The sequence below is a fragment of the Chrysemys picta genome, chromosome 1 (genome assembly GCF_011386835.1).
Source record: "Chrysemys picta bellii isolate R12L10 chromosome 1, ASM1138683v2, whole genome shotgun sequence".
Taxonomy (NCBI): domain Eukaryota; kingdom Metazoa; phylum Chordata; order Testudines; family Emydidae; genus Chrysemys; species Chrysemys picta.
In genome coordinates, this window is record NC_088791.1 from 309,740,108 (window position 1) to 309,884,286 (window position 144,179).

The 144,179-nt window shown below is 41.9% G+C and overlaps 2 protein-coding genes across 13 annotated transcripts; one reads left to right on the top strand and one right to left on the bottom strand.

Annotated features, from left to right (window-relative positions):
• Positions 1 to 2,549: 2,549 nt before the first annotated feature.
• Positions 2,550 to 26,784, bottom strand: LOC101946368 (uncharacterized). 5 transcript variants are annotated; one of them, XM_065581391.1, is made up of 6 exons: positions 26,645 to 26,750; positions 26,276 to 26,348; positions 25,403 to 25,602; positions 10,350 to 10,424; positions 3,525 to 3,812; positions 2,550 to 3,095 (listed from the first exon to the last, which is right to left on the bottom strand). In XM_065581391.1, the coding sequence occupies exons 3-5, from the start codon at positions 25,426 to 25,428 to the stop codon at positions 3,542 to 3,544; spliced, it is 372 nt and encodes a 123-aa protein (XP_065437463.1). In that variant the 5' UTR covers positions 25,429 to 25,602; positions 26,276 to 26,348; positions 26,645 to 26,750; the 3' UTR covers positions 2,550 to 3,095; positions 3,525 to 3,541. The 5 variants fall into 5 exon arrangements, with proteins under 5 accessions (XP_065437463.1, XP_023961102.1, XP_065437461.1 ...); XM_024105334.3 differs by lacking the exon at positions 26,276 to 26,348 and having other exon boundaries at positions 26,645 to 26,784; XM_065581389.1 differs by having other exon boundaries at positions 2,550 to 3,812; positions 26,645 to 26,747.
• Positions 26,785 to 26,905: 121 nt separating this feature from the next.
• LNX2 (ligand of numb-protein X 2) lies at positions 26,906 to 115,015 on the top strand. Of its 8 annotated transcripts, none has more exons than XR_010597826.1 (12): positions 26,949 to 27,090; positions 77,808 to 78,321; positions 83,912 to 84,159; positions 84,555 to 84,695; positions 85,195 to 85,394; positions 93,199 to 93,567; positions 98,132 to 98,272; positions 101,665 to 101,842; positions 103,767 to 103,998; positions 106,714 to 106,817; positions 109,766 to 109,924; positions 112,669 to 115,015. XR_010597826.1 is itself a non-coding variant. In XM_042842847.2 (12 exons), the coding sequence occupies exons 3-12, from the start codon at positions 77,921 to 77,923 to the stop codon at positions 112,802 to 112,804; spliced, it is 2,205 nt and encodes a 734-aa protein (XP_042698781.2). In that variant the 5' UTR covers positions 26,952 to 27,090; positions 60,477 to 60,568; positions 77,808 to 77,920; the 3' UTR covers positions 112,805 to 115,015. The 8 variants fall into 8 exon arrangements, 6 of the variants coding, with proteins under 6 accessions (XP_065437459.1, XP_023961086.2, XP_008165620.2 ...); XM_042842847.2 differs by lacking the exon at positions 106,714 to 106,817 and adding an exon at positions 60,477 to 60,568 and having other exon boundaries at positions 26,952 to 27,090; XR_010597827.1 differs by lacking the exon at positions 84,555 to 84,695 and having other exon boundaries at positions 26,922 to 27,090.
• The last annotated feature ends 29,164 nt before the right edge of the window (positions 115,016 to 144,179 follow it).

Here is a 144,179-nt window from a genome sequence, read left to right on the forward strand (position 1 = left end):
GTCCCCTAGAGCTAATCCAAGCCATGGAGCTTGGGGATCCCTTGCTTATACTTAGAAATATTGCCCTCTCCAAATTCCAAGCAGCATAGTGATACACTTCTTTCTGGTCGGGGATTTTTATTCCATTCCCCCAGAGTTCAAACTTATGGGACAAGTGTTTGGGCCTGTCTCCTCTTCATGGGTGTGGGGAGGCAATCAACAAAGTCTTTGTCCTTTGACGTTTCATAGTGCCTCATTTGGTTTCAATGGGCCTTCTTGTGTACAAGACCAGTACTTTACATTAATAAATGCTTCTTTCCTATTTGGGGAGTTACACAGTTACAGACGTTTACAATGCAAACACTCACCATAATTTTATACCATGGGATATAGATGTTATAAATGAGATCAATACATGGAGCATCCTACAAGTATTTCATCAAGTCTAAACACTAAATACATTCTTATAAATAGGGCCCCACCAAATTCACCATCCATTTTAGTAAATTTCACGATCAGAGGATTTTAAAAATCTTAAATTTCAGTTTCAGATATTTAAATCTAAAATTTCACAGTGTTGTAATCATGTGGGTCCCAACCCAAAAGGGAATCGGGTGTGGGGGGGGGGGCACAAGGCTATTGTAGGGGGATTGCAGTATTGCCACCCTTACTTCTGCTTTGCTGCCAATGGCACCACTGCCGTCAGAGCTGGGCTCCCAGCCAGCAGCCGTGGAGCTTCCTGCAGCCAGGGGAGGTTCCTGGAGGTGGGTCTGACCCAGTCCCGGGAGCAGCCTGTGCAGGGGAAGAGGAAGTCCCATCATTCCCCAGCCTGGCCGGGACTAGCAGCTGGAGCCTGGCACATGGTAGGAGCCCCCAGCCCTGCCCCTCCCCGGCTCCGGGCCCAGAGCTCAGGGGCTAAAGCGGCCTTGGGCTGTGTGCAAATGAGTGTGTGGGTGTGACCACGGTGCTTCCCTGACCATGGCGCCCTGGGCGGTCACCCACCCATAAGGCCAGCTCTGACCCCCCCCCCAAAGTCATGACCCCCCCATACCAGGCCAACTTCTCTTCTGCACTGCTGCTGCTGGTGGTGCTGTCTTCAGAGCTGGGCGCTCAACCAGCAGCCACCGCTCTCTGGCCACCCAGCTCTGAAGGTAGCACAGAAGTAAGGGTGAAAATACTGCGACCCGCCTCCACTAGCCTGGTCTTCCCCAGGAAATCTGATTTCACAGTCCATGATGCATTTTTCATGGTCATAAATTTTGTATGGCCCTACTTATAAACTTAAAATCTATTTTAACAATGCTAATACGGAGATGAGACAGACTGGTTTCCAGCTACGCATCTGGCAGTGTTCAGTGAGGCCTAGAGGCCTTGGCATGAGCTGGCACCTAGTCTGTCAGAGTCACAGCACACACACGCAAAAGGAATCCTATCTGGAAGAGTACCTCATCAGACCAGAAGCACTGCCTCCTAGGAAAGGGGGACATTTTGGTCAGATCTAGGAGGCGTGTCCAGGAGTGGGGCCCCACTGTTTTAGGCACCGTAAAAACAGTCTAGAGAACAGTTCTTTCCTTGCAGAGCTTACAATCTGAGCTTACAAAAAAGATAAAACACAAAACTGATAACCCATCGTCAGAAGCCCAGAACTACTAACTTACAATCCCTCCCAATTTCTCCCTCAAACAAACCACCCTTCTCACTCCCTTTCCCTGAGTTTAGCTACCAAAGCCAAGATCCTTTGCTACCATTGCTCAGAGTTCTCTTCCCATATTCCCTGCCCCCACAGCAGAACAGTGAGCCTCACTGTGGGAAGAAATAGGAAGGTTTTTTCTCCCCATTTTGTTTTTCAGAAACCTGTGAGGGGTGTGCTCAAGACCACTTCCCCTCCCAATGGAGGGGCCAGGGTCCATGCTCACCCCTAGGGGCAGGGGCCCACATGGCCTGGTCTCTGGCAGCAGCTCAGAGCCATTTCCCCTCTCCAGGGAGGGGAAACACTGAATTTCGCAATTCTGAAGTGGGGGAAAAAATGTGGGCATAACTCTTATTTTTTACCTCTATATTCCCTCTTTGGTATGACATAGTCCTAATTGAATACATTTTGAAATGAACCCTTATTTAAAGCACTGGCAGATATACTTAGTAGAATTCAAATGGTGGTAATATTCATGACTTGTATTTTCAGTATAATTTTTTTTGTTATTTTAAATTTAATGAAAAATGAATATTGTTTAAAGTTAATTATATATTGTGGCCCATGAAATCTGGCAATGTCCCTTTAAGGAAGCCTTTTAAAAAGACTGAGTCCTCTTATGCAAGAGTATTTTTAAGCTATCATGTTTAGGTTTATTCTAAAGTTAGAATCAAGCAATTTTAAATGTTCACTTTCCCCAAGTTTACAGATGATACATGATGCATCCTCAGTTAACAGGTTTCAGATTTATTCTCAACTCACTTGAAACAAAAACTAAGCCATATGCTCATTCAAACAGTTATGTCTGAGGATATTTAAATCCCAAATGCTTCACAAAACAAGTAACCAGAACACAGAGAATAAAGACATACAGAGTATATTGATGTGTAATTACATTTATGAATTTTAGAATTTTACCACTACAAAATTGTCATACAGGCATGGAAAGTTGTTACATCAGTGGTTAGAAAACATTTTTTTAATCCTTGGTCTGTGACTCTAGTATTATATCTAATTGTAAAATTCACAGGCCTGGATAGAGACATGGTAATGTTAGCTGCTGAGGTTGTTTTCAAAGCACTGTCTCTATGTTTTTCACACTACTTCCTCTGAAGAAGGAAGTCTAAATACAGACAGAAGTATTGCATCTAGAGTTTATTACTGCTAATGTTTGTCATCCCTTCTGATCAGTTTGTAGAACACATGCGAACAGGTGAACCATATTACATATTCCATATTACAGATAATTCCTCCTAGGTATTAAAGCTAACATTGCCCATTTTAAATTTGTTCTTAACACTAAAGAAAATATCTATAGAAGTCAGCAGTTCTCTCAGTAGATAGATATTGACCTCTTACAAGCTACAGAAAGTGTACATGTGGGCTAGGAGTGCTCAAGTCTTCCTTTCTTCAGATCTGATCTATCCTGAAAAATTAACATCAACACAAATGAAGTTTTTAAACTGAGTTTAGCATTAAAGTTACCATTAATTTTGCATGTAAATACACATTTGCTTACATTAAATTCCAAAAAAGTAAACTGACTAAAAGAGTCATACTGAACAATGAAATATATTAACTTGCAACACCCACTGAGAGCAAGTCCCTAAGTTTAATTAGGGATGGGGAGAAAAAGGGAGAAGTACGTAGTTCTAAACTAATCAACAAATTAATGTTGTACTTTATTTTCTCTTAAGGAGCCCCAAATAAAGTCCTATAAAACCACTCCAAGATTATTTCTCACAAAAGCTAAGAGATCTCTATTGAACAAGATCTTCTTTTTAAAGACTAACAAACATCCCCACAGTTCAAGGTTTAATTACATTCTTGGCTTATAACAGCACGTATTCATCACCTTCTCTGTTTGCTTGGTCACTTTTCGTACTTATCCTTTGTGTGCCGGCTCCTGTTCCGGTACCTAGGAGGAGAATAGCTGACTCTTCTTCTGGCCTGAAAGCTGGGAGTGTAAGGATAAGTTCTATGTTTCTTTGGTTTTTCTTCTTTCCTGCTCTCACTTGGCTCAGGCGGTTTACTGTCCTCCTCTTGTTCATGTTCTTGGTCTTGCTCCTTTTGGGAGGGTAATGTGTTCTTAATAGTATTAATAAGAAATCTTTTATTTGTACCTGCAAGAGGGCACTTCATCCTGTAAAGACATTTCAGAGTAATCATAAAACAACATCTTAACACAAATATAAAAGTTCCACATGAGAATTCCCCACAATGTTTAGAAAGATTCAAGTTTGTGGTTTTGGCTTTCCTTGCATGCCACCTAGTGTAAACTCTGAGTACAGGAAAAGCCATTCAGGATGTTCCCATTCCCCTTTTATCATAGCCTTAAGGCTGGAAGCAGAATGGTTGAGTTACTTTAATAAGGAGGAAATACAGATTAGAGAAAAAAGATGTGGCGACCGAAGCTTATGTTACATTCTATATATGTGGACTTGCATAGTTCATATTAGAAATTATTTGTCAATGCTTAAATTATCTGATTTTTTAATAATACTATATCCCAAGTCTGAGGGGAAAGGGCTGTAAGATCATGTTTTACACATTCAGTGTAGTTTATTTAATGAATTGAGAAATTTAGACAGTAAAAGGCATTTTTGCATTTGGAACATCAAGCAGTTATAGCAATAAAATAGATAGGCTCTTGAAGTGTTTAACTTAGATTTGGGAAATGTCTTTCAAAATAAATGTTTATTTTTCAAAAAACCCAAGATATCAATCCCCTTTTTTCCCTTTTATGTTTATAATCTTACCAATTTTTCTTTTTATCAGCTAGCTTTATTAACTAAATATTTTGCACTTATTTCATTCCTCTCGCTAGGATTAACTCTTTACAATCTTTTATTCCCTACATTTGTCATCTACTAACACATGCATTGAATAAAACAGATTGTTCAGTATCTGATTTAGATTTTTTTTTCTGCTGTAAAAGTTTCTGAGATTTGTTTTACCCTTATGAGTTGCACTGACATTTTTCTCTCTTTCTTTGTTTAGAGTTCATGTGCAGGTTGAAAACCTTCAAAACATTTCTCTACAAGTTGATTCAGTAGATGGCACTCCGTCCTCTAATTGTCAATGAATGACCCAGAATCACGTTAGGGACCACAGTGCTGTTGGAGGCAGAATGTTTTGTATGAAATATAAGAAATACATCCTGATCATTTGCGGTCATTCAGAGCCTATGCCTATTTCTGGGAAATTAGGGCTATTAAACCCCACTGTACAGGGGAGATTATTACTGTGCAGCTCCAGTCTGTACATCTAGCATCCTCCCTTAATTTCAACTGGATACAGTATTCATTCTTGTCCCACAGGAATTTGCATAGCACTGCTAAACAGTTATCAAGCTTCACTCCAATGGTTGTTTCATTTCTGTATTTAAAGAAATGATTTATATAGAATACATGATGATATGTGGTGATATAAATGTTTGATTGGCAAGAGTTATGGATAATTACTCTTGAAGTAAAGCCTCAAGGGAATTATGCAGGTCATTCTAGAAGAGTTCCAATGAAAGAGTTATGCCACAACATCTATTTTCTGTGATTTACAGAATAGATCATTTTAGCTGCATGTAAATCTGGGATCTTTCAGCCACACAAGTCCAGATGAATGAGAAAATGGAGTACAAATAACTTCTAAGAAGTTATTTAAAATAGCTGTTCTATAAATCAGGGTAGAAAGATTTAGACATTAAGGACTCGATTTTGAAAGGAATTTAGGAGTTGTGGTGCTTGATGTTGCAACGCCTAACTGATTTAGTAACCTGAATCTCATTTTTTAAAGGGATTTAGGCACCTAGGAACCTGAATTCCTATGGGATTTAGGTTCTTAAGTGCCTAAATCACTTTTGGAAATGAGATTTAGGCTCTTAAATCAGTTAGGCATTGCAAGGCAAGCACTGCAATGCCTAAATACCTTAAAAAAAACCTGGGATTCATTGTTTAAGTGACTGGAAAGGTAGGATTACTAGTTTTCCAATACGATAGGGCTTCCATTTCAAACTCCTAACACTCAGGGAATGTTTTGACAGATATGCTGAGACCCAAGATAAATTCAGAAGTAATGAATAACACAGAACAGTAAGCATTTGCTTTGTTGTGTGAACCATACTTCTGTCCTGACTGAATGGCTTCTCAATGCAGGTGGGAATGAGGACCAAGATCAGACATGTTCAAAGAGATTTGGATTGAGTTAACCAACCTTCCTGAGAGATGGGGAATAAGCCAACGGACAGAAAGAGAAGTAAATGAAGCACAAGTGTGGGCAGATAATGTAAGTTTTCAAGAGTGGGAGTGGGGTGGTTGTCTGTTTTCCTTTACAAAGAGCCTGTCTTTGGTATAAAACAGCCAGACAGCTTCTGGAAAGTGAAGACTTTATGGAAGCATTCGCACAGACTGGAAGGACAAGTTACGATAGCTGACAAGGCTAGGCCTGAATGATAAAGTTCAGAATTTTTTCCAACATGTCAGAAAACTTACCACCAGCTTTAAACCTTTGTACCTTACGCTTCTTAAACTATTAGGGCAGCTTTTTGCAGCCTGTGCCCAGATGAAAACTTTAAATGCTTTGCATTTGTCTGTTTGTGCTAGCTTTTTATTATTATTTTTAAGCAAATGTACTGTTTTAGCACTGATGTGCATGGCACAATACGAGGCAAGACAGTCCCTGCCTTTATAAAACAATCTCCTTAAATAAATAGCATCTTGTTTAACTGTTTGTTTTTGATGGTACAGTGGCTGCCTGCACAACATTGAGAATGAAGGGAACAGTCCTCTGTGGAGGAAAACTGATGGTGAAACAGGTGTCATGGACTGGGGTCTGTGCTGGCATGAAGTGAACCCTCAGAGCTTAGCAGCAGAGGGATAAAAATAACTCATTACAGTGAGATGTCAATCTTTAGGTTTTAGTGATCTAGGAGTAAATGGAGCAAATCATCATCTTCAAGACAGTATTCCCTGCTCTTTCTTAATACAGTCCAGACTCCTGCCATGCTAAGATACTGAAGAGAGGGAGAATAAAAGCATTTGATGTACATACTTTTTATTTTTTTAAATGGTGGTAGTTTGAATATGAACAGTTTGGACTGCTCAAGTAGGACACAAAAGATGGACTAATGGGCAGTAGGAACGGGAAATGGTCAGATATGCAAATTTAAGGTAGTTTATTCCCTAGTTACACAAATAAAGGGATTTTCTCCATTTCATCATCAGATGTTGATACATTTATTATACTCTCACGTGGTGGCGATATCCATATTACATTCTAACTTTGACCACATTACCTGCAATCTCCCTCATGTATTGCGATATTCTAAACCTCTGCTTCAAACAGTCTCAAATTTTTCATGTCTCCTTATCTCCCTTAAAAATGCAACTCTCCATCTCCCCAAAATTACATTGGAGGCTGACAGTAATATTCAGTCCTGGACCAGTATCTTTCCTGGTCTGGATACCTTATGACAATGCTGTAAAACTATAGATGGAAGTATTATTCCATCTCTAGAAAGGAAATGGAAAGAAATGATTCTTCTAGCACCAGAAAGTTTCAAGACCACTGGACACTAAAGTCAAGACATTTTTATGTCTACAAATAGCTATTTTAGCTTATTTTAAAAAGGCATTGTAAATGTCAGTGTTATTTTTCCTCCCCTTCTATACTGGGTGTGTAACTAAACTGGACTCCTAACTAAGGATTATGGCTTTCTGGATGAAAGGAAATAATAAATAATTCCAGGATCACTTCAAAAGTATTTTTATAAAGATGTGTAGCATGTACACAGTTGTATTGTGAAAAATAAAGTTTGGGAGTGACCTGTATTACTCACTGGTGGACTTCACCAAGTGTGAGCAATGGTGGGAAAATTTTAGAATGTTTCTTTAGGGTAGACAAGCCTCGTGAGGCAAGAGCCCTCGCCTCACTAAGGGCTAGTCTACGCTGGCAGCGCTAAAGCACTGCCGCGACAGTGCTTTAATGTGTCTTGTGTGGTTGCAGCACAGTGCTGGGAGAGCTCTGTAAAAAAAACCCACCTCAACAAGCACTGCAACTTGCTGTGCTATGGGGTGTTTTTTCACACACCTCAGCGAGAAAGTTGCAGCACTGTTAACTGCCAATGTAGACAAGCCCTTAGTAAAATGTACACTTTTAGCCCTTGCCTTATTGAAGGTCTGGTCCCCAGAAGTAGATGGAAATCGTGTCTTTGACTTCAAATGATGCAGGATGGCAAATATGCATTTTGTACAAGACAGAGCATTTTACTGCTGACTAGCAAATAGTTCCACAGAATGGAATTTGTGCTTATTGTTTTTCATTTAAAAAAACCGTAGGAGATTAAAAATATTAAAAAACTTTAAAGTTTCAAAGTGATGTATGCATAAAGCACGGGTTCTATGGTACGTGGGGGAATGTATGTGAACATATAATAAAGTGTGCCTGATTTACAGTCCATTACACCACTTTTACTCCACAATATCAATGTGATTGTATGTTTTTAAAAGTACTGTATTTTTAAAAACATATTGTGTATGTTCCCAGAGTCTAAAATGAATGCATATTTTATAAATCTAAAAATAAGTTACCTTAAACACAAGATGATAGCTTCATAATAGGAACAAAAATCATGCCTCTGGTCTTGTGGGTTTAAGTCAAAAGCTTAATGGCATTTTAATATTTGTAGTCCAACTGTTACACATCCTAATAAGCAATGAGCCATCTTCCTTTTCAAACTAATATCTGCCAAACAACTGCAGATGAATAGTAGCACTGCATTCCAGAGCATGGTGGTACTTCCTGTTTGTAAAACTGATTTAAGATACTGGGCCAGGACAGTCTAATCACTTTGACTTAGCAACAGGCACCCTGTGTATTGCATTTCTATGTGGAGCATAGGAACACTCATCCACTGCAACTGTAGGCTTGAACTTAGAGAGGAGAAATAGGATAGGGACAAGCAGCAATCAAAGAAACAACAACAACAGGGATGATCTCAAAGCATTCCTGTTTTAGCCCCAAGTTTGGTATCCTACAATGTTTCTGACTAAGGATTTCTATTTAGTATTGAATAGAAAATAGTGTATAGACACAGAACAGGAATTATTTAAGGTTGCACTAAGAGTACAGTTAGAAGTACAGACATGAAATGATCTTTTTATTCTTTCTGCCCCTTCCCCAACTGTTCTCTTGTAACACATCCAGCTGTACAGATTTGCTCAAAACTAAGGGTTTGTCTACACAGAGTTTTCATACCTCTTTGACTTTGATACATTTTAACATTTTTAGAAGGTCTCTTTCTAGAAGTCTAGAATATATAACTAAACTATTGTTGTATGTAAAGTAAACAAGGTTTTTAAAATGTTTAAGCAGCTTCATTTAAAATTAAATTAAAATGCAGAGTCCCCTGGACCAGTGGCCAGGACCCGGGCAGTGTGAGTGCCACTGAAAATCAGCTCACATGCCACCTTTGGCACGTGTGCCATAGGTTGCCTACCCCTGGTCTAGACAAACCTATGTGAAAAGACCGATCCTTTTAAGCAAGTTACCACTGTACTTTAACCCATTTGCAGCTACTTTAAAAACAAATCACATGAGAAGCCTGCTGGTGGTGTGGTCATACCATTACTCAAGGTGTATAGCTTCCATTTGCGAGAGTCAGGGCTGTCTTGTCTAAAAATGGATTTAAACTGGTTAGAAACTGGTCTCACTAAACTGGTGCAATCTGCATGTGTGAACAGTCTTAAATTTGTTTGAGAGTTCCTGATATCAAAGACATCAAAACCAATTTGAGACAGATGAACCATGCCTCTGATCAAATCACTGAATTTATTGTATTATAATACTATGTGCAGGTACACTTTGAAGGAATAACTATGAAAATTAAAATACTGCTTTTTATTCCAAAATAATGCTATTAATAGTTGCTATAATGCATACTAAAAGTATCAACAAATTTTAGCTTTCTTTCCATTAAAATTAATTGGAGGACAATTAAAATCCCCTGGATTTTATTTAAGATTACATTAAAAATCTTGAGCAAAAAAAAACCACCTTCCAAAAGTGTATTTTACTTTGAGTTTATAGACTGTTGTAGTTTAAACAGAAATTTATTGAAAAAGGACAATTTATATTAAAAATATTTGTCGTAAAGTTTGTTATGACATTAGTATTTCTAATCTTAAAAAAAAAAAAAAATCCAACCCAAATACAAATATGAACATTTACTGGCCAACATGCAACTACATCTATGTTGAAACTAACTATCAAATATGTCCCGGCTCATAAATATCTTGATTGAAATTTGATACGGTGACCATTGTGATAAGAACTTGCCACTACAAAAAGTGCCACTTATACTCCAACTGGTATATGCTGTAAATACTTGATACGGCACTCTTCACTCAGGCAGAAATTTCTTCAATTTCTACCCTAGTCAGCGGAGTTAAAGTTTTTGCATCTCCTGTTATCATGTTTGGAGAAATCTATTTGTAAAGTCAATAAAATAAATGTTTTAATGTTATGCTATTAAAAACTAAAAGTTGGAGATGAAAGCTCTGCCATATGTTAAGTGTAAAGTTTATATGGTTTAATTTGTTGATACTGCTTAGTGTCATTTATTTTTCATTCCGTCTATATTTAAAGGTACGGTAAATTTTTTTATTCAATTAGTATCGGAACTTACCAACCCATAGCTCCCATTGTTTCAGCTCTGGTTTTCCCACGCTTTGCCTCTTTAAGAAGCTCTTCTACTGCCTTTCTAGATATGAAAAGGGAAAAAAAAATATTAAAAACAGATTTATAGACCATTTAAGAAAAAAACTGAACTCTTGGAAGTACAGAAAAGTTGGCTCATATGTTGAAGTGACAAGGCCACCAATCTGTGTAAGCTAGCGATTCAAATGGAAGAGGTCGCAACTAGTCATCATTTTCCTTTCATTGTCACAGTCCAAATCTTTACCCAACAAGACAAAAAACAGAAAGGCAACAGTAGCAACAAAATGCATCACTTTACATCTACTCACATTAAAGAAACTGAAGACACATCACTTACATTATTTATTTCAAATTTTAGAGTAAACAACAAGTTTTACTACTCTACAAATACAGTCTGCTCTAGGACATAAAACTGGAAAACAATAGTGCTTATCACCAACTTATGAAGTACCCCATTTAGCGACTTCTCTCAGTGGTCTCATCTATTCTAAGGATTGGTCTGTATCTAAAACTTAGGTCAATCTTGCCACATCACCCAGGGCTGTGAAATTTGACAAACCCTATTGTAGGCACAGCTAGTCAATGGGAGAATTCTTCCTTCAACCTAGTTACCACCTTTCAAAAAGGTGGATTACCTACATCGATGAAAAAAACCCTTGGTTTGCTTTCCTGTCCTGCACATGAAGTGCATATTGTTGGCTGTGCTGGAGGAAACGATTCTTGGATTGGAGGTGCAAGTTGAGATGTTACTGAGAATCAGAGAAGCTGAGGAGATCATACACAGCAAGGGTTGGGAAACACCATTACCCCAGGTTCTGGGAAGAATAGAGCTGGCCACAAAGGAACTGAAGAGAGAGAGAGAGAGAGTCAGAATGAAGGCCTGGCAGTTCGTAACCACCACAGGCAAGAGGTCATGGTGGAATTCTACATGGCTGTAGACAGAGAAGAATAGGCAGGCTATGGCCACCAGAGAGAAGGAACCAGGAGGAATTCCACACAGCTAGAAGTTTCAAATCAATACCAGGTCCTCAACATGGAAACTATGCAAGATACTTCTCATGATCCAGCAGGCCCAATAGAACAGAGAGATGTACAGGGGAGACAAGTAGATGCCAGCTTGGCCCAACCTGTAAGAAAATCAAGCTTGCCCGCAAAGAGCTTTCTAACGATCCAAGGAAGACAAAATATCCTTAATGGAGAGTCAATACTCAGAAGACTCAAAAGAACATTCTGCAAGGGTCAGGAAGACAACAGGACAGTGTGCTGCCTTCCTGGAGCCAAGACACAAGATGTCAAGAATAATAGGTAGGCAAGGATCCATAAGTGATGATTCATATTGGCATTAATTAATCTCACTGGTAATAGAAGACTAGAGGGAATTCTGAAGTATGCTGAGGAGGAAGACTGTCCAAGAGATCTTCTCTGAGGATCCTTCCTCTCCCACGAAAAAAGGAAGACAGAAACGAACCACTAGTTACATGGTGTCTTTGGGTTTTGTGGAACATTGGTCCACCCTTTGTGAGGAGAAGGGACTGTATAGTTTGATGGCCTCAACGTCAGTAGAAGGGGAACCAATTTCTTCAGGGACAGGATGGGTAGAGTAGTCAGGAAGGTGTTAAACTAATATCAAAAGGGGAGAGTAAAAAGAGGGAAGATATGAGCAATCAGCACAAAATCGAGATATTCAGAACAAAATTAATCAAGGAACCAAAGAACGTAAAAAGAAGAAATTCTTTAATTGCCTGTACAACAATGTTAGGAGCCTGGATAACAAACAAGGAATTGGAATTGCTCAATTATAAGAATAAATTCAATCTAGGTGTCATTACTGAAATGTGGTGGGATGACTTACATTATTGGAATGTGAAAAAAAAATCAATGGTTATAACCTATTTAGGAAGGATCGAGTGGGCAAAAGATGAGGGGGAGCAGCACTCTATGTCAAATATGCATTACCTCTTTCTAAGTCACTAATAACTCGGAAAAAAATTATCTTGAATGATTATGGATCAGGGTCCTAACCAATAAAGCAAAAGATGGGGTGTTAGTGTCTGCTACAGACTACGAAATCACACTAGGGAACAGGCTGGCTGCCTCTTTATTCACCTATCTATAATGTGTAGGGAAAAAAACCTGTGAGATCATGAGGGACTTCAATTTGAATGACACGTGGCGATCTTATGCTGCTGGTACTAGAACATCCTGGGAATTTCTAAATACTACATATGATAATTTTCTAACTCGGATGTTGCATCCAACACAGGGGAATTCTATATTAAACCTCAACTTGACAGATAAAGAGGGACTGATCACTAAACTAAAAATTAATGGGAGCTTAGGTACAAGTGATCATGACTTGATCACATTTATAATGTGCAAATAAAATAAAGTCCAGAGCAGGAATACATATATTTGGTATTTGAATAGGGCTAGTTTCACAAAGCTGAAACAATTATAAATCAAATCATCTGGAAGGAAGACCATAATAAAAAATGTGACTGGTAATGGGGAATTGTTTAAGAACACCTTAGTAGATGCCCCAAAAGTCACAATGCCACAATCGAGAAAGAAGGCCGTACTGGTTAAAAAAACAACCTGGTTTAGAGGGGATGTGAAGGCAACTCTAAAAAATAAAATATATATAACAAATGGATGAAAGGGGAAGTTGATAGTAATGAATATACATCAGAAGTTAGGAACTGTAGAAAACAGATAAGAGAAGCAAATGGACACAAGGAGAAATCTATGGCCAGCAGTGCTAAGGACAGTAAGTTTTAAAAATATATTAGAAACAAAAAGAATCCTGAAAATGGTATTGGTCCAGTACTAGATGGAAATGATAGAATTATCAATAATAATGCAGAAAAGACAGAAGTGCATTCAATAAATATTTCTGTTCTGCATTTGGGGGAAAAGAACAGATGAAATAGTCTCATCATATGGTGCTAACACACTTCCAATTCCACTAGTCTCTCCAGATGATGTTAAATAGAAGCTTCTAAAGTTAGACATTTAAATTAGCAGATCCACATAATTTGCATCCAATAGTTTTACAAGAACTAGCAGAGGAGCTTGCTGGACCATTAATGCTGATTTTCATTAAGTCTTGGAGCACTGGGGAAGTTCCAGAAGACTGGAAGAAAACTAGTGTTGTGCCAATTTTTAAAAAGGGTAAGTGGGATGACTGGGGTAATTATAGGCATATCAGCCTGACATTGATTCTAGGCAAGATAATGGAGCGAGTGGTACAGGACTGAATTAATAAAGAATTAAAGGAGGGTGGGAAAGTGTCCAACTACAGAGAAAGAAAGGCAGGCCTCCCTAGAAATGTTCAGGAGAGGATAAAAAAAGCAGATACCAACTCTACCTCTCTTGGTTGTACTTCTACCTCTTCTAGTACAAGTAAAGTAATGACAAAAGTCAAAAGATGTGTTCTGCTACTTTGAGGGTGCCATCCCTGTTATTGAAAATTTATGTACACACTTACATGAGATAACTGATTGGTGCCCCAGAAGAGGGAGATTCTTGTGTCAGACCTCTCACCTGTTGACTTCATAAGTAGAGCACTGTTATAAAGTTCTATACAACACCCCAGCTTCCGGGGTACGATCATCAGTTAGACTTTACCAATACTTTGTTCCTCAATAGTTTGGGGCTAGTTTTTTAAGTAAGTGCACAATTGTGTGTCTAGTTTACACATGCAATTACCATGATTGTTCATGAAAATTGGGTATTTGTTTCTAATGCTCATATGCATAAGCAAATACTCAATTTGCAAACAGTTACAACAACTCTATGTGCAAGTCAAGACATGCAATTGTGCATGCACTTTTGGAAATCAATCCCACAGTGTTTCCCAATTATCTTTCGTGTTGTGCTAATGTCACCCTTTTCCATACTATTTCTGTAACATTAACAGAGGGCTATCTTGTGATCCATCTTGCTACTCTTGGCAATCTTACCAAGTCTCAATAACATTTATTTAAGTAAAATTCAGGTTTTACATACTGAATATTGAAACGAGTGGTGTGCCCACCCACCCACCCCCTTTTTTTTTTGCTTTTCAACTCCTAAAATCTAAATAGAAAACTAAATAGCCTTTTCAAATGCCTCAGAAGAGAACTTCCAAATCTGTATCTAGGTTGATAAACTATGTATCATGAGAGAACATAATGCATTTGGAGATATCTAGGATACCAAACCTTCAAAAGACAGGATAGTAATAGAAAAACAAAAAGTCTAAGTGTTGACTTTCATCACACCATTCCGCAAAAATTCTTTGTAATTCTGTTATTTGAAAGATCTGTGTCAAAGGTACATTAAAAGTCAGTGAACCTCATGTTATTTTATGATTTAATCATACTTGAAAGAATTAAGTGTGTCTGAAACAATATATTTTTACAATAATATAAACTAGTTACAATTTTCTTAGAAACACTACAAATCAATTAAGTGAAGCTAATAGAACTGGATTATATGAAAACTAACATACACAAAATACAGGCATTTTGATTTGTATGTATCTATAAATGATATTGCAACTCAGTCTGACTTGACACCCATCCCAGCAGTCTGTCATTGGTCTGTCTCTTCCTGGCGAATTAGAGTCTTTATATCCATAATAATCCTCTTTTAGTACGCTAATTTTTGTTGCTGTGCCTTCAGAAGGCCTTCCTGACTCACAAGGACTATGAAAAGTCAATTGAAGAGAGTGGTATAAAACACTTAAAGAGTATCTTCCATGTATTTCCATATGCTGAATTTATACATATCAGTAAATCAGCCAAAGGCTTCACAATTGTGCAAATAAGGTTCTATACTTGCTTTTAAAAGGACTCTCGGGACTCAGCACTCCTAGCTGTCTCCAGTTACAAAGCTTGGGTACAATATAAACATTCTTGCAACTGCAATACCAGATAAAGGAAGGGAATGACTAGCACACAACAGTCAAAACCTCCACACGAGGAGAAGAGCCCAAAGCACGTAGGGAGCTAGAATTAATAAAACTGATGCATGGTCTGATCCCAAAGGAATACCACACAGGAATGCCACAACTGGTAATACTGGCATCATTTATAACATGAGCAGCAAATGGCATCCAAAACCTGCATATTTTTGAATGACGGGAAGAAGACCAAAATAATTATAATAGATTGGTCTGTTAGTGAGATAAGTTTGGTGAGAACAAGGGGTTCTTTTCCTTGCAGGAAAGGATGGTCCCTAGGGGTCTGCTTATATTCCTGAATGATTATAATTTTGCTGCATATTTTGAGTGATGATCAAAGAATACATTGTGTAAAAATTCTCTAACCTAAATTTATATTGTATATGAAGATAAAAAGGAAGTTAAGTCTGTAAAGTCAAGCCAAACAACATACATTTCCCTAACCTCATTCTTGGAAAGGGATGGCTCAATTTTGCTGAAAATCATCTAATATGAAAAGTTTTAGACCGAATGGTTAAGTTCAACTAAGATATAAGCAACTGAAAACAGGTTCTTATGATAGAAAGCGTTAGGTAATTTTAATTCTAACCATCTCTGTTAGCTTCAAGTATAATAGCACCTTTCATCTGCCAGGATCCTAAAGTACATTATGAACTATACAGGCAATGGAGACATGGTGGGTGAGGTAATATCTTTTACTGGACCAACTTTGATTCGTAAGAACGACAAGCTTTCGAGCTACACAGAGCTCTTCTTCAGGTCTGGGAAATGGACTCACAGTGTCACAGCTAAACACAAGGTGGAACAGATTGCTTAGCATAAAGAGTTCACACATATTTCAAGGGACCATTCAATGTAAAGTCACTCACCTTGTCTCTCTAATATACTGTGACCAACCCAGCTATAACAACACTGCATATACAGGTAATACTCAAACAGGAATTGCTTCACAATTATAATGCAACCATTTACAGGGTGGGCACAATCAGGTACCAAAATCAGTACAGCATCTTGCAAAACTAGAGATGGCTCATTTTATCAAAGAACAGAGACTAACATCTCTTAAAAAAATTCCCTGGGAACAATGACTTGACCAGGATCATTAGCGACTCATCTGAAAGACTGTTATAGCGAATTAAGTTCATTTTATCATCCATTTATCATTTATGGATCGATTTCATATATAATCAATGTATGCTAAACAGATTTAAATTGTAGGATTATGGAAGTATAAGATTAAGTATTTAAGAGTGATGAGTGGGTATTAGTAAAGCATGGCTGAAACACAAGGCCAACAGGATGAGACCTGTAAGATTTTAGCATAGCCAGACTAGGCCATAGGTTCCCAAACTGGGGTTCAAGAACCCCTGGGGGTTCACAAAATGTTACAGGGGGTTCTCGGAAAAAAATTCCCTAATGGCGGACAGAGCTGTCCCTAGGGACCCCGGGCAGCATGGGGCCAGCAGCCCGGAGCCCCTGGACTTCCAAGAGTTAAGAGGATCAAAGCAAGCGTATCTATCACACTGAGGAGATTTAAACTTCAAGACTCCTTATAAGAAATGGAAAGAGAGGTGGATATTTTTTGCTGTTTTTAAAATTAAATAGGCATTGTTTTTAAAATTATTATGACGAACAAGTTTAAGCTTTGTTGTAACGTGTGTTGTTTGTCTGGACTGCTCAAGACCTGAATGCTTGTGTAGGGGGAACTCTGAGTTGGCTTCTTAAATACCTTCATGCTGTTTCACATCTGATACTCCTTGATCAAACATAGGAGCCTTGTCTTATAACCAGCTTATTCAAAGTGATACAAGCTACGAAAGTGATATCTTGGAAGAGTGTTGCCATTTTCATAATGTAATAAAAATACTGTAATGATAAATAAGAACATAAGAATGGCCCTACTGGGTCAGACCAAGGGTCCATCTAGCCCAGTATCCTGTCTTCTGACAGTGGCCAGTGCCAGGTGCCCAAGAGGGAATGAACAGAACAGGTAATCATCAAGTGATCCATCCCCTTTCGCTCATTCCCAGCTTCTGGCAAAAGAGGCCAGGGACACTTAATAATAATTAGTGTGTAATAAGCATGTCATAAAAACAAATTTTATATTTCCAAGATCACTGCTTTTATAATTTATACTCAGGTAAACGAGAAAATCACTGGAAATATTCATTTTTAGGAGGGGGTTCACAAGACTTAACATTTTAGTGAAAGGGGTTCACAGGTTGTTAAAGTTTGGGAACCACTGCCATAGGCTTAAGAAAGCTTGACATGAGTGGGTGACCTAGGAATAACCCTATGCCAGCAAGGTCACAAGGTTACTGCATAAGAAGTGCCAATAGGTGAGGTTATGGAAAAATGTATTGCAATAGGCAGCAATGTATTGTAAGACCTTTGAATGTCTATCTTGACCACAGGGTACATGTCATGCATAGATGCTAAGGAGAATAAGAGGAACTACAAACAACCTATGAAAAATGGGGCACCCCAATCAATATTCATGGGGTATGGAAGTTCAGATAACGGAAAGAAGATTGACACCTGCATGCGTGTGCATAAGGTGTTAGGTGTGGTCAGAACTACAATATAAAAGAGAGTACCCTGGTTGGGTAAGAGTGGGAAGACCCCAGCAGGAACTGTCCGTCTACTGATGATCATCTTTTAAGAGGTCCAGCAGACCCTAGAATAGCTTTCAGCATGTGAGTATGACTGTGACACTGCACCCCATATTCTTCAGTGATATTCTTATGATATGATTATGGCATAATTATGATGCATTTTATGCAAATATGTCATGAAAGATGTCAATTAAAAGGTTATGATTTGCTGAATCTGATTATCCTATTTGCATGCATGTATCATTTTTGTATCTGAAGTTATAAAGGTTGACTACATATCTGTATTTCAAATGTAGTTACACCTGGGTAACGCCCACTAGACTTTCAGTCTAGATAGTGGGTGGGGAAGGGTCTATTCAGGGCAATGGGCCATTAGAAAGAACAGTAGGCCTTAGGAGAAGCTTATCTCCCACCTGGGGAGCCTTCCTGAGAATGCTCCAAATAGCCTGTAAGTAATGGCTGCTATGACTCTACAAGAACATGGGACCAGGCCACAGGATGCTGGCCTCCATCTTGGGATGTCAGTATTTTTCCCACAGACTGGTCTGGAAACCAAGCTTTGGAACAAATGGTTCCCGCCATATGCAGAAGCTATAAGGCAGGGAGTGACATCATCTGTGGTTCTTCACTCCCCGCACAAGAAGACTCCTGGAAACACCTCAGGAACAAAGACTGAACTGGGGAAAGTGCTGGACCCAGGCTAAAGGGATGTCTAGCCTGTGAATGAAACTCCTGGGCATTCCAAGCTGTAAAGCAAGTGCAGCTTGCCCCTTAAGAATCTGAAGCCTGCTTGTATCATCTCTTAGAGTGGGAATCTGCTAATTCATATCCAATCTATTTAGTATATTAAGCTTAGTTTGCATTTTTGTTTATTTGCTAGGTAATCTGCTTTGATCTGTTTGCTATCACTTAAAATCTATCTTTTGTAGTTAGTAAACTTGTTTCTGCTTTATCTAAACCAGTGAGTTGGAGTGTAGTGTATGGGAATCATGGCTCTAGGGGCAAATGCTGTTGCATATTCCTCTCCACATTAAGGGAGGTGGTTAAGTTTATGAGCTTACGCGTGCAGTTCCCTGTCCAGCACAAGACAGTATAATTTTGGGTTTATACTCCAAAGGGTGTACATGCCTGGGGAGCTGGGAGTTACCTTGGCTGTAACCTTCTTATGCAGGGGCTGGTCAGATAGCCTGCATGTAACTGCAGCTGGGTGTGTCCCTACCTGTATGGGTGCTGGTGAAACTGCAGGCTGCAGGGCTTTGCAGCTTGTCGCAGCAGAACAGTGTGAGAAGGAGCCCCAGCTGGTCGGTCAGCGGGCTCAGTGGTACCTCAGTTCCAGGTGGCACCCCAGAGGGGAACCCGTCACAATGACTACAGTTATAATTATTGCGTAGGGTTTCATAGGATTTCTATATGCATAGTATAGTAGAAAGAGAGAGCCTGAGACATAAGGCCTGGTATAAGAAGCCTGAGGCCTGAACTAAAGTAGTGGGTCAAGTCCTGCTAATATAAAGCAAAGTTAGCAAAAGTCAGGCTGTGAGCAGACATCAGGCTCTGCCTGCGTGCAGGCTCACAGAACCTGGCAAGAACAGGGCTGGTATTGCGAACACACATACATTCCTAACAAGTACTAGGCACAGGACACCCATGCAAGCACATTCCAGAAGGGTGGTACCGGAACACCCCAATACAGAATTATGGTCTAAACACACTCCCCGAAGATGACACAAGGACATAATGACCCCCTCTTAAAGATAAGGTCATGATGACAGTGTGATGGATAGAGATGTTTTGACTGAACCAACATATACATGGTAAAGGGTGATAACTAGCCACGTCAGAGGGGCAGTAACTAGCCATGTCAGAGGGGCAATACGTAACTTATTATAAAAAGGAATTTCAGAGGGAGTGTCTTTGGCCAGTTTAGAGGGAAACAGAAAGTTCCGCCCTTCACTGAGCTGTGTCCATTGTCACAGGCATGAATATATTAAATGTACTTGTAGCACGTATAGGACATAATACCATGCCTTGTCGACAATAAATCTGGCCAAGTGCCTTCGCTACTGAAACGGGTCTGTGGTTTTATTGGGCAGTTCGATCGAGGTCTGCTGTGTCCGCTATCTGCGCAGAGCTGGGACAGCACACTGACAGAACACTCACATGCCGCCAGCATTTGACAACACACAAGTAATTGTAACTTTACTTATTGCTTTAATAAAACTTGTACAGATAAGACTTTGTACTTGTGATTGTGTTTATATGGTCATTATGCTTGGCTATTGCGTGTTCCTGGAGCCTCCAAATTTGAGAAACAATCCAGAAGCAATTTCACTATTTTGAGCTTGCAGCTGTAGCAATCAGAGCCCAACCCATGGCGGTGTAATGCAACATCACAAAATTCACTGTATATAAAATAAAAGGCTATGCTCTGGTGCTCAGATACTATGTCCCCTAGAACCAGATGGAGAATTGATTCAGTAATGACAGAGAGAATCATGTCACTGAATATTCAAGACCACTTCCTGCAGCATTAAATACATTCAAGAACTGACTAGACTCTACCCTGTTTTGCTCTGAAGAGTAGAGCTCAAGATGATAGTGCTACTGATACCATAAGTGCCATTCTATTATGCATGAATTTAATTAGAAATGAAGAAGCTAGTTGTTTTTTGAACACATCTGAGGTTCCTGACATCTATTTTTACAACTTGTCCAAGCTTTGGCTCAGGACAAAGATGCCAGTCCTAGAGTCAGCAAGAAGAGGTACATACATAAGGGACATTATTAACAATGGACACCCTGGATGTAACATGAAATAATTAAATGGATATATACAGAAACTGATGAAAAGGGATTTCAAAAAAACGGAGCCTGAGGAATGCCACACTGAACAGCAAAGAAACAGGATTAAAACAAACACCAAATATGCCACATAGGCATATAAGAATCAAATGGAAAGCATGCCTTAGGAGAGTTTGGAGTTAACTCACCTGATTTAGAATTCCACTGTCTTTAAACAGTTTAAGGCTGACAATAGATCACTTCTTTAAAAAAGCATTAGTTTAAGCTTTTTTCTGTGTGAATGACCCCCACAGCCTGATTAGTGAAGATTCCATAAAGAAATTCATCCTCAGTTTTTATTTGGCAGATCACCTTTACGTTACATAACCAATGTCAAGTTATGTCAACCAATCTCATGATTGCTAGATCTATAGTCTAACTATTACTTTTAGCTATTAAATTGTGCTTCCTTTCTAACGTGCAATTTTATATCTTAAGGATTTAGATTTTAAGTGCAACTTGTGCACTTCAAAAAGTAAGACTGTTCTTTGTGTTATATCCCATTGTTTTACAATAATATAAAGGAGTTTATTCCAGATGCTAAGGGCCTTATCCCTTAGGACAACAAACAATTTCAAATAGATGACACTGCAAACTAGGTTTGGAAGGCAGTTCTAGTAGGAGATGCTATTCAGGAGTTGTGAAATGTTTCTGGCAACTAGGAGGCAGCTTTAACTGTGGAAGAGATTATGAGTGAGGAAAAATATATCCAACGCTCTCTCTCCAACAACCTCTAATATATTCCCAGAAGACCACATATTTGCTGTGTTGTTCTAGGGTCAAAGGCAGGATATCTTAACTGTAGGATATTTTATTATTTAGAATGCAAAATCTTCAGGGCAGGGACATAAATGGTGCTGTGAATAACTAACATGCCAAAGGTGTAGAACAGGGAAGAAAGAGTAAGAACAGGGCAAGTGAAAAATAATCCAGCCCTGTCAGACACTTTGACACTCTTCTGTTAGTTGTTTTATAACCCTGTATACCTATCCCTTGGAGTGTAAGTTATACTCACAGCATCAATTACATTTCATTGGAATTTGGCCTAGTATTTTAAGGCTATGAAAAGTTTCAGATTTATAATCTGGATATTCTCCAATATAATTAATAGTAGGATGTTCAGGGGAAACTGCCAGCCTCTAATTTCCAGCAGAAAGGAGTTGAAATTATTTGGGGGAGGGGGGGTGCGCACGGCGGAAGGATGCATATCCGATACTTGCCATAGACAGTGGCAAAGGTGAATGGGAAACTGGGTTTATTTACAATCTGTGGGTATTTGTAGTCGCTGCTTTTTTATTGCTTTAAATCTCAGACTATGTAAAGGTCACATGACAAGAGGTAGCCAATTCAGCATCCATCATTCCTGGTGATGGTAACATTTTAAGCAAGAAAAATACAGAACATAAGACCAAGTGAGTTAGTGACAGTAAAAAAAGAGAATAAAAGTGAGAAAACCTGGCATAATAATCCAAAACAGAAAAAACAGAAATTAGAGAACTGTCTTTAGAAACAGTGATACTCAGAACTCAGTGGTTCAGGAGCCAAATTAGCAATCAACATTACCCAAAAGAGCCACAGTAGTGTGAATTCATTGTTTCATTTATTATAGTACTATGTATTCATATTAATAGTATGATGGAGGAATATATATATATATATACACACACACACACACAAAAATGATGGGGGAAGATAGATATAGTCACAGCAAAATGACTGACAAAGCAGTATTTTATCAACTACAATTGGTTAATAACATAAGTAAAAGCATCCTGATTGGTTAATAATTAAATCACACATTGTTTTAATATCGTGAGCTGCAAAGAGCCGCAGGAAACACACTAAATAGCCACTTGCAGCTCACAAGCCTCAGTCTGAGTATTACTGCTTTAGACCATCAAAGCAGAAACTATCTTTCAATTTAATTTGCCTGAGAGAATGCAGTCACTGCCAGAAATTTTGGACAACCAAGTTCTCTTGTCAGACCACCAGACTGTAGTCTTAGCTGCATGGGGACAAATAATTAATTTTTCCCCCTTTGTCTGGAAAACTTCTAGCTTCCCAGTGGGACTCAGCAGTTGCTCTAGACCTTGAAGGTGTCCATGTCCATAACAGAATTTAAAAGTATAATGTTTGTAGATACAGAAAACACTATTTTAAGTCATCATTATAAACCTGTATGTTTCCTTGAGCACTTGGACTCATGGTAGCTAAGGCACCTAAAAATAGCTCAAATAAATATTTTTAAAACTCTCTAAAAACATCCCTAAAATAGCTTTTCTGTAACATGTGTGGCATATGTAGAAGTCATGATGGTATAGTTTAGATTTGCTACAGCAAGTAATGTGGCCATCACAAACTTTTGCCGATAAAAACTTCATACCACCCCTCACCATGACATATTCTTAGTTAGTTTGATATTTCAGACCAGTGCAGATGTAGTTGTTTTTTAAGATCATAGGGGAGAGGTGTCTTATGGAAAAATTATAGGAGGTAAATGGATCATTAAATTCTCTTAGGCCCAATTATCCCCTCACTTCCACCAGCACAACTATTATCTTTGTCCCATCTACAATATCAGTTGGACGAGGACAGTGTGGGCAACAAGTTATTTTTTGTAAATGGAACCACAAAGTTAGTTCCTTATATTTGGGTGTGAGACATACTGGAAGAGCATGCTATCCATGCTATCATTGTTAGACATACTGCTAACAGGTAATCTCACATGAGATTCTGTTATACATGGTTTAGTTGTAGTGTTGACAAGTCATGCTGCAGAACTATTATTTCAGTCATTCCTCCCAGACAATTCTACAATAAATAGTATAACACCATCAAGATTTACCAATAATGTAAGTGCTTCTGGTCCATTTCCAAAGCAGAAAGTAAAAAAGAGGTCTGTTATGACTGAATAGTCAACTAAATGAACCTGCATTTAAACGGAATGTGTTCGTTTGGATATGACATGAGTCAATTTGTATAGTAGAATGAATGATCTCATCCCAACAGAATTCCAGTCAATGTAGTCACAATCTGACTCTAATAAATACAAAGTCAGAGATTAGGCTTTTCTCATTTCAATTAACAAAACAAGGCGTATTAATTTTCCAACTTGCACTGTGATCTAGTTGCAATCATAACTGGTACTGGCATGCAACACAAGTTTATTAAAGTGATCATGGAAAATCTCCCATCTTTCTTAATTTAATAGGGAGGTTTCATTTATTTATTACATACAAGTATGCCTTTCCTTAACAAAGTAAGGAGTTTGAAAAAGTTGAGTTTACATTTTATTATGAAGACACTGAGGCTCATAGTCTTCCTAGAAGCAAATTTCACAATTGTGGGCCAGGTACCCAAAAAGTCTTCTGAGCACACTACTCTCACTTCTCTCACTTTTAAGATTGGTAGTTATATTGTTCCAGTAGATCATAACCAGGCCATGGGATACAGAGTAAGACAATGAGACAACTTGAGCCAATCCAATAGAGGATTTCAGAATTCAACAGAAAGTCAGCAGTATCTTCAATGCCCCCATTTTTTCTCATGAATAACCTAAGTTCCCTCTGTGATAAACTACTCTCCTGAATACATCCACTTGGAATCAGATTACTCCCTCACAACAGGGACAGAGGAATGATATTGCAATAGGGGGATAAAGGGCTCCTATAGAGAACGGCAGCCTCAGAAATCCTGGAATACTATCGTACCTCATTCCATGTACTGCAAAGTACATCTTAACTGTTTTTCGGTAGTATACTGTATATGCTTCAACATCGATGTGGAAACCACTTATATAGTCTAAGACAGGTAAAAGTAAAATATATTTGATGCTGTAGGAACAGGAAAACAATTCTAATTCTCAAACTAAAGTCAAAGGTCTCCTGCATGTAAATTTGTATTCTGTAAACTGGGACTCCTGTCCTCCCAAATATTCCAAGCCATGTAGGCTTGATGTTTAGGTAAGTAAAACTGTAAGCATCCACATTAATGCAACCCCCTTAAAAAAAGAGATTAAACTTTTATTATATGGCATACAATAATTTAAATGTAAACACTGTAGTCAGCATCAATGAATAACAGACAGTAAACAAAAGTGCTCCAGCTTCTGTCTTAAAGGCTCTCTAATGGTCCCTCTGCACTACAAAAGTTACCTGTTGAGGCAGGTTATTTACATCATCAAGCCCCACACGAGAGCGAGTAGGTGGGCTCTAAATCAGCTCCTGTTACCTGACAGCAGAAGGATTAGCCAGGCACTTCCACACTGAGGAGGAAGGTGACATGACTAATGTGTATTTTACTAGGTCCAGCACCAGCCCTTCGTGTGGTTGCCTCCCCCAAAGGCCTGGCACAGGAGTGACCACGAGCCCCACACATGACCCCTTCCCACCAGGAGAATGTCAAGGGGCGGGTCTAGACGTGAACTTTCAAAACTCAAGAGGGAACTACCTAGGTAACCCCCCTCCCCCCAACTCTTCATCCCTGCAGTTCCCCCCGACTCCCCCACCCCATCCCCCAGTGCTGAAGGGACGGGAACAAGTGCGCCGGGCAGGCGCGGTAGATCACAGCGGGCCCACCCCGCCCCACTGCCCGGGAACACACACCCCGGAGGGCCCCTCTTACCTCTCCAGCTCCATGTCCTCTTCCATGGCGGCGGGGCGAAGGTAGATGCGGCGCGGCCCCCGCTAGGCCAGAAACACCGCAGCGGCGGTCAGGTACAGACGTAGGCCGGGCCCATCCACTGCTCGCGGCTGGGGACAGGGAGGAGCGAAGGGGCGGAGCAGCGGGTGCGAGGACCCCGTGAAGGGCGGGGCGAGCCGGAGCTGGGGAGGAAGTGAGCGCCGCGTACCCTGAGTGCCTGCTGCCACCCCTCGCTGTAGCGGGGCCCGGAGCGGGCAGAGCCCGGGCTGAACTCGGGTCCCGCCCACGCTCCACCGGGCCTGGCCCCTGCTGCTGCCCCATGTGCTGGAAGTGGCGGCTAGCCCCCCATGGCCTTACCGACCGCGATTCGCCTCGTTGGGGAGGAGCCCCCCCCCCAGCACCCGCTGCCCATAGGCTCTTCCCTCCCCCTCGGTGTGTTAGTTCCCCTCTGGAGATGGGCGGGTTTGCTGTGTGCTCAGGCTCTTCCTCTCTGAACACGGGCGCAGAGAGGTTTGCTGGGTACATGACGCCCCCTTTCCCCTGTTACAGAGAGAAACCCCAACAATTCACCCTAAACCTCCATCCCAAGGGCGTCTTTCCCTCGCCCCATCCCCGAGTCTTGGCATAATAGTGATGCTACAGAGGTTACCCACTGATCACCCTGGTGCCCAGCACAGTGTGGGCAGCGGCAGCAGGCTGGTGAGTGGGGTTGCAATGACTCAGGTGCCAGTGACTGGGGAAAGGAAGCTGGAGGCAAAGGGGGCCCAGCCGTGAAAATACACACGGTCTGAAACTGCATTGAGGGGGACATGAACATGACAGTAACCGGGGTGCAAAAGGGGAAGGGTTATTTACCCTCATCCCCCCTAGTGGTTGCAACTGTGGCTTCGCCTTGCATGGAACCCAGCACACGGGGGCGACCTGTGAACTGAAGAAAGCTAATTTTTGTTTCCAGTGCGGCCTCTAGCTAGTCACAATTTCCTGTTGGTAACGTAGGATGGGGCGCCTGCAAAGGGAAAAATCCCCTTTTTATGTATCCAGCGCTCATCCATCCTACTGCTTCGTCCTGGTCTCCTTCGGTCTCCTCCCTCGCTCATTTCATCTCATGCCTAATAACTCCCATTCCCTAAATCCAGTTACTGTTAGACCCGCCTCAAATCCCCTTCCCATCACTCCTCCCCTCGCTTCCCCCGCACCCCACCGCCTGCTCCCCTCCACACCCACCTGCCCTGCCGCCCCGTTAACCTCGCCTCGCTGCTGCCCCAGTCCGCCCCGCGGGGCGCGTGTGCTGCTGGAATCAGGCGACCGGCGGGGACACCCCAGCGCAGGGCCGCTGTCGCCTCCTCAGCCGGGTCCCGCCCCGGCCCCGCTCCCATAGGCTGCGGAGCTTCCTCCGGCCGCGGCCTGGCGGCTGAGTGGCTGAGCCGCGCTGTCACTCGGGTCGCGGCACCGCCCTGGGGAGGAGCCGGCCCGCCCAGGTGAGGCGCGCGGCGAAGTCCTTGCCCGGAGTTGGGCGCTTGTCTCTTGCCAGGAGCTCGCCCGTGACAGCGGGAGGCGGAGCCCCGCGGGCGGGGGCAGAGAGCCGGTCCCCGGCCGCGGGATGAGCAGGACCCGGGCGCCGTGCTGAGTCGGGGCCGGAGAGGAGGCGGCGGCGGCGCAAGCCGGTCGGGGTAAGTCAGTTGCTAGGCTGCGCGCTCCTAGTGCCTCGCCGCTAGGCTGCCAGTGGAGCGCTGGGCGCCCCGCTTCCCCAGTGTGGCTGCGGGCTGGCTGGTGCCTCCTGGGCTCTGTAGTGTATCAGAGCTGGTGGTGACATCTCCACCCCCCGTGGGCTTGTGTCAACTGGCTGCTGCTTTAGCCTAATATCAGACCAGGGTAGTAAAAACCTCAGCTCAGGACCACCGATAGTGATTGTGCTTGAAATCGGAAGGCATGGAAATAATCTCTCCCCTTTCCCCAGTTCTGTTTCTTGTGTTTGTGAGGGAGGATCCTCTCCTCTCTCACGGGGACAGGGTGTGTTTTGGGGGAGGATGTGTGGGAGGGTTGGTGATGATGATTACTCACTCCTCTTCCTGGGCACGATTTTCCCAGTCCCCACTCAGTGGTAGATGGGGGTAGGGAGAGTGTTGATAATGATATCTCCTCCTCCATCCCCCATTGTGCTGTCCCTCTCTCTGGAAGACCATTATTCTTTATGTATGTTGTTGCATTAGTGCCCTAAGGGTCTAGTCAGGTTTAGGGCCCCATTGTGCAGGGCACTGTGCAAACACATAAAATGACACAGTACCTGCCTCAAAGGAGCTTACTGCTTTTAGGTCCCAATCCTGAAAGTTGATCTGGTTGGGTGGACTCCTGCCCCCATATAGTGTCCCGTTGAGGTCACTGAGGCTTTGCTTGGGGTACAGGGGTCACCCTATGCAAACGAGGTTGGATCAGGGCCTAAAACACATGCAGTAAGTATGGCAAGCAATAAGAGCAAGAAGGGGGAGGGAAGACCAGGATAAAAGTAATGAGGACATGTATTTATATAGGCTAATAATATGCATACCTCAGAAGTTCTGGATTAGTTCAAAGTTTTGTTCTATATTTGTGTAAATAAAAGTATCAGCAATCTCCACTGGTTCTCAACCTGATCAAAGACTGGGTGGGGAGAGATACTGATTTTTCCTCCTTCTCCCCATAGTTCTCTCTCAGCCCCTTCTCCATGTTAGAGATTTGTGGGGTGGGTGAGTCTGTCTCTTACTGGGCGACAAGCAGGGTGAGAAAATATCGTTTATTGCACCAACTTATGTTGGTGAGAGAGACAAGCTTCAAGCTTACACAGAGCTCTTTGTGGGAAATGTACTCAGAGTGTCAAAGCTAAATACAAGATGGAACAGATTGTTTAGCATAAGTAGTTAACACATATTTTGAGGCAGATTTACTGTTTCTTGAGGATATGTTGGTGGTGATTTCTATCTATACTCCTTCAAATTCTGACACACTGCATTTCCCATCACTGTCACTGGGAGATTGTGAATCCCCCATACGTTTCATACCTTTCAGACAGAAGATTTGGATAAATCCTACATTGCAAGCAGAGGCTGCCTAAATATGTCTGTTGACCATCAGTTTGACTTTGTCAATATATATATTTATGTATATATTCACATTTTTATTTGAATATAAATAAGTTATTATTACTTTTGGGGAAAAAACAAAAACAACAAAACCCACACATTCTGAGGATAGAGAAAAGCAAAGGCAATGTCATCGTTGCAAAAATGTAATGAGAGACGAGGGGTTACTTTGCCCTCTGTCGCTGGCTGTGGCCATTTCTTCCTGGTGCTTGTGATACTAAACACGCTTACGGAGAAAAAATGGGTATTTTCTGGATGGAACTTCACACTAGGTGTCTTCCAAGAACTACAACAATTCTCTTCCCAAACCTGAACTGTCATTATGTTCTAAAGACTGTACTTAATCCTAAATTGCATATGCGCCAAAACTGATGTGTTTGTGCTTTAGCTTATGTACAGAGGATTGACTACAGATGCATTTATTCTGTGAGATATTGAAATACATCTATTTTACTCTGATATAATTTTATGAAAGAGCACTAAGGTCTGAAAAGGAGTTGAATTACTGAGTGTGTTGGAGGAAGAAAGAACAGCTGTAAACAAGCCTCTGTTACAGGAACTGGATTAAGGTGGTATGTTTTACAACCCTGCCAAAGAAAACCATAGGCATATATGTAAACTTTCCCTGAAGCATGTAGAACAGACAGCTATTTCAGAACTTAAATGTAAATGTCTACTTTTTAAATAACAAATGCTTTTTCCTTTTTTGAACTCTAGTTTTTTTCTATCAGAAAAATAATGTAAAAGATAGGGTGGTCTTCTGCTAAACAACTGAACTTTTCCCAGGAATACTTTAGAAATTATTCTTTATTTTGAGAAACAAAACAAAACTAGTATTCAGTCAGCTAAGTGAATAACCAATTATTTTAGATGTGGGGGCAGTGGCAAATATGACTGTCACTTACCATGTTGCTAATGCATACTAGTTGATTGTTTACATCTGTAAAAATCCACTATTAAGCACTTCTGAGCTTAATTTAATTCCTTTTTTAATTATATTATATTGTGGGTTTATTTTTGGTCTTCATACAAAATTAAAATATTTGTTACAGATTAGTTCTGGCGTATGTTTGATGATAGTCTCTGAAAATAAATTCTGAATCGTAAGTGCATTTGACCTTTTCTTAAAAAGAGAAGCTGTTCTGAGCTAGACTCTTCATTTCATTAAATAAACAATTTGAATGGCTGATATTTATTCCCCTTCCCAATTCTTTTGGTTTGCTGATTTTTATCCTAAGTATACAATCAGATAGCAGATCAAGGAGGCTTAGGAAGAAACATCAGATGGCTTGAAATAGTGTCCAACTCCATATCCACTTTGAAAATAAAGATGCTAGTGCCATATGCTGCTGTGACTTTATTAAAACAAATTTCCTCAAAATGGAAACAAGGTACATAAGCTAAATACGCATTTTAGAACGTTAGCATGATTTAATAGAGCACTGTTAGCGTTGCTTCTGTAATTAAGCTTCTTGGAGCAGGAATCTTATCTTCCTTTGTGCTTGGTGCTACATAAAATAATACAGTATTTTTTTTGGTGAAGGAAAGTTAGAACAGGCTGACAAGCAAATGTAAAAAGAACCACTTTGTTAGTCTAAAGTGAACTGAAATGATATATTTAAAAAAACAACTGTTTGCTTTACTAAATCACTAAAATACATGGATAAATGTAACAATTAAAGTTTATTTTAAACTAAAATATTCTGTACTGTTTTCCTAATCTAGCTGCATCTTCATCCTGTATTAGGATTTAGTGACATCATCAACTCAGGCAAGGTAGAGAACCCAGAACTCAGGGCAAGTAAGTAAAGGAAGAAACAATTTTCAAATACACCTCTACCTCAATATAATGCTGTCCTAGAGAGCCAAAAAATCTTACCGTGTTATAGGTGAAAACCACGTTATATCAAACTTGCTTTGATCCGCCGGAGTGCGCAGCTCCGCCCCCCCCCGGAGCACTGCTTTACCGCGTTATATCAGAATTCGTTTTATATCAGGTAGCGTTATATCGAGGTAGAGGTGTATTGGATTTTAAATATTTTTGCTTCTTGTGATGATATGAATTGATTCTATTCTAGCACCTCTTTAAAAAAAAATAGTTCACTTTAAACAAAGCTATATAAACCATGGATCCAGTTCTGCAAGAGAAGTAGGCACCATGTTTTTGTTGTTGTTGTTGATTACAAAAAATATAGGCCATGGTACTGCAAGCTGCACTGGTGCCAAGGGTCTGCTCTCCCAGGAGCCTTGTTAACTTCAAGGTATTGGCATAAGGGTCCACCTGCACAGAACAGTCTTAAGAATCAGGGCTATGGTGCATATAGTGTGTGTCAAACCACCACCACAACAAAATATATCTGTATATATACCTGTGTACTTATTTGCTGACAACAAGCAAGTTTGTTAGCTTCTGATGAAAAGGAGCATCACCATCCCATTGAAATTTAATCTACTTCAAAAGATAAGTTAAAGTAGTTTCAAGCCCCGAAGTCTCCCTGCTCACTTATATGTTTTATAATCTCATTTTTGTCCTTTTTAAATTAGATCTTCATGTCGTTGAAATCGACAGTACAGAGGAAAGAGTGAAATTGACAAAATTTTATGTATAATCAAATGCACATAGCAAGAAAATGGAACAAAATAGATTCTTATTTTAGTCTTGCACTTATAATAATAATAATAGGAGGTAAAACATTTTCAGACCAATGCGTTTTTTTCAATTGAGAGTATCACTTTAAAACTAAAAGTGAAACATATAAAGAGAGAGTGTTTATTAGTTATTGGATTATCTAAATTGATTTCAGGAATCGGTAAAATATAGTTTGTTTATTAAATACTAACAGTTGTAACTAAAAAGAAAACTGCAGTCATTTAAAAACAAAATGTTCTCTGTTGGAGCTGTAGAAGACAACAGAGGACATGAAATATCGGTCAGTGGTTGGTCTTCCATATTTGAAAACTGTATTGACTTTTATTTGGATTAACAATTGGTTAAAAAATAATATAATAAAAAGTATAATAAAAAGTAATATCACATTACTGACTTGCATGCTTCTTAATTGCCTTATAGTAGACCTATAGTTACTTGTTCAGAAAGTCTATTGCCTTTTAAAGATGAAAATTAAATCCTTTCAACTGTCATTATTTAATTATGTAACTGTTGGGTCATGGTGTCTATAGTGCAATAAAGAATAATGTTGTAATGCATGCTTTTTGTGGCCCCAATTCTGCAAACACTTATTCGTGGGCTTAATTTTAAACACGAGTATTTTCATAGGAGCCAATGCGCCTATTCTTGTGTTTGAAGTTAAACCTGTGCGTAAGTGTTTGCAGGATCCGAGCTTAACAGGAATAAATTTGGTGGAATAAACCTAACCATCCATGTTTAATACCAAAACACTTCATATTTTGCATGAAACCTGTTGTTCGTGTAGGTGTGTATTGAATCCAGTGGGCATGCCAGCTCCAATAGCTCTGTTAGCAGTACTGTTGTCTTATTGATGGCAGTATGATTGCATATGTCCTGACTTCATATTTGCAGCATATTTTGCAATAATATAAACATGTCATAGTTTTTTTATTTTAAAACAAGTTTTTTGATTGTATGATTATTTATGTTGTAAACCATTATATTGTTTTAGATTTACATTTGTGTCAATGGACATTAATTTCATAAATAACCCTGAAGATGTTTATTTCATGTGCCCTTTTTAGTATTTTGGATGGGGGAAAAAAAAGTGGAGATGAAGTCTTGAGCTTCAAGGAAGTACATATTGATCTAGTTAAGTTAATGTTTGTTCAGTACAACAAGAATGTAAGAAAGCATTTGTTTTGAAGATCTAAGCATTTTTCTTGTTTCTAAATGTCAACACACTCATAACCAAGTTCTAAATATATGTTTGTAGGATAGTTTATGGATTATACAATAAAAAGTTATGGATGTATGTGTCTAATTATGCAGCCTTTCAGAGGAATGGCATTTAGCTTGTGAGGTTTCAAAAATTAACATAATAGTTTGCATTTCTGCAACATCTTCCATCCAAAGAACTTAGCAAATTTTTGCACAATTTAATGAACGAAGCCTCGCAACACCCCTGTTAAATAGTTTCATTCTCACTTTTTATAAAAATGTAAATAAGTTGTGAAATTGGTCTGTATCTACTGTAGCCTCTTAAAAATTATCCGAATTTTGTTTGTACTACCATTTGGCATAGTGAAATAGGTCAAAGCAGATAATAAAATAAAAAAAAATAAATACAATGACGCTAGAAATGATACCGCTTTTCTTATATATCGTAATTTGGATCTCTGGAGGCCCTACTTTTTCGGAAAATTAAACTTCTTATTTCTTTCCATTACCCTAAATAACAAAAACAAATCAGATGTTTCACTCGAATGTCAGTTGAATCTGTCTATGTATGCATTTTATGGTCCCAATACTGTAAAATACTTATGATATTTTATTAGTATGTACAGTAGGGAACCCTTCAACCAGAGGTGACTCATAACTGTGGATAGTAGGAGGGCACAATTGAAAGGTTCTGTGGGGGCACGTGACCGCCCTGTACGTTGCCTCTGTGTCCATCCCCTGAAACTTAATATGTATGTACACAACATACAGTAGCAACCTCCTCCTCCTTCTCCTCTCTGTCCTGTGGCTGCCTAGCCCCTTACAGAGCTTGCAGGTATCCCCTCTCTGCCTGAACTATACTCAATCAATTTAGCAAATGTTCAAAATAAGACCAACAAAAGGGGCAACACGGTTGGGATGCACAGTCCCCCATGCATCATCGGGGTGGGTGACACCAAGGTGGGATGGTGCTTGGGGCTGGATCGTCTCAGTTAACAAGAAGTTGGAGAATTATCAGTCACTTTTTGTTGAAAGGGGGAATATGACACTCCCAAATCACCTTCTCCTTGATAGGCACGTTGGAGGCTGCTGGAGTTTCAATGCACCCCCCTGCTGCTGGGTTGCATTGAAGCAGCAGGGTACGCCCCCTTTTTCCCACTCTCCCCGCCCCCCAACCTGCTCCCTCGCTCACCCCTGAGGCTCTTGGACTGGATGGGGCTCCACCTGAGCTGCCTGGCACTGAGCACCACGTTACCTCTTCCCCTCCCAATCCCGAAGATGCCACTCTGACTCACCTCAGTGGGCAGTCTGCAAAGCAGGCAGCGAGAAGTGCTGGGACCTCAGCAGCAGGGAAGGAGAAGCAGTCCCAGGTTGCGGGGGTTGCTCAGCCTTCAGCCAACCGCCCTGCTGCTTTCTCCCTCCCCACGCTGCACGGACACATGGTAAGTGCCGCTGCCAGGGGGAGCCGCTGCCAGGGGGAGCTGCTGCCTCCTTGCTGCTGGGAATCCTGGCAAGAGGTGGCCTGAGAAATGGGGGGAAGCATGTGACCCGCCCCCACCATCCCATGTGCCATCTGCCTTCAACCATCTTTCCCCACTTCACTTAAAAAGAAGGGTGAAAGCCTATTAGTATTCCAGGTTTGAAATCACTCTGATAGATCTTTTATTTAAATGATATTCTTAATCCCTAGGTCAACATCCCAAATTTACATGGCAAATGTTTTCTTCAGGATGCAGTTTAAAAATAAAAGTGCCTAATTCACAGAACAGAAATTGTGACAATAGCTAAGTCACGGTATCCTGTTTAGACGGGAAGCTGTCTAGGATGGAAATGCTTTAGGAAACAGACTAACGTAAGTGAGAGGATATCCATCCTCCTATTTGCACATTTGATTTTTGTTGTCCAGTGGATGAAGATGGCTTAATTTGGGATGGAAAGATAGACAATTAACTGTTTCCCCCTGCACCCATTCCTTTAGAGAAGAAAAAAAAAAATTTAATTGCAGAGGTTTGGGAACACTTAACTAATGGTAGATAGAGTAGGCAAATATTTATGTAAGAACTATTGGTTGTGGTGCTGCAAAAATCATGGTGACTGGTGAGGCGCATATTAATTTCATAATTAGATACCATTTTTAAAAGGTCTTAAATCTTAGATACAAACAGTGGTAAATATCAGAAAATAAAAAGGACATTAAGGAAATGTGATGCTTATTGGTAGGTACAAGTACATTATATATGTATTGGATTAAAACACAACTGAAAAGAGGTGTGTGCAGGAAGCGAGAAGAAAAAAATAGTTGCAGAAAGGTAAGGGATAGCTTTCAATTTTTCCTGTCTGGAGTGGTGTAGTTCTGTCAAATATACTTCTTTGTGTAGCTGCTGGGAAAAATGATTGGGTTCCCCACAGTTGTGCATCAAAGCACAGAGAGAAATATTTCCTTGAGAGCATATAAATATTATTGAAATATCTTATAGTTTTGCTAACTCTTCTAGTGATAGCAGTGAGAATATGAAACTGTAGTGCATTATCTTCCAAGATCTTGCACAGGTTCAATGGAAATTATGTCAGGAAGTCTGTTATTCATCTCTTTTTACTACTTGATCAGAAGATGATGCTGGAATAAGAACAGTTGCTATCAGTAACTGCAATAAGGTTCAAGGTAGTATTCCTTCTCTTCCATTTTTGCAACCTCTTTTGGTATTGCTCTGGTTGCTTCTGTACTAACATATGTAGAACACGCTACTTCTGCTTGAATGCAGGATACACAACCCCAGAGTCCTTTGTTATGAACAATATCCCCTTTAAAATTTATGGCAGAAGATTACTGCAGTCAAAGGACTCCAAATTCTATCTTTTGTGGTTTTCTTTGCTATTTAAGAATGAGTGTGAACACTAAATTATCAGGTGGTATTGAGGTGCATATGTAGCCGCAGAGCTTTCCTAAGCAATAGAGGTAGATGTAAATAAAGGCAAAACTATAATTACTTTGAAAGGTGAAATGCATGGAGATTTTTTCTGATATGTAAGTGAAATATTGGTATCTAAATCTGTAGGTATATTTTGTTCTGGTCACGCTTTAGCTGCCAACCCAAAGTAATTGCCATTTCCTTGTCCCAAAGTAAGTTTTCACTGGTTATGTCTACACTGCAGTTAGATACCCATGGCTAGCCTATGCCAGGTGACATAGGCTAAGGGGCTGTTTGACTACAGTGTAGACATTTGGGCTTGGGCTGCAGCCTGAGCTCGGGACCCTCCCACTCTGCCGGGTTCCAGAGCTTGGGCTCTAGCCCAATCCCGAACGGCTATACTGCAGTTAAATAGCCCCTTAGCCCGAGTCCCTTAGCTGTAGTCAGCTGATATGGGACAGCTGTGGTTTTTTAATTGCAGTGTAGACATACCCACTGTTTCTCAGTCAAGCAGTTCAAGTATGTTTTGAATCCAGTGCAGGTGCGTCTTGCTGCTTGTTTCACTTGGTGTGCAGAACAACCCTTTTGTATTTTAAGAGCCCTTTTGTATTTTGATTTTTTTTTCTCCAAATAACATACTAGGTAGTGACTTTCGCAGCCAAGGAATAGATTCTTAAAGGTGACTGCTCTGTAGTGGTAGGTTATACAGTAAATCAAATTTCAAGGAGGACGTATGGGCTGTGGGTAATTGTACATTACTCATGGATAGTCAGGGTTGGCAAAACTAACTTTTTTAAAAACAATTTCAACAAATAATATCAATGTTTATTTTAAAGCATGTTCTTAATTTTTTATCAATTTAAATTTTCACAGTTGCTGGAAATTATGGGGCATCAGTCAATAACTAATCACAGTAGACATTGAGTTTCAAAAAGCTAAGGCTTTATAACTGTTAAAATATTATGTCAACATCACATGTCAAAATATATAAAGCAAATATCCTTAAATCAAACTAATAAGTTCTCAAGCAGCATTCTTCTTACTTTGCCTATCTGTAAATTTCAGTATTACTGATGGAAATATTTTTCTGTTGATATGTGTGTGGATGGCTAAATCAATGTTTACTGACATACACCAACAAAAAGAACTAATCCTTCCAAACCTATGGATAGTGCACTGAGAATCTACAGTATATCACTCACATAAGTAGGGACCATGTTAGGTTGTTCCTACTCAGTTGAAGAAAAATCAAAGTAACAGCTGTAGAAATATGAGAACTTGTGCGGCTGGTTCTTTATGTTCATTTTGAATTAATACATATTTATCTACTCCCCTCTCTTCCGTGTACTTTCTTGGTATGTCTCCACAGCAGAGAAAAGCCTATGTGTGGCCCATGCCAGCCGACTTGGGCTCACAGGGCTTGGGAAGTATGTCTTCTAAGTTATGTGAAAACTTATAATTTGCTGTTCAATAATACCATGGCAAAATGCACGTAGCACCATTATATGTGAAGCAAGAAAAAGATGAAGGAAAGTATAGGTCCTCTACTGAGGAGGGAAGGAGAGCTAATAATGGACAACATCAAGAAGGTTGAGGTGTTGCTTCAGTCTTCACAAAAAAGCTAATTGAGACCAGATACTTAACACAGCACAATATTAACAAGGGGGAAGGAATGGAAGGCAAAATAGGGAAAAATTAGGCTAAAGAATATTTAGATAAGTTAGATATATTCAAGTCAGCAGGGCCTGATGAAATTTGCCATAGTATACTTAAGGAACTAGTTGAAGCGATCTTGGAACTGTTAGCAGTTATCTCTGAGAACTCCATGGGTATGTCTACACTGCAGTTAAAAACACGTGGCTGTCCATGCTTGCTGACTCAGGCTCGTGGGGCTTGGGTTGCAGGACTGTTTAAATATGGTGTAAACATTCAGGCTTGAGCTCTGGGACCTTCCCACCTTGCAGCACTGGTCTTGGAATCTGGGGCAGCTGGACTGCTTGGTTCCACATCTCAAAAGGGGTACCAGCATTTGAGTCTGTACCCAGGAGTGTGCCTGAAAGGCCAAACTTAAAGATAAGTGAATCTGAACCATGCCGAGACAGTGGGCATAAAGGCACATGAGAGCTGTGGTTGTGGTCCAGTACATCAACCTGGTAACTATCCACAAGCTAAGCCAGGGTTGTAACAACCTCTCTGCTTTCAGCTGTGAATTACCCAGACTATGGGATTCTGATGTACTACCTAGTCTTCTGGACAGAAGCAGAGTCTGGTGTTATGCAAGGACTATACAATCAGCATGGTTTATAAACTTCAGACAAGGTGTAGAAAAAAATTAAACTGCAAAGTCTGTGGAGAAAGCTGAGGACACCATACAAGAGGAATCTGACTTCTGGCTCTTACAGATAAGCCAGACCAATCAAAATGTGCCAAAACATGTCCGATAGATGCCATGCTGATAGGAGTGCATGTCTTCTAAAAACAGATACAGTTCTGAATTCAATTGTCCTGTTTTTCTGTTGAATTGTTTTGTTTTTGTCATTTTGCTACAATGCTCTGTGACTCAACTTCCTTCACAGAGTTTGGGTAAACATTTGGATCATCACTTCTAATTGCCAAAGAGAAGGAAGGAAGGAACTCAGGATTGTTTTTTCAGCCAAGTTTCAATCTCTTTCCTGTTCTGGGCTCAATTTAGGACTTTTTTTATTTGGCATCAGTTATGGAAAGCTTCTCTGAATTATTTTTTAAGTTCATGTGTGGTTCTAGTTCATTTTTTTTATTAGATCAAGTCAAATTTCCACATTCTTTAATTCATGAAGAATTTGTCATTTCTAATTTTAAGATTTTTATGTGTAGTTAACTTTATTGTACATATTTTACAGAAAGTTGATATAAAATACTTTTGACAAACTCACTGCTCATTAACTTATTGCTTTTGCCTGTACTTATTTATCTTTGGGAATATCTTTAATCTTCTAGTGCTACCAGTAACTTTTCATAGTAATAAGAAGTTTGATGTATTGCCTAAAATATGAAAGCTGTGTGATCCATATCCCCGTCAAAGAGGTTGTTTGTACAAGATACTCAGTTACTGTGTTTATACTCCTCAGTTGCCATAGCATCTGTTACATAAAATGTAGTTGACTAGAATACTCCATATGGTTTCTGTGTATTTATTTACATCAGTCAAATGTAGAAAACACTAAATAGATTTGAAAATTAATTCAATTAATATGTCTATATTACCCTGACTGAGTCCATAATATTTTCATTGTATTCATCTTTTTCAGTTTTCAAATCTTCAGAAATACAGTATGACAGACTATAAAGTGCAATTATTCAAACACTCTGCAAACACTTATGTAGACTTCTCTTTTGTTAAAGGAGAGTTTAATATTTCAGTGTAACTTTTTGCTGAATTTTTCTAGAGTTCAGATGTTAAGCTGTAACCCTTTTAAGGAACAAACAGTAGTTTGTAGGGTTGAATTAATAGGGGATGAATGTTTGCCTTTCATGTTTTCTATTGGAAAGTTGACTAACTTTCTAATATTTGAAATAAAGCGGATGTAGCCCCTTTAAAGAAAAGGGCAACACCTTATTTCTGCAAATCTTAAAAACTCCAGAAGTTCCTGGTTTGTGTGTTTTTGAAATCTGAAATCGGGGAAAAAATGGCTCTGCTTTAACAAATGGATTGGAAGAGGATTAGTATCTAACATACATTAATTATGGTTTCTGTTAGAGAAAAATATTTTAAACCAAGCTTTTGACTTTAAATCTTCCTTCTTTTCCCCCCAAATGTTTTTTTCAGCATGAATGATGTATTGTGGAACAACTATAACTGTTGATACCATTACCATTGTTTACAGAGGGATTTAGTAGTTTATTAAATCTTTCATACATAAATCCTACTCTTCTGGGTGCACATTGTCAGCCTCTGTTGCATGCTATGGATAATGCCCCAACCTGACCAGAGTATCATGATACGAGCTGACATAAGTTGTCATAGTAAATGTCAACTTAACTATTGTCTTCACACCTGTGGAGTAACATTATGTTCCATGCAGTGGTGTTGTAGCTATGTTGATCCCAGGATATTAGAGAGCCAAGGTGAGTGAGGTAATATCTTTTATTGAACCATCTTTTGTTGGTGAAAGAGACAAGCTTTCGAGCTTACACAGAGCTCTTCTTCAGGTCTGGAAAAGGTACTCAGAGTGTCACAGCTAAAGACAAGGTAGAACAGATTGTTTAGCACAAGGAGTTAACACATTTTGTAAGAGACCATTCAAGGTGAAGTGGGCACTTAATACTTCTGTGGTCATAGGACAGGGAAGGGTTTGTGGGTTATAGATTGTTGTAGTGAACCATCAATCCAGTGCCTTTATTGAGTCCATGATTTTTAGTGTCTAACAAAGTTATGAGTTGAAGTTCCCAGGCTTGTCTTTTGAAGGCGTTGTACAGGTTTCCTTTGAAGATGAGGACTGCGAGTTTGGATGTGGAATGATCGTTTTGTGAAAAGTGTTCACCCACAGGTTTTTGTTTTGAATCATTTTTCTCTGTAAATTCATTCAAGAGCATAGTGATTGTCTAGTTTCATCCACATAGTTGTTGTTTGGGCAGTTAGTGCAGTGGATAAGGTACACGACATGTACCTTTTTTTTTTTTTGCTATGTTTGAGGTGGTTACTGGATCTGTGAAGGTAAGTGTGGTGATCTGGCAGTTTCTTGTATATAGTTGTCTGTAGGTTTCCATTATTGAAGCTGATCATGGTCCAGGAAGTTGATGCTGGTATGGGAGTGTTCCAGAGAGAGTTTGCTGGATGGGTGGTGGTTGTTGAAGTTGGAAATCTGAGGGAGTTTAGGTCATCTGTCCAGAGGATGAAAATATCCATGTAACTCAGATATATCATTGGTTCCGTGTTGCATTTGTCCAGAAATTCTTCCTTGAGGTGGCCCAAGAAGAGGCATTTTAGGGAGCCATCATAGTGCTCATCACTATTCCCATGGTTTGGACAAAGTGTGTGTTTGTTGAACGTAAAGTTGTTATGGGTGAGGATGAAATGGATGAATTTGGTGATGTGTTTGGGATGGATATCTGTGTGTTGTCTTTTGTCTTGTAGATCTCTGAGGCAGGCAGCGATGCCATCATTAGAAGGGATGTTGGTGTATGGGGAGATGACATCGAGGATGGCAAAGATGGTGCTCTGAGGGAGGTGGTTAATGTTGCAGAGTTTCTGGAGGAAGTCAGTTGTGTCCTGGAGGAAGCTGTGTGGTGTGGTGAGTGGTTTGGGGATGGTTGCTATGATTCCCAATATTCCTTCAATAAGAGTGCCATGGCCAGCTTTGATGAGTGTGCCTGGGCTTCCTTGTTTTGTATCTTGGGAAGCATGTAAAATGTCCCTGGGGCAGGTTGGTGGGGGATGAGGTTATAGAGTTTCTTTTGGAGTTGTCTGGGAAAGAATTTGATGATATCCTTAAATTCCTGGGTGAATTGTGTTGTGGGGTGGTATCTTCTTTGAATTCTTTATAGTATATGGTGTCGGAGAATTGTCAGTGGCCTTGATTGACGTAGGCATCATGGTTGAAGATCAAGATGGCATCCCTTTTGTCTGTTGGCTTGATTGCTATCTGGTGCTTGGATTTCAGGGACTGCATAGCTGTTTTCTTGGCAGTAGAGAAATTGTGGTGGATGTGATGTTTGCTAAGGATTTCACAGTCATTTTTTTTTCCTGAAGCAATCATTGTAATGATCAAGTGTGTGGTTTTGTCCACTGTGGGATGTCCAGTCAGATGATTCTTTTTTCTTATGACTGTTAGTGGGGACATGGTAGTTGTAGCTGTGTCATCTTTGTTGTGAAAGAATTCTTTGAGGAGTCTGCGAAATAATTCTTCTAGTTCTCCAAATGTTAATATGGGCCTGGTCCCCACTAAGTCCCCACTTCGGACTAAGGTACGCAAATTCAGCTACGTTAATATCGTAGCTGAATTCGAAGTACCTTAGTCCGAACTTACCGTGGGTCCAGACGCGGCACGGAGGCTCCCCCGTTGATGCCGCGTACTCCTCTCGCCGAGCTGGAGTACCGGCGTCGACGGCGAGCACTTCCGGGATCGATTTATCGCATCTTAACCAGACGCGATAAATCGATCCCAGAACATTGATTGCCTGCCGCCGGACCCTCCGGTAAGTGAAGACGTACCCATGGTGTCAGGTTCTGTGACAGGGCAGGAAGTTCAGTTCCTTGGAGAGTACAGATAATTCAGCTTCAGTTAGGGGTAGTCTTGATAAGTTGATGCTGTTGAGGTATCATGTAGTGTCCATGTAGTGGGCCTTGGTATCATGGTTTCTTTTGGAAGTGGTGTTCTGTGGGTTGTGGCGTTGTAGTTGGTTCCACTTTTTGTTTTTGTTGGATGGCTGTCAGGGTTTTTTTGATAGTTGTTTTGGGTTGCTTGCATGATTTCCAGGTAGGTTTCCGGATTTTATTTTCTTTCCAGTGTGTGGGAATATGTGATGATTTCTTGTTGAAGGTGGTTCCTTCTGGAATATGTGAGGTACAGGAAATGATTCCTCAGTTTTTCTGATGTCCTTCTGCAGAGCTGTTCAGCATAAATAAATTATGCATCTCTGACATACTGCGGTCACAAGGGCTAAGGTGCACCAAGACTATGGGCACTTCCACAACTGAAATGCAGACATGGCTGGGGAGGAATGCAGCAGCTCACAAAGTTCAGAATAGGAAATAGCAAAGAATACCGTAGCCTGTTGAAACTTTAGGGAAGAATTTAAGTTGGCAGAATGTAATCAACTTAATAAGAATTTAGTTAGTATACTGGGGTTGACATCTGGACTCCTGCAATAAGTACCAGGAGAATTAATGACTACGGATGATCAAAATTTTGCAGTTAACTGAATGTTTTTACCTTATGTCCAGCTATAACAACCCCCCTCCCATGAGGTACCTTCAGCAAGGTTTGAACTCTGAACTTTCAGTACTGCTTAAACTGTAGGATTAGATGGCAGCAGAAGGAAGCTGTTATCCCAAGGGGAGAAATGGGCTACTGGGCCTATGTGTTGGGACGAGGCGGGTAGGGGTAGTTGGGGAAAGTCAAGCCCAGCCTGACTTCTCCATTGCAGCTGCTCTGACAGGTCCCAGGTGTTCCCAGTAGGGTGTGGAGGGTGCTGTGCTGTGGCAGTTTTGTGTGGCTGACCTTAGAAGATTCATTCTCAGTTATTTTGGGACGGTGTCCAAATTTTCCTGAGCAACACAAATGGGAGAAGAGAAATAGTAGCTTTTAATATTTTGTTTCCACAATCATGAATGGAATTTCAGGGGACAGTGCAAACAATGGAAGGGTTTAGAACTTTACAGAAAACTGTTGCAAGGATCTTTTATAATGGGAAATGGCTGGCAAGCTAAATCGCAATCACTACAAGCTTTCGTAATGTTTTTATTAAAAAAAAAAAAAGTCCGTATCCCAGTGTTCTACAGCATACATATAAATTAAAAAAAAAAAATCCTAATACCGGGGCGGGGGGGGGGGGGGGGGGATAGATCAGTGGTTTGAGCATTGGCCTGCTAAATCCAGGGTTGTGAGTTCAATCCATGAGGGGGCCATTTAGGGATCTGGGGCAAAAATCTGTCAGGAACGGTACTTGGTCCTGCTGTGAAGGTAGGGGCCTGGACTCGATGACCTTTCAATGTCCCTTCCGGTTCTATGAGATAGGTATATCTACATATAAAAAAAATACAAAACGTAATATAACAAAGAAGCAAATTAGACGTCTCTTCTGATGACAAGTTGAAGTAACAATATCCTGCATTTCTGGCAAAAGCCAGAGTAAACAGATGGGTTTGGTGCTGTGCCTGAAGGTTAATGTACTTAATTTCCAAGCCAGTGGGGGAAGTGTAGTCCGGAGTTGAAGGCCGTCTGCCGAAAACACTGCCAATAGCAACAAAAAGCACAATGTTGGGATTTCCAGCTCAGGTGTTGCAGTGGTGCTGGAGAAGAGAGATTGTGTCAAGTAGCTAGGTCCTAAACCATGTAAGGCTTTAAAAGTCAATGTTAATACCTTGCTTTGGACCCAGAAGCATATAGGAAGCCAGTGCAGACTGTATGAGCCCTTATGATGGTGGTTTTATTTATTAATTGTATTACAGTAATGCTTAAAGGCCCTGGGATTGGGGTCCCATTCTGCTTTGCACTGCCTCAAAAAGCTTAGTCAAATGTGCTCCCTATTAAGTAGGGTTACCATATTTCAGCAAGCAAAAAAGAGGACGGGAGGAGCCCCGCCCTAGCCCCGCCCCTGCCCCTCCCACTTCCCGCCCCCCCAGAACCCCCAACCCTCCCCCCATTCCTTGTCCCCTGACTGCCCCCTCCTGGGACCCCTGCCCCTAACTGCCCCCCAGGACTCCACCCCCTATCTAAGCCTCCCTGCCTCTTGTCCCCTGACTGCCCCAACCCTTATCCACACCCCCACCCCCAGACAGACCCCTGGGACTCCCACGCCCCATCCAACCACTCCCCACCCCCTGACAGCCCCCCCCAGAACTCCCAACCCATCTAAACCCCTCTGCTCCCTGTCCCCTGACTGCTCTGATCCCTCTCCCCACTCCTGCCCCCTGACAGCTCCCCCCCAGAACTCCCAGCCCCCCACCTCCCCGCTCCTTGTCCCCTGACTGCCCCCCTCCTGGGACCCCTGCTCCTAACTGCCCTCCAGAACCCCACCCCCTACCTAAGCCTCCCTGTTCCTTGTCCCCTAACTGCCCCCTCCTAAGACCCCCCCCAACTGCCCCCCAGGACCCTACCCCCTACCTGTACCCTGACTGCCCAAAACTTTCTCCACTCCCCCCCAAAAAGCCCCCCCGAACTCCCGACCCCCCCCTGTTCTGAGCCCAACACCCTGTTCTGAGCAGCAGGGTAAGGGGACCAGGGGGCAGGAGGGGGCAGTTTCTTGACTGCCCCCTCCAGAACCTCCCTGCCCCTTCTCCTGCCCCCTGGTCCCCTTACCCTGCTGCTCAGAACAGGGTGTTGGGCTCTGTGCGAGCCGGACATGTGCCTGCGCTCCCCAGCACAACAAAACCCGGTCCCTGGCCCTGCACAGTGCTGCCGGAGCCGGGCTGCAGGGGAGAGCTGCCGGCTCAGAATGCAGGGCGGAGCCCTCTACAACTGCTCCGGAGTCCAGCCCGTGACTTTCCTGCAGCCCTCCCAGCCGCTCGCTCTGCTCTGCCGGGGAGGGGGGAAATCCCGGACATTTTGAGTTATTTACAAATTCCCCCCGGATGCTATTTTTAGCACAAAAAGGAGGACATGTCCGGGTAAATCCGGACGAATTGTAACCCTACTATTAAGTGGCTGAGCTAGCACATTCTGCACCAGATGCAGCTTCTTAATGGCCTTCAAGGGTATGGCTGTATGGTAATTTCTATAGTGAAGAAATGTTGATATTTTTAGCATTAACGCTGTAAAGACCTATATAGGAACAGGAACAGAGAGCAATATTCTTGATTTTCCAGGCTTTTGATATTTTACTCTCATCTGTCCTCAGGCATCCCGGCTATTTTGTTTCCTCGCTAGTGGCATGAACCAGGATGTCATAATATCCAAAATCAAACGTACTCGAAAATGTAATAAATTAGTCAATTTAGCAGAGGAATTGAAGAATAAACTGAATTTTAAACACTAGATTTTGTTATGAATTGATTTCTATGCACAAAACATGCCATAGGAATGCAGCTTCATGTGAATTTACTATTGATGGCAACATTTCTTAGGTTGCTTGTGATGATAATGAAAACAAAGTGATTTGAACTTTGAGTTCATGCCACTATATGATTTTTGTAACAGGGAGGAACAGCCAAACGAGTTAAACTGCAAATTAATTTTGAGAAGGAAAGATATCTTTTTGAATTGATTGTTTTTTAAAGAAATGTAGTCATGCAGAGTAGTAATACTAAACTTTAATAAAGCATAAACATGAATACAAGTGGGGGGGAAAGATTCCAAATATATAGGTTTTTTTCACTACTAAGCAGTTTTTTATATAATTAATTTTGAACGCACCGATGAAGTAGGCTGTAGCCCACGAAAGCTTATGCTCAAATAAATTCGTTAGTCTCTAAGGTGCCACAAATACTCCTGTTCTTTTTGCTGATACAGACTAACACAGCTGCTACTCTGAAACCTGGGATTCTTTGTAACTCTGAAAAATAAATTTAACTCAAGAAAATTTGGCACGCGTGAATGTTAAGATGTTGTAAAATGGATTTTTAACTGTACTTCCCTTTCAACAGCACAGTCAACATTTTGCTTACATCCATTCACCAACTTTTGTGTGAATAATTTATTCATGTGCCTATGGATTATTATATCTGGTGCATTTTACATTATTTAAAATATATAATATAGGGTTCCCTATATATAATATATAATATAGCCTAATATAATATAGCCTTCCCCAGTAAAGTGGCTAGTAAAGCTCCAACTGATTTCACTGACCGCACAGTTGGACCCATAGTGCCAGGAACCACCTGAGGAAAAATAGGTTGCTTCCTTATTTTGGCAAGAGACATTTTTGAATGGCCATTACCTGGTGGCCATGGGGTTCTCAATGTCTGTAATATGGACTACATCTTAATAGAAATGTTTTCTTGGACACCACCTTCTCTTTCACGATCACATAGCAGACCAATGGCAACTGTAGCAATTGTCCATATTAGTAAACTATCTATTTTTAGTTTATTTTAATACAGGCAAGCAACTAGATACAAGGAGAGTCACCACCAGTAATTTCACAATGTTGTAATTGTACAGGTCCTGACCCAAAAAGGAGGGTGGGGTGTGGGGTTGCAAGGTTATTGTACGGGGGTTGTGATACTGCTACCCTTACTTCTGTGTTGCTGCTGATGGCGGCGGTACCTGCAGAGCTGGGCAGCCAGACAGTAATGGTTGCTGGCCGGGAGCCCAGCTCTGAAGACAGAGCCACCACCAGCAGCAGCACAGAAGTAAGGATGGCATGGCATGGTATGGTATTGCCACCCTTCCTTCTGCGCTACTGCCTTCAGAGCTGGGCCTTAGGTCAGCAGCCGGATACACATAGGCATCAAATGCACACCACACAGATGTAAGAGGTCTGCCCTTCCAGATTCTTTTGCATGATCAGGATCTAAATTTCATAGCAAAATAGGCAGCGCGGGAATTAGCCTCCGTAAAACACATGGAAGGACTGCTCTTCCTGCACAGACTTCCATTGACTTTAACTTCACCAATTTTACTTCATTGAGGTTCTGTGCAGGCATAGCAGTCCATCCACATGGATCACAATGCAGGATCAGGGCCCTAGCTAGGGGGTGGTCTTTGTTTTGTTATGTTTTTTGCTCCTCCAGACCTCAATCCTGCAAACACTTAGGCACACACTTGACTTTACTACTCTGATTTTTAAAGTCCCATTGATTTTAAAGATGTAACATTAACTGATTTTAATGGGACTACTCTTTTTATAGTAAAATTAAGCACACTCCTAGGTGTTTGCAGGATTAAGGCCCAGGTTTTATAAGACTGGATGTCACAGGCAAAAGTACCATCCTGGACAAAAATAAGGTAAAGGAATATTTTAAATGAAGGGGTTTAAAATACTGTAATTCAGTATGGATACAAATTTATTTTAAAAAATCAGTTTTTAAAAGATTAAATCTTTTTTTTATTTATGTTTCTGGTTATTCTCATTTTGTAGTCATTTTTAAAGTAGATATTCTGGACTTTAATTTACTGATTTAGTAGAATTTCAGATTTCACATAGATTTTTTTTCAGCTAAGAAGCTGAATATTTAAAATGTTCATCTATGTAAAAAAATACAAGTCAGTCTTTTGTTAATGTCTTTATTAATTGTGGGAACAACAAAAGCTCAGATTCAAAATTAGTATGTAAATACCCCCTATTATACTAGCAATCCATATTGCTACAGAGGGTCCTTTAAGACTGTGGAGGGGGAGTCTACCATATTCCAGGGCAGGGAGAGGGTGGGAGGTTCTGCAAACACAGATTTAGGAAACAACAAAAGAGAGAGGAAGTGGGTGGTCCTGGAGTTGCATTTTACGATTTGAAGAGGACGTGGGCAGCTAATAACTCTGTGGAAGCGTCACATCTGGAACCTTGAAGTGTTGGCAGGACAATGCTCTTCTTTCCCTAGCCAGTGAGAGAGAATCCTAGGAAATGTAGCCCCAGAATTGCTGTGACTTTTTTTGGCCTTCCTATTAGGTAATGCTGGGGGAAGGATATAGGAGTTAAACCACCTCCTTCCCACAGAACTGTGACTGGAGCTGCTGATATTCTTTGTACCGGAGACAGTCAGAACTCTACTTGGTTAGAGTACCACACAAACTTCTGATCTCTAGAGAAAGTCTGAAAACTCAGCAGGAACCCTTGGGAGGAAGAAACCCTGGGGGCATTTTGTTTGTGTTTGGACTTTGATTACAAGACTGTTGTTTGTTTGGGACTTTGCAACGAGACCTCTGAGGAGAGTGTTAGTTCTCTAGAAAATGTCCATCCCTAAGAAGAGGTGTATTGGTTGTTTTTAAAATAGCTCGATGGACGTAGCCTCTGGTGGACATTCCCTTCCAGTCTATTTAACATCCATAGATAAAGAAAATGAAAATGTTTCAACCAAACTATACTCCCCCATCAGGGTTTGCAGTGGCTGGATGTATCCTGGACGATGAAGTTTTAAGGTCATTTTCAGAAACTATCCCATGAGTGCAGGTATATGAGTACGGATGGACAATGTGATGTTCACAGGGAATCTATTGTGTGTACTACAAGAAGTGCTGAGAGCGTTGTTAGGACAGCATGATATCTCTGGTCAACACTATTCATAGGTGTGGCAAATTCTATTTTTTTTTGGTAATTTTGGATAATATTGATTATTTTTAATCACATCTTCCTTATTTTTATCAATTTAAATTTTCACAACTGTGGGAAATTGAGGGGGCAGGAACAGGACCGGACAATAATTATTTAATGACATTAGAAACTGAGGTTCAAGAAGTTAAAGCTTCATAAGCATTAAAACACAAAATTGTCAACATTGCATCTCAAAACATACTAAGTAAATAAATATCCTTAAATCAAACTCTTAAGTTCTCAAGCAGCATTTTTTCTTACTTTGGCATTCTATAAATTTTGATTATTGATGGAAATATTTTTTTAATCAGTTTGTGTGGGTATGGTGAATGCAACATTTACGGACATACACCAATAAAAATGTAATCCTTCCAAGCAGGGTTGCCAACTTTCTAATGGCACAAAACCGAACACCCTAGCCCCGCCCCTTCCACGAGGCCCTGCCCCCCCACTCACTACATTCCCCTTCCCTCCCTCACTTTTACTGGTCTGGGGCAGGGGCTTGGGGTGCCAGAGGGGGTGAGGGTTCCGGCTGGGGATGTGAGCTCTGGGGTGGGGTCCGGGGATGAGGGGTTTGGGGTGCAGGAATTTGGAATGCGGGAGGGGTGCGGGTTGAGGCAGAGGGTTGGGGTGCAGGAGGGGGTGACGGCTCTGATGTGGGGCTGGGGATGAGGGGTTTAGGTTGTGGGAGGGGGCCTCTGGGTTGGGGCAAGGAGTTGGGGTGCAGGGGGGGGTGAGGGCTCTGGCCTGGGGGTGTGGGCTTTGGGGTGGGGCCAGGGATGAGGGGGTTGGGGTGCAGGAGGGGGCTCTGGGTTTGGGGTGGGGCTCAGGGCTGGGGCAGGGGGTTGGGGTGCAGGGGTGTGTGAGGGCTCTGGGCTTAGACCGGGGATGAGGGGTTTGGGGTGCAGGAGGGAGCTCCAGTTTTGGGGGGGGCTCAGGGCTGGGGCAGGAGCTTGGGGTACAGGAGGGGGTATGGGCTCTGGGCTTGGGGTGCAAGCTCTGGGATGGGGCTAGGGATGAGGGCTTTTGGGTGCAGGAGGGGGTTCTGGCTTGTGGGGGGTGTCTCGGGGCAGGGGGTTGGCGCTTACCTCGGGTGGCTCCCGGTCAGCAGTGCTGTGGGGCTAAGGCAGGCTGCCTGCCTGTCCTGACACCACCTTGTGCATGCCCCAGAAGCGGCCAGCAGGTCCGACACTAGTAGGCGGGGGGGGGGGGGGGGGAGGAGGCTTTGCGCCTGGGGCCCCCACGCCTCAGAGTGGGACCTGCTGGCCGCTTTCAGAGTGCAGTGCAGTGCCAGGACACGTAGGGACTAGCCTGCCTTAGCACTGCAGTACTGCCGACTGGACCTTTGATGGAGCCACCAGGGTCCCTTTTTGACCGGGTGTTCCTGTCGAAAACCGGACACCTGGTCATCCTACCTACCTACTGATCTGAATATTTTATTAGATTTGCTAATGATAGAATCAAAAGGTGCATGAGAGAGAGAGAATATAAGTGCCATGTGATTAGTTTTGTGACTGTGCAGCCAGTGTGGTTGAAAAATTTTATTTTATGTGGTAACAAATGGCTGTTTGGTACATGGTGCAGGCTTTCTGTCAATAGGCTCAGACAGAAGGTATGTCCAAGATTGCGTTGCCTGTATGATTTAAATTGTTTTGCAGCAACCATTTTCTGTTTGTATTTAGCAGCTATGAAGGTGGCTGTTGTTTTGTCATCCTCATAAAGTAAGGATGAATACCTTCAGAATTTGCCTAGAAGTTTGTTTGGGAGAAGCCCAAGTTCATGAAAATCTTTGAAGAGTATAGATAGGATATTGACTGTTGTTTGCCAGAAGGTAACAAATATTAATTTGAACTGGTGTGTAGAAGAATTACTTCACATATTTAAGCTACTAGCAATGATACTTGTTTCTGTACAGTGGAATTCACATTGAATTGCTGAAGCTGTTGAAGTGTGGAAGAAGCTTGAAAAACTTTTGTGATCAGTCTTTAATACAGTCTAATTTTCTATGCACAACAGAATTGCTTGTTTATAAACAAGCCTCAGAGTTTTACTGCTCTGGATCTTGAGATTTTTATTAGTAATAAATTTGTGGAGAATTATTTAAAATAGACAAACTATTGCCTAGTTTTTCTTTTGATAAGTGAAGTTATTTTCTTCTTTTTAAAAACAAAATTATAAGAAACTAATTGAGTTCATGTGCCACAAGGATAATTGATTTTCAAACAAAATTCACTTGTTCTACTGGAAAGATGAAGAATGTCATGTACATATGAAAGATAGCTGGCATTAACTGAATAGACAGAGTGATCACGTACCACACTATGTTCATTATTGCTATTTGGCAGGTTGCTTAAAGAGTAACAGAAGGTTACATAAAAGTAGAAGATGGAGGAAATGCAAGAGACAGGGAGAGACTAAGACTAAAAGAGCAAAGTGGGCAAGTGCTGGAGTGATGTAGTTTATATAGCCTTGGTAGATGATATTCATAGACTGAGATGTCTTGTAGAAACACCCAGCAGAAAAGGAATTAAGGTGACCAGATGAGATGAAGAAAATATTGGGACACTGGGGGGGCGGGGGGGACAAAAAACCCAAGTGCTGCTGGCGGAGCAAAATATCGGGACCGACCAGAGATCAGTCGAGGCGCAGGACAAACAGCTAAGAATCGTGACGGTCCCGATTTTATCGGGACGTCTGGTCACCCTAAAAGGAATTCACCCAGGCCATTTTTCTAGTGAGGCTAATCTCCATGATCAGTGATTGAGACCTCCTGTGTCCATTCGCTTAGGCAGAGTTTCTTGGTGTTCCCAATGGCATAAGAGAACACTCATTTCTAAAAGGGGTCCAAAAAAAAAAAAAAGACTTTCAATTGAAGTTAGGCACTGTCTTTTATATCTTTGAAAATCTTCCTTAATGGGATCTGGCTGGTGCAATTGTGAGACATATTCACCCAGAACCGTCCCCAGCTCATCAATGGCCTCTTTTAATAATGCTCATTGCAGAAATACCCAGTACAGTGAAATCTATATGCCATGTGTTTTGGCTTTTGCAACAGATGCCTGCTTAGTACTATGATGACAACTGTCATTCAGGTAACTCAAAATGTAATCGTTATTGGGGAATTGTCCACAAAACAGGCGGTGCTTTTAGGGGGTCATGCAAGGATAAGTTCTCAACATAACACATTTCAGTATTTATCAGTGCCGTGGAAGAAAATATAAAATCATTGCTGATAAAGTTTTTTGCAGAAGTCCACAAAGTTTGATGGGATGATAAATAATGGAGACAAGTCACTAACACAGAACAATCTGAATAATTTGGTAAGCTGCATGCAGTTAAACAGCATGTGTTTTAATATGGGCAAATGGAAGGGTGTACATTTAGGAGCAAAGAATGTAGGCCATAGTTACAGGATGTATCCTGGAAATCAGGGACTCTGTAAAGTACTTAGGGGTCATTATAAGTAATCAACTGAACATGAGCTTCCAGTGCAGTTCTGTGGCAAAAAGGCAGGGCCGGCTCCAGGTTTTTTGCCACCTCAAGCAAAAAAAAAAAAAAAAGCCGGAGTGCTGCCACCGAAGCAAAAACAAAACAAAAAAAAGTCGGAGTGCCACCCCAAGGAGCCGGAATGCCGCCCCTTGAAAAGTGCTGCCCCAAGCACGTGCTTGGAACGCTGGTGCCTAGAGCCGGCCCTACAAAAAGGTCTAACGCTCTCCTTGGATATAGAAGCAGGGGAATATTGAAGAAGAGTAGGGAGGTGGTATTACCTCTGTATATGACACTGGTGAGACAACTACTGGAATGCAGTGTCCAGTTCTGGTGTTAATGCTTTAAAAAGTTGTTGGGGAAAGCTAGAGGAGGTTCAGAAAAGAGCTACAAAAATAATTTGTGGTCTGGAAAACCTGCCTTACAATTACAGACTTAAAGAGCTCTATCTCTTCCTTTCCTTTTTCCAGAGAGACAGAGACTTGATCGGTCAGTAAGTACCTACACAGGGACAAGATATCTGATACCAAACTTACTTAAACAACCAGACATAGGCATAAGATCCAGTGGCTGGAAGTTTAAGATCAAATTGGAAACAAGATCCAACTTTTAACAGTCAGGGTAATTTTACCCTTGGAAGAGTTTACCAGAGCAAGTAGTACATTCAGCATCTCTTTATCTACATAGTCTTTAAATTTATATTCAGTGCCTTTCTGAAAGAGATTTAGCCAGAAATTATTGGGCTCAGTAGTATTCCCTTACATTCTTACAAGAATAATTTCCTCCACTTATAGGAATTACTTTGGTTTGTGTTATGTAGAAGTTCAGTTAGTGCTCATTTTGCCTTAAAATGCATGGATCTGTGCAATCCTCCATTAGGCATTCATAGCCAATGTACTTTAAATTCTTGTAAGTTTACCAAATAAACCATATTTACCAAATAAACCATAGCATTTCACAATGGAGGACGGGGGGAATTCACAATTTTTAAAAAATTATTACCTTTCTTGTTGTCTTAGTAGGTTTATTGCAATGCCGTTACTACAGCTGGGTAAGTGCAGGACTCTGGATAACTGCCCATAACACAGTGAGTTAATATGAAAGAAAATGACACAAGGACTGAGATTCTGTTAATTTTTGGTATCAGTAAACATGAATAGCCTGTAAGTGAAGATTTCACTATTAGATCAGGAATTGTTAAGTATAAAACACTACACACTAATTAATTATTTTAAGTAGAGACCTAGTTTACAGTGACACTGCTGGAAACAGTAGTTAATGTTACCATTTGTATTTGGAAATGGCTGATACACAGTGGATGGGCAGAGAGCTAATTATATGTAAAATCGTTTATATCATCCCAGGGCAGCTGATAGAAGAGGACAGGTGAGACCAGAGATCCCTAAGCATTGATTTAGAAAGTGGCAGCAGATGTCCTGGCATAGCAGTGTTACTACAGTGACAAGCCACAGAGGCTTATCTTGGTATCTGTGTGTCTGTAAGGAAATGCTTTTAGTCTAGTCAACAACTTTTCAGTGGAGACTGTTGTGCCTGAAGATCCCATTCAGTTTTAAATTATGCATGCCCCATAGCAGGTATAAATGAATGTTTTGTATTAGGCTGTTAGAGAGGGAGATGGATGGCTTATAAATTGAGATGTTATTCTGTTTCATGTTCAGCCAAATTGACTTTGATAGCTGAGAGTAGGAGCACAAAGTTATTTGAGTTTTGTGAATGCAAGAAGGAATATCGATGGAAGGTTCAGTTTTTATGTCAGAAAAATCCAAAGGTAGAAAAAGGAGGGAGAGCCTTGCATGTATTTTACTTTGTTTTCTTAACTTGTTAAAGGCTGATTCTTTTCAGTTTTCATAAAGATTGCAGAAGTTGAAAGGAAGCTTTTCCCATATAAAGAAAAAGGTTGAGGAATTGTAAAACGAGTTAAGTATTTCTATTTAAGATCCTACAAAGTAGCTTATATGGGATGCGTATGGTGTTCTGGAAAGGGGAAGTAGTAGAAATCAGTTACGTTCTTTTATACATTAGTGCTCCCTGTTCTGGGTCCATCTTTTTTTTCCCCTCTCCTTCCCTTTAAACCCTCCAGTGAGGCTGAGCAGACTACAGAAATTACTGCAGTGCTACGTCATGGAGTCACCTCTGTGTACACCCCTATCGAAGGGCAGAAAAGAGTAGAAGAAAGAAAGCCCTAGCTGTCTTCCTCCTCCCTTCATTTATAGCAGAGGGAGCTTTCCTGTTTCACCCTTGATACCTCAAGGGAGCTTCCACTCCCAGTTGCTTTGGAGAAGGTAAGCTCTTTGGGAAAGAGCCCATGTGTGTGGGTGATCTTATATATAAGATGCACCGTTGTATACAAGACCATCATCTCTAATTGAAGGACAAGGTCTCCTTAACACCTTCCATGTCCCTTCTATTATCTTGTGGGAGGGCAGGGATGACACTCTCAGCCCAACAAACCCTTTTATTTAACTTTGATGGCTCCAGAGCTATCAGCCAGGGAAATACTATATCTGGACCATGCAGTTCCTTTTTTCTAGCCAAGAAGGAACCAGCAACCTTGATTATGACACCTCTCCAATGTCATTCCTATGAGCCTATGTCAAGCTGCAAGGAAAAAGAGGAGCCACTTTTGTGTTGCTTTAATCATTACATGACAGGTGTTGAGAGGGAAGTACCCCCTCAGCATAGAGACCAGACTGTGCCACTGAGTGGTCCCAAAAGTCTGCAGAAGCAACCCCAAGAGGCTGAATTTGAGACCTTTAGAACCAGAGCATATTTTCTACTGTTTGGTATTTGTTAATAAAGTGAACTAAAAAATCAGAAATAAGCATGTATCTTTAAAGAAAATAGTAAATGTCATCTTTAGATGTCTATTGCATTTATTACACATAGTTTGTCTATGTACAGCACAGTATTTATTACAATAACTGTGACATATTAAACTGGAAAAGAGGGGACTGTTGAAATCCAAGAATAAAATATTCAGCGTTATAAAAATAGTGGCTGATGATGTAGGAGGTAATAGTTTGTAGTTAATAGCTGTGCTATTACGCAATATATCTCGTGTTAAAAATACAAAACAGACTTCTGTGAGAGAGACTGAGTCCCTTTTTAAGCAACAAAAGCAGAGTAATTTTCGAGTGAAAGGCTGACTTTCCATGCTGAATTCTTCCATTGTGACTAGATGTTGTAACACAAACGATACATAAGATCAAACTGCCCTGAGATATTTTCATCACCTACACACAGTTGTGGGAAAATTTTAATATCACCTTTGTGTTTAATCTCCTGTTTTAATAGTAGGGTTTTTTTAATAAAAAAGTGTGCAGGGAAGGGAAACAGACATTAAATGTTCTTAGACCATTATTTTGTCAGGCCAGGTATAATTGGGTCCTTGATGGGCTGGATGGCCTAGTGGTTAATGCACATTCAGCCTTCGGAGCTGATAGTGAGGGAGCCCAGGCCTGCCCCCTCCAATGGACTGTGGCCCAGTGCCATAAAAGGTTCAGCAGTGTTTGGCCTCCAAAGGGGCCCTCTGAGCTACCCTCCCTAGTCACTTCCTACTGCTGCTTTCCTTCTTCAGCTTCTGGTCTCAGATAAGGGAAAAAAAGAAAATGAAAAAGAAACCAAACCGTGAGCCCTAACTGGGCTCAGCATACAGTCCTGTCCCTTCAGGAAGGCTTCTCCAGCCCCTTTGTCAGGAGCCTTCACGCTAGGTCTGCACTCCTCAGACTCCCCTTTCTGTGCTGGGTTGCTCCATTTTCAACCCTGTCTCCAGTTGCAGCATGTTCAGGGGTGAAAGTAACTTACAGGACTTATCGGTACTGCCGGAGTCCTGAGGGGTGTGTGGCCTCATCCGGAAGAGGCGTGGCCTCAACCAGAAGAAGTGGGGCCTCTCAAGATTTAAAGGCCCCGGGGCACCGGCTGTGGCTGGGAGCCCAGGGCCTTTAAATCAACCCTGGGCTCCCAGCTGCAGAGGTGTCTGGGAGCCCCCGGGGCTCAGGGGCAAATTAAAGGGCCCGGGGCTCCAGCCGCCGTGGAGCTCCAGGCCCTTTAAATCCCCCCCGCAGCTCCAGCTGCTGGAGCTGCAGGGGGGATTTAAAGGGCTCGGGACTCCCCGCAGCCGCGGGAGCTCCAGGCCTTTTGAATCCCCGCCCGAGCCCTTTGAATCCCCGCCGCGGAAGCTGGTGCGGCCCGGCACGGTGTACTGGCTCTTGCTGGTACTCCGTACCAGACCATACCGGCTTACTTTCATCTCTGAGCATGTTCTGCAGGGGGGAGGGGCTACCTGGGCCCAGTAGTGTCCTTAAACTTTTCCGCCCAGTGTGGAGTTTGTACACTCCATCACACCAGGCTTTACATAATATTGTTAACACACTAGGACAGCATGTACTATAGTGGCTCAGAAATATGCTGTCAGTGATTTACAGCTAATATGCATGAAGTATTATGGTGCTGTTCTTGCTATCTGTGATACATACATGCTCTTGATGTGTCTTTAAAATGCTGCACATTACATATCATGATGCTATTTCATTACATGTTCATGAGAACTTATAGGCCAAGTTTCTGCTTGAAGCTAATTTTAGCATCTGATTTATTATTTTTTGAAAAAGACATTAAATACAGATCCTTTAACCATTGGCAGGTGCCACTCTAGTATTTATTTGAACTCTAGCTATTGAGGCTGAACTAGCATCATGCAGCGTTATGAGATCAGATGTGTTTACTCGCTTTAAATAAATCAAAGCCTATGTTATACTCCAGTAGTTACAGAGGGGTCTGGTCCTATTTTAATTACCCACTGGTGTATTCACTTATACCAGCATGCTGACAACCTTTTCCCTTGAAGTTCACTGTCATCATGTGATATCCTCTTTCTCCATTGGGAACAACAATGTATGTTCTTCTTTTCCTTCATATTGTGCAGGTATGTTTATACTTCTGTCAAAATTCTTAAATGAAAGGGTAAAAATATGTGACTAAAAAAGATTAAGGAAGGGTACTGGCATGCTTTATGTTTGCAGGTTTTGCAATACATCCTCTCTGCTATCTGCCTTTCTGTCTGCAGAGGATTTGTAAGAAATCCTACCTGGGTGTTTCCTATGGTCTGTTCTGCATTTTTGAAGAAATTGTGCTTCAGAGGTTGGACTTAGATTATCTAATTGTATGTTAGAACCAGTGATGTGCATGACAAACAAGAATTACAGGAAATATTTTCAAATGCTGCATGTTTCAAATGCACAAAATATTCAGACAAGATGTAAAATCTACACAAATCTACTCTGTCTCAAATTAGCTGTTTTATGCCCTTTAATTTCATTTTTTAAAAATCTGTATTTTTGAAGATGCCTTCCTAAATTATTAGGTTCTGCATGTTGTATTTTACAGGTTAATCTTGCTGGACAGTCTGGTCAGTACTCTGAATTTAGATTATAAGAACACGAGACCTTTTTGGTAATTTTCACAAGATATATTTTTAAGATCAGAGAATTCTAGCCACTCTGATTTGAAAAATCCAAGTTTCTTTAAAAAAAAATGTGCGTGTGTGTGTGTGTGTGTGTGTGTGTATATATACAAATATAAATATAAAAATATTTATATTTATAGCCAGGAAAAAGTGGGGGACATGGGAAGGGAAGGAAGGTAATATGCAATAGGAAACAATATGCTTATAATAAGCCATAAGTGGAGGTTAACACACATTCTGGACCAAAATAAAACATCAACTTTCTCCTTTGTCAAGGCTACTTGTTTTATTTATAGATCCATGTGATCTGTATTGGGAGTCGGGTAGGGAATTAAGTCTTTAAACATGAGATCGCTTTGGTCTCCTAGGTTACATACAGTAATAGTTGTACAGTTATCCATGAGGTTTCACAGTAGTCACCATAGAAATATTGTTAAACTTTAATTTAGTAATTTGAGCTACTTTATGAAGAAAGGTTTTGATTTCATTTGCTTTCTGTCCATTGCGAAATAAGTACAAAAATTTGATGTGAAGAATCTCCTCCTAAAAACTTCACTCAAAATACTGCACTACTAAATTAAAAAGAAAAGTAAATCAAGACATTTTGAAACAAAACTGCATTCCTCTATTATTTAGTTTTCTTTTTTTCTAATTCTGTTCATCTTACAGAACTTCCTGCTAGTAAAAATTACGAGCTAGGAGATAATGAATGGGTATTTTGAAGCAGTCATATTTGATATTTTCAAATGGAGGTCCTTGTAGAAGATAATACTGTTACTCGTTTTGATGCAAACAGCCAAAATTTGGAGTTTTGTGACAAAATTTTTGTGGGTTGTTTCTGTTAAATGGAGAAACTGATGATGGAGTCAGATATTTCTTTGATGCAATCCTGTTTTATTTACAATTAAAATAAAGTACTGTTTTCCTGGACAAAATATAGATCTAGGGTTACCATACATCCTCTTTTTCCCGGACATGTCTGGCTTTTCGGCAGTCAAACCCCCGTCCGGGGGGAATTGCCAAAAAGCCGAACATGTCTGGGAAAATGGCGGCTCTGCTCCTCCCCGACTCTTCGGCTCTGTTTAAGAGCCAGGCTGCCCGAGCGCTACCGGCTTCGGGCAGCCCCCGTGCCTCCGGATCCTGCGCCCCCAGTCGGGCACTTCCCCTCCCGGGCTCCGGTGGCGCAGGATCCGGAGGCATGGGGGCTGCCCGAAGCCGGTAGCGCTCGGGCAGCCTGGCTCTTAAACAGAGCCGAAGAGTCGGGGAGGAGCAGAGCCGCCGCGGCTGGAGGCTCTGCTCCTCTTCGGCTCTGTTTAAGAGCCGGGCTGCCTGAGCGCTACCGGCTTCGGGCAGCCCCCGTGCCTCCGGACCCTGCGCCGCTGGAGCCCGGGAGGGGAAGTGCCCGGCTGGGGGCACAGGGTCCGGAGGCATAGGGGTTGCCCGAATCCCAAGCGCTACCGGCTTCACGGTTTGCCGGGCAGCCTCCAGACCCTGCGCCCCCGGCTGGGCGCTTCCCCTCCCGGGCTCCAGCTGCGCTGGGGAAGCGCCGGCTGGGGGCGCAGGGTCTGGGGGCTGCCCGGCAAACCCTGAAGCCGGTAACACTGGGGCAGCCCTTTCCCCCTGGCTGGGAGTGGGAGGGAGGAGGGGGCAGAGTTAGGGTGGGGAAGGGGCGGAGTTGGGGCAGGGCTAGGGGTGGGGAAATGGGCGGGGCCCGGGCCCGTGGAGGGTCCTCTTTTTTTATTTATGAGATATGGTAACCCTAAGAAATCAAACAGGATACAGTTTCTTTGCTCCCAGTTCCAAGCTTTTGTCCAGATCGCACTCTTCTCCAAAGCTCTCTTAGCTTTTTCTCAGGGACGTGCTGCAAGTGCTCCTCTGGGGCTTCCTTACTGCCTTCTCTGTCTCATTCTGAGGTGCTTCCAGTGCTTCTGTCTCGCACACACAGACACACACCTGTGATCCAATCAATCCCTTGCCCCTGCGTTTATCAGACCAGTGGGAAACCCCTTTGCCCACATGTTCCTGCAACTGCCCAGGCTTGCATGCAGTCTAGTCCTTGTTCGGTGGTTTTCCATTGTTTTAACTATCACTAAATTAAGGAGCATTTTGACATGGAAGAAACTGTAGAAAAATAAAATGGCAAAGAGTGTGTCTGGGAGTTTTAAAATTAGCATTATTTGTTTATTAAACTTAATGTGATGCAACAATAATCAGATTAATAATTAATGTGGGACAATACTTTATAGTGAAATCATCACATTTATTGTCTCCAAAAGATAGCCCAAGTGAAATGTATTTGAGCCATCATGTTAGTTCTCTATCCTGTTTCCTTTTCCATACAAAACTCCCATTTGAAGTCCAGGAGCCTCAACACAGAATAATTATGAGATCAAGCCTTGAACTGTAACAATCTCACAGATCATGTCATACTCAAATTAAAAATGAAAAAATACTGATTCTATTAATTGGTCTACATGAGAAAGTTGCACTTGTTTAACTGAAATCATTTAAAAAAAAAGCTTTAGTGAAACTAATGCAAAATCGTGTATAGACAATTATATTTTAATAATGCTTTATTTCCTTTTATCTTAAGTCAGAAAGGAATTAACTTAAGCTAAACTGAGATGAAATTCTTCAAAACAAGTATCTACACAGGATTTTGCAATGGTTTAAAATCACGCCCTTTACTTAAACTGGTCTGTGTAGACAGCCCACAAGTCTGTGTATTTCCGATGTTTTCAGTTTTGAAGCTCGGAAATGGAAGTGGCTTGGCTAGAAGTGGCTTTTTAGTACAGTACACTATTCTTCTGTTGTAGAGTATTTCTAGTCTGTAGACAAGACCCAAGATCATTCAACTAAAGTACTTTTCAGGATCCCTGGATTTTTTTCCTAACCACAGGTGGAATAAGTTCTCTTCATGGCTGCCTTAGTTGAGTAGTCACTAGAGAGATGGCTGGTTCTCGCACCTTTTTTTTTTTTTTACTGAGAGTAAGGTATTCTAGCACAAAGTGTGCTTAGTTATGTTACTGATTAAATGAAATTGTGTATTCTTGATGGACAATGATGGATTTTACATCTCTAGTTCTTAGATTGTTAATTTTAAAGTGCAATGTTAATTTTTGGTTTCCAGAGCTACTAAAATTCAGGGTTTTTTGTTTTTTACTTTTAAAAGAGTGAAAATCTTTTAAGAACATTTTCAAAAAGGTTAGTGTTGTTTCTGCTGAACCTTAACTCTGGGTTAACAAAGTTCTGTCTGCAAATTAATTATTGTAAAGCTGATGACTGACAGTCTATGAGACTGAAGTTCTCTGTCTCTCCACAGAACAGAAACAGTTTGGGCAGCAGCAGTGCAGATTTCCTCATACTGCCTGCCAACATGCCTCAAATCTGACCAGGAAGGGGCCACTTAGAAGGGTGAGAATTAAAAATAGTTAATTTTCCATAATCAGTTACTATGTGGCTTTTCTGATGAGACTGCCAGCAAGGCTGTTATTTGTGGGTGAATTGTGAGGAAAGGCTCCCCTTGTCCTTTGGGAACTGGAGTGAGACTCATATCACACAAGGTACTGAGTTTCTGTGAGATGGTGGTAACCCTGACTCACTACCAGATCTGGATTTTTGAATAAGTAATATACTGGTGAAAAGCTCTATTCCCATTTCTGCACAGCATTCACACTGAGATCTTGATAGATATGCAAAATATTACTTTATGTAGGTATCTTATTTGTTACAAAAAGCTTTTGGAGGGGAGAAAGTTCTATAGACTTTAGAAAGAGAGATGAGTTAGAATTTTATCTTTATGCCAACCTGCCCTGTCAAGAAAAGTTTAAATTTCCAACCCTGTGTATCTTGCGTGCACATAGGCAGGTTATTTCCAATGCTAGTGTCATTTCTTAAAGAACTGCTTTCAGAAGTGTAGCATCCTATAGTACCATGCTTCAAGACCATAACCACGAGTACCCAAAGTAGGTCTGGAAGTTGTGACATAGCCCTTAGGAGCAGGGCAAATAACATAGGGGGAGTATAGTCCAAAGCATCCTTGTTAAAATCTGCAGTGCCAAATTTAAGCATGCCTAGAGGACCATAGGAGGAAAGGACTGACTGCTTCACCATGTTGTTGACTGTTTTCATCCATTCTCCCTCTGTCATTGGAAAATTGACCAAGAATTTCAAATATGCATGCATGAAGTTACGCTTTTTAAATAAGTGGTCTGATTTTTCAAGTTCTGAGGAGCCAGCAGTTCCCAGTGAAGTAAACGGGAGCTGCAGGGTCCTCAGCACTTTTGAAAATCAAGCCATTTATTTAGGAGCTTAAACATGGTTTCAGGCTCCTAACCTTAGGCATCCATTTTTTAACATCTTGGCTTCTGTCTATTTTGGCTGACATTCAATGTAAATGTTATCATAGCATGATACATCCCTCGTTTGCTAACTCTGCAGCTGTAATCCAAATGAGAGCCCCTTGATTTTTCCCAGTTTGATTTTTTTCCATATTTAGTAGTGGGATGAAGTATTTGTCCATATCTGTTGCGTGCATGAACCAGGGTGGGTGAGGTAATATTTTTTTATTGGACCAACTTCTGTTGGTGGCTTTTGAGCTACACAGAGCCCTTCTTCAAGTTTGGAGAAGAACTCTATGTAGCTCAAAAGCTTGTCTCTCTCACCAACCGAAGTTGGTCCAATAAAAAATATTACCTCACCCACCTGAACTCTCTAATATCCCAAGACCAACATGGCTACAACAACACCACTTTTCTGAACCAGTAATTAGTTGAAATTATTTTAGTGTTCTGCATTACTACCTGTTACTCATTTTTGTAATTCTACTTTTCACTTTTTTCTTTGGTTTTCCTAAAACTTGTTACGGCTTCTGTACATCTGTATCTCCCAGATGCTTTGCATTTTTGTAAGTATGAAATGAAGTCTGACTACTATTTAATTACAAAGTAGCAATTTTCACTTTCATGCTCATGTTCTATTGTTTCTTTAAGTTTAAAAAAAGAAAGCTAGACTTCCAAGAAAAGTGAGCAGAGATGTTGCTGGCATGTAGGACTGATTAGTCTTTCCTTCTGTGTCCAGTGTTTTGAAAATTGGGCTTTTATTCCATGTGATCTAGTGGAAACAAGTTGCTTAACATCTGGCCCCAAACTGCCATGCAAGTTTAAGAGTAAACCTAGAATGTGTAACAGAATCTGTTCTGTTAAGTTGCTGTGTTATGGTAACACTGTACATCTTTGCTCACAGTTACACTTGAACCCTCTACTTCAGTGGTTTTCAAACTGTAGGTCACAACCCAGTACTGGGTCACAGAATGAAAGGCACTGGGTCACAGTGGCTTTGGTCCGCACTGCCGACCGGGCTATTAAAAATCCAGTCGGCGGTGCTGCCCAGCTAAGGCAGGCTAGTTTCCTACCTGTTTTGACACTGTGCTGTGCCCCGGAAGTGACCAGCAGCAGATCCGGCAACTAGGCGGGGGGTCACGGGGCTCTGCGTGCTGCCCCTGCCCTGAGCACCAGCTCCGCACTCCCATTGGGAGAGAGCTGCGTGGAGCCACTTACGCGCCTCCACCTAGGAACTGGACCTGCTGCTGGCCGTTTCCAGGGCACAGCGCGGTCGCGGTGCCAAGATAGGCAGGAAGCCTGCCTTAGCTGCACCACTGCCTGGGAGCTGCCCGAGGTAAGCCCACGCCCCAACTCGCACTCCAATCCCCTGCCCCAGCCCTGAGCCCCCTCCTGGACCCCAAACCCCTCATCGCTGGTCCCACCCCAAAGCCCTGACCCCCTGACCCAGCCCAGAGCCTCCTCCCACACCCTGAACCACTCATTCCCAGCCCCACCCCGCAGCCCTCACCCCAACCCTCTGCCCCAGCCCTGAGCCCCTCCCATACCCCAAACCCCTCATTCCCAGCTCTGTTGTGTCATGGGCATTAACAATTTTCTTCAACTGGGTCACCAGAAAAAAAGTTTGAAAAACACTGTTCTTCTGTATTTCAGTAACCTCTTACTGAAATACAGAAATACTTTGTTCCCAAGAACACTCTTGTAGGATACAAGGGATGTACTCTACTGGACAAACTTCCCACTCCAGTATATGTACTGTTTAATGCACTGCATACCATTGAGAGAACCTTGCTATTCTGTGGATCCTGATGACCCAAGGATTACTATTTATTTTAATTGCAACCTGCCAAGATGGTAACTGGGAAAGGGACTGGAATAGGATTTTAAGGGTGTGGAAGTAAAAAGCTTTAAGACATAGAATGGATATGGAAATGGATTTAAGAAAAAACGTTTTATCTGACAAATACTCCTTACAAGTCTGTAAGCACATTTCATGGCTGTGGAATTAAAGACTGGAGTAAGAAAGTGTATTATGCCCAGTTTTTGACTGATACAAATGCGATGTTATCTTAATTTGTATATTCTTTGTCTCCTTTGGATATATCCCACACAGAGATTTAATTCCTGTGTGAATTCTATTCTTAAACTCCTGGATAAAGTGGTTAGGGTAGGTGTGTGTGTGTGTGTGTGTGTGTGTGTGTGTGTATATGTGTGTAAAAGAAAGAATGTAAAGAGCTGTTTATCTTTCTAAACACAATTTTTAATTAAAAGAAAGTTTTATGGGTGTCTCATAATATTCACTAAATGTAGCAAGTTACTACTGGGTAGATTTATATCACATATATCTTAGACCTTAGTTCCTCCTGTGATGCTGACACATTGGGCAGTCCAGTTCCTTCACTGATTGCTGTTGCTTTCTAATTGTGGTACTTCTTCCCAGGTGATGCCACCGCATTCAGTAGTCTCTGTCACTGTCTTCTGCCAGTTCCTCCTTAGCCTTGCTCGTTTTCTCTGTTCTTTCTCGGGTATCCAGTTCAAAGCTTACATAACATATCTCCCATCATCCAGTGTACATGTCCCAACCACCTGAGCTTTCTTTCACAAGTTTCAAGTTATTACTGTATAGATTTGTATCACGTATGTCTCTGTTTATTTTCAGTGTTGTATTTGTGTCCTTAGAATTTATTTTGCATGCAATAAAGATTTTGACTTAAAACTAGGCAGCATAAGAATTTCCAGTTACTCATAACCAGGACATCCAATGTTTTCCATGTCATTCTGGATTTAAATTTGGCAGAAAGGTCCATAGTTTCTGCAGCATGCCGACTGCTAAAACCTGTGACATACTGAAATTTCTGTGGTGCTGTGAAGTGAATAGAAAATCATTCAGAAGAACTAAAAACCAAGGAAAACCTGAGGGTGCATTGTGAATTCCTCATGAGTGGACCCCAGGTCTTGTGCAGAGCCCTGTTGACTTTAGTGAGGCTCTGTGCAGGAGACTTCCATCTGGTGCAGGTTTGGGGCCTAAAGTGGGGCCAGTCCATTGAAACCAATGACAAACCTTGCATTGACTTTAGAGGTGCTGGGTCAGGCCATTGTCAGGGGATGTCTTGATGCAGATTTCTAATTTATTTTTCCTCTCTTGTCTGGTCATGCACTATTTTACTATATGAACTTTGGTTATATTACAGCAACACCCATTTGGTATGTCTTCACTGCAGAGTTAACTCGGGTGATCTGCACTTGGGTGTGAGCACTTCAGTTGATCTAACCCAGGTGTGACCAGCCACCATCTAGGGGTTTGTCTTTACTGCACTGTTAACTGAAATCCCATCCACACATTAAAGCCTCATAACTTCAGTGTGTCGGTAATTTTTAACTTGAGTTGACTGATCCACCAGGGGGTGTAGCACAAGTAATTAGCTCTAATACAATCACACTATGCTGCAGACTAAATGGAATCACTCTGTAGTTAATACAGTCATTCTGTGCAACTCAAATGCTAATTTGCAGTTCTTACTTGACGTAGGCTAATTTAAGAATAGATAAGTCTACCATGAAAATATAATGTAAGAAGGTAAATATTTTTAGGAGCTGCCTCCATCCTGGTAATATTTACCGTGTACTGGGAATAGGTAAATAGTCTCCAGATCTCTGGAGAAGCATTCCTTTGTTATGACTGTGTAGGCCAGTTTAAGTGCTTTCTATGATGGCCTTTAGCCGGTTGATGCAAGTGACTGAAGCTTCAAGTCCCCTTCTATCCAGGATGCCTTTTATTCCCTTTCTATAACCCCTCACACTTCTCCCTCATAGCATAAAGTGCCTGGCGCTTTGTGGTCTGAAGTGTTTCCTGGACTTCTCTGAGAATGTTTGGTAACCTGTAATATATTGATTGCCCCTGCCTGTTGGCAGGAAAAAGGCAGTCTATAGCTCTCAGTCAAGGGGCTGAGCCATTTGTAAAAATCTGTCTCCTTGCTTTGTCTCAAGAGTCCATCCTTCACACCAAGAAGAGTGGGCAGAACCAAGAGTTCCCGCCTGTCTGGTTTAGATCTCCTTAGAAATTCTCCATTTTAAATAAGTGTGCTTTTTCATTTGATCATATATTTTACCTAGTTTCCTTATCCTTTTACTGAGCCAAAGAGCTTGTTACTGAACATAATCTGCCTCACAGAATAATTTCAGCTCCCACTGCCATCCAGAATGTGACTGACTGGCAGAGAAGGGGAAGCCAAAGAGGAGGTAGGTGTCTGTCATGGAAGGTGGTGTAAGTTTATCTGAAGGGTCAGGTTTCCAGTTTCTGCCCACAGACACCCTAAAAACTCTTACTCTGGAATCTACTTCCACTGGGGGGATTTGCAGGAAGCAATTGATTCTTTCTGCCCCCCCCCCTTTATTTTTCTGCCTGTTTTGGGTTCACCTCTTGTGGCTGCTGAGACCTTGACCCTCTCTCCAGGGCAGCTCCAAGATAGTTATCTCCTTGGGGGTGTCTTCATTTAGACCCTTAGGATAGTGATGTGATTGGGACTTGCTCTCCAATGAAGACACCTCTCAAGCAAGATGAAAAGGGAATATAGCCACACTTCACTTTTTATTTCTCTCACCTGCCTCTGACTTTTACAAATCTGTATAATTTAACCAAATCATGTCTTTTATATGTTACATTCTGGGTAGCCAGGAGCCCATTATGTTAAAGTTGTTCTGCTTTTCTGTGGAAGCTGTCATCTGGGAACAGGATACATGGGAGTAGGCTTTATAGAAGGTTTAGCTTCTTGATTGATGGCTTTCTGCTGTCTTAATCTCTCCAAGCAGAAAGGGCAACCCAGATGTTAAAAGCTGTTAGATTGTCTTGTAGAAAATAAATGCATGGATAAGCAAAATTTTCACACTCTGCCTCCCTCCGCAATTCAGTCAATCAGTAAGAAAGAAGCAGTCTGGCTAATTATCCCCTTGCTGTTAATTTCTTGACTGCAGGCATACTAATTTTTTTTCTCAGACATAAAATCCTACCCCTTACAGTGATGTTAATCAAAGGTTGTGTTGGTGGTTTTCTATACTTTGGAGAAAAGCCATGTTTAGCTGAATTACTAAAGCTTGGGGAAATTGTTTTTTCAACTAAGAGAGCAATCAAGTTATTTAAATTTTGCACTCGTTTACCAAAAAAAAAAAAGCTTTGTTTTTAAAACAAACAAGTCTTGGTTTCAGACTTGGTGAATGTATAATCCTGAATGAATTTTTTTTCCTTATTAGATGAAATTGGGTTTATTTCAAAAGTAATGTACTTTACTCTTCTTACTGATAGAACACAGCAGAGTGTTGAAGAGAGAGCAAAAATGTCACCTACTAGTTTTATCTGTCTGAAGTATAATGGTGACGCATCCGTAGGTTCCTGTGGTATATAATCTGTGTTTATGGCAAGTTTGTGTTTTATTTTCATAGTATAATACAAGCCATGGGCAAGGTCTGTAAAGTTCTGCATATTTATTCTGGCATTATAGCATATGATTATTATGGCCACAGAATAGCCAGCTTGGCTTTTGATATCCTGACTACTATTTCACTATAATGTGGGTTTTGAACCTGGGAGTCATAAGCAAGGGTTCACAACCATTTCCCTTTCTTCCTGGTTAATGGGAATGAGCTCCCGTAATTTTTTGTAACTTGGGGTCACAATACAGGTATGGAAAAAATGGAGACCCATTCCACCTTGAATGTTTTATGGTCTTAGTTTGAACTCTTGTGTCCTTGTTTTGATGTGATTTTTTTTTTAATGTAAAGAATTTACATTCTGCTATTAATTTGGTCCAAAGCACTAGTGTAAGGTACCTTGGGCCTGCTTTTCTAGAAAACTTTGATATTTTAGACTGACCTTTTACTCTATCCAACTACAATATTTTGTTTTGAGTTTTCAATAACAGAGCCTGGATAAAGCATTTGTTTTCTATAAATGGCATAAAAATTTGTTCATGCTTTAAATACAAATGCACTGACTGTTTTTATTTATAAAGTACTGTGTGTTGGCCTTCCTCTTGTTTCTGTACATATTTTCTCCAGTGTGCCCAGAATGCAGCTATTAGGTTTCTTGTGTGAGTCAAATTTGCTTCTCATATTACCCCTGTACCACAATCCCTATATTGTGTCCCTGCTCCACAGTGGGTTAGTTTTAAATTTTTAAGAAGTCCTGCATGTGTTAGCACAATTTTGTCTGAGTCTCTTGCTCCCTGCCTCAGTCAGGAGTGGTTGAAGTAGGTTCTTGAAGGGAGGAGAGAGCGCTCATAATTTTGGTGATTGTCACTAGGTGGGGTTGGGTGTTTTTGCATCAAATAGATAAAGTGTTTTAAAAAAAATAATTTGGTGTTTCCTGCTTTCACACGGTTGTTTATTCTACTGTACATCTTGGTTTCTCTTTTTCTCCAACTTTTTGAGGGACTCTTTTTCGGTCTAAATTTTCCAAATTTCTTACGTCTAATATATATACAAAAAAATAGTGTCTGAATTAAAGATTTCTCTTCTTTGATCTCTCCTTTTCTTTGAGTCGAAGACTTATCTGATGTAGCCTCTGTATTTGTTATAATGAACTTGGTGTTTCATTGAAGAGGCCTATGAGGTACCAGTCCTCATCTCTCCTGTTTCCATTAAGATTTGTGTGACTAGAGAAGGTCTATTGCAATCCCCTGAGCCAAAAATGAGGGTTCCCTCTAAATGGGTTGTGGAAGGTGGCCACTTGATGATTTTTGCACACTTTGAACAAATACTTCTGGCTAAATATTTAGTCTTGTAGTTGCTGCCCGGTTTAATAGGGTTCCTTTCTGGCACTGTCGAAGCTACTTTCATGTAGAGCAGGGGTGGGCAAACTTTTTGGCCTGAGGGCCACATCTGGGTATGGAAATTGTATGGCGGGCCATGAATGCTCATGAAATTGGGGTTGGGGTCTGGGAGGGGGTGAGGGCTCCAGCTGGGGTTGTTGGCTCTGGGGTGGGGCCAGAAATGAGGAGTTCAGGTTGTGGGAGGGGGCTCCGGGCTGGGGAAGGCGGTTGAGATGCGAGAATGAGTAAGGGCTCCGGCTGGAGATGCAGGCTCTGGGGTGGGGCCAGGGATGAAGGGTTTGGGGTGCAGGAGGTGGCTGGGGATGGAGCAGAAGGGTTCGGAGTATGGGAGGGGGCTCCAGGCTGTGAGGCAGGTTATTAGGCTGTGGGAGGGGGTACAGGCTCTGGGCTGGGGGTACATGTTCCAGAGTGGAGCCAGAAATTAAGGGTTCAGGGTATGGAAGGGGATACGGGGTGGGGCGCAGGAGGAGGTCAGGTGGCGCTTACCTCAAGCAGCTCCCAGAGGCAGTGGCATGTCCCCCCCTTCCCTCGGGCTCTTACATGGAGGTGCGGTGCTGTGCCAATGGCTGCTGCAGAGCCGGTGCCTGCAGACGTGTAGGAGCTGGAGGGGGGACGTGTCGCTGCTTCCAGGAGCCGCGTGGAGCCACAGAACGCGCGGAATGGGGCAAGCCCCCAACCCCGCTCCCTGGCTGGAGTGCCAGAGTGCAAGCCCCTGACCCTGCTCCCCGGCGGGAGCTCGAGGGTTGGATTAAAAGGTCTGACGGGCTGGATGCAGCTCGCGGCCATAGTTTGCCCACCACTGATTTAGAGTGTACCTGTTTTTCCTTCCTTTGCATCTTTCCTTTAATTGACAGGATCACTACTTGGATCCTATCAGTCTAGACAAGTGGGATCACAGAATGTAAAGTTACAATGATATTCCATTGATCCAATTATTCTAGAGTCTTAGCTTTTTATAAGAAAACATACAGCAGGTGTCCTTGCAAGAGACCCCTGTTCAAAGGAGCTGCTGTAATTAAAGCCTGTAGCTCTTTGTTACTATGGAAACATAGCACACCACAAATACAAAATGCAAGTTTCAGTAGTGTTGACTCTTCCATAATCTGCATTCACCAGATTTAGGTGATGCTTCATTTGTTACCCAGTAAAACTGCCTTCCTGCTGAAGTAGCTGAAAGTACTTTTCTTGGAGATGTGACTTATTTAAAAACCCTAAGACTGAATTCCTGAAGCATAAAAACAAAAGCATTGTCTGCAAGGTGTTCCTGAAATTTTGTGAGGTTGATGCACTGTCCAAATGCAGTCTACTATGAGCACAGTTTTAATTGTATAGTATAATTATTCTATGGGCATTGTTTTTATGGAATGTAGATACTTAGCGTAGGGGGAAAAGACAATGTAAATCAATAGTTTGAGCCCAGCATTGTTTGGTTCTGGTATAATTGTGACCAAATACAAAACTTACCATTGGGATGTAATTTTATTTGCTTGAATACAAAAGGCCTGCTTATTCTTGCGAACTTAATATTTTAATTTTCCTGCATACGATAGGACTGAACGTCAGTCTGAAAATTTTCATGTTGGATGAAAAGACTCCACTAAAAGTGTTACTGTTACCTTAACAGAAATCTGCCAGGGCTTTGGTCAGCACTTCTGCCTCTCCAGCAATGTTATTGATTTTTGACTTGCCAGACTCCTTCCTGTGGCATCATAGCATTTTAATAGTTTATAGCCTACAAAAAACTTGATAATAGTTAAGCTGCTGGTGTGCTGAGACCGCAACCTATCATGCTGACCAATATTGTCCCATTGTTTCCTTGTACTGCCCAGTCACTTTATCTGGATCCATTTGTTGTATATTTTTTTATACTTACTCTTTTGGGACAGGAACTGTATTTTTCTTCTGTGATTGTACTGCATCTAGCACAATGGGGTCCTGGGCCATGACTGGGGTTCCTATGCTCCATACAAATAATAATAATTAATAATAAATACCCAAAGTTAGAATTGGGATAAACTTTTAGTATTTTCAGAGTAAAATCTTACAGGATTACTTTAAAATTACATTAAAATCTGTTTTCCTTCATATGAATATAGTGAAGCCCCAGATATCTGAATCATTAATACAGATGTTATAAAGCCATCAGAGTATTGTTTCTAGTTCTGCTTCATTTACATGGGTATTTTTACTGTACATTTTTAATAATAAAAACAGAAGCTGTACCTGCTGAGTCAGGCTGACAGGCAGTGTAGGCAGTGGGAATTGACATGGAGCACAACTCTTGTTCTATAGCGCCAGATATTTGAAATGAAAAATATGAAGAGATAAAATATGGAAGCGTTTCAGCCATCTCTAATTATCTAATCATACTATTGCCTACTTGAAACAGCTTTCAGAGTCACCAAATTAGATACTGTATTTACTGCTAAGCATGATATTGGACTGAACATTGAACTGGGATCCAGGTGTGACAGATAATGCAATCCCATGCAGTATATGTATGGACCATATTGAGTTTAGTTTATAAATGGTTTATGCGTCACTGCGGGTCAGGTATTGAATGCAACTCTGGGGGGAGGATTACTGCAGCTTCTCTAAAAACCAAAAACAATGGCGGATGATTAAGATGAATCATTCAGGATTGTAAATATCTCCAGAGAGGTACCACACGCTCAGGGGCTCACATATATTGGTTAAAACTGGGTTTTCCAGATACCAACAAAGAGAAAGGGGTTTTGATATAAAAAGGCTGTGTTTAAACTGACTCAGGGACTTCTTTCTGATCCAGCAAATGGACAGGTCCTTCTGTCCAAGGGGGGCCCCAACTAGGAGTGCCGGCGGCGGCGGAAGGTCCCGCCCCGAAATGCCACTCCCCCCACAGAGGCGGCGGAAATACCGCCACGGTTGCAGCCCCACAAATCGCAGCACCCTAGGCGACTGCCTAGGTCGCCTAATAGGTTGCGCCGGCCCTGTCCCCAACCCTTTCAGAAGGATTGGGAAGCCTTTGGTCTACTGTAGCCCTATAAGACTAATGGTGACTTCTGGTAAGCTTTTAGTGTACTTTGATTTTTTTTTTAAATGTTTTCTCTATAATGCTTTTACCATAGGAATAAAATTCCTTTCCTGGAAAGAACTGTGTGGCAACTTGTAACTGCTGGCAGTACACTGTTCACAGCCCTTGGAGAGAAAGCAAAGCACAGGCACTGGTGTAACACCAACGGACCCCAGTCGTCGGCAGCTGAGATCGAACCTCGGATCTCTGGAGCTAAATGCATGAGCCTCTACTGCATAAGATAAAAACCATGTGGCTGTTAGCTAAGGCTGTAGAGCAGACTCATTAATCTCTCTCTAGTTGGTCTCAGTGCCACTACATGGGACAGAGCACCGCATGCAGGAGGTGTGTGGGTTACACTGGTGTTCAGGCAGACCGGCTTGCTGGTGATATCACAGTGTAAGGCAGGGATCTGTGCAGCCTGTAAAGCCCCCAGTCAAAAGGAAGTGGGACGAGTGCCTGCGCAGAGACAGGTGATGACTGGAGTCCTGACTGGGCACTCCTGGAGTGGACCCACAGAGTAGGGGGATACAGGTGTGGTTACCCTGAAACTATGACACCAGGAATTTATCATTTTTAATCTTGGCTCTGCTGTAGTTTGGGGTGATTTAACCTATCCCTGTTTCCTCATCTACACAATACAGGGGTGGTGCTTACCTGTGCCCTTTGGGTGGTATGAAGGTTAGTTTATATTTGTATGAAGGTTTGAAAATGTAAAATCCTATGTAATTTTGAAGAATAAGTATAATACTACTTAACAGCTACCTCGTACTCAGCTAGCATGGTGATGGGTGCAGTACAAGAATCAGAACAGAAGAGAATTCAGAAATCTTTAAAGTACATTTGACTCTTATAACATATATTGTCCTTGGTCAACATATCCTGTGACCCAACATGTTGATGAATGCGGCGTTGTGATTTGTACATGTAGTTATTATTTCATCTAGCTATCTCTTGGGCTGTGTTAGAGCAGCTATGCATCACCCTGCTGGAACAGATTTCCTCTATCTGGCTGCAGTAGGATGCCCTATATTTAGGCACTGCTGGGTTGAGTAAAGCCTCCGTAGTAACTCCTACACCTTCCCTACCCAGATCTGCTGGGGAAAGAGGGTGTGGCTTGGGCATCTCTATGCCTCAGCAAGTAGAGTAGCACCTTAGGGCTCTTGGCAGCCAGCCCAATTTAGAGAAGCCCTGAGGCTGTAGGAACAGGCCAGCATAGAACAGCCCTGGAACAAGGGGGAATAGAGCTGGTTATTTTTTCAGTATCAGTTTGGTTTCATAGCTTTCAGTTGGATATTGTTTGATTGGTTTTATATACATTATATTTAATGAGCAAACGTACATTCCAAAGTAAATTGTTATATCAGTTAGTTATAGAGCAATGAAAGCTGGATCGTCTGTCTTGGAGAGAAGCTGATGCCAGGCAGGGAGGCCACTGAGTATAGCAAAGGAGCAACATTTGGTCTTTCCTTTTGTTGAAAGAAAAGGTGCAGAGCAGCGCATGTAACTGGAAACTCTGGGATGAGAACATTTTAAGAGGAACTGAGAATGTAAAACAGTTAATTTTTAAAAATATATTTGTATTTTGGAACCAGGGAAAAATCTATTGTACAGTTTAAAAAATGATAAATAATAATTAAGAACTAATCCTCCAATAATTTCTTAATGTGAGATTTTTGAACCTGGCTAGTTTACATTTTTCCAGGCATTCATTTAGAAATACATAGTCCTCTTTAAACTGTGAAGTAATAGTCTGTTCTTTGTCATGCATGAAGGGGACAGTACACTAATGTGAGGGAGGGAGCAGCTATTGCTGTGAGCCTTGTTCACTTCATGTTTTATAGTATTGCTCCAGGAAAAAAGGTGAAAATCATGGCATTTGAATCTATGCCCCCCGCCCCTAACCCAAACAGACAACATTTTAAGCCAATGCAGGAATTTGAGAAGATTCACTGAGAACTGTAGTTATATCAGTAAATCAGAACCAAAAGACCCATAAGTAAGACCAATTTTAGACAAAAAAGAGCTTGCTAAATATTTTTTGTACAGTTGGATATCCAGTCACAGGCTGTTGCCAAAGGGACAAGGGTGTCACCTGTGCTATTCTGCTGTCTCACAAAAATCCCAGGAGACTTATTTTCTGGTGAATTATATGTGTTGAAAGACAAAGTTGGAAAACTTTTGCTCCCTCCCCCCCCCATATCTTTTTTTCACTTGTTTGCAATTTTCTTTAGCTGATACTATAATTCTAGGAGACATCTCAGCAGTTGTACATAGTCATGCTGAATATAGGATATTGAATATTGGTTTTCACTAGCCATAGAGGGAATGGATCCTTTCAACACTGGGAAATGGCTCTCTCTTGGAGCCTCCATTTGCAAAGGAACATAATATTTAAGAAAGCAAGAAGGGTTTGCTACCTCCTCTGACTCAGCCTCCATGAGATCAGAGATAATATATTGTTATTTATTAAATTGCTCCTATCTGCAGAACTCTGCAGCAGAAACTGAAACCAGTTGAAGGCAGTGTCTCTTAGTGAGGTAGCCTCCGTAACCAGAACAGTCCCTCTATTGGGGACTTCAGAGAAAATAGGGTGAATGAGAAAAAAGATCTTTTAGTCTCCACCACAGATCACAAATCCCTGAGGTTGTAATGGATTCAATACCAATATCTTGCCATCAGTACTCCAGTCTCATTCACTCTTGTGCTATCTGTCAGCCATGCTGTCCATCAATAACCCATGGTGACCCAAGAGGAGGATGCATAGGGAAAAGATATGCACAAGAACAGTTTTAGACAACAAGTAGTTGTAACGTATTACAAGCCTGTCAACTCACTGATCCAATGTCTGGATACTGTTCTCTGCTCAAAAGTTCTGGAACCCAACAGAATCCATGAGTCCCCAGGGGTGGAACTTCAAAGCGGGTCCATCACCCTGTTAGAAAGGTGGAACAAGACCCAGACCTCAGCGTGGAAGAGGTGATCAGATTGTGGCAAGGCATACTTAACATCTGTGCTGCAGATCAGATCCATGTGTGTGCCATGGCTATCACCAGAGCTGTGAGATCTCATGCCATTGTACTGGAGTTATCCATGAGTCGTGGTGACTTCAGCATCATAAGAACACCATTATATTATTCCTAAAAGTACTGTGATCTGTATGTCATTCTTCAGAGTCCCACTGGAATATCATTACCAGAAGCACCCCCTGGTGCTCAGGTGTGTCTACATAAGTGTAACTTGAATAAATAATGTTTATCTATGACCTGACCTTACACTTTTTGTAAAACAAAGGGTTTTGTGATGGTTCTGGATAGCACAGTGGAAACCCTACATACACTTGTACAGTTAAGAGCTTTCTTGCTTTACTTTTTTATTCACTTCTATGTGCTGATGCGTTTTTTTTTTAAGGCTCCTCATATATTAAGAATTCTTTTTATATAAGAACAGCCATACTGGGTCAGACCAAAGGTCCATCTAGCTCAGTATCCTGTCTTTCAACAGTGGCCAATGCCAGGTGCTTCAGGGGGAATGAATAGAACAGGTAATCATCAAGTGATCCATCCCCTGTCGCTCATTCCGAGCTTCTGGCAAACAGAGGCTAGGGACACCATCCCTGCCCATCATGGCTAATAGTCATTGATGAACCTATCCTCCATGAACTTATCTAGTTCTTTTTTTAACCCTGTTATAGTCTTGGCCTTCACAACATCCTCTGGCAACGAGTTTCATAGATTGACTGTGTGTTGCATGAAGAAATACATCCTTTTGTTTGTTTTAAACCTGCTGTCTATTAATTTCATTTGGTGACCCCTAGTTCTTGTGTTATGAGAAGGAGTCAATAAGACCTCCTTATTTACTTTCTTCACACCAATCATGATTTTATAGACCTCTATCATATCCCCCCTTAGTCATCTCTTTTTTCCAAGCTGAGAAGTCCCAGTCTTATTAATCTCTCCTCATATGGAAGCTGTTCCATACCCCTAATCATTTTTGTTGCCCTTTTCTGTACCTTTTTTTTAATTCCAATATATCTTTTTTGAGATGGGGCATCCAGATCTGCATGCAGTATTCAAGATATGGTCGCACCATGGATTTATATAGAGGCAATATGATATTTTCTGTCATCTTATCTATCCCTTTCCTAATGATTCCCAACATTGTTAGCTTTTGTGACTGCCGCTGCACATTGAGTGGATGTTTTCAGAGAACTAGCCACAATGACTCCAAGATATCTTTCCTGAGAGGTAACAGCATTACTTTGCATTTATCAACATTGAATTTCATCTGCCATTTTGTTGCTCAGTCGCCCAGTTTTTATCATCCTCTCTCCCAAAGGCTGATGATGTCATCTTTTGCCTTATCAAGTATCTCACTGGTATATTCATCATGTGATGCTGGACTGAGTTCTGTAAAGGAGTGCAGTACAAGTCACTTACGTTTTTAATAAGCTCCAGTGAGATACTTGACCTGTCTTTTTTTTTTAAACACAGAAATCATGACGTCTGGTGTCAAGACATTGATTATGGAGCCAACGTTGTTGAAGTAACTAGATTGGTCCAGTGACATTTTCTGAGCTGTGTTGACTGAGATTTTTCCTGTTTATTATATGCTTGGGTGTTTAAAGAATAGGAATGGTGTTGATTGTAATTAATAGTTGGAGTCAGAAAATATCTGCTTATAAATGGCTTCACTACTCATCCTCCACTGCCGCTGTTGTGCTGCTGCTATCTGTTAATGTTCCATAGAAATCTCTGGAATGTTAGAACATGCGGTACCTGATGCATTCTGTTTGGATGTTCCTGGAACACTAAGCAGTCAGATAATATAATTAAATTTTCTTTGGAAAGTGACCCTACGTTTTCTAGAACATTTATGATTTGACTGATTTTGTGTGTAGAGAGCAGTCCTTAGGAAAGTCTCACATCTTCTATATTATTTTATTGACCAGTGTGAACATAAAGTTAAGGGAATTACATTCTGTATAGAGAAGGGCCCTAGACCAAGATTTCTTGTCAAATTTTTGTCAGATTTCTTACATAATATATTTAAGGCTGGTTTCCACGTCATCTAGTTCTGCATTCACTGTCACTGGTAACAAAGAACTGTTATCCTATTCCCTCATGAAATCCTTTGCAGAAGGTGCATATTATCTACTACAAGATAGGGCAATGAGGAGCATCAGTTTCCACAGCAGTATAGAATCCTGAATTACAAATTACTATTTAATCCTTTTTGCATCAAAGAATATCGTAATCCTTGCAAAATGTGCCCAAAGTCTTCTGTTTGGCTGTGTTAGAATGTGCAGTCTAGCAAAAAGAAAAAAAAAGTTTTTGCAATGCAGGAAAATTTCGAAGGACTAACAGCTGTGTAGAGGAATAAAAAAGCCTAAAATACATTAGATTTGTTATCTAAACAAAAACATTTGTAGTCACAAAGCTAATTGGAAGCAGAAGTAGTTAGTCATTTTTTTGTAAAGGGAGAGAAAATTGGAATAAGAATTGGTGAGGAGCCCAATCAGTATTGTATGAACTTTAGGTCTATTGTAGAACTGAAACTTTTGTGATAGGGTGACTTGGCTGTGTTGTTTCCTAACCATGTACATCTCGTTAATTATTAATAAAGTTAACATGCTTAAGGTTTGGAAAATAAATCTTATTATAAGCAAGGACTAAATATTGGCTTTGACTGACATTTAAGTATCCTAGCTAGGTGTAAATTCTTTCTGTGTGAGTGTGCTGTATGTTTAACTTCATTAGATGTAAAAGCAAACATACTGATTGTGTGGTGTCAATAGTTATGCACAATTTATAATCCGTTTACACCATACCTTTTTCCTGGCCTTTCATTACATTTTAAATCAAATGTATAATATTGGGTAGAATGAGTTAACCTCAGTGTGCAGTAATCCACTAATTAAAAACGTATAGGCACAATGTGGCATGTGGACAATGTTTTGTTAATGGGATGCCACAGACTGAGCAGCTATTGAGGTTGCTGAAGAAACACATTTCTTCGTGTATTAGAGTACACATTTGATTAATTGGCCTCATAACCTCAGCTCACAATGGAATATATTTTTCTTAGTCGGTAAAACTATTTGTTTTGTTTTAATCTAAAATAGTATAACATGTCCTTGCTGTTAACCCACAATCCTCTTGGAGGCAGAAGCTATACAATAATTGGAATTGTATTACATTACAGCAATAAAATGTTTATATTGTAATACAAAATTAATGTTATGGATTTGTTTCATTTTAACCCTTTAATGATGGATTTCTGGAAAGAAAAATAAAATGTATATCCGTTAAGCTAATTAGGGCATTTTCAATATATATTTTGATAAACTGGAGCAATTTAAACTGTTCTAATCAGCGTTTTCATATTGCTCATTTGTAACACAGCGTGAATAACTTTAATTTTCTTGTATGTTGCAGAAAAATGACCTTTCATTAAAGAGCATAAGAATAAGTCACCTTACTGTAAAAAATCAAGACTACAAAACTAGTCTAACTGATGAAGAAACAAAACCTACACCATATGTTGTACAATGGGTACTACAAATGATGAGATGGTTTCAGTAGAGCAGACTTCCTCCTTGAACCCTCTATGTTTTGAATGTGGCCAGCAACATTGGACAAGGGAGAATCATTTGTACAACTATCAGAATGAAGTGGATGATGACTTGGTCTGCCATATTTGCCTTCAGCCTTTGTTGCAGCCATTAGACACCCCTTGTGGACACACGTTCTGCTACAAGTGCCTAAGGAACTTTTTGCAGGAGAAGGATTTCTGTCCATTGGATCGAAAAAAGCTTCATTTTAAACTCTGCAAAAAATCCAGTATTCTCGTACATAAACTGTTAGACAAATTGTTTGTTTTGTGTCCCTTTTCTTCAGTATGTCAGGAGGTAATGCAACGATGTGAGCTGGAAGCACATCTCAAAAACAGGTGAGCAATGGAGGGGATTGTCTAGTACAGCTTTTTGTATTGTTAGGATAGTTTTAGTAGCAGTCTAAATTGTGTGGATTTTATACAGTCAAATTTTGTCAAATATTCAGTATAGAAGATGTTTATTGACAAATCTATTCCTGGAACAGGTCAGTCGCTCATTATTTAACTGTGGGTTTTTTTTGTTTTTTTTTTTGTGTTTTTTGTTGATTTGTTTTTTTGAGGGGTAGCAGATGCACTTATAAAAGGTTTGATTTTTTTCTGCATGTTTCATCCTGTGAGTTTTGGAGCATTGTCAACTCCCAGTGAATGGGAATAAGACACTTAGCACTTTGCAGGATGAGCAGACAGGGTGAATTGTTCTATATAACCTGGGAGGCATAAATTCTGGAGTATCTTCCTTGTTTTTGCTCTGTGGTCTGTCTCTAGACCTGAAAGGATCTGAGCTGCAGTGCACTGTGCTATAATGTGGTTATAGGGTGAGGAGTAAAAATGGTTGCTATAGAGCAACTGAAAGGGATTATTTCTGAGGGTTTGGTGACCCATAAAGGATGGAGATGAAAACCTTAAAACTTCACCAGACTGCCTGAATATATACTGTACTTGCTACCCTGGTGAAGTGATGGTCTCTGAGATTTCTTTGTAAGATATTACTCGAAGGTGTAGGGCCTTCTTCTACACAAATTAAAATAGACCTGGTAATTTTATATTTCTTTCCCCTCTTACTCTCCAGTATCTTGAAATATTGAAAGGAGAGCAAGACAAAGGGGAAAAAAATACAAGCCACCAAATTAGAGAGGATGAAGTTATGTAACTTGACCCCCCCCAATGTCTGCTATATGAACAATTAAGGAAAGTACTATCTAGTAGTACTGTTGTGTTGTCTAGGTGTATTTCACTCTTAAATGTAAACTGTTATTTTCTGTAATAAGAATATTAACGTTCTTTGTTTCATTGGGTAGCATTTCAGTGTTTTTGTTTACTGAAAATATCCTGAAATATTGTTTAGAAAATATTTAGAGGGTTTTATTATTACTCTTATTTCATGAACTGAAATGGGGCCAAGCAGAGTCAAATTTGAGTCATGGACAAAAATGTGGGCATCCCATCACATTTGGTGTGAGGAACTGAAGTATGAAAGTGATAATGAGTTAGTGTGTTGGAAAGCTTTGTGAATATGTAGCCCCTAATAAGTGTCACATTTTAAAGGGTTCGGGGGGTCTTAAAATTAAAATAGGAGAGGAATATGGTCAAGCATTAAATGAAGAGAGGGAGGTGATTGATAAAAGAGAAATATGGAATACATCTGATGCCAGGATTTTTTTTCCACCCATAGATGTTATTTCATTCAAGCCTCTTTTACACATGCATCGTGTTTTACATTTTAAACAATGTATTACATATACTATTGAAAGTGGAGGTTTCCATAAAGTTCTATCTTTGCCTTTCTCTGGAAAAAGATCCAACCCCCTCCCCCAGTGAAATAACTATTTTTAATTTGCATTCAGCTTTCTGACAGCAACTTTCACTGTTTTTCTTCATTCAGAGCAGGATCATATCTAACCTACATGATGGTGAAAAAAAATCTGATTTGGCTAACCGTATAACCCTAATATATTAAATCCATTATTTAAAAAAAAAAAACAGAGAAAGTAACAAGATGCATCCCAAACATTAAGTTCAAATGATATTTCACTATTGTTGTCCTCAACCTTCCTAGCCCTCTTCAATTGTTTGTCATTTCTTTCTCAATTGAGTCAAATTTAGATTGTAAGCTCCTCATGGCAGGGACTTGTCACTTTGGTGTAAAACACCATGCATACACACTTCAGCACTATATAAAATCATTGTGTGTCTAATGCACAAGTCATATAATGAGGTCTAATTTAAACTGAATCATTATTTATTCCCATCAATCAGTCTGTAACAGCATTTCAGTTGCTGTGTACCATGCATAAGGAATTGCCTTTCTGTTGATGTGTGCTACTGATAACCTTCCTTCACACATTTTTTTTACCTGATAAAGTTGTTTTTCAATATAGCTTATTTGTAAACAGTGGAATACCTTTATGTAAAGTACCTTTACTGGCATAAAAGGTGCAATAAATGCGTAGCTTGAATTTGATTTGATATGGATTGGTGAATCCAATAAAATACTACTACTGATTATTAAATGTTAGATAAATGTACAATTCAGTACTGTTGTAATCTTTGTCATAGATATTACAAACCAGCTTCAGTGAGTACTCGGATGAACATGCCTGCTTTTCTAAGAAATGAAATATACTTGGTTAGCCTCACTGTTAAAAACATTCAAACTCAGAATTAAAATTTCCAGTGAAATAGTAATTGGCTTTATTTAAGCAGAAAGGCTGCAAGAAATTTCATAATATCCACCAGTCAATTCCAGAGTGTGTGGTAAATGCAAACCACTCTATCAAGGATATTAGAAGCATGAGGCACAAATTTGATGATATCATGGTCAATAATCACCCCAAGTTACCTCATTGCTTACTTAGAATCCCCTTGATTTATCAGTTTTTCAGGTTCATCAAATTTGCTTGGGAACCACAGCCCCTTAGAGTCAGCCCTTGTAAGGATCTCTTGTACTTTATTTCCTGAGCATGTGGTATTTAGAAATCTTGTTAATGTTTAATAACTAACAATGGTATTGGTACCTTCTTTATCAAAGATCATTTACTTGACACAGGTCCAAGAAAACCTTACTGAACTTCTGCAATATTTGATTTAAATTCAACTTACTGAGTCTTCAGATCTAATCAAATTCCATTCTAGAAAGGTACAGCTTTGGTCCAGCACAATGCAGTTTTGGTTCACGTGCAGATTTAGGCCCTGTCTTAGGGGTTTTTTTATTATTATTTTTATTTAAGCTGAGCCATAACCTGCCATCCAGTATTAAAAAGTGTAGCCACTTCAGAAGGTACCACAACACTCCTCTATATTGCCCATTACTGAACATTTAGAGCTTCCTTTAAAAGGAATTTTTTGTGGAAAGTTAAATTTAAACCTTTTATAAAAGCCTCTTTTTCCAGAGAAGAACCTTTTGAGTTGCTCAGTGGCTGGAAACCAGCATATTTAATGTGCAGATTCATACATGACCACAGCAAGATTTACAGAAAAAATCATTGCAATAAATGCAAAACCTACTATTCAAAAGTAAGGAAAATCCAAAGGATTTGGAGTTTGAAAGTTCCTTGCTTAACACCTATTCTCACCTAGGTTACAAGCTGTGTTCCCATCAACAAGATGCCCTGGTGAAAGCCTAGCTCATTGACACACTCGGTTGCTGGGAAGGAGAAAAGTGCTGGGATTCCTACCAGGATGCTGTCCCTGGTCCTTGTTTTGGGGGCTCATCTTTCATATCTGCCTCTAGCTACTAAGTGTCTGATGCATTTGAAGTTTTTCTAGCCGTCGAAAACTTCTCCAATTGCTGGAAGGGTGAAGGAGCTTTCTGTGTCTTTTCCCACTCTTGACCCTCCTGGCTACTGAGAGAAGGGGTCCTTATCGCTGCTCTTACCCCTCCTCCAGCTTCCGAGCTTGCACAAGAAAGGGTGAAGGGAAGAGAGATCTCCACAATGTAAACCCTCCTCCCGAAGGTTTTTTGGGTCCTCCCACCCCCGCACTCCCAAAGCAAATAGATACTGCCAATGCATGGGTTTGCTGCTGACCTGCCGCTCCTAGTCCTGGTAGGTCATGTTACGTTACCTCTTACACACATGGCACCCTGATCTAAGGAAAATCTATTTTAGATCATTTTGGAGATTTTTATAAACGCTAATACCACCTCTTCTATTATTCATAAGTAAGATGGCCTGATTTTACAGATAATATAATATGAAAAATAATGCCAGTCAAATGCATTTTACATTCAAAGTTCTGATCATGTAACTTGTTGTGTGAAGATAGATCCCTGTGCCCTCACGGAGACCCACTGACTTCAGCAGGGCTCTGCCTGAGCACTGCGGGCTACCCATATACAACAGATTTCAAGATTGGGGTCCAAAAATAGCTTTTCTCCAAAATATTTGGAATAAACAAAATAGGTCAAGGTGTGTGGTATGGTCTGGAATTTGTATTGGCCACTTGTCTGGAATGGCCTGCATAACTTGTGCGTGGCTTCAATATTTGAATAATGGACACATACTGTGCATGATAAATCCCTTTAGCTAGATAATAAGATTCCAGGAATGTCACTCTGAAGCCTAAAGTGTCTGTGCTAGTGTGAAATGATGGAAGTAGCTACAAGTACGGTTAAGAACTCTTTTGTTCAGAGTATCACCAGGTAGAATCATCACTGGGGTTCATGGTCTATTGCCTGCCAATGTTTACGTTTTCAGCAATTTGACTTTACTAATTACACTATGAAGTGTGCAGCTGCAGTATCATCATGACATGTATCTATGCCATGCCTAGAGTCCTAGACCATTGGGAGATCAGGTAACTCAACCAATCACCGCTTTCTACTCTATAGCTAATTTGCTTGCCACATTTGCATTGGTTGTATGAGGGAGACTGCACAGATGGGGGATTATTTGGCTGCCACCTGCACAAATCCACCCAATTCTGCTAGCACAACACATGAGTCTCACAATCAAATCATGAGAGTTGGCAACACTCCATCTTACGGATGAGACATAAGACCCAGGTCCAGACCTGATGACCAATGTACATGAAAAGCATATAAACAACACATAGGAAACTCACAAACAAAAAAACACTAAAGTAGATTGGGACCAGCTTAACTAGGGGCTCATTAAAGCAGTTATAAAGAGGAGGTTGTGGAATGCTGAGGGAAGGACCAAGTGGGGGTTGGGGGGAAGGAAAAATGTGCGCTTCCAACCCAACCATAGGTCAGGAAGCAAGAGGAGCTGGGAAGATAAAAGGCTGTTTACTAATTAAAAGGAAACTTTGTAAATTAAGGACTGAAATTATCTGTTGCTTGCTGTCTTTTTAACCATGCTGAAGAAAGCCCTGGTTCTGGCTCCCTGTATACTAGCCTGGGGTAGAGAAATGCTCTGTTCAGAAAACGTATGCACGCACAAGTGACAGCAGGATGTAGGATTTTTTTTCTTCCCTTCCCACCCCCACTTTATTCGTTGTTTTTTGGCTACAGCCTTGGCCATGCTCATATAGAGCTGACTCAGAAGCAGGCTTTAAATTGTTAAGCAATACAAATTGATATACTACCTATTCCAGGCATGGATTGGTGTGATGGGAGGGGAAGTGTGGAGGGAAGTTGGATAGGGGGCATACAAGGGGGCAGGGCTTGGACTCAGAGTAAGGAAATGGGTAGCATGGAACTGTGATACCTATTCTTGGAAATGAGGAAGGGGACATTCTATGGACAGCAAATGAAAGGATGCCTGAAAGGGGAGCAAGAGACTGGTACGACATAGACTGGAAGGCGTGCTGGTGACTGGGGAACATGGAAGGAGTGGGTGCTGGGGACTTGGAGAGCCTTGGAAGTGGGTTGCAGGAAATTTGAGACTGGAATGTTCAAGCTTTTTGTGCTATGTAATATGGCCACTTTTCATATATATTTGAAAGTAACATGACGGTCTATCTCTAGGTGTCCTGGAGCTTCCCATCGAAGGGTTGTACTGGAGAAAAGGAAGTCTAGCAAGCTGCAGACAGAAGCTGAGAATGAAAATGGGCCTAATCTGATAGATCACCCAGGCACTTTATCTCCAGATACAGACCATGCTGGGACGGGGCCAGTGCCAGTGGATCAGAACTTTACACCAACCACTCTTCCTTCATGGACAGATGAGCCTGGCCTTGACAACCCTGCCTTTGAAGAGAGCACAATAGCAGACAGTATGTCATGTTTGTCTTTTAATTCTCTGTATGATCTGTCTAAATCAAACCTAGAAACTTAGTGACATAATTGTAAGTTTATCTCCTGCAAACAAATAACAAACCCTACATCTCCAGCTGCTGTGCTTGTCCTATAGTGATCCTTAGTGGAAAGTTAAACTCCCCAAAGAGTTCTCTACTTGAAAATGTAGCACTTGGATGAAAACACAATTAGATGGGAAAGATCTATCTGTTTTTACTGCAGTAGTATCATACTGCTATAACACAAGGCTATCTGGTACTGTAGAGCATGTTAATGTCTCTGTTCTGGTCTGATAGCTACATTGAGGCAATGTTTTCTATGGAATTGCTGAATCTGGTTTCTAAGATGAGATTTTTTTCCCCTGGATCAACAGGCTTCCCACCTATGGAATACTGTCCTGTTCGAACGAAAAGGCAACTGAGTAACTCCTGCATCCATCTGCATCGAACTAACAGTAACACCTCTAGCATCTGCGATATTAGAGAGGAAACACTGAGCCTTACCACAGAGGAAGGTGGTCTTTCCCCTTCCTTTTCCTGTTTGTAGCCTGTGTACTCACCAATTCATTAGCATCCTCCTCTTCCATTGTAGCTGTCTGTGTTTGTGTTTGGAGGTGTGCATCCTTCTTGCCTTGACCTTGTAAATCAGTGACAGCTGTTGCTGTCCTGTGGAACTGGTTAAGGAAGGGCTAATTGCTAAAAAAAAAATATATGAAAAGGAAGATATTTATTTTTAAAGGTTAGGTCCCAAAGGGTTCTGAATATCCTCTTTTTAAAGTAATACCTAACTTTTCTCTTAGTGCATGGATACTGATCACTTATTCTAGGTCTTTATCTTTTTAGATAAACCAAGGTGTTTCAGCAAACTGTGGAGCCAATCCAATTTGTTTTATTTGTATTATACCATTGTCGTCTGGTGTGCTTATATTGTCCTCCAATAATTTGCAGTGTTGAAAATGTACTGGGGTATAAAATATATTAACCTTTCTTTATTTGTTTCTTTAAACTTGTCAGCAACCCACCAGCCACCTACCTTGCCCGAAGGAGAAATCACTACAATTGAAATTCACCGGTCCAATCCTTATATTGAGTTAGGAATTAGCATAGTGGGTGGCAATGAAACTCCTTTGATCAACATTGTTATTCAAGAGGTTTATCGGGATGGGATCATTGCCAGAGATGGAAGACTCCTTGCTGGAGACCAAATACTTCACGTATGGAATCTAATTAAATTGTCTATCTACTTGCATGCATTCAATCATTGCTGTACAGTATGTTATGAGATGGTGGTAGTTCTCCTGCCAATCTGTGTTGTGTAAATGTTAGCTTTGCAATATTAGTTTAAAAACAAATTATTATTCAGACTGAGCAGAGTCTGTTATTCCAGTACTGATACCAATGATTTACATAGTTCATGGGGCTCGGCTTCCTATAATTATTTCTGTTCAATAGCTTTTAAAATGGATAAGAAAAGCTGAGTGTATTATTTTCTATTTTTAATGGTCTGAGGCTCTCCTCCTCTCCTTTTGAGGTATAGCCACCCCCTCCGAAGAAAGCAAAGGTTATTTTTGGTTAGGAAGTTAATTTAATTTGCCTTTTGCAATTGCATTTGTGAGTTACGGGATTGATTTTTTTGCCTTGTTTATTATGCTAACTCGTCGGTCATGTTCCCTTCCAGTTACAGCTTCCCTGCCATTCCTTATTACTTGAAATCAACAATTATGTTTAAAAACAAAAAATGTTGTGGTGAAGTCCTTCACTGATGTGATTTGAAATGTTCTGTTATGAATATTAGGGTTATTTTTCCTATTTAAAATTAACAGATAAAATAACTTGTATAATAAATCTAGAAGAATGAGGAAACAGCAGAAGAAAGTATTAAAAGCTCTGGTTCTGTTTTATTTTTAATGAGTTCTTTTAATTTTATTTTCAGCTACTTTAAATATTTCTGTCCTTTGGATCCGACATACCATAGTAAATGCTCCCTCATTGCCAACTCTGGACAATTCCACCTTTTTTACACACTCACTCACTCCAGCAAGTAGACATGGTTGGGAAATTTTAGTATCCTTTAAATAAAATTAGCATGGACTTCAGAAAATAAAACCTTTCTTTCCTGACATTAGAGAAACCAGCCCTTTTACTATCTCAGAGTATTATGACAGAGTTGGCAAAAAGTAACCCAAGCTATGTGCAAAACCAAGCAATTGCAGGTGTTGATTGGATGCTATATCCAGTCACTAACCCCAGCAGCCAATGAGAGCCTTTTGGTAATCAAGGGCTGTGCCATGAGCTGCCAGAATGGTGAGCCTGTTGAAGTTGTAGAAATTCTTGTTGTTGAGCAGCTGGCAGTTGTGGTTCCAAAAGCTCTAAGTATCTGGAAAGTGACTCTAGATGGGAAAAAATTGGAACTGCGGTGTAAAAACCCTATAGACCTCATAACACTGAATCTCTGCAAACTCTGTAAGCAAGTTCAGTAGAATCCCCTTGCCATTGTAAGAAGGGCATATAGAAGCAGTATGGAGAGGTGCAGAAGACACAAACCCGACTCTGTGGAAGACCTAAGGGCTTCCTTGCTTAGAATTGGCCTGTGTTGGTGAAATGAAATTTAGTCGGCTTGGCCTTTGCAGACCAAAACTAGGTATTCTGTTGCATGCAGTTATATGTTCATGCTTCAATGATGGACATCTGAAGATCTCTTCAGAGAGTGTTATCTGAGGAATTTAGACAAGCTGAATATGACTGTAAGGTGAACTTTAGAACTTCTTGCCTACCCAAATGGAGAAGTATTTTCTTTTTCAGGTAACCTTTAATACTTGACTGAGGGCACAAGGTTTAATACTATTATATAAAATTGTAAAGTATATTTCATATCAACAGGGTTTTAAAAAAATCTGATTAATTCATTGTTTAGAAATACATGCCTAACATTTTAAACATCTAGCTTAATATTATTTAATGTATGTAATTTTATGTAAACATTAAGAAAGTAAAACAATTAAAAATATTAATCACACGATTAAAAAATAGTCTAGATTAATCACAGTTTTAATCACACTGTTAAACAATAGAATACCATTTATTTAAATATTTGGATGTTTTCTACATTTTCAAAGATATTGATTTCAATTACAACACAGAATACAAAGTGTGCAGTGCTCGCTTTATATTATTTTTATTACAAATATTTGCACTGTAAAAAAGATAAAAGAAATAGTATTTTTCAGTTCACCTCATACAAGTACTGTAGTGCAATCTCTTTATTGAGAATGTGCAACTTAAAAGTGTAGAATTATTATTTTTTTACACAACTGCACTCAAATAAAACAATGCAAAACTTCAGAGCCTACAAGTCCACTCTTGTTCAGCCAATCACTAAGACAAACAAGTTTGTTTACATTTATGGGGGATAATGTTGTCTGCTTCCTATTTACAGTGTCACCTGAAAATGAGAACAGGTGTTTGCAGGGCACTGTTATAACCAGCATTGCAAGGTATTTGTGTACCATGTATACTAAACATCCATATGCCCCTTTATGCTTCGACCACCATTCCAGAGGATATGGTTCCATGCTGATGATCAGTTCTGCTAAATAACAATCCAAAGCACTGCAGACTGATGCACGTTCATTTTAATCATCTGAGTCAGAGCCACCAGTAGAAGGTTGATTTTCTTTTTTGGTGGTTCGGGTTCTGTAGTTTCTGCATTGGAGTGTTGCTCTTTTAAGACTTCTGACAGTGTGTTCCACACCTCATCCCTTGCTGATTACAGTGTTGCATAGTGGCGTTATGGACCTTTTGATGCACCATTATGTTACGTATCACATGATGTTATAACGCACAGTTGAGGGTGGTCTTTATTTTGGCAGAGAAGAGTAAAGAGAAATATGTCTTTGTTCAAGGACATCTTACTTCGAGCTCCTGTAGTGTCATCTGCTAAACGCTGAAAAGAAGGTGTTTGGCACTTTTTCACATACTCTGTGTTTCACTTAGAAGATCTGTGTGGAAGAAATAGATGTTTTGCTTTCACACCCAGCTTGCTTTAGTATGTTTTAGAATTAACACAGTAGTGTATAAGAAGTAGACCATTGATGCCTTCTAAAGCAAGGACAACTAGGGCTTAAAAGTATTACTCAGTGGATGAAAAACAATTGTTCGTGGTTGGTTGGTTTGTTTTTATATTGAACTTGTATTTCATTTCAGGTTTCTCTTTCATGGCACATTTTTGAAACAGACCAGAAAAAATACGCTTCCTTTAACACATTTCCCATATAAACTCTACTTTTGTAGGCCTATATGACATTGGTGGTCATTTCACTTATGTTAAGAAATGTCATCTATCAACCAAAAGAAGTTAGTTACCAGTTGTAATACAGATTAATAACTGAAACATCTTAGATACTTATCAAAAGACGTCCTGGAATAAAATGTCTGTCCGAGATTCCATTATAAATTCCCGTTTTCAGGGATTTGTTACCAGGTTATATTTGTCTGTTTCACTCCTGAAACTTACAGATTGAAATGACTAAGATACAAAATAGTCCATAATGGGCATATTATTATTTATCAGCACTCATTTACTAAAATGATACATTTATTAAGGGTGTTTTTTCTCAAACTTTTTCCTTCATTTGCTTCTTTGTGCTTAAGTGTTGCAGCACATGTACCGATGATATGGTAAAATCACCGAATGTTTGGAGACCCTTACAACAGTGGTTCTCAAACTAGGGCCGCCGCTTGTTCAGGGAAAGCCCCTGGCGGGCCGGGCTGGTTTGTTTACCTGCCGCATCCGCAGGTTTGGCCGATCGCAGCTCCCACTGGCTGCGGTTCACCGCTCCAGGCCAATGGGGGCTGCAGGAAGGGCGGCCAGCACGTCCCTCGGCCCACGCCACTTCCTGCAGCCCTCATTGGCCTGGAGCGGCGAACCGCAGTCAGTGGGAGCCGCAATCAGCCGAACCTGCGGATTCCGCAGGTAAACAAACCAGCCCAGCCAGCCAGGGCTTTCCCTGAACAAGTGGCGGCCCTAGTTTGAGAACCACTGCCTTACAACATCATCCTTAACTCATCCCATTGTACCTTGAAGTTCCAACCTTAACTATGAATTTCCCGTACTTTTTGTGGATTTGACTCAGATACTTAATGTTTAAATTCATTGTTACAGGCAGATGTTTTTGATTTTTTTTCTACTTTGTTTTTTCTCTGTCAAATCTCATTGCTGTATCAGGTGTATTTATTGTTTTAGGGACTGCAGGAAAAGCTCGTACTGAATTGATCCTCTCGAAACATTTCTGCCACAAAAAGAAATACTTTATATTCCTAGAATCAGAGATTCGTAGGACTGGAAGGGACCTCAAGAGGTCATCTAGTCTTAAAAATCTCCAATGATGGAGATTCCACAACCTCCCTAGGCAATTTATTCCAGTGCTTAACTACATTGACAGTTACAAAGTTTTTCCTAATGTCCAACCTAAATCACCCTTGCTGCAATTTAACCCCATTGCTTCTTGTCCTATCCTCAGAGGTTAACAAGAACGAGTTATTTCCCTCTTCCTTGTAAGAACCTGTTATGTATTTGAAAACTGTTACCATGTTCCCTTTGAGTCTTCTCTTCTCCAGACTAAACAAACCCAGTTTTTTCAATCTTCCCTCACAGGTCATATTTTATAGAACTTTAATCTTTTTGTGTGTGTGTGTGTGTGTGCTCTTCTCTGGGCTTTCTCCAGCTTGTCCACATCTTTCCTGAAATGTGATGTCCAGTACTGGACACAATACTTCAGTGTGCAACTGATTGTCCCTGTCTAAGTAGACGACTTTGCCTTTGTCCTTACTGAATTTCATCTTGTTTACTTCAGACCATTTATCCAGTTTGTCCAGGTCATTTTGAATTTTAATCCTATCCTCCAAAGCACTTGCAACCCCTCCCAGCTTGGTATCACCCGCAAACTTTATAAGTGTACTCTCCATGCCATTATCTACATCATTGATGAAGATATTGAACAGAACTGGACCCAGAACCAATTTCTGTGGGACCCCACTCAATATGCCCTTCCAGCTTGACTGTGAACCACTGATAACTACTCTCTGGGAATGTTTTTCCAACCAGTTATGCACCCACATTATAGTAGTTCCATCTAGGTTGTATTTCCCTAGTTTATGAGAAGGTCATATGAGACAGTGTCAAGATATACTACACCTACTGCTTCCCCCATATCCACAAGGCTTGTTACCCTGTCAAAGAAAGCTATTAGGTGGTTGTTGCTATTGTTTGTTCTTGACAAATCAATACTGACTGTTATTTATCAGCTTATTATCTTCTAGGTGTTTGCAAATTGATTGCTTGAATTATTTGCTCCATTATCTTTCCGGGTACTGAAGTTAAGCTGACTGGTCTGTAACTCCCCAGGTTGTCCTTATTTTCCTTTTTATGGATTGGCACTATATTTACCCTTTTCCAGTCCTCTGGAATCTCCCCCGTCTTCCATGACTTTTTGAAGAGAATCATTAATGGCTCAGATATCTCAGTTATTGTATTAGTGCATATCAGAGTAGTGCGTCAACAGGTCTGGCAGTTTATGTACTGTAGGGTTTGGTTTGGTTTTTAAATTAACAATACAGGCTGTAAGGGCAAAACTTAAGCCCATTTATATCAACAGGAGTTTGCTATTAACTTAAATGGGACCAGGGTTTCACCCTAACACTTCTGCATTTTAACTGTTGATTTTTTAAAAATGTATTGCACTTTTTACCTTGGGATTAATCATAATCAGAAAGAAACCTTTTCACAGAAGTATATTGGTTTGGATAAAACTTCATTCAGGAGAGGTTTCTTAGGTCCAGGGCAAAATTCCAGGTCAAAACCCAGAGACACAGATTCACCCAAAGAATAGCTAGTAGCCCAGTGGGTAGGGTACTCACCTGGGATATGAGGAAGCCAGCTTCAAGTCCTTGCTCTGCCTGGCTTAATGTAGGAACTTGAACCTGGGTCACCCACGTCCTAGGTAAGTGCCCTTCCTGCTAGGATAGTCTGTGTTCCTGTTTTTTGTTTTGTTTTGTTTTTGTGAAAAGCTTCAAGAAGTCCTATCCCAATGTACAATGGGAAGCATTTCTGAAATCTCAAATTTTTACAGGGCTGGAAAAACATTTCCTCCCCAGCTCAAGCTTACAGTTTACAGGCCCGAAAGTATTTATACCAGCCCACCAAAGTTTCTGTAGCGCTGGTGGGTGTTGAGTTACAGAATTTTAAAGTGAAGGTGTCATCTGATTTAACCTTTATAGTTCCAAAAATTTTGTTGCTCTTCAGTGTCAGACATGTAAAACTTAAGGCCAAGGGTTTCAAAACTTGAATGTGTAAAGTTAAGCACTCATTTCTGGAAATCTTGGCATTAGCTTCAGAGCTCTTTAATTCACATGTTAGTGAATATTTGTACCTCCTCAATGTTTCCCTCTTCCAGAGACATCTGAGAGTCTGAGTCTCATGTTAAAAGCAACAGAGGGTCTGTATTGGGAGCATAAGCTTTTGTGGGTAAGAACCTCACTTCTTCAGATGCAATACTTCTGTTAGTCTTAAAGGTGCCACAGGAGCCTCTGTTGCTTTTTACAGATTCAGACTAACACGGCTACCCCTCTGATACTTGAGTCTCATGTTGTTGTTAGCGTAAACAGTTTGTTTCCATGTTGAAGAAGAGCTACAATGGTCCAATTATATTGAAAAAATGTTGACTTTATGCTTTTTTCCCCTAAGTCTAATATTTTCCTCCACTTAATTGTGCTGTGGTCATTCTGAATGTGGAAACAGGGAATTGCTCAAGATCGCAGCAGTAGCATGACACTCCAAGGTGCTCTCATTTTCCTAGGAGAGGAAGAAAATTTGTGTTGTGTATTACCAAAGTTATTAAAGTCAATTTATTCAGACTTACCATCTCTCTTCTCCTCCCATTCCTACTATTTTAGCAGCCAATATTCTAGAATTCCTAAGAGTTAAAGATTAATGTTTTCAAAGCATTAGCTGAAATTCCAAGCCTTCAGACCACTTCCAGCACTGAGTCTAGCTCTAATAGTTTTCAGATAGAAGTCAATAAAATCAGATCAGATTTGAGGTGGAGTTGCTTAAAAAAAAAGGTATGATAATAGGAATGATAGACTTAATTTAATATTCTGCATCTTGCGCACTTTTGAATTATTTGATTGTAGCTCAGACGTTGGTATTTCAGCCCAGCAGTGCTAATTTCTCTCTGTTTTTTATGGTACACGAGGTGCATGACTTAATATAGATGGTCTTGAACTGGCATCCAAGACAGCATCTGTCTCTGCTTCCTTGTGTACTTATATGGTGTCTCGTTTACATTTCTGTTCCTGAGCTCTAGGACTGCAAAATGAAGCTGATAAACTGTGAAATGGACATCCTATAATTCAGATACACTTATATGTTGCCCTAAAGTATAGTAATATAAAGTATGCTGAAATATATGAAAAAAAAAATTTCTTCACACTCTAAATATGAATTAGAATTGTCCAGTAGTCAAAAACAGTATTCTACAACATATTGTACTATAGGTCAAATTTTATAGGTTTAGCAGTGTTCAGCCAATCTGGTAATCTGACTGGTTGAATATCTGAGCACTTATCCCAACTGGTACAATGTGTTTGGCTGTCACTTTAAATAGAACAAACAGCTTCTTCCCTGAGCATACAGGGTGAAAGACCCAGGATGACCAGACGCAAATGCACTGGGAGACGGAGAGGTTGGCAGTAATTTAGAATGTGGTGAAAGTTAGTGTTAATTGCAGTAGTGATGGCGTAATGTTGATGTGGATTAGCTTTGTAGGCTCAGCTGATAAAGTGTCTATTTAGGAGAGAATTGAATGGAGAGAGGGAAGGAGCACAGTGGGATAAGTAGATAATTCCAGGTATAGACTATTAGAGGTTTGTAACAGGGTCTCTGAACTTGGCAAGGATTTTATTGATACATCTAGAAACAAGTAAACAGATATGAATATTGTTTTACTTCTTGTTTTCCAGGTCAATAACTTTGACATAAGCAACGTGTCCCATAACCGTGCTCGAGCTGTTCTTTCCCAGCCCTGCATGGTGCTGCATCTCACGGTGCTCCGAGAGAGACGATTTGGAAGCCGGACACACAACCATGCTGACAGCACTTCGCTGCGAGAAGATGGCTTTCAGGTGACGCTGCATAAACGAGACTCCAGTGAACAGCTTGGCATTAAATTAGTGCGCAGAACAGATGAGCCAGGAGTTTTTATCCTTGACCTTTTGGAAGGGGGATTGGCTGCTCAAGATGGCAGACTTTGCAGCAATGACCGGGTACTCGCAATCAATGGACATGACCTGAAACATGGGACACCGGAACTTGCTGCTCAGATTATCCAGGTAAACTCTAATGGGGTACTTTATTCAGTCTGAAACTTTAAAATTTATTATGTCAGGACACTTATTGTACCTATCGCCAAATTTCACCCCAAAATGGCATAGTACAGTACAGAACAACTTGTGTATTGTGCCTAAACTGTATAGTGGTTTTGGCAGATGTTACTCATTACTAGTAGCTGAAAGCCTGTGCTGTCGCTCAGGTAATTTTATAAAGATGTGTGTGTTTAAAAACAAACAAACAAAACAGTTGAGAACTTAAAAATTGGATGGAAACAGACTGTGAATCCCAGAGATGATTGAACCTAGTGATATTCCAATCAAAAAGATTTCCCAGCCATGATTTTAGCTAATTTCATTTCCTTCCCACTGACTCAACAGACTTTCTAGGCTTCAGGGTGATATTTGGGGTTATTGTATGGGGGGTGATGTGACGGATTCCCCCCAGAGTGGCACCTAGAACTGGGGTACCACTGAGCCCGCCTGATCCACCAGCCTGGGCTCCCTCTTGCACTGTGGTGCTGTGATAAGTTGCCAAGCTCTCCAAGCTTGCTCTTTCACCAGCATACACAGAGGTAGGGACACACTCAGCTGCAGCTTCACATAGATGCTGAGATCAGCTCTGCATGGGAAGGCTCAGCTAAGGCACCTCCCAGTTGCTAAGGCACGCACCCCCTCTGGAGTGTAAATCCAAAATTATACCATCTTGCACTGCACAGGGAACTGTACAGCGTAAGCTCATAAAAGTCTCCCCTCCCTCAATGTGGAGAGAGAGATGGAACAACTTTCTGCCCCAAGTTATAATTTTTACACACCAGTTTTAGACAAAACAGAAACAAGTTTATTAACTACAAAAGATAGATTTTAAGTGATTATAAGAGAGAGCAAACAGATCAAAGCAGATTACCTTAGTAAATAAACAAAACCACAAACTGATCTTAACACACTAGATAGGTAGAATATGAATTAGCAAATTCTCACCCTGAATGATAAAGAGGCTGGCAGATTCTTAAGGCACAAGGTGCCTTGGATTTCCCAGGTTTTCATACACAGGCTAAAAATCCCTCTAGCCTGGGACCATCACTTCCCACAGTTCAGTCCTTGCCCCTCAGGTGTTTCCAGGTGTGTTGTTGTAGGGAGAGTGAGGTCCCACCATGATGTCATTGTCCCCCTTTTATATCTTCTTCCCACTTGCTGGAGAGCTCTTTTGCTGTGATGTGGGTCAAACAGTTCCCATTGCTATCTCTGAGAGGTTTCTATTGTACACAGTTCCTGGGGTAATCCTTGTGCTTGTGTGCATTTCCTCAATAAGCCATTAACTGTTTGTCCTTTTTTACTGTTGTACCTGAAAGGCTGCTTTTGGGTGTTTTTCAACCTCACAACATGTTTCACATGCCTCACATACATAGCCAAACTTCATAACTTCACATAGGACGGTAGCACATACAATCCAATGAGATATTAATGTCTAGCAGAACTAGATTTTTAGAATGATACCTCACAAGGCAGACTTTGCACAAAACATATCCTAATTATATGACAGTGGTGAATATTGGGGTGCCAGGTGTCACAGGTGGTTGCATTGATTTGTGTGTGGGTTGTGTTGGGCTGGGAGAGTTGTGTGGGTGGCAAATGAGGGGTGTGTGCTGCATTGAGGGGTAGTGGTGGTGATTTGCATGCTGGTCGTGTTGTTGTGCAGAGGGGTGGTTTTGTTGATTTGTTGGGGGTTATGTTTGGAGATTTGTGTTGGTTTGTGCAGGTAGTAGTTGGGTGCGCAGGTGTGGCAGCTGGGCCAAGTATCTGTGCAGTCTCCCTCATACTGCCAATGAAATTGTTGCATGCAAATTACCTGTAGAGTAATGATGGTGACTAGTTGTGTTACCTCTGTTATTGCAATGGTCTGGGACTCTTGGCATGGCATAAATACATGCCTTTCTGGTGTAATTTGTGAAGTCAAAATGGCTGAGAACTTAAAAATTGGATGGTAACAGAATGCAAAACTCAGTGAAGATACAATCTGCTGATATTCTGTACAAAAGGAGCTCCAACCATGCTTGTAGCTGATTCTATTACTTCACACTGACTTTACAGCCATTTTAGACTTCAGAATAACACAGAGCAACATTCCTGGAATCTTTTATAGAGTTGTCACATTCCGGGGTGCAATCCAGACTGGTAAGAGGTTGTGTCACTGCCTGCCCCCTAACACTGGGTGCCTCACAGTGCTTTACTGATATAGCTCCCAAACTGGGCCACTCACAAACAGGCAAACAGCATGCAGGCAACACCCTGAGTGTCTGTGTTTAACTACAGTTCTGACCCCAGCAGCCTGTCAGCAACACTCCAGTCACATTCTGGCTTCCACCAGCCTTGGTTACTCCTTGCAGGGTGGCCCCAACACATTCCCAATCCCAGATTTTCCCCCAAAAGATGTGTTCTGCACTGTCCAGCCCTCTCTTGGGCAGTTCAGATATTAGAGGCCTCTGTAAAGGGTCAATATGCAACAGTTTGCTACTTGAACTGGAGTTACCTAAACAGCTCAGTTTAAACACAACACTGGATTAGCTTTGATTAAAAAAAATAAAATAAATGTATTTAACTACAAAGAGAGAGATTGTAAGTGAGTACAAGTAAAAGACATTAAAATCAGAAATGGTTACAAGGGAAATAAAGATAAAATGCTTTCTAGTAGCTAAACTTAACAAGCTAGACTTGGTTCAAAGTAAAATTCTTACCACAGGTTTCCAGCAACATTGCTGACCAAATTCACAGGTTAGGATTCTCTCTTATGTCAAAGGGCTGGCTCCTTAGTCGACTTAAGTGAGCGAAAGAGATCGAGAGATGCCTTGGCATGTTTTTGCCCCTCACTTTTATAGTCCAGTCACCCTTTGAAGTGGATTCTTCTGAGGATCACCCCTCAAAGCAAAGTTTACTCAAACAGTAAAGAAGGTGATGTGGAGGCTGGTGGTGAAGGTGTCTCCATGCTCTTTCTTCCCCATGCGTGCTGAAATGCAGATTTGCCTTGTCTCCTGCCATTTCCCCATCATGCTGTTTCAAGGAGCCTGTTTACTTCTTAAATGTAAATTGAGGTAAACATGCATTCCTTTGCCTAGGATAGACCCATTTAACACCTTTTGCCTAGTCAGGCCCGTGTGAGTTTGAACATATGCTAACATCATAATACAGGGGGAATTAATAACTTCACATATAATGTTGCTACATGTATTTCACCATGATATTATGGACCAGCAAGTTATTAGTTTTCAAATGATACCTCACAAGGCATATTTTGTACGATTGTTATTACAATGGTGTGTAGGTGTGAATACAGTGGGTGTTTTCAGTCACAATAGTGCAAAATGCACTGCAAACACCCACCCCCTCAGATGAAACCTAGAAATTGAACCGATGTGGCCAGAAGTGAAAAGTGTGTTGGCCTCCTCCAGTGTGTGCCATAGCTTACTGAAAGTTATAAGACTATTCATATGTATAAGGTGATCTCAGTGTAGTCTGGAGTCTAATAGAAGAAATCAAGGAAGATCATGATACTGTGTACTTATCACTCTCTCTATCGCTAGATGTCAAAAAGCTTTATGAAAGTAGGTCGCATTGTGCCTCAGTTTCCCTATCTGTAAAATGGGGATTAAAAAGGAAGTAACTTGCCCAAGGGTCACATAACCAATCAATGGCAAAGCTGGAGGTGGAGGCGGGGGTCTGATTCTAAGCCATGTACTCATCCAGTAAACCACCTTACCTAAACACTAGGACTATGTAGAATACTGTAACTACATACTCCAACAACAGTTGGAGACTTGTGATACTGGTGGGGGTTATTTGCTTGTATAATTTAAATTTCATCTTAAATATCTCTTGTAATTAGCGGGAAATTCTAATAATCTTGTGTTGGTTTTTTTTGTCCGTTTTTCAATATATTGAGATTTTGAAGAGGTCAGATTTCTATTTGGAGATCTTGGTGTTGGGATTTTGGAATATTAGGGTAACCATTGAGCTTTTGTATAGTCTCCAAAACTACACAGTTTGGTGGTCTGATTATATATTCTCTCCAACTTCTTCAACAAATTTTCTGAATCTGCTTACAAAGTTAGTTATTCTAGGTAAATAATTTGTTTTTAAATATCTATTAAGATTTGAAACATTGAGTAGTTTTGAAAACTATAAAATCATCATCTGTCAGTGTACTCAGTCCATTTTCTTGTTATTATTTCCTTGTATTACCAAAGTGCCTGAAACTGAACTGAAACTGGGGGCTTCGTTGTATGTACTCAGAGACAGACCCTGTCACAGAGTTTACAGTCTGAACAGACAAGAGAAAGGGAGAGAAAGAAAGTATTAATATCTCCATTTTATAGATGGGGAACTGAGGCAGGAAAAAATAAATCACTTGCCCAGCATCACACAGGAAGTCTGAAGCAGTGCCAGGAATTGAACCCAGATCTCTCAAGTGCCAGCTCAGTACCTTAGCCACAAGACCATCCCTCATCTCTTAATTAATAACAATACAGTGAGAACTTTATTATTATTTTCATTTTGCACATCTCTCCCTCAGGCTAGCGGGGAAAGGGTGAATTTAACAATCTCCAGACCAGTGAAATCGCAGACAGTCGCTATTCTCCGAGAAGCAGGGACTCATAACAGCAGCCAGCACCAGGCGCAGCAGCTGTTCCACAGCAGACACAGTTCGCATAAGGTTAGTGTTTCTCTCTTTCTCCACTTGAAAAGAAAATGTAATAGCATTTGATGGTATTCAGATTTGCTGGTTACAGCGACACATACAAGTCTGGTGAATGAGATAAAACTGTAGCTCTGGAATCGTGTGTGGGACAGTGGGCAACATGTTACCACCATGAGGAAGGATTGCCATTCAGGAGCATCCTTTGGACTTCTGCTGTGCAAACCATTGAACTGCAAGACCCCAGGAGCTGGAGCATATCCACCAGCCATATAATATTCCTGGGACCATTCTGCGGCAAAAAAATAAAAATTCTGCAAATTTTATTTGTCAAAATAACACTACATAATCATACCAGTTTCAATTATTTTGGTAATTTATTTCAAAATACCTGTCAGCAGGCATGTCTGTAACAATACAGACACACAAAAATTCCCCTGGGAGTAGAGAGAGAAAGAAACCCCTACGACAACCCAGTTCCTGTTTCTCTGCCCCCTTGCGCCCCCCAGAGCCCAGCTGGGGTGGCAGGAGATGCAGGTGGGGGGAGAGCCCAGGGCTGGGGCGGCAGGAGGTGCGGGTGGGGGCCAGAGCTGGGGCGGCAGGGGGTGCGGGTGCAGGGGGGAGAAGAGCCCAGGGCTGGGGTGGCAGGAGATGTGGGTGGGGCGGGGGGAAGAGCCCAGGGCTGGGGCGGCAGGGGGTGCGGGTGGGGGGGGAGCCCAGGGCTGGGGTGAGGGGGCGGCAAAAAACCTAGAGCTGGCTCTGTCCCTACCATTTACAGCAAGCTGCAGCATGAGGTTTCAGTGCCACACTCCTTCCCCCTCCCTTTCCTGTTAATTGCAGCCGAGGGAATGCTGGGAAATGTAGTTCTTTCCCTGCTCCAGGGCTGGCTCTATAGGCAGGGAGCTAACCAAGGAACTACAGCTCCCAGGGCTCCCTGTTGGTTCTCAGCTCCCATGCTGGATTCTTGCGCCCCTGCAAATTTGCCGCCCCAAGCACCTGCTTGCTTTGCTGGTGCCTAGAGCCGGCCCTGCAAACACTTGTCCTCTTCACCCCCCAGAGCTCAGGGATCCAGAGGGAGAAACAGCCTGATGCTCGGTCCCAGGCTTGCACAGCGTTTCCTGCGCACCGCCCTCTCCTTCCCTCAGGGCATGCTGGGAACTGCAGCTGCCAGGAACCCTCTAGCTCCCGCCCTCTCGCCTCCCCAGGTGTCTCCTATGTGCAAGCTGGGCTCTGCCAGGTCCAGTGGAGGCTAGCAGCACTGCAGCCCATTTCTGTAGGGGAAAGGAAATTCTGCGCACTCGTTAATTTCTGCAAAATTCTGCATTGTGCAGTGGCGCAGAATTCCCCCAGGAGTAATATAAACAGATTATCATTGCCTGTGGTGGAAAAAGTCATGTTTTCCCTTCCCTGAATCAAAGGAAAGAGAGCTGTGGCTACTGCATGGTTACTGGCTGGCTTATATTTTACATGATAGGGTGAAGGACAGAATGAAGAGACTCCATGAATCTAGTGTGGCATTATACAGAAGTCCTACTACAAAAATAAAATACTGTTCAGAGCTTATGCTTCAGATAATTTGGTAGCTTCAAAAATATGACTTCTGGCTCTTCAAATTCAATGACTCATGTAATCACGTAGAGTATCAGGCCTTTAATAGGCCTCCTTGCTATCCTTGATATCCTTTTTCAACAAACGGTGTTGATAACCGAATTCAATCTCAGTCACTTAAGTTGTGAGCACTTTAGGTTTTTGCCAGGATTTTCTTCCAAAAATTTGAGAGATTTCAGAAAAGGGCCAAAGGGGTTTCATCATATAGTTCACCTGCACTCCGCTCTTAATCCGGGGTTGGTTTTGAAGTTTTTTGTCTTAAAGAATTTTGTTTACATAATTGTACAGCACCAGCAAGCAGATGGCCACAAAGCCTGATGGAATTAAAAATAAGCTGCATTTAATATGTGTACAGTGATATGTGTCTGCCACTCTAATACTAAACCACTTCTGGCATTGTGTAGTGGGAATATAAAAGGGTACCACTTTTTTCATATGTGGGGAGGAGGTGATATAACTGCCACTGGAAGATTAACTGGTGTAATTTCTTATTTCTGTATTTTTAGCTTACCTCTAAATCTTCTGTAGATTTGAGATGATCAGTGGAGGTAAATGTGGAATGCTTTGAATATATCACTAAGTACGTGAGGATGAAGGCATTTAAGCAAATAAAATACATTTGGGCTTGTCTACATAGGCAAGTTAATTTGGATTAAGGTGAATTTAAATTGGAATAGCTATTATAGAATAACTCCTTTGGGGACACACTTATTCTGGAGAAAGAGTGTTTTATGCTAAATTAGTCTAATCTACTTCCAAAGTGGATTAAACTAATTGGGAATAAAGCAATCTTATTCCAGAAAAAGAATGTCCACACATGGAGTTAATCAGGATAGCTATTGCAGAATAACTCCCTGGGTAGACAAGCCCTTAGTTCAGGTTTAAACCCTCCTGATGGTGTGAAGCCAAACATAGGTAAACCTGATTCTGGAGACAAGCTGCAAAAGAAAAAAAAACTGCATATATAAAAATAAACTGTTTAAAAGGTGTGTCGGCTTGTGACCCTTAAAGTACATATGCTTTTTCATTTCACATTGAGTCTGTAGAGTTTGGTCCATATGATACTTACAAAAATGATGCACTTAGTAAGTGTGACTTCCACCTAAACATCAAAGTCCTGTGTTTCTCAGTGCCATGATGCTAGCCATATGAACATATGGATTTTGTGCAGCAGCACCAAAACTTGGCATTGCAGATCTTCAATGTCCAGTGCAGTGATATCCTCTCTAAGCATATTGTAAGTAAATTAGAAGTGAGATTTAAAAAATGGATGCTTAAAGTTAGACTCCTAATCCATATTTGGGTACCTAAATAAATGGCTTGATTTTTCAAAAGTGCTGATCACCTGCAGCTCCCATTGAAGTCAATAGGGGCTGCAGGCAGGGCCGTCTCAAGGAGGGTTCGGGGCCCGGGACAACCCCCGCTGGTGAGTGCAGGCTTGACCCCTGCTGCCAGCACCAGGCCCCCTGCTAACCCCGGCCAGCCTGGCTCCCCGCACCCTAACCCCGCCCCCCGCACCCTAACCCCACCCCCTACGCCAGCCTAATGCCCCCGCACGACACGCACACAGAGCCGTCCCTAGGGTTCGGCTATTCGGGGTGGCAGCTGCGGGGCCCCCAAAAGTGCAGGACCCAGGGTGGCTGCCCCGATTTGCCATACCCTAGGGACGGCTCTGGCTGCAGGCTCTCTGTACCTTTGAAAATCAGGCTGCTCTCATTAGCTACCTAAATATAGATTAGGAGCCTACTAAGCATCAATTTTGAGTTTTTTTAAATAAAGTATCTTTTGTTGTATTCTTGCAGATTCTTTCCCAGTGTATTGCATGCCAAGAAAAGCACATTACTGTGAAAAAAGAACCACACGAATCCCTTGGAATGACAGTGGCAGGAGGTAGAGGCAGCAAAAGTGGTGAACTGCCAATTTTTGTTACTAGCGTGCAACCTCATGGCTGTCTTGCAAGAGATGGCAGGATCAAACGAGGTAGGATTTGACTCAAATGGCAGCATGTGCATCTTTCAATTATTCTGTTCATGCATTTGTTTTGTAAGGTATCAAAGTTTCTCAACAGATGTAGGGTAGCAATGATAAATGCTTCTCTCAAATATTCCACTTATGGAAATTCAGTGTACAATCCCACACTTTCCCCTGGCTTGGGAAATGGTTGTGTAAAGTTGACTGTAATCCCCCTATGAGTTAAGAATCTTGTCTAGTGTTTTTCACTTCAGTACACACATCCTATTTTTGGTTTTGGTCACATTGGTTGGGCCCTGTAGCTGTCTGAGAAACCACTTCTCTCCTTGTGTAATATCTTCAGTACTCCAGCTAAACTGATCTGTTCTGATCACAGGCACCTTGTTTAACTGTGCTAATAGCAGGGCATTTTCAGCAAGTGACCGTCCTTTCTGTAATTCACTTTCCCCATCCTTTGTCAAACCTAGAGTGAGCTTGCTGATCTTCGGGACGGGGCATCTGTTATCCCCAGCTTTTGAGAAAGGAATCGGGTAGGGTATTGGGGGGGGGGGGGGAGCAGGTGTGGGGTGGATGACGTTGGTAATCCTGCTGGGATAATACTTAAGGTACAGCCTGACATTTTCCTGATTTATTTTTTGTAAAATGTTGTACATGCGCCTAAATCACATAAATACGTAATGCAACCCCATGCAATACTGCACTGACTTAGAAATCCTATGGGCCCATTCTGACATAAGGGCAAAGTCTGAACAGTAACTGAAGTGTGCAAATTTAAAATGAGGTAATGGAGGATATTTTTCATGACAGTGTAAGGTAGGAACATTAAATGCAATATATAAATGTGCACAGTATCTTTTTCTAAACATTATTTAAAAATCCATTTGTCAAAGCAACACTTGTGATTTTCTTCCTTATGTGATGTTAAAGCTGCAACTGCAAAAGGAATCAGCCTTCCCTGCTATGCAAGTTTCTGGAAAGTGATGCTCATATCTTGTGTAACTGAGTCCTGGATTTTGCTGATTTGTTCTACACTGCAGCAGCAATACTGTAACCACTCAGTCAATAAGAGACTCTCTCCTTCTTTTAAAATATTCTCAAGGAAAATCGTTTTCAGCAATTTTTGTATTTTTGACTCTTTCCAGATCATTATAATCTTTTTACAGCTGCTATTGCTTCCTCAGAGCTGATTTTTCCTTATTAATCTTTCCTATGATCCCTGTTTTGTCTTTCCCAATTGGCAAAGCACAGACATGCAGTAGGATTGAAGTGTGCATGTGGGGAAGGAAGTGGGAGTACTCTTTTCATGCCCCACTTGCTGTGTTACCTTCTGCAAGACTTCCCCTCTCCCTCATGGGTACATTACACCTTTTGCCGTTCCTTTTCCGCCTTCCCTTTAAACCCTGAGGGACCACTATGAGGAATGGGATACATTAAGAAAAGGAACACAAAGCTGGAAAAGTCACACAAAAAATCCCTAATGGTGAGACTAGTTTCCAGAGGGAGTGGTGAAAGCTCCAGTGTTCAAGTCATTTAAATGTGGACTGAACAGAGCACTGGAGGATATACCATAGAGGTCAGCTCTATTCTGAGGCAGGATCAGTGCCTGACCTAATAGATCATTTCCACCTCTGATTTGCATGATAGCAGAGCATGCTAGCCAAGCATAGTGTTTCTGTTTCTGCTGAGATATGCAGCGGTGAAATAGTTTACGCATTATCATGTTTAAATTGTCCGTATGAGGCTGTAAAGTTAATACACTGCAGCTCACAGCTCTGAGAGTTACTGTTTCTGACTGTCTAGGCCCAGGGAGATAACACATTGACGTGAACAGACACTGAGTAATGTGTTATAAGTACAGGCCAGGTATTAGCACAGGAAAACAAGTATTCAGTAGGCCACATGACTTACACTCTTATTTGTGCCTTTTAAACAGGTGATGTGTTGCTGAATATTAATGGCATTGACCTGACCAATCTAAGTCATAGTGAGGCAGTGGCTATGCTCAAAGCCAGTGCTACCTCTTCAGTGGTGGCACTCAAAACATTGGAGGTTCAGATTGTTGAAGAACAAACCCAGACTAATGAGGAACAACCAAGCACAATCAGCGAAAATGAATATGATGCTAGCTGGTCGCCCTCATGGGTCATGTGGCTGGGGCTTCCCAGGTACTAGTTAATGAATGATCTGTTTAAACTCATGTTTACACTGCTGTTATAATATTAACTCTTGCATTTGGCTGTGTTATTCTCCTGACATTTTTCAGTTTGCTATAAAATTTTTGTGTGACGTACATAGGGCTGAAGCAATATGTTGAAGGGTTTCTTTCTTATACATGCATTCAGATGCAAGAACAGTTCATTTTTAGTGGGGATTTACTTTATGCTGCTGCAGCAGTTTTAATTAATATAATGTTAAAACTGATCTAAACTCTAAAGCAGAGAACAGCTCAGTTACAGTACCTGCTTCACCCTATTGCTGCCAATCTATTGCAGCCACATTCAATTTACAATCCACTTACAAAGGATTGTACTGCAAAAGTATCCTGTTAACCAGCCGGAAGATAGAAAACACTGATTATCCCTTCAGAAACCTTGGGAAAAGTCTAACACTAACCAATTCAATTCCCCCGATGAATGTAAGCTGTCCTTTTGATCCCTAAGTTAAGCCCGAGTTAAACAGGAAACATAGAGCGCTTACCCAAATCACTCTATATTAATATAAAAAACAAAGTTTAAAAAGGCAAATGAATAACTTCATAGAATGAAGGTGTGGCGGGTTGGATCACAGAAACCCCCTTGGGAGCTGCCACCTAATGTACCAAGACTACCCCTGCTCCTGTTTTCCCTGCCAGCTCAAGACTCCAGCACCTGTCTTGCTGAACCAGACACTCCCGTCTGCTCCAACACAGACCCAGGGTCTGAATTACTTGCCCCAAAGCTGCAGGTTTACCTGAAAATAGCTCACAGAAGTGTGCTTGTCTTTAGCACTCAGATGCCCAACTCCCAATGGGGTCTAAACCCAAATAAATCCGTTTTACCCTGTATAACGCTTATGCAGGGAAAATTCATAAATTGTTCGCCCTCTATAACACTGATAGAGAGATATGCACAGTTGTTTGATCCCCCAGGTATTAATACATACTCAGAGTTAATTAATAAGTAAAAAGTGATTTTATTAAATACAGAAAGTAGGAGTTAAGTGATTCCAAGTAGTACAGACAGAACAAAGTAAGTCACCAAGCAAAATAAAATAAAATGCGCAAATCTATGTCTAATCAAACTAAATACAGATAAGATCCTCACCAGTTCCAGAATGCTCCCTTTTACAGGGTAATCTCCTTTTAGCCTGGGTCCAGCAATCACTCACACCCCCTGTAGTTACTGTCCTTTATTCCAGTTTCCTTCAAGTATCCTGGGGGGCGGGGGGCGGGTGGAGAGGCTCCTTCTTTAGCCAGCCTAAGACAAAATGGAGGGGTCTCCCAGGGGTTTAAATAGACTTTCTCTTGTGGGTGGAGACCCCCTCCTCACTCTGTGTAGAATCCAGTCACAAAATGGAGATTCGGAATCACATGGGCAAGTCACATGCCCATGCATGACTCAGAATTTGCAGGTAGTAGCCATTACCCACATGCTACCTTGAACGTCCTCAGGTAGACTTCTTATGTGGATTGGAGTCTTCCAAGCTCTTTTGTCTGTTAAGTGCTTCCTGATTGAGCACCTAATTTGCACATTCCTTTCCCAAGAAGTGACCAAATGTTGTAACTAAGGCTACTTAAAAATCTAAGGCTACTTAGCAATTTATACAGCCAATGTTCATAACTTTGAACACACAAATGGTGCCTGCATACAACTAGGATGAACATAACCAGTAGATCATAACCTTTACATAGATATGTTACTTGGCATATGTAGCAAAAACCTATTCCAGTTATATCATACATGCATTTATAAGCATCCCCCCATAAAGCCTTATGGGGTACACTGTCCCAGAAGGATATAACCTTCACTGATCATTGACTTTTATCACACAGGTCTTAGGCACATATGCAGAAAGAAGTTAGAACAGATCAATCTGCATTCACAAATCTCACACACATAATTCAGAAAACCAGCCACCACTCTATCAAACACAAATACACCCGCAGCAAACCCACTTCCTTTTCCTAACTTTTGGCCTGACTGATATCACCAGATTTAACTTCTCATCCCATTCTTCACTCTCTGGTAGCTATATCGACAAACTGTGGGCCTAATTCTGGGAAACACTTACGATCAAGGATCGTGCTTAATACTGTGCATAGTCCTGTTAACTTCAGTCACACTGTGCACAATAGTAAGGGTTTCCAGGATTACACCCACGGTTTGCGGATGTAACCACAGAGAGCATGTAGAATGTGATGGTAACAGAATGAAATCCTGAAGTCATCATCATAGCAGATTGCTCCAAAACCACAGCCAAGATCGTTGTTGTCACTTATCTCGAGTATTTCCTCTGGAGTAGGGGATGTTGACGGGGCACTGTGGTAGGGCAAGTGTTTTGCCTAGGCTCTCCACATTCACATCTGGAGTCGTTCCTCGGCTTCCACTTGGTCATATTGTCATCAGTCTTTGCCACCTCAGCTCTCACGCAAGTTAGAATACACCATTGTTTTCATTTGAGGTCAGTAGCTGGAGGGAGTTGTTCTGAAAGAACCAGGTTCTCCAAGTTCATCGACATTTCCCGCCATTTTGTTACTCTGTAGCCTTCCACAATGGTATTTTGGGGTAAGGGACTTAGAGACAAAGCTCTTTCTGGACTTCAGCTTCTTGGGTGGTGGAATGTGTCCATTCAGTGGCTGTCTTGAAACATGCACCTGTTTTTGTGTCTCCTTTTTACTGAAGGCATCCCGCCTCACTGATGGTGATGCAATCCCTGCGAGGCAGTATAGCGACAATGTGGGAGTTGCTCTCAAAGTCCCTCTGATGATCCTACAGGATTGATTTGAGTTCAGTATCAGTTTTGTGTGCATGGCTCGAGCGTGACCATACATGGGGTCATATCAGATGCATTCACATCATGACCCATGTTAATCTCCCATTGCAACTAACCATGGGAGAAACCAAATCTGACAGTCAGCATTGAAACCATAATATAAATCTGAAGTGATTATAACTACACACAGTAACAAGCCACTTCCCTTGGTAAAAAGGGCTTTCAGGATCAGGCCCTCATTGATTTCCTCTAGTTTTTTCTGTACAAGATGTCTGTATGTAACTTCCTGTAAAACAGTCATAATGTCTTGTGAGTTATACAGCTATAGTAAACTGCTTTCAAGTCTGATAAATAACTCTGCTTAACAAGAGCTGTCAGTCATTTATTGCTCACATACTACAAACAACCATATTTTGCTGCTAATTATGTCTTATATGCTACAATGCATGGCACAACATGATTAATGTAGAGAAGCAACAGTTAGGCATACCTCAACATTTTCTGCTTCTCTGGATTTGAATAAAGATTTTCTGTGAAAAGAAAAATATTCTTTAATTCAACACTTTTGCATATGCATTACCACTTTTAAAAGTGTGGTGATAGTCAGGAAAGTGACTCGATTAATTGCAGTTAACTCATGCGATTGACTCAAAAAAAATCACAATTAAAAATATTAATCATGATTAATCGCAGTTTTAGTTGCACTATTAAACAATAGAATACCAATTGAAATGTATTAAATATTTTGGATATTTTTCTACATTTTCAAATATATTGATTTCAACAACAACACAGGATATAAAGTGTACAGTGCTCACTTTATATTATTTTTATTGCAAATATTTGCACTGTGAAAATGATAAACAAAAGAAGTAGTATTTTTCAGTTCGCCTCATACAAATACTGTAGTGCAATCTCTTTATCGTGAAAGTGCAACTTACAAATGTAGATTTTTTTTAATATAACTGCACTCAAAAACAAAACAATGTAAAACTTTAGAGCCTACAAGTCCACTCAGTCCTACTTCTTGTTCAGCCAATTGCTAAGACAAACAAATTTGTTTAAATTTATGGGAGATAATGCTGCCCGCTTCTTATTTACAGTGTCACCTGAAAGCGAGAACAGGCATTCACATGGCACTTTTGTAGCCGGCATTGCAAGGTATTTACGTGCCAGATATGCTAAACATTTGTATGCCCCTTCATGCTTCGGCTACCATTCCAGAGGACATGCTTCCATGCTGATGATGCTTGTTAAAAAAAAATGTGTTAATTAAATTTGTGACTGAACTCCTTGGGGAGTTTTGTAAGTTTCCTGCTCTGTTTTACCCGCATTCTGCCATATATTTCATGTTATAGCAGTCTTGGATGATGACCCAGCACATGTTGTTTGTTTTAAGAACACTGTCGTTGCAGATTTCACAAAATGCAAATAGGGTACCAGTGTGAGATTTCTAAAGGTAGCTACAGCACTCGACCCAAGATTTAAGAATCTGAAGTGCCTTCCAAAATCTGAGAGGGATGAGGTGTGGAGCATGCTTTTAGAAGTCTTAAAAGAACAACATTCAGATGTGGAAACTACAGAACCCGAACCACCAAAAAAGGAAAATCAACCTTCTGCTGGTGGCATCTGATTCAGATGATGAAAATGAACTTGCATCGGTCTGCACTGCTTTGGATTGTTATCAAGCAGAACCCATCATCAGCATGGACACATGTCCTCTGGAATGGTGGTTGAAGCATGAAGGGACATATGAATCTTTAGCGCATCTGGCACATAAATATCTTGCGACACCAGCTACAACAGTGCCATGTGAATGCCTGTTCTCACTTTCAGGTGACATTGTAAATAAGAAGCGGGCATCATCATCTCCTGCAAATGTAAACAAATTTGTTTGAGCGATTGGCTGAACAAGAAGAAGGACTGAGTGGACTTGTAGGCTCTAAAGTTTTATATTCTTTTATTTTTGAATGCAGGGTTTGTTTGTTTTTTTACATAATTCTACATTTGTAAGTTCAACTTTCATATAAAGAGATTGCACTACATTACTTCTTATGGGGGAATTGAAAAATACTATTTTGTTTTTTACAGTGCAAATATTTGTAATAAATAAAGGGAGCACTGTACACTTTGTTTTCTGTGGTGTAACTGAAATCAATATATTTGAAAATGTAGAAAACATCCAAAAATATTTTAATAAATGATGTTCTATTATGATTTAATCACAATTACTTTTTTTAATCACGCAATTAATCATGATAAATTTTTTTAATCGCTTGACAGCCTTAATATATACATATAAATAAATATGGCAAATTTTTACCCGACAGATTTTCTCTTTGTGCAATTTCAGTCATATCTCCTGTTTTATACTACTTGTTTCACTACTGTAGGTATTTCAAAGCCAATACAGCTACTCAAATGCAATCTGAATTATTTATACTCTGCCTTTTGCATCATCCAAAAAACTGTCATCTGATTGCAAAATTTTAATTACTGGTAGTGATGAATCAGGAAGAGGCAGAAAGAAGACAGATGGATTTTCAGATCCTAAATTCAAGATGGAAAATCCTAAACTGACAGAAAAATCATCTTTCATTTTGCAAATAAAACACATTGGATATGGAAACTGGTGGGGTGTGGGGGGGGAGGATAAATATAAAACCCCACAACATCATTTTAGAAGTGTCACTTTCTAGATGTAACTGTATTGAAGCAATAATTCCAACAGTACATTCTTTATGTTTAATACTTTTTTACCTCCAGAGTTTTTTTTGTAATTTTAAGCACACAGATGGTTAAATATTACAAGATGATTCATCCTGGGAACACTGTTAATTACCATCCTTTACCCACCGTTACCCCTTCTCTTTCGTGCTTATTGCAGTGATGCGATAGAGCAAGTGTTGCACATAACGTGAAAATATTTACATGGCATGTGTTTTTCTCCTCACCCCACAGCGGCCTACATAGTTGCCATGATGTAGTGCTACGGAGGAGCAATTTAGGAAGTTGGGGCTTTAGCATCGTTGGTGGATATGAGGAGAATCACACAAACCAGCCTTTCTTCATTAAAACGATTGTTCTTGGAACTCCAGCATACTTTGACGGAAGGTTAAAGTAAGTACTACCGCATCTTGTTAAATGATATTAGAAGTTGGATGGACAGTGATGATAAGGCATATTGCATGAAGTGATTTGTTACATTACATATAACCCTTGGGCCACTGACTAATATCCAGTGTTTCTTGGGAGCTGGCCAACTCCCTATAGCAGCTTGGCAAGTCTACTAGGTGCAGTACTGAGAAGTCAGAAGGATTTTTGGCTGGGGGAAGTGGGATCAGTCAGAACTTGTGGGAGCATCTAGTCCCAGTCATTCTTCCTTCCCCCACCTTTCTTTGGAAACACATTCCACCATCAGGCAGTAGTGCTGATTTGACCCATCTCCCCCATCACCTCTACTGATTCCTTGACTCCTCCATTAGGCCAAGACGCAGCCTGGGGGGAAATATCTTGCCCAGGATTTGGAGCCGGGAAGTGAGCATGTTGTATAATGCTCTCTGCCTACTTTGAGGAGGATTACGAAAGCTAGAGGAGCTTCATTTTATAATAGAGGCGTGGGGAAGCAGGTGGAGAAGAGGATAGAGCAGTATCTAGTCAAGATCACTGTGAGAGGCAATCAACATGCAGGGTCCAATTTTCAAATATGGCACTTTAATAGGATCCCCAAATATGGCATTTAGGGTGTTTGTTTTGGCTGAATTTAGGGTCCCTCCAGATGCAGGATTTGAAATGCCTATTAAAGATTCCCTCGTTGGTAAATTGAACATCATGAAGGTTTGATAATATGAGTAGAAGATTGTACCATATTTGTTTTACATACAGGGTAGATCTGAATCATGATGATTACAAATTAAGGAAGGCTTAATCTATTTTCAGAACAGCTTAATGCATGTTTCCAATGACATGGCGGTGACTAGAGGCCATCTTATGACTCAGATCATAGCAATAGCTAAGCTGCTAAGAGTGATACTCTGTGGTTTTGGGAGCTCTGTATGACTCTTGGAGGTTTACTACGCAATAATCTCTGTATTTCTATTTCGTTACAAAGTGGCTTAAGAAGAAAATTTGTTTTATAATTTTGCGTGCCTTATTCCTAAGAATGGGGTTTCCCTGCTCATATACATTATGACTGTATACCAGGATCCTAACAAGTTTTAAAGGCCCTTAAATATCAAATAAAATAACATTCTCAGGCTCTTAAGCATACTGTATTTTTTGTTTTATGGTCCTATACATTACTATTTTTATTTTAATATATAATTACATTAAAGACAACTATATTAAAAGGGCATTGAGTTCTTGACTTTGTAACCTTAAAAGTTAGGAAATGTTCTCCCCCCTCACTCTGCTCCTCACCACTCTGAGTCAGGCTGCTTCCTCCTACCCTGCCTATATAGGAACAAAAGGAATATTGAGAATAAAAGACAGAATTCTGGTGTCCCCCGCAGTCAGGAGATGCAATTGCAGGGAAATTACTCCTCATCCCCTGCAATGCAGTGCTGGAGCATGCTCAGTAGCCCTATGGGAATAGAACATATACTGTCAAGTCACAGATAGGAGCAGTGTGGGGATAGAGGCCTGTAACCTAGCCCTGCCGCCCAGGGTTGAAGTCCTTGGGTTTCAGCCCCGGGTGGTGGGGCTCGGGCTTCGGCTTTGGCTTCAGGCCCCAACAACTCTAAGCCAGCCTTGGGGCTGGCTTTTTAATGGGGTCACAACCCACTTTGGGGGGTCCCAACCCACAGTTTGAGAACCGCTGAGATAAAGCATGCTGAGTGCAGAAAGAATCTAAAGAGAATGTAGCTGGTAAACTCAAACAAGTGTCTATCAAGCATGTACAAACTGAGATTTGTCAGATGTTCATAACTTGACCAAATTTGTGCAAATTTTCACATGGATGGCAAAAGGTGCTTTCCCTGCCTAATTTTAAATCTTTGCTCCAAAGCATGGGGACAGTATATCTCAATGAAATGGTTTTAGGAATTTTTTTAACATGGGCAAAACAACGTATTTTCCCTTAACCTCATTTTTGGAAATAGTTGAGCCATTTTAGTTGAAACTTTCCTTTCCGACTTAACCATTCAAGCTAAAGTTTCCCATGCCAGGTGTGTGTGTGTGTGTGTGTGTGTGTGTGTATATATATATATATATATATAAAGAGAGAGAGAGAGAGTGTGTGTGTGTGTGTGTGTAACTTTACCAGACTTAGCCATTCAAGCTATACACACACCCTGAGAAAGACATCTGGCATAGGAAACTTTATCTTGAATGGTTAAGTTTGGTAAAGTTATAAGCAACTGAAAACAGGGTCTTATGTTGGAAAGTATTGAGCAATCTTAACTATAGGTGTCGCTGCTTTTGCCAGCTACAATAAATGCATATTATATGTGTGTTATAACCCTATAAACATGTTTATGTTTTTATCATATAAACATGTATATTGTAAGTCTGTCTATATATGTTTTTATTATCCCCTACTTAACCCTGGTAAATGGCGACTTTTTCTCTCTCCCTCTCCCACTCTTGCATCAATCCTGGTATCTTTCTACAGGCAAACTGTTAAAGCTAGTGTTGGAATTACGCCAGAGTTGAACCCCAGGGGTTCAAGAATTCCCCATACTAATTACAATGGGAGGTCAGACTTCATTTTTTTAATTGAATGCTTTTAGCTCTTGCAGCTGAACTCCAAGTCCAATAGAAACCTGAGGCCCTAACTGTGAAATGCCATCTGTTACTCATTGTTGTGTTAGAGTTGTTGTGCACCATTGTTCATCAGCTGCTTTCCATTTTGTTTCCTTTTTTAGGTGTGGTGACATGATTGTCGCTGTAAATGGACTATCCACAGTGGGCATGAGCCATTCCTCACTAGTTCCTATGCTGAAGGAGCAGAGGAACAAAGTAACTTTGACTGTTGTTTGCTGGCCTGGAAGCCTCATATAGATTTGTAAAACCGCTTTGGTTCAAGCAGATGATTTTCTACGTGGCTGGTATAAAGCCTCCATTTTTTTTCTACTGATACAGCTGGTAATAAGCAGGGCCAAAAACTGCTACATTCATTTTTTTTAAAGGGGGGGATTCTCAACCTCTTTACTGTACGTATGTTGCCATCTTGAAACAGCCATATCTACCGAATTTGTTGTGCTCATTGTTTAAGAGCTGGCACATGCACGTTAAGATGTTATTGTCATTAAGCCTTCCCAGACAGTAATAGTCTGACAGTCAGCAGAAGAATTCTGTGGTATTTCTAGTTAATATTTTTCCAAATTGAAACGTAAAATGGTAAGCTATGTACTCTCTCCTCCTTGAGAGAAGATTCCTGTCAGTAATGCAATTAAAGTTCTACCCGTTGCTGCTGTGAATCAAAATTGGTATAAAAAGGAATGCATTTTTCATTTTTTTGTAAATATTTTCATTTTGTTCCAGTATGTTAAAACCATTCAAGGATCTGTCTTACTCATAAGAAAGTGTTTGGTCCCATGGTTTTTGTTGCAGGTCATCAGTGTTCACAAAAGAGTAGGACAAAAGCCTGATATTACTGGAATTTTTATAAAGTGCAATAATCGGACTCTTTGCTAGAAAACGATTTAATATATTACAAAGTTTGTATCCTATAATGCAAAGGAATATGGAAGTAATCAGTCAGAATGCTGGCAACAGTAAATATGCCTGGGTCACCTTTGATCGAACGGCCTGCTGTATTAGAGTTTACTTTCCAAATGAATGTTTTGCTATGTCAGAAAATTTTGATGAACATTTTTACTAAAACCATTTTTACAGTTTATATTGTGATTGTCAGTAGCTCTTTTTATTCTTATGTAGAAACGTTATTGTGACTCAACCTGTAAATCAGAGAGGTATTTAAAAAAAAAAAAAGAAGAAGAAAGCGGTTTATGACAGTGTACATTACCATTTAAAAGTAAGGAGGCTGGACTCCAAGTGCAAAGGGAGCTGCAAAGTTTTACTTATTCTGTTACTTGCTGACAAATGCCTTCATATAAAATGTTGAAAAGATCTGTCTTGTATTTGAGAAATCATTTTTCTTTGGCAAACACTTGCCACTCGATTGTTGACAACTATAATATTTTATATCTTTTAATTATGTTTAGCATTTTTAAAGCAAACCTATCACTTGCAGGTTTTGCTTTGTCCATAACGTTTGCAGGATAAGCGTCCTTTTGTAAAAGAACACCAACTAATGTGCTGATCTGGAGCAAAATCTGTACATTGTTAATGTTCTGCATACTTGAAGAAGCATTCCATTTAGAAACCAAGTTCAGAATCTGAACTAATTTATGAATGACCTCTCTGTTGTAATAATGATGGTATTAATTATCAGCGAATGTATTTCATAATCACTGCATATTTCAATTGTGAAGCATGAACTTTATTTTCAGACTTAGCAGCTATACTATTGGGGCATATTATCGCATGTCACTGATTCCAGTAGCTTTGTTTAAAAAATAAAGCTACCATCTCTTGCAAAAAATGTAAAAGCTTTATGAATGAAGTAGTTTTATTCCTCTCTGTGGTGTCTGATATTTGTTTGCTTTCACACTATCAGGACACAAATCAATCGCCCATGCAGTATATTACTGTATAGAAAATATTTGTTTTTGAAGCAGTCAGAGGCTACATTTCTTTGATCTCCCTAGCTGAGATGAGAACAAGTTTCCTCCCATCCAAAAATAGTTTAACTGTATATTTTGTTTTTAATGCAAAGTTTTGCCAACTACGTCTTTGCATAGCATTTACGAAATATAGTGATCGTGTGTTGGGTTTAAAATATTTCATCTGAAGTGACATCATACTCGAAATCTGAGCAAAAATCAAACTTTTGCCCTTTTTTTCTTTTGTATCATGAAAGCATGGTTAAGCTTAAGTTGTGCTATATATTTTGTTCCACTGGGCAATAGCTTTTGATCACAATGTCTTGTGACAGAAACTTGTTCCGAAGGGGCTCCCTCTCTTAAACTAATGTGTTTTTTGGGGGGGCGGGGAGGGGGTTCTCTTATGATCTTGTGGTTAGTTTATCGGGTTTATTCTTCTGTGCCTTCTGTTTAAATTATTTCAAGATTTTTTTTTTCAGATGTTACTATCTAATTGTGTGATATTATTGAAGAATGAATGAAAATAAAAGTCCGTTCTACCCATTTTAACAGCTCAGTATTGTGTCTCTTTACAAAGAATGTATGTAAATGAATTCATCACCTTCAGTTTAGGGATATATTTCTCTCTCTGGTTAAACACAAGTTAGTTATAGAACTTTACAGAAAAATATCAGAGCACATTCATAAGAAAATTGGAATATGAGACTCACCAGACTGGAACACCCAGTTATCTAACTCGCATTCCAGCAGTGGGTAATATCAAAAAGCTTCAGAAGATGATGGAAAACCCACACATTCTAGTACTCTACCACCAGGGTGCTGATCATCAAGAGGACTCTGCCATGAGCCAGGTTTGGCACAAGGAAACACAACACAACCTTGCTGGAAAGACAGCTTTATGCCCTCAAGCAGGAGTCATTCTTTGTAAGGAAGATGAAGAGAAACCTTTTTAAGATCTGATTAAGCTCTCACTAGATGTGCTGGCCAGATCCTAGATTGTGGTTCTTGATCGGATATGGTCCAGTAGGTAGAAGGTTAAGGAAGCCTTACACTGGATAAGAAATTACCTGAAAAAAAGAAAAAGATCTGCAGAATTTGCCAATATATCAACTCTGGCACTTCTGGCTAGTGTGAAAGGATAAGGATTTTGATGTATAGACTGATATAGCTGCTGCATCTGAACACACACACATCCATTCCATTAGGTCCTGGATCTAGTAATCTGTATACTTTGTCTTCCCAGAAGTAACAGCCTAAGCAATCATATAGCTCTTTAGCTAAGATTATAAAACAGTTTATTTTGCCTCCTGGCATACTAATGAAGCAAAATCTGCAGGTTCATGATTTCACTCGATCAATTTCTGTTTGAATCAAGAACAACTGAGGGGAAAATTCAATATTGCAAAACTTAAAGTTCTTCTAAAATGCATGCAAATCTAAACCCACTTTCCAGATTTGTTGTGTAGCAAACAATACTGTAAACAAGGCAAGTTTCACCGTAGTGATCTTCACTTGAGTCTCGTTAAATACTGAAGATATTTTTCTCTTCATATTCATATTATGTGCATGGGCCACTTTCAAATTCTGGGATGCAATTCCAGATCAGTGAGGGGTTGTGACACCACTTGCCCTGCATCCATAGGTGCCTTACAATGCCTTACTGCTCTAGCTCTCAGCCTGGGATGCTCACAACCAGCCTACAAGCATGCAGATCACACCTGAGTGGAGGCGGAGTTCATCAGCTCTGACCCCAGCAGCCTGTTTACAGCCCCACTCTGGCTTCCACCAGCCTGGGTTACTACTTGCAGGGTGGCCCCAACACACTTCCAAACCCCTATTTTCACAAAATTGTGTGCTCTACAATGTCCAGCCCTCTTCTGGGCAGTTAAGAGAAATAATATGGTTCATTTGTTCCTCTACAGACACAAGAACACATCACAGCTTATTAACTTAACTGGTCTGAGCACACCCTACCTTTTAAACACAGCACTAAGTTGGTTTATAAATGAACTAAATTTATTAACAAAATATACATTGGATATAGTGAATTCAAGTATAAGGAATAAAGTTAGAACAGGTTACAAACAAATGAAAACACATCTAAAAATCTAAAAGTTAATTTAGCAAGATACAGGCATTGTTCAAGATGGCTTCTCTCACCAGCCCTTCCTCCCAGTCATGGCTGACTTTCAGTCAGAACCTTCCACAAAAGTACAAGGTGCTGGCTTCCTTTGTCTCCTTAGGTGAAAGATCTTTATCTAAGCAGGTTTCTCACCTATATTCAGTTCCAAAGACTTAACCCTCTCTTCCCCCCTTGGGGGAAGGACCCATCTTTCTCAACTTACAAGAGCTCTGGCCTCTTGTGTCTGTCTAGTGATGGATGCCAAAGATGGCTTCTGTCCTTGCTTATATCTTCCAAAGTTCAATGACTTTATTTCAAGAGGCAGGATGACCTCATGCTGTTCTTCTCTGCCTATTGGTTTCCTGCCCTGTATGATTTCAATATAAATGGGGCTTCCATTGTTTTTGATTCCACCATGCTTAATTTACATAGGAGACAGGTAGATGGCTGTGAAACTCCCTTGTATCTCGGCCGACTGTACAGCCTAATATCCGTGAATATCCATAACTCTTACATTGTAAATACCATACATTGCACAATGATATTGATCACTAGTGTGTCATTAGCTTTCAGAAAAAAACCTCACACTATATACTCTTATAATACCATAATATTGTATACAATCAGTTGATTCAGTTGCTTATCACTTGAGGTTCAGCCCCCCTGTCTTTATAGATCAGTAAACCTTTGGAATGGATTCTTCTGAGGGTTACCCTTCAAAGTAAAGTTTATTCAAGCTGTGAGGATGGCAACATGGAGTCTGGTGGTGAAGGAAGCTCCATGCTCTTTCTTCCCCCACTTGAGTTGGCAGGAAACCGAACAATTTGCATTTCAGCAATCTCCCCCCGCTGTCTCAATGGTCTTGTTTCTGCTTTATATGTAAATATGGACCTTCATTGTCTTTGCCTGTATATCAGGCTGGTCAGAGAATCAAATCTACATTACTTTGTCAAAGGTGGACATGTTTAACAACTCCCTCTGATATACCTGTTTTACACACATTATAGTCATACTTCCAGTATATACACATCATCCAAGAATATTAATGATCAGTGAGTTATTAGTTTTCAAATGATACCTCCCAAGGCATATTTTGTCCACATTTATTACAATAACACATAGGATGTGAGTACAGGATTGCTTAGTGCCCCAGCCTCTCAAGACTAATAATTAGTACAGTACATATACCATGGGTCGGCAACCTTCGGCGCGTGGCCCATCAGGGTAATCCGCTGGTGGACTGCAAGACGCTTTGTTTATGTTGACCATCCGCAGGCACAGCCCCCCGCAGTTCCCAGTGGCTGCAGTTTGCCGTTCCCAGCCAATGGGAGCTGTGGGAAGCGGCGGCCAGCACATCCCTGCAGCCCGTGCCACTTCCCGCAGCTCCCATTGGCTGGGAACAGCAAACCGTTGCCACTGGGAGCTACAGAGGGCCATGCCTGTGGATGGTCAATGTAAACAAAATGTCTCGTGGCCCGCCAGCAGATTACCCTGATGGGCCACATGCCAAACGTTGCCAACTCCTGACGTATACAGTGCAATTGCTAGTGTTCTAATAAACAACAATTTTGATTGTAAAGATTGGTTCTTTGTTATATCGCTGCTGAGAAATAATCCAGACAATTGGTATCTCAAAGATATCTAGAGGCTTGCCAGGTCGGTTAGCTACTGTAATATTTTGAAATGGCACAAGTGTGACCCTAAGCTTGAGGCCATTCATGGAATTTGTTGCCCCACAAACAGTATTTGGCATTGTTTTGTGGTTGCAGATGTGGCTGGGTTGGTAAGTTCAGTTCTTAAACATCTGTAGGAAGGATGTGCGCTCTCAAATGACTTCCTTCTGTTTACATTAAGACAGGGGTAAAGGGTTCTCAAAAGATCTGAATCGTAACTATTTGCTTACTCAGATCTGCATTTGCACAACACTAAAATATTATCAGCCAATGCATTTGAGAAGCTATCTAGCAGCCTCCGCTTAAAACTGATGTTGCATTGAGCTATTTGTGAGGCATTTGGATACCAGGAGGGTGAATGTGGTGTAAAACCTCCAATACTTAAAAAGGTATAGTTGGTTTTCTTGAGTACCTGAGTTCAAAGATCATGAAAGAGGAATGTAGTTTGACTACAAGTGGGCCATACGAATCTTTTTATCTGCAAGCTCTTGTCTAAAGGTGGAATACTGGGCATATTTTATGAATATCATATATCTTGTGGATACTACTTTCAGTCTTTGAAGATCAGTGACAAATACCATAGATATGAACACCAAATTATAGTAGAAATTAGAGCTGAAAATGTCATATTAGATTAGCTAGTCCAGATTGTTTCCTTCATTATACCTTCTAGTGCTTAATCCAGCTTAGTTTTAAACTAAATATTTTACATAATGGAGATGATGTCTTTACCACTAAGGAATGTGAGAAGATTTCATTAAATTCAATAAAAGCAATAATACTGTGATCAATCTGAGACAAACAATGTCATTCTTTGTAGTTATAGTAATGCCTAGGGACTTCGCTAAAGGAGAAGGGCCCCATTAGGCTAGGCATTGACATGCAGAATGGTCATCCACTTCCCATGCTTGATACATTTAGTGAACCATTATTAAGCCCCTCACCCCTTTCGCTAGCTTCCTTTTGCCCACGAGAGTCCCAGCTACAGCTCTGCTCTCTCCTTCATCTCCCTCAGGTGATCTCCTGCTGCAGCTGCTCCCCAAAGGGTTCCCCCCGAGCACTATACACGTGGCTAATGCTTTAATGATTTCAACCTGAGAGAGCATGGCAGGAGCTCATCCTTCCTCAGGGATTGGCCAATGGAAAAGTCCCACCCAGTTGTTGCTTCCATAAATAATATGCTGCCAACTGCATGGGCCACTCTTCCGTCACTGGAAGGCATTGTGGCCTGTGAGAGGGTGGATGTCCTCGTCCACACTGAGAGTGCCCTGCTGTGCCCTGTTTCTTGTCCTCTGCCTGTCAGGTATTCACATGCTGCACGACTGCTGTTCCAGCCCCATGCTGCGGGGACTGGTTTATAAACAAAACAGTATTCACCCTCACACCAGGCTTCCCAAGGTCTTCCTGGATCTTTTCCCCGGGCTTCATACCACCTCCCTTGCAAAATCTCCCACAGATCTTCCTCCTGCTGCAGCCCCCCCCTTCTTGCAGGGATGTCTGCTGGTCCCAGTCTGGAGATTTGGCTGCTAATCTTCCCTAGGTGGCTGCCTTCTGCTAATCTCTGTGGAGCACTGCCTGCCAGTTCTGTCCTAGGCCCTGGTCTCTCTCACGGAACCAAAAACTTTGCACTATCTACCTGACAGGTAGTCACATGATACTTGGCATGTCTACATTGCAATGTAAGCCCAGGGTTAGTGGGACTCGCATCAGCTAATGTACATTAGAGAACCCAGGGCTTGAGCATCTACACTGATTCTTAACCTTATGTTAAGAATTTTCTAGCCCAGGCTCAAACCTGGTTTTCTGGCATCCACACTGCAGCACACAGACCTGAGTCAAATCAACCATATCTCAGACTCCCTAGCACTCTCCCGAAACGTGGCTGCTCTCATCCTTTGAAGGTAGTGCTCTGGTAGGAAAACTTTACTGCCCACCCTCCATGTTACAGGAACAGCCACCAACCCAGCCTGCTGAGCAACGTGGAGGAGGCTCCTTTTCAAGAAGATCTCTTGCTTGCGCTTTCTCTCCTGTGTCAGAAAATGGGCAGAGCTTCCATGAGGTAATGGTGGACGTTACGGCAGCATTTTCCAACCCACCAAAGGCACCTGAGAGCACTTTGGATGGAGCAGGAGGAGGCGGCAGAGGAGGACATGTACCCAGGCACGGCAGACTTGCACTGGCTGATGCTGCTCAGTACACCGTATAGCCACTGATGCCCCCTACATAGACCTGCGTGTCTGGTGCAGGGCCACAAGCATAGACTGGTGGAATCACATAGTCATGCAGACCTGAGATGACCAGCAGTGAAGAACTTTTGCATGAAGAAAGACACGTTTCTGGAGCTTTGTGAGCAGCTTGCCCTGACAAACCAGCTTGAAGACATGCCTGAGGGCACCCTTGCTGGTTCTGAAGCAGGTTGCTGTCGCCTTGAGGAAGCTGGCTACCCCAGACTGCTACAGGTTGATTGCCAACCAGTTTGGTGTTGCAGAGTCGACTGGGTGAAAAGTGGTGGCAGACATTTCTGAGGCAATCAGGGCCAGTGCAAGGATATTTTGCGCCCTAGGCGAAACTTCCACCTTGCGCCGCCTCCCCCACACACACACTTTTTCCCCCGGAGCATCACTTATTATAAGTCTTCAAAAATGAATACTGCATAATGTGGCATTGTTCATTAGAATTAATACAAGGGGGTCAGAGTAGATGATCACAACAGTCCCTTCTGGCCCGGGAGAACCTATGAGTAAGGAGGAGGCTGAGAATGCCCCCAGCTTGCAGGGTCTCTAAACATTCCCAGGCTCTGAGAACTTTGTCCTCCGGGGGGGACCCAGGGGCAAGGAGGGCAGAGCTGGGCTCTCCCAGGGAGCAGGTGAAGATCTCCCTGGGGATCAGGGACGGCTCCCCGCATTGGCACAGTGCCACCGGGGGGAGGGGGGGCGGGGGGTTGGTTGGAAGCGGCATCTGTGCCAGCCCTTTCCCCTCCGTCGTGCTGCAGGGTTTAGTTTCACTTTCCCTCGCCCCAGGAGGTGGCTGCACCTGGCCCCAGGCGGGGTGCATTGGAGGGCGAAGCTCACCTGAGCTCAGGACCGCGTTCTCCCTCCCCCAACGGCTCTGTCCCTTGGCCGCGCTGGTCGCCACGCCTGGCCGGCTGTTTCCTCCTTGCTCCGCCACAGGCTCCCATTGACCGTCCTGCTCCTCGCTGTGGGGGTGGGTTTGTTATGGAGGTCTTGCTCCCCACCCTGCCCTGCTCAGCTGACTCCCATGACACTGGACACCGCTTTTTGGCGCCCCCAAATCTTGGCGCCCTAGGCGGACGCCTAGTTTGCCTAGTGGTTACACCGGACCTGGAGGCAATCAGGTGTGTGGTGTACCCGAGGGTATTGGGCATAAAAGATATTCCTGAGGTAATTGCTGGCTTTGAGAGAATGGGGTTTTCCAAACTGCACCAGAGCCATTGATGGGGCTCATGTGCCCATAGTTTGTCCTTCTCAAGGAGCACATGAGTACATAAACTGCCAAGGGTACTACTCCAGTGTTATGCAGACCCTCATGGATTACAGAGGGCGATTTGTGAACATCAACGTGAGCTGCACTCAGAAAGTTCATGGTGCCAGGGCTTTTCGTTGATTGGGAGTCTACATTCATGGACACTATTCCCACCAAATGACATTGTCATAAATGGAGTTACTGTCCCCACCGTTATTCTGGGACCCATGTACTCCTTTTCAGCTTTGGCTTATGAAATTGTACCTGGATTTTAGAGGCCCTGGCAAAAGACAGTTTAATTACACTCTCATCAAGCGTAGAGTGGTTGCTGCATGGGCTTTTGGTAGATGGAAATCCTATTGGAGGTGTCTACAGACCCATTTGTATTGCAACGTCATCAATGCTGTCCTCATTACTGTGGCTTGTTGCACTCTTCACTATCTTTGTGATGCAAGAGATCAGCCATTTTCCCCCCTGAATGGACCTATGACATCAAGGGACACTGAATCAGACCCGCAGCCAGAAAGTACACCTACCACTGCTGGACCTGGATGCACCAGGGCAACAGAAGTCAGGGATGCTTCATGCTCCTACATTTGGACTTCCATGGTCCAATGGAAGAGAGGAAATAATACCTCTATGGCTGTGCTTGGGGGTGGGGAGAATGGAGCTAATTGATTTGGGTGGGGTTAAGTACTTGGGGAGGGTGGGGGCTTGATTACTATACAACATATGAATGACATGACGACTTATGAAATGGCGGTGGGGTGAGCGATGATTCACAGTATGGCTTCATATAAGGAAGTTATTGACGTGTGAATTGCTCTACCTAACTGTCTAGAGGAATAATGGTTGCTTAGTAGCAGGGGGTAGCCGTGTTAGTCCGTATCCACAAAAACAACAAGGAGTCCGGCAGCACCTTAAGGACTAACAGATTTATTGGGGCATAAGCTTTCATGGGTAAAAAACCCACTTCTTCAGATGCATGGAGTGAAAATTACAGATGCAGGCATTATTATAGTGACACATGAAGAGAAGGGAGTTACCTCACAAGTGAAGAACCAGTGTTGACAGGGCCAATTCAATCAGGATGGCTGTAGTCCACTCCCAATAATAGATGAGGAGGTGTCAATTCCAGGAGAGGGAAAGTTGCGTTTGTAGTGAGCCAGCTACTCCCAGTCCCTATTCAAGCCCAAATTAATGGTGTTAAATTTGCAAATGAATTTTAGTTCTGCTGTTTCTCTTTGAAGTCTGTTTCTGAAGGTTTTTTGTTCAAATATGGCTACTTTAAAATCTGTTATAGAATGTCCGGGAAGATCAAAGGCTTTTGTATGTTACCATTCCTGATGTCCGATTTGTGTCCATTTATTCTTTTACGTCGGGACTGTCCAGTTTGGCCAATGTACATGGCAGAGGGGCATTGATGGCACATGATGGCATATATAACATTAGTAGACATGCAGATGAATGAGTCCCTGATGGTGTTGCTCATGTGGTTGGGTCGGTCCTCTGGTTGCTTAGTAATTCCTAATTGTTCCTGATCATGAGTTTAGCTCTATTGTTCCAAATCATGATTGTCTGATGAGATACACTGATAGCAATACACTTTCTTGATGATATAAAATGCTTTACTTGTAAACATGTTATAACAGTACAACAGTCACCCGTGGCCAGCTGCCATTACTAACCCAAACACCAGTTACAAAAGAACACCTCTCAGGAATGGTCTAGATAATACTTAGTCCTGCCACGAGTGCAGGGGACTGGACTAGAAGACCTCTCGAGGTCCCTTCCAGTCCTATGATTCTATGATTGCACAGGATGCCATTAACTAGCTACAAGCAGCAGGGGCTGCTCAGTGCTGGCTGTGAGTGGCCTTTGGCTTTGTCCTTGGTTTGGGGACATTTCTGGTCAAATGAAGCTGACAGCAGTTGCTTTTAAAGGACTGTCTCTTCAGGGATGTTGAATTTCGGAATGAAAGAAGCCTTCCCTGGCACTTCTTCCCAGCATAGGTGAGTGTGTCAGGGGCCCGCTTCCTTCAGAGCCTCTTCCAGATCTAATTTCTCAAACTGAGAGTGTCCCCAGCCAGCAAAACCAGTCTGGGCCCGGCATGATAATGTTTCCTGTCAAAGATTCCTCCCAGTCTCCTTCCATGGCACCAGCAAGCCCAGCACTTCTTTTAGTCAGTCTTTGCCTTCCCTCCCTGCCAGCTGCTGAAGGAGTGAGGGTTGTGGGTTTTCTCCAGTGATTGGCTTTAATTGCACAGCACACTTGGGCCCTGCTGGTTAGAAGGGAAGGATTCTTCAGAACTCTCCTTTCCTCCAGCCACCCTCTACTCCAGGAGCTTTCCCATCTTGCCTGCCATAGGGACCCTACAGCAATTGCTTCTCATCAAGACTCTGGAAGTCGCTGTGGTTACAAGTAGATGACTCCGGGCTGTTGTTTGTCCTAGCAGAACCCCAGGGCCTTTGCCCAGAACTAAACTAAAAATGGCTGAACCAATAGGTGAGGTGAGAGAAATCCAAAGTAGAGACCCTGAGGCCCATCAGTCCAGGGGACTATGTAGCCGTGGCTTTTTCAAGGATGCTTATTTGCATGTTCCAATCCCCCGGAGTCAAAAGTGCTTCCTCTGGTTTGCCCCCACCCTTCTGTATCTTCAGCTTTGCTCTCTTCCCATTCAGTCTGGCCACTGCCTGCTCTCTCCAGCACAGCACAGCTCCTACCTGGGGAAGCACTAATCAGAGACTCAGAGATGCAGGATCAATACACCCACCTGACATATGAAGAAGGGATTACCCATTGGTGTAGACTGGAGTTACCTGACCACAGAAAGGATTTAGTAGGTAAGAAATTCTTTGTGTATTTCCAGCCATGTGAGATTTATTAGCAATCTTGCGCTTATTCCTTTACTGGATGACACTTTAATGAAGCGATCTGATTTAATATATGCAAATAGCATTGTTTTAGGATGATTTAATGTATTTTATTTTCTTTAGACAACCTGTAACTTTTGTCTATTGTGCTGTTTGCTTTAGCTCACCCTTTCCAAACTGTATATTAACTTCAAGGATTTCTTTTTCCTTTCTTCTATCCAAAGCACACACTTGTACAAGAAACCAGACCTTGGAGGGTTTGCTGCAGCACACATCAAAACCCAGTGTCGTCCAGCAGAGCAGGTAGCTATTTAATTAACACCCTGGAATGGTACTGCCCCCCCGCCCCCGACAGCTTCGCTGTTTATGTGGGAGACCTTTTATTCAGGAACCTCCTCAGGGGTCTTGTTGACTTGGGGTGACAACATGGCTCAGTCCACATTCACAGCCTCTGCAACTGTGCTGCCACCAAGCAGTATATGTTAGCACCCTCTTGTGGCTGGTTATGGAGCAATGTTTGCTCTCCCTGGAGAACCCTTGCTTCTTCTGCAGGCCAAGCAGTGGTGGATAACGATAGTAGTAGGTGGAAAGTAAGAAAGCTCAACTGATGTGGGAGTAACAGGACCCAGCAGGAAGGATGGGTGAAAGCATTAGGATGACCTATAGGCCCAGGTAAATCTCTCCACTAGCAATTACCTCAGGGTGGTGCATTTCCCAGGCCTGCTGAGGTTATGTGCTAATAATCTTCTGGAGACCGCTTCATCCCAAAACAGAACAAAGCCATATTTCTGAATGTTCCAGATCATGTGCTATGTAATTGTATGTATGGGTGGGTGGATGGGTGGGTAAGAGAGCCATTTGGTTACAGTATAGGAAGTTTAGATCATACCGAGTGCAGCTCTTTGACTGTCTTTGTTATTGAGGCTTTCATAATTACTCACCTTGTGAAGATGTTAAATGTAATTCTGATCAGACCCTTCTAAAAATGCCTCAGATTAAAAGCTTTTGCTGGCTCTTTAGGCTATGGGCCTGCAATTACAGAAAATGAACCACATTTTAGCTTTCCATTGAAATTAATAACAGCAGTTCTCCAGTTGATTCTGTGAGTAGTTAATGGAACAAACTGGATACATTACCACAATATGGGTTTTAAAGCCATTTGAGAGAGATTCTGTGTTTCAAATAGGAAAATAATTCACACAATGCAACCCCTTTTTGTGTGTATTTCCTAAAATGCTGGGTGTATCTTGTTTTAACATGTAACGGTTTAACAAATCATTCACTGTTTCAACGAGCTTTTCTCTTCCTATCTGTAGTTTGGGGGTAGGAGACCTACAAAAAAAGTGACATTGAAAAAGAAAACTAAACCAGAGTATTGTGATGTAGAGAAAAATAGCTGGAATCTGACCCAAGAGGCACAAATGGATTTCACTGTATATCTTGAAAAATCCAGTGAGTTAATGTCTGAGCAAAAGAGATGTTTCAAGAGACTTGGTGGTGTCCAATTCCTGTATCTCCAGTGAAACTCAACCTCCATCGACAGCAAATTTTCTTTTTCTTGGTGTTCTGCAACTTGCTTATCTCTAACTGGAAAATGCAATGCAAGGGAAAGGAATGCAAGAGTGTTGAGGAATGTAACAGTCACCGTGTAGCTTGCAGCCATATTACTTTGGGATGTTATCTGGCCAGATATTGCATGTTAAACAGGAATGGTCTGCCTGGCCAGTACTTTCAGGGGAGCCCTCCAAGGAAAATGTTTTGGGGCCGAAGGAAGAAGCCTTGATTCAATAAGTAGCATTTTCCCCACTCTCAGTTCTGAGACAGTTTTCCAGCTGGTCTGTGGCAGGGTGGCAGATTTCCCATGGGACATTAAATTGAGATGCTTAAAAAAAAAAAATAAGAAAAATACCATCATCAAGATAAAGATAGATAGATACAAAACAAAACAAAACAAAAACTCAAAGACCATTCAGTACACAATGAAAATGTTCATATCGAAAAAATTTGTCCCAAGACAGAACAATACTGTACACCCTCAGGACTGATTGTTACCCAGAAATTAGCTGAGCTCCTAAAGGAAAAGAATATGAAGTACTAAAGCTATCTAAGATTAACCCTTGTGATGAGTTGTTCATCCCCTACGCTGGGGGACGAGGGGTTAAGGAGCAGCTCTGGTCACAGGAGGCTCTGCCCAGCCGTGCCTGCTGGGCATGCTCTCAATGGGAGTGGAGCTTAAAAGGGCGCAGCACAGCTCAGTAAGCGCCGGCAGTGCCATGGAGCAGACCTGCACTGGTAGCTCCTGCTGGAATATAGTAGGAGCCCCATGCCGCCACAAAGCAGACCTCAACTCAGAGCCACCGCAGAAGAGACAGCAGAGCATCTGCTCATGGCTGGAGGAGGGAATCTCCTGCTTCCTTTCTGGTGGGTCCTAGAGACTAGGCTGGGTGATACTGTTTCCCAGGTCATACACCTGAATTGCCTGCCCTGGAGCCCTGGGTTGGAAGCCGGTGGCATGGGAAGGCCTCAGTTCCTCTCCTGCCAACCCAGGACTTGAACCACTAGCCAGTGTTGCTAGCCAGTGCTCTGACCATTAGGGGACGTGGTCTAGTGAGACAGCTCCTCATCACAGCCCTTCAATAATGCACCCAAGGCTTCATTCAACAGCAAATGGTTTTAAGAGTTTCAGAAGCACTATCCATCTGTGACACTCAGTGTTCACCATGCTTCCAACCTCCACTCCTTCAAAGCCTAGGATTATAATCATTATGGTTCTGCCTCGATGCCTTACGCAAGCTCAAAGCCCCATTGCGCTAGGTGCTGTACAAACACATAGTGAGAGACAGTCCTCGTCCCAAAGAGATTACATTCTAAATAGACAAGACAAAGGGTGGGGAAGAAATTGAGGCACAGAGCAATGACATGACTTGCCTGAGGTGTCACAACAGGGCAGTGGCAGAGCGAGGAAAAGAACCTAGGTGTCCTGATTCTCACTCTGTTTCTTATCCACTAAATCATGCTGCCTTAGCCTTCCCAAGCATCCTCCACGAGGCTTGTGGCCCCCATTCTCTTCCCCACCCGCCCATGAAGTGCTTAAAAAACAACCCATAAACACTCTGGACATCACTGCTGGCTCAGTCACTGGTTTTTATTGCAGCCCATTTCCCACTAAGTAGCTAGAGTCTAGAGCAGGGGTCGGCAACCTTTCAGAACTGATGTGCCGAGTCTTCATTTATTCACTCTAATTTAAGGTTTCGTGTGCCAGTCATACCTTTTAACATTTTTAGAAGGTCTCTTTCTATAAGTTTATAATATATAACTAAACTATTGTTGTATGTAAAGTAAATAAGGTTTTTAAAATGTTTAAGAAGATTCATTTAAAATTAAATTAAAATGCAGAGCCTCCCCCGGACCAGTGGCCAGGACCCGGGCAGTGTGAGTGCCACTGAAAATCAGCTCGTGTGCCGCCTTTGGCACGCGTGCCATAGCTTGCCTACCCCTGGTCTAGAGAGTCCTCTGGTGTTGAAATGTACAGGGCACTTCAGCTCTGCAGGAGTTTGCTGACACTGAGAAACAATTCCACGTTTTATGTATTGAACTCTCCAAAAAAAATCCGCTTCCTGTTGAGTTTGCTCAGCGCGCTGACTCTCACTCTGAATGCTTGCGCAGCAGCACCTCAGTAGCCAGGCCTCTGAAAGAGCTGAGAACTGTGAGCACCTGTGTTCCTTAGAGTCCCATCAGCGAACAGCCCTAGCCCCCGTCTTTGTAGCTTGTGGGAGTTGAGAGGCCACAGTGCAAGGCAGGATGGATGCAGACACCCCTCGCAAATATTTGCTTAGAAGTCTCTGGGAAGAGCCTCCACACTCACGCTATGTGGGGATTGCCAGTCACAAAGATAATCCTAACCTGGGTACGTCTAGGCCACAGCTGGGAGTGTGCTCCCCAGGGCAGATGGACAGACCGACATGCACAGGAGGAAGCTCAAGCTAACAGCCTGAATACAAACTCCCCCATCCCCTGGGTACGTACTTGGGCAGCGAGCTCGTGCTATGCTGGCTACACAGTTACGTTTAGTGCGCCACTAGCTTCAAGAGAGCTAGCCTGGAAGCAGGCTCCCAACTGCAAAGCAGATATTTCAAATGAAACATTACACTAGAATACAGGGGATGGAAGGAACTAAATATTTTCATTGAACTGTATATGATTTTGCTGACCGTTGATGAGCCGGATTTTGCTTCTCCATCCCGTTTCAGTGAGCTGTACTGCGAGGGCGGACTTTTCAGTCGCATCCAGCGTTGCTCTAATTTTGCCGCCTTTTCAGCACTGAGCTCTAAAGTAGAGCAGGTGAATTTTTTTGGCCACAACTTTTTTGCCAAAATTTGCAGATTTGGGTCGATTGAAATCATTTGCAAATGTGTGTTTGATTTCAGCAAACTGGTTCAGTCGAAAGTTTTTTAAAAACGGGGAACTGTCCAAATGAAACATTTAACTTTTTCAGGCTAGATTCGCAAGGGGTGCTAGGGACCATTTACCAAATGGAGGAGGAGGCGGCAGTGGTGGTGCCCCCCCTTACACTCAATAGCCCAGTGATTAGAGCATCCACCTGGTTAAGACACTCACCTGGCAGGGGGGTGACCTGAGTTCCAGTCCCTGCCCCAGAACAGAAATTTAAACATGGGTCTTCCACATCCCAGGTGAGTGCCCAAACCGCTGGGCTATTGGGTATAGAGGGGCCCCACCACACTCTCCTCTTGCTTGGTTTTATGACTCCAGTACTTGTCCCTTTACTTTTATGAAAAATGCCTGAAATCTAAACAAAACTTTTAATTCGACCTGAAATGAAATGTTTTCAATTTGCTGAAAATTCCAAAAAATGTTGGTTTAGGTTGACCTGACCCAAACTCTTTTGTTGATTTTTCAGATCTGCCAATGAACCAAAACACTGGCTCCTCTCTAGAATTCCTTTGTATACGGTATAATCTCCCTTTACTACCCCTCTGCATCTCATCAAAGGTTGGCCCAGCTAAAGGAAGCTTTATTGTAAACGGGCTAGATGAATTTCTTGCCTGCTCAAATGGCTGGATGAAGAGCCAGTGCTTTACAGCTTCCTTACACCTCTGGACACCTCAAGTGACCACTTTATATCTTGGTATCTTGAAAGCTCCTGGGTGGCACCCAGTGTTCGAAGATGTTTGCAATGCAAGGACATAATGTGCTATTTTGCCCCCTTGCTCTGCCTGTAGAATTCCCCTTCACGTCAATGTGAGGTCTGAGCAAAGATTGAAGAGAGAATATGCCCCAATGGTATGAGTTCAGCCCTTATGTGCATCTTATTTTTAATCTGCATCTTTTATTTTATTTTAAGAAATTGGTACCTTAGTCAAAGGCATTGAAGGCAACTGAAGTCTTTCAACATGGCATAAACAGAGCTCCTAATCCCCCTCCCCAATCCTCAATTACTATGGACAACACTCTCAATCTCCCTGGCACTCAGGCTTGTACCCTTGGTGTCATCTTCATCTCGACCCTGTCTCTAGGTCCTCCCATCCAGACTGTGTCTAAATCTTGCAAATTCTTTCCGCGTAACATTTCTAAGATACGGTCTTTCTGATCCATCCATGCAGCTATAAGTCTCATCCAGGCTCTCATCATCTGCAACATCCTCTATTCAAATTCCGTCTTGCTTCACTCGTATCCATCCAAAATGGATCAGTTTCCTAACACGTTGCTTTGACCAAACCACGTCTCGCTTTCCATCCCTCCATTGGTTCCCATCTCACTTTGCATCCCTCCATTGGTTCCCCCTTCTCCATCGCATCAAACATAAGTAACTTATCTTCACTGTTTAGGCCCTTCTCAGCCTATCCCCATCCTAGCTATCGTCTCTCACTCACTATCAAGTTGTCAACCCTGGCCTCTGACCAGTCTCCATCGCCCACTGGATACATTTTCACACCAGCACCTTTGTGGTTTCTCTCATGCTGCCCTTCATGCTTAGGAAGAGCTCCCAGTAAATATCCACAGAGCTGCCTCATTATCCTCCTTCACATCCTCCTTTGCTGTGATACCTACAAAAAACTTGACAAAAGTTAAGCTGCTGGTGTGCTGAGACTACTGCCTAGCGTACTGACCACGGTTGTCCCATTGTTTCCATGTGCTCCCTTGTTGGTCTGTGTGTATCCATCTGTTGTCTCCTGCCTCATTCTTAGACTGTCAGCTCTTTGGGCTCTGAGTTTGTACAGCGCCTAGCACCGTGGAGTCCTGGTCCATGACTGGGGCTCCTAGGTGCTACAGTAATACAAATCAATAATAATTTATGCCCCCTTACTACGGCCAGTTGAAAATTTCTGCCTGTGTGGGGGTCGGTGTGGGAAGGCTCAGGAACTTTGAGAGGGGCCTACATTTTGATAATTTTCCATTTATTATGCAGAACTGCTGAAGGCTGTAAACAGTTTCCATAAGACAGTTTCTCAAGAATCAGCAAGCTCAGTTGCCACCCACATACAACTAGGTCGTGTTTTCAGCAGTTCTCAGTTTTATAGTGATGTGAGGCTGAACTCTTGCTTTCATCAATAGTAATTGCAGCTCAAGGCTGAACAAGAGACAAAAAGAACAAACAACTTTTTCTGGTCCCTCTCCCAAGAGTAAAGTTAGGGGAAATGATGCTGTTAGCTGTAACAGAGGCACATAGGTGGATGTGGGCTACTCAAACCCATTTGAGGAGCAAATCCATACTTTTGGGGGCACCGATGGGTTTCAGTTCTATCTTTACGTTTAATTGGATTTATGTGTTTATTTGAAATAGAATCCATTTAGAAACCAGATAGAACAGCAGCAAAAACTTCGGAATGTCTGTCTAAGATGTTACTTTATTCCAGCTTTTCCACTGAGATAAAGAAAAGCTCCTGCACAGCTATTATGGTCTATTGTGTAAATCTGCTCTTAGGGCCTGTATCATTGACTCAACAGACAGATTGCGTCAATGACTCTCTATGTATTCTTTTCTCTCTGGATTCCTGACTCCGTGGATTATTGACAGAGAAGACCGTAATGGCGAAGCACAACTGCAACAATCTTGTCAAGGCCTATGTGGTTACTCCTCAGTATTTGGATTGTTGACACAAGAATCATAGACGATTAGGGTTGGAAGAGACCTCAGGAGATCATCTAGTCCAGGGGTAGGCAACCTATGGCATGCGTGCCAAAGGCAGCACACGAGCTGATTTTCAGTGGCACTCACACTGTCCGGGTCCTGGCCACCGGTCCAAGGGGCTCTGCATTTTAATTTAATTTTTAAATGAAGCTTCTTAAACATTTAAAAAACATTATTTGCTTTACATACAGCAATAGGTAAGTTATATATTATAGACTTATAGAAAGAGACCTTCTAAAAACATTAAAATGTATTACTGGCACGCAGAACCTTAAATTAGAGTGAATAAATGAAGACTCGGCACACCACTTCTGAAAGGTTGCCGACTCCTGATCTAGTCCAACTCCCTTCTCAAAGCAGGATCAACCCCAACTAAATCATCCCAGCCAGGGCTTTGTTAAGCCGGGCCTTAAAAACCTCTAAGGAAGGAGATTCCATCACCTCCCTAGATAACCCATTCCAGTGCTTCACCACCCTCCTAGTGAAATAGTGTTTCCTGATATCCAACCTAGACCTCCCCCACTGCAACTTGAGACCATTGCTTCTTGTTCTGTCATCTGCCACCACTGAGCACAACCTAGCTCTTTGGAACCCCCCTTCAGGTATGTGAAGGCTGCTATCAAATCCCCCCTTACTCTTTTCTTCTGCAGACTAAATAACCCCATTTCCCTCAGCCTCTCCTCATAAAGCATGTGCCCCAGCCCTCTAATCATAAAACCATGACACTCACAGTTTCTTATGTCAGGATGGATTTGGAGTCTTATTAGTTGGCCTCTTTTCCGAACCAAAGTCTGGGTCAAGCGGTAAAACAAACTTGCTCCCGCATTGCGGTGTTCTGTAGCAAATCTCAGCCCAAATCGAAGTTTTACGGCGGCATGGTTAAAGCACCAAAACAAGAATGTCTAATGGAAATGCTAAGAGACCTTTACTTGGAGCAGCTCTCGTGAATGACCCTATAATTATTTATCTTTCATGCTCCATTATGTGCTGCTGACATGCTACATCTTCCTTAGCACAATGCATAACCTAATCTAATGGACTCTAAGCAAAGTCAACGAAATTGAATAAGGTCTGTAGCTTGTGCTTCATTCTTCAGAGCTATTATTTTATAAATGAACAGTCAGATGGCCACATGCTATTTTAGGTAAATATTTTATGAACTTATCTCTGATCTACTACATCACTAATGCATGACCTTCCATCCCCAAAGAAGAGGACTAGGAAAGCTTCACCTGCACGCTGTAGTATATTTTGCTTATCACATTGATTGTGCTGATTTAAAAAAAAAATCTATTATTCTTATCACGAGGAAAAAGGCTGTGCACCAAAAAACATGCTCTTTGTAATGCATATTTGTTATTCTTTCCCTGTGATTTTCGGTGTCAGACTTCAAGCAGATAAAACATTACCAAGGAGCAGAGCTTCAAGCTGGCATCTTGTGACAAAGGCTCTCAGAAAACAAACACAGAATTCCATTTCCAGCTCCACCCCAGTGTGATTAACGAGGTATCACTTAATAGATCTCAAGAAGCTGTTGAATGTCAACTATTTTAATTAAATGTGTGGGTCAAGTCAGCCCATTTCTCCACATAGTACTATTTCCAGGCAAAATCTTTTTTTAGGTTCACAGTACATAGCCATAATTTTAGAATTTAAAAAAATAAAAGAACCTTACAAAAAACAACCTTTGGAAATGGATGAATAAAATAAGTGCAAACATTTGAAAGTATGGAAGGTACAGTGAAGGCATTACCACCTTATAGTTAAGGCAAACAACCTTAACTCTGCCCCTGTAGCAATCTTTTAAGATAATCAGAAACTCTGAGACAAACATGGACCAGTTAGCTTCACCAGGTAAAAGGCTGGAATTCAGAGGGGAGAGGGGGGCTGATTTCATCGTTACTTAGCAAAGCGTAGGTCTCCTCCAGTCACTTGGTAACTTTTTAAAAATCAACCTGAGTGTGACAAAATGCAGAGAGTGAATTGGTGAGCCTGCACTCTGATCTCTTAGAGCAGCAGTCCCAAACATTTCAGGGTCGTGTCCCCCTTTACCCTTGTCCATGCCCCCTCTGGGGCCGCAGATGGGGTTGGGCCTGAGGCTGGAGGTAGGGTTGGCAACTTTCTAATTGCACAAAACTGAACACCCTTGTCCCACCCCCTGCCCCACCTCTTCCCCTGAGGCCACGCCCTTGCCCCTTCTCTGAGGCCATGTCCCCACTCAGTCCAGCCCCTCTCCCTCCATCGCTCGCTCTCCCCCACCCTCATTCACTTTCACTGGGCTGGAGCAGGGGGTTGGGGTGCGGGAGAGGGGGAGGTCTCCAGCTGGAGGGTGCAGGCTCTGGGGTGGGGACAGAAATAAGGGGTTCAGGGTGTGGGAGGGGGCTCCAAGCTGGGGCAGGGGGTTGGGGTGCGGGAGAGCGTGCAGGCTCCAGCTGGGGGTATGGGCTCTGGAGTGGGGCTGAGAATGATGGGTTTGGGGTGCAGGAGAGGGCTCCAGGCTGGGGCTGAGGGGTTTGCAGTGTGGGAGGGGTCTAAGGGCTGGGGTAAGGGGTAGGGGCGCATGAGGGGATGCGGGCTTTGGGAGGGAGTTTGGGTGCAGAAGGGGATTGGGGTTCGGGTGGGGGTGCAGGGTGGGTTCTAAACTGGGGCAGGGGGTTCAGGGTGCAAGAGGGGGTGAGGGTTGTGGGCTCCAGCCCGGCAGTGCTTACTTCAGGCAGCTCCCAGTCGGTGGCACAGCACGGCTAAGGCAGGCTCCCTGCCTCCCCTGGCTCTGCGCTGCTCCTGGAAGTGACCCCTAGGTGGAGGGGCCAGATGGCTCTGTGGTTCCTGGCCAATGGGAACTGTGGAGCCAGCGCTGGGAGCAGGAACAGCACATGGAGCTTCCCTGATCACCCCTGCGCCTAGGGGCCGGACATGCAGCTGCTTCCGGGGAGCTGCACAGAGCCAGGGTAGGCAGGGAGCCTGCCTCAGCCCCGCTGCACCGCCGACCAGTCTTTTAACGGCCTGGAGCCGCCAGGGTCCCTTTTCAACCGGGCATTCCGGTCGAAAACTGGAAGCCTGGCAACCCTAGCTGGGGGTGGGAACAGAGCCGCAGCTGGGCTACTGTGGGGGCCGGCAGCCGGGCCCACGGACGGAGGTGGAGCTGGGCTGAGGCTGGGGACAGGATCAGGTGTGGGCCCAGGAGCCAAGGCCCTTGCTGGGGACAGGACTGGAGCAGAGCTGGTGGTGGGGGCGAGACTGGGTGGTGCTCCCTCTCTTGCCCCCATGGGGGCTAGCCTGGGCCCCGCTGCGCTCCCCCAGAACATTCCTCCATGCCCTCTTATGGGGGTGCGCTCCACAGTTTGGGAACCTCTGGCTTAGAGGCTAATTGGTGCCCCAGAAGAAGATGATTGGGGTTAAAGAACTCAATTGGCCAATCAGCCCAGGGCTGAGCAGAGGCACAGGAAGAAAGTGCAAGGGGAGAGAGGAGAGAAGAGAGGAACAGGGCTAGCAGGGGCTAGTCACAGAGAAGGCTGAGACTAAGGAGACCTCTGTTCCCCTCAGGTCTTGCTGAGAGGGCCTAAAACTTGACTAACATTATAAATAGGTGGGATCAGGGGGATGGGGTGGAGGGGTCTTGAAATAAAGCTTCCCTGAGAGCACACCTGGAGGACTCTGCAGTTTCTGCGGGTACGAAGGCAGGGGCAGAGTAGGGCCCCTGTGACATTGATCTGACATCATTCCAATATTCCTAATTCCCCAGCGAATAGTTTCTCCTGTACTGTGTGCTGTTCCCAGTCTCAGTGTTGGGTCTATGCCCTGCAGCGCATCAAGATTGCACAGATAAGTCCTACTTGAAGTTTCTAGGACATGTTTTTGAGAAAAGATGTGCCAAAAACAGTACAAAAAATATTTTTCATGAGTATCAGACCACAAAATGGCCTATCCAAATCACCTCAGATTTGAGCAAACCAACTTCTCTTTGCCACAGGCCTCAAACACCAGATATGAAGAGGAAGTGATCATTTTGAAGGTGGTCAAAATCAGGCTCAAAGGGGTGAAAGTCTCAGCAACAGCTGCCTCTCCATTATACTCTTCACAAGGACAATGAAAAAGATATACACACTTAAAGAACATTTTTCCACTTTAAGAATTGTGGTTTAAAATTCCAAACTAATCTGGTCTATAGCTAAAAAATACAAGAGATCACTGCGTTGTCAGTGGTGTACCAGTAAACTATTTTGGCCCCCAACCCTATTTTACTCATGCAAAATTTCCATTGAAGGCCATAGGAGATTTGCTTAAGTAAAGGCAGAAGAATCAGTCCATCTTGTAGTTAAAATAATGTTACATTCATTATCAAGAAGACCAGGAATATACTATTTCACTGGGTGAATAAGGCAGTCCACAATTTAGGGTGCAACTCACATGAGCAGACCACTTTGTGAGCTCTTTTTTTTGGCTTATGTCCTATTTGAACAGGCATAGGAGTAGTGGGGACAAACGACCTGTCTAAGATGGAGCTTGATAAGTTTTATGAACAGGGTTGTGTGACGGGCCTCCCTGCAATAGCAGGGGATGGGACTTGATGAGCCAGGAGGTCCCTTCCAGCCCCATGTTCCTATGAGATCCATGAGTACCAATGAAACTGCAGGATTTTCCTAGCTAGTTTGTCTAAGTTAGATGGGCCTCCACAAGAAGGGGATAGTTCTGTGAGGAAACTACAGCTTGAACATGCATCTGCACCACCGGGGTTCAAGCTATGTGGTGTTTTGGAGTCCTGCTCAGCTTCTCTCTGCTCCTGAAGGCCAAACAGCTATGCCCATTCCTCTACAATAAGGCCCTAGCAATAATGATCTATGCATGTGTCCCATAAGACTAAACTATTGTAGTTCAGTCCACTTGACTATGATCCAAGAGCCTACTGACAGCTGCAGCTGATCTATCAGGCAGAGGCACTATTTTTAAATAGAGCATACACCCCAGCAATCTGCCCACTTCAGTGGAGTTACTTTGGATTTACATTAGTGAGATGAGATCAGAATCCGGCCCCCAGAGATTTACATAACACAAGAAGCACATACACGCTTATTACCTGTGCTTGAAAGTGGTGATAGCTTTGCTCCCAGAATTCGGTGTAATAGCAATGGTGAAAAAGCAGCCAAAGAGGAGCATTTACTGAGCAGATAGTAATAGATAAAAAGCATAGCTGCTTGGTATACAACTGAGGTTTATAATCACATTACTCCTCAATACAGACATCAGTACCAAATGAGAATAACCACGTTAGAAGCATCAAGTATTACAGAATCTTCAACGCTATCTCAGGCAATATCACCTATTAACGTAAAAAACGTATGGACAGATTCACCGAAATCTGCCTTAACTGGCCGATTAAGCCAGGTTTATGACTGCTTTGTATTGCTGGGTGGTATAAAGCAGCTGGAGCATATTGATGGATCTGGCCTATAGTTTCTGGGCTTCAGGAAGGGAAGTAGCTGCAAGGTGTAGAGGAAATGGTCCTAGGTGGAGTCAAGGGAGGGATAGCTCAGTGGTTTGAGCATTGGCCTGCTAAACCCAGGGTTGTGAGTTCAATCCTTGAGGGGGCTATTTAGGGATCTGGGGACAAATCAGTACTTGGTGCTGCTAGTGAAGGCAGGGGGCTGGACTCAATGACCTTTTAAGGTCCCTTCCAGTTCTAGGAGATGGGATATCTCCATTTATTTATTTATTAAGGTTCCAGCTAAAAGCTGTAGAGAAGAGGTGCTCAATCTGGCAAATGAGACACCTCTCCCCGCCTTTTTCAACCCTTACTTTTTCTTTCATGAAAGAGTAAGAAAGTTTCCAGCTCTTATGATTGCAGAAAGAACCTCAGAAATGTCAACTGAGCACAAACCAATAGAGTGACACTGTCTGAATCTACCTAGAGCCTGAAACAATAGCTCTGTGAGGTCTGACCTGACCCATTTGTCTCAGTCAAGGCTCTGTGAAGTCTGTGATCCTGCAGCCATGGCATATGGCATTTTCCCACAATGGCACAGAATGGAGAAGTTTTGCCATGGAATATGGCATTTTGCTGCTGTCAGACACTCAACATTTTGGTTTGTCTCCCTGTCCTGCTGAGACCATAAGGCAACTGCTTTTTGCTCTCCGGCTTTCTTCACAAGGGCCAGTTAATTGGATTGCATTGCCTGCTCACTGCACTGTTCCAGAGAGCCAGGAAGCAGTGAAGTCCTAAATGCTGTCCCTTTCTCCCCTGTTCTGTGGATCCACTGCTTGCAGCCTGACTTTCCTCTCTGTAGGACTCTGACCAAACCCACACACCAGAGCACTTGAGAGCGACAAGGTGAGGTAATGTCACCATAACGCTTGTCAGCTACCATGCTACTTCCAGGAATTGTCACAGTAGCTGGCAAAGGATTCGGAGATGAGCATACAGCGGTCAAAAGGAGGGACCACCAAGTCATTCGGATACCAACTGTCCATCTTTACAAAAGAAATCCACTGAATTCTTCAAGTGAAAGCTTTTGCATTTGCAGAATCAGAAGACTGCTGTATTAAAAGTCCTTCAAGCATCACACTTGGTGTCCCCACAAATAGCAAATGTTGCCAAGCCTCTTAATGGGGGCCACATTAATTGTCTCAAAAGTGGGTAATTACCACATTAATTGTCTCAAAAGTGGGTAATGGTCCATTGGGATCTGCTGTTATTGGTCAAATCAAAGCAAGTCCCCCCTCCATTGGTGTAGTCAGTGGACAAATTCACGACATGGCTGGAGGTATTTGAGAACAGCTGTTTGGGAGAGTTCCGGAGAGCCAGTATTTCTCAGTACCTCTGGATAAAATTACAGATGTCTTTGTCTGCTTAACTTTTAATAGCTGTCCATTCTGACTGGGGAGGATGCAAACATGAATGTTGCCTGCTCCACTGTTCAGGGTAGGAATAACCCTACATGGGAAAAAAGTCTCTAAAGCTCCCCAGCAGTCAGTTCTTGCACCTGCTTTGGATGGATTTTGCTGTTCCAGTATTTGCCCTGGTGGTCCTTGAGCTATGGCCAGAAACCACAGTGGCTATGTGACTAGAAACCAGTCTATAGAACCCTGAGCCGTTGGGACACATTGTTCAATGCACTGAGTAGTATAGCTGGTTGAAAAAATTCAAATGTTGCAGTTATTGGTGAAAATAGGGAAATGGTTTTGGTTTGACCAGCTCTTCCAAGAAGCCTTAGTGGGAAAGAGGACGCCAGTGCAACTAAGAAACAGTACTTGCTGAGGCTGGAAAAGTTGTGAATTTTATTAAAGATCACCCCACCAATGCACACCTCTTCACTATATTATAATGCTGCATCCAGTTCTGGTGCCCACATTTTTAAAGGGATAGAATCATAGAAATGCAGGGCTGGAAGAGACCTCAAGAAGTCATCAAGTCCAGCCCCCTGCACTGTGGCAAGACAAAGTAAATCTAGACCATCCCTGACAAATGTTTGTCCAACCTGTTCTTAAAACCTTCAGTGATGGAGATTTGACAGCCTCCCTTGGAAGCCTAGACCTGAGCTCATAGTTAGAAAGTTTCTCCTAATATCTAACCTGAATTTCCCTTGCCGTAGATTAAGCCAATTACTTCTTGCCCTACCTTTAGTGGACATGCTGGAGAACAATTGATCACCATCCTCTTTATACCAGCCTGTAATGAGGTGTATTATCCACACTGGCCCTGAAAGAGTTGAATTAGGCCAGACAGGCCCAATCAACCAATTAAGCTGCAAAAGGGAGAGATGTAGGCTGAGTGGAGGGCACTAATTAATAGGAAGCGCACCTCTGAGGGAACAGGTGGGCTCTATAAAACCAAGAGGCTGGCAACAGTGTGGTGGCAGGGAGGAAGCCAGCAGTCTCTCTTGCCCAGGTAAAGGAGAAAGAAGAGGGCAGAGGAACCCTTGAGAAAAGCGGTAGGAACCCACGAGGAAGGGTTTACTTAGTAGGCCTAAGAGAGAGTGGTCTGACTGGGAAGGCTAGTGAGGGAGAAGCTTAACGAAGCCTGGTAGGAAGTAGTACAGGGAAGAAGCAGTAGAGTTGGTGATGACCCAGACCTTGACTGCTCGCAGTCAGACTCTGGACTGGAACCCAGAAGAGAGGACTTGCCCAGAAGGAGAAATCACAGTGTGATTTGGCCAGAGGGCAGCTATACTGCAACTCCATGAATGGGAGGAGAGCTGCAACAGTGGAAAAGAAGAGAGGGGGCACTGAACTGGGGGGGAGCTAATCCTCAGAAGGGTCAGAAAGAGGTGCCACCTGGCAGCAAGTAGAGTACCCCATGACATAGCCCTTCACATATTTGAAAGCTATTATCAAATCCACCCTCAGTCTTCTTTTCTCAAGATTAAACATGCCGGACAATTACCTCCCATGTCTTACGTATGATTCTTGTGTTAATACACCCAGAATATTAGTCTTTTTTGCAACTGCATCACATTATTGCCTCCAATTCAATTTGTGATCCACTATAACCCCCCAAATCCTTTTCAGCAGTATTACTGCCGAGCCAGTTATTCCCCATTTTGTAGACGTGCATTTGATTTTTCCTTTCTAAGTGAAGTACTTTGCACTTGTCTTTGTTGAATTTCATCTTGTTGAATTCAGACCAATTCTCCAATTTGTGAAGGTCATTTTGAATTCTAGTAGTGTGCTCCAAAGTTCTTGCTACCCCACCCAGCTTGGTGTCATCTGCAAGTTTTATAAGCATACTCTCCACTCTGCTGTCCAAGTCATTAATGAAAATGTTGAATAGTAGAGGACTCAGGACAGACTCCTGTTGGACCCCACTAGATACGCCCTCCAAGTTTGACAGCGAGCCACTAACTGCTCGTTGAGTATGGTCTTTCAATCAGTTATGCACTGACCTCATAGTAATTTCATCTACACCAGTGGTTCTCAAACTGTAGCAAACCGAGGACTCCCATTTAGATTTAAAATGTTTCGGGGACACCCAACCCCTCCACTCAGCCCCAGGCCCTGCCCCTACTCTAGCCCTTCCCCTGCCCCGCCTCTTCCCTGCCTCTTTCTGTCCCCTCCCCCAAGGGAGCCCTTGCCCGCTCCTCTCCCTCCCTCCCAGCACCTCCTGCACGCTGCTGAACAGCTGTTCCCCAGCATGCAGGAGGCACTGGGAGGGAGGGGTAGGAGTTGATCAGTGGGGCCCACGGACCCCTGGAGTATCCTCTTGGACTCCCAGGGGTCTGCAGACCCCAGTTTGAGAAACGCTGATCTAGACCACATTTCCCTAGTTTGCTTACGAGAATCATAGAATCATAGAATATCAGGGTTGGAAGGGACCTCAGGAGGTCATTTAGTCCAACCCCCTGCTCAAAGCAGGACCAATTCCCAACTAAATCATCTCAGCCAGGGCTTTGTCAAGCCGGGCCTTAAAAACCTCCAAGGAAGGAGATTCCACCACCTCCCTAGGTAATGCATTCCAGTGCTTCACCACCCTCCTAGTGAAATAGTGTTTCCTAATATCCAACCTAGACCTCCCCCACTGCAACTTGAGACCATTACTCCTTGTTCTGTCATCTGTCACCACAGAGAACAGCCAAGCTCCATCCTTTTTGGAACCCCCCTTCAGATAGTTGAAAGCAGCTATCAAATCCCCCCCTCATTCTTCTCTTCTGGAGACTAAACAATCCCAGTTCCCTCAGCCTCTCCTCATAAGTCATGTGCTCCAGACCCCTAATCATTTTTGTTGCCCTCCGCTGGACTCTTTCCAATTTTTCCCCATCCTTCTTGTAGTGTGGGGCCCAAAACTGGACACAATACTCCAGATGAGGCCTCACCAATGTTGAATAAAGGGGAATGATCACGTCCCTTGATCTGCTGGTAATGCCCCTACTTATACAGCCCAAAATGCCGTTAGCCTTCTTGGCAACAAGAGCACACTGTTGACTCATATCCAGCTTCTCGTCCACTGTAACCCCTAGGTCCTTTTCTGCAGAACTGCTACCTAACCATTTGGTCCCTAGTCTGTAGCAGTGCATAGGATTCTTCCGTCCTAAGTGCAGGACTCTACACTTGTCCTTGTTGAACCTCATCAGGTTTTTTTTGGCCCAATCCTCTAATTTGTCTAGGTCCCTCTGTATCCGATCCCTACCCTCCAGTGTATCTACCATGCCTCCCAGTTTAGTGTCATCTGCAAATTTGCTGAGAGTGCAGTCCACACCATCCTCCAGGTCATTAATAAAGATATTAAACAAAACCGGCCCCAGGACCGACTCCTGGGGCACTTCGCTTGAAACCGGCTGCCAACTAGAGATGGAGCCGTTGATCACTACCCATTGAGCTCGATGATCTAGCCAGCTTTCTATCCACCTTACAGTCCACTCATCCAGCCCATACTTCTTTAACTTGGCGGCAAGAATACTGTGGGAGACCGTATCAAAAGCTTTGCTAAAGTCAAGGAATAACACATCCCCTGCTTTCCCCTCATCCACAGAGCCAGTTATCTCATCATAGAAGGCAACTAGGTTAGTCAGGCATGACTTGCCCTTGGTGAATCCATGCTGACTGTTCCTGGTCACTTTTCTCTCCTCTAAGTGTTTCATAATTGATTCCTTGAGGACCTGCTCCATGATTTTTCCAGGGACTGAGGTGAGGCTGACTGGCCTGTAGTTCCCCGGATCCTCCTCCTTCCCTTTTTTAAAGATGGGCACTACATTAGCCTTTTTCCAGTCATCCGGGACCTCCCTTGATCGCCATGAGTTTTTAAAGATGATGGCCAATGGCTCTGCAATCACATCCGCCAACTCCTTTAGCACCCTCGGATATCATGTGGGACTGTCAAAAGCCCTACTAAAGGCTTTTGTTGAAAAATTGAAGAGGATGCAGAAAAGAGCCACAAAAATGATTCCAGGGCCAGAGAAAATGCCTCTTAGTGAAAGATTTAGCGCTCAATCTGTTTATTTTATCAAAAAGAAGACCGAGGGGTGACATAAGTACAGTTTATTAGTACCTTCACAGGGGAAAATAGTAGGTGCTAAAGGGCTCTTTAATCTAGCAGAGAAAGGCACAGCAAGAATCAATGACTGGAGCTTAAAGCCAGACCAATTCAAACTGGAAATAAGGCACACTCTTTTACTAGTGAGCCAAGAGAAGTGGTGGGTTCTCTTCATCTCTTGATGTCTGCAGATCAAGACTGGATGGCTTTTTAGAAGACATGCTTTAGACAAACACACGTTATTGGGCTCAATACAGGAGTAACTGGATCATAACCTATGGCCTGTGTCAGACAGGAGGTCAGACTGCATGATCTAATGGCATTATAATCTATGAATGTTGACAGCTCTCTTACATGCTGAAGTTTGTTGGCTGTCACATGGCAGCATTTTGAATCAATTGTTTGAACTCAGAGAACACACAAAGATTTTCCTCACTGAATATAGCTCTGCCCTTGCTGAATACTTCCCTGATTGACATTGGCTTGCTCTGAGTGTGTCTCTTCAGATTACTTCCCAACCCGGGGGCTTCAACTACTCTGTGCTTTCCATATTGCTAAATGGAGGGGCTGACTAGAGGAACAGGGGACAGTCTAGTATGGAAAAGGTAGGATTTCATTGCTCTAGATCAGGGGTTCTCAAACTTCATTGTACCGTGACCACCTTCTGACAACAAAAATTACTATATGACCCCAGGAGGGGTGACCAAAGCTTGAGCTCACCCGAGTCCCGCAGTCCCAGGTGGGAGGGCCAAAGCCATAGCCTGAGCCTACCGCCCCGGACAGGGGGGCTAAAGCCGAAGCCCAAGGGCTTCATCCCCAGGCGGGGGCCTGTAACCTGAGCCCTGCCACCTAGGCCTGAAGCACTTGGGCTGTGGCCCCGGGCAGTGGGGCACAGGCTTTGACTTTGGCCCTGGGCGGTGGGGCTCGGGCTTCAGCCCCAGGCCCCAGCAAGTCTAATGCCAGCACTGGCGACCCCATTAAAAAAGCAACAAAGAGTCCTATGGCGCCTTATAGACTAACAAATGTATTGGAGCATAAGCTTTCGTGGGTGAATACCCACTTCGTCAGATGCATTCGTCAGACCCCAATAAAATTGGGTCCCAACCCACTTTGGTGTCCCGACCCACAGATTGAGAACTGCTGTTCTAGAGCTAAGAGCCATGTGTAGAGCCCTGTTTGCCCTCAGAGGATACCAGGCAGGCCAGTCCTGGTTCAGTTGGACAATGTAATAACTATAGCCTACCCAGGCCCGAACATTGCTCCGACTGCACGGGCACAGGATTTACTTACCATAGAATAAATCTTAAACCAGGACCTTAAAACCATGGAAGAATATTTCTCACAGTGGTGGCTAAAAACACACGCCACCAAGTCTGTTGTGTAGGTGTTTCATTTAAACAATCAAAAGGCTAAGGAAGAACTGCATGTGGACTTCTGTGGCCAGCAG

Excerpts from the sequence above, each read along its gene's own strand:
- LOC101946368 (XM_024105334.3), bottom strand. The coding sequence starts at position 25,428 with ATGGAAGAGGACATGGAGCTGGAGAG. Across the intron at positions 10,425-25,402 it reads GAGGACATGGAGCTGGAGAG|AAAGGCAGTAGAAGAGCTTC; the intron begins GTAAGAGGGGCC and ends TTTCATATCTAG. Across the intron at positions 3,813-10,349 it reads ACAATGGGAGCTATGGGTTG|GATGAAGTGCCCTCTTGCAG; the intron begins GTAAGTTCCGAT and ends ATGTCTTTACAG.
- LNX2 (XM_008167398.4), top strand. The coding sequence starts at position 77,921 with ATGGGTACTACAAATGATGAGATGGTTTCAGTAGAGCAGACTTCCTCC. Across the intron at positions 84,160-84,554 it reads AGAGAGCACAATAGCAGACA|GCTTCCCACCTATGGAATAC; the intron begins GTATGTCATGTT and ends CTGGATCAACAG. Across the intron at positions 109,925-112,668 it reads TACTTTGACGGAAGGTTAAA|GTGTGGTGACATGATTGTCG; the intron begins GTAAGTACTACC and ends TTCCTTTTTTAG.